The 111,027-nt window shown below is 46.1% G+C and overlaps 1 protein-coding gene and 2 non-coding genes across 3 annotated transcripts; all 3 read right to left on the bottom strand.

Annotated features, from left to right (window-relative positions):
• Positions 1–52,948: 52,948 nt before the first annotated feature.
• Positions 52,949–109,751, bottom strand: SLC9A8 (solute carrier family 9 member A8). Its single transcript, XM_056844881.1, has 17 exons — positions 109,452–109,751; positions 107,715–107,740; positions 105,530–105,708; positions 101,176–101,256; positions 98,743–98,801; positions 93,850–93,933; positions 87,588–87,689; positions 82,651–82,685; positions 80,900–81,043; positions 78,966–79,104; positions 68,148–68,253; positions 63,378–63,494; positions 61,721–61,803; positions 58,513–58,624; positions 57,363–57,583; positions 55,474–55,620; positions 52,949–53,056 (listed from the first exon to the last, which is right to left on the bottom strand). Exons 1-17 carry the CDS (start codon positions 109,749–109,751, stop codon positions 52,949–52,951), a joined length of 2,043 nt encoding a protein of 680 aa, XP_056700859.1.
• Positions 68,807–68,880, bottom strand: TRNAA-AGC (transfer RNA alanine (anticodon AGC)). Its single transcript has one exon. It is a non-coding gene; the product is annotated as a tRNA-Ala (tRNA).
• On the bottom strand, positions 78,281–78,352 carry TRNAT-UGU (transfer RNA threonine (anticodon UGU)). Its single transcript has one exon. It is a non-coding gene; the product is annotated as a tRNA-Thr (tRNA).
• Positions 109,752–111,027: the final 1,276 nt, after the last annotated feature.

Raw genomic sequence — 111,027 nt, 5'->3', positions numbered from 1 at the left:
TGCCCATCCGGCGTTTGGCCAACCCATGCCATCAGCACAGCAAGTGGGTACAATTGTTCATGCAGCCGTGGCATTGGTGCCGGCAGCTTGTGACACTGCTGTTTCTCATCTGCCACCATTGTCCTTGACCACAATATAAGATAGTTCCCTCCTGTGCCAGCTCTGATAGGTACAGATGCAGCCATTATTCTTGGAATTACTTGTTGGTTTCCCCCATTTTCTTTTCTTTTTTCTTAATAGTTAAAAGAAATCATGGTGCTAATCACGGTGCTAAAACCAACCAAGGTGCTAAAACCAACCAGTCTCCAACAGTTGTGTCACGAGCTTGAAATCATACAGGTTCCCCATCTATACCTGGGGATAATGTCACCAGTCTACCTCACACAATAGGCTCATGGAGGCAGAACACCTTAATGTCTAGAGCACTTGGAGGTTTCATGGCCTTCAGTATTTACTACATCCATCAATCCATCAGTATTTCTGAAAGCAACAACCCCCAGTTCTAGAGGGAGGAGTGACTGCCCAAGGTCACTCTACACCAGAATGTATTTTATTGCCACCCAAAGGCATAGAAGATCCTGGACTTCAAGAAAACAGCATCCTTTCTGGTCGTAGTGTATTTATACAAGTCTGGTTCTTCTACTACTAGCTCACTCAGTATTTTGTCATCATTTTCACATTCAGAGAAGGCAGGACATTCCCTAGTACAAAGGGGCCAGTGCTGGAAGACAACAGGGAAGTTATTGAAGATATGGATTACAAGGACCCCTAACGCCAATGAAATTTCACTAGCATTCTAATGAATAACTTCTCAAAGAAGAACCATGTCACCATGGAATAGCTACTGTAAACTGGCTAGAACCATCAAGCAGACAAATTTTATTACAACTTTGCCTGAATTGACAGTGCTGTTGAACTTTCTGGTTCATGCCCAGCAGTGTCCAGTTTCTTAAACTCTACCATCCGAAAAGTACAGGGTGGTCCAACTTACAAACACGTATCGTAAGATATGATAAACAGAACAATGCCTAGCAGTTCTTCTTTGTGAAGAAAGCTTTCAATACATACAGCGATCCTTAAAGATTATACACATAAGAGGAGATAAAATGCAGGTTTCAGGCTACAGGGAAGATAGCATGGGAAAGAATGTTCACTTTCTGCAATAAATTGGAAGAGAAATGGAGGCGTGTGGCATGCACTTAGCCATTCAGTCAGCGATTGGAATTATGTGATCCAAATGGGGGAAACCAGAAAAGAAATTGAATTCAGTGCCCTCCAGAAAAATTGGAACAGCATATGGAACAATAGCAAGAAAACTGCAGGCTACCTAAATGAATGGAGCACACACATTATGGCTGAAACGAAAGGCACAGTGTACAAGGAGTGAGAAGACGTGACTGAGCTGAAAATGCTAGAGAGACATAACTAAAAACCCCAAGGTTAACAGTCTTCACCTGCACAGTGATTGTGGGGCTACGAAACTCTGCCTAGGAATCATTTTCCTGGCATTGTCTTCATTTAGCATGTGATTGTGGGTAAAGAACGCTGATCTCCCTGTATCTCAGCGCCCCAGTTTGTAAAATGAGTCACCGAGCTTGGCCAAATTCTCCTACAGAGAGAGACTGTGCACAGAATTCTTAAAACGATTGGCTACAAAATGCTGTCACAGTGATTAAAATGGCAAGACCACTAGAAGGCTTTCATATACAAAAATTTAGAAATCATATCCCTTAATATGTGATGATAGAAAGCACCACCCAGTCACAACCCACTTTCGGCGACCTTGTAGGATTTTCAATTCAAGAGATTTCAGAGGTGGTTTGCCATTGCCTGCCTCTGCATAGCGCCCCTGAACGTCCTTAGTGGTCTCTCATCCAAGTACGAACCTGGGCTGAACCTGTTTAGCTTCTAAGATTTGATGAGATCGGGAAAGTTCACTCCACTCCTCCATAGAGATACATTGTATCTGGATATATTGTATCTCTATGGAGGAGCGGGGCGAACTTTCCCACCGTTTAAAGCACGGCTCCTCCATTGAGATACATAGCGAAGATCGCACTAAAGAATCTGACTGCAGCCACTTTGCCAATGCTTTTCAATGGAGGATGGGGTGACCCCTTCCAGACCCCATAACTCCGTACCTCCTAACCCAATCTTTACCGAACATGGGGGTTCTTGCAAAGGCAATCCCTTCTAGCTACCCTGAAAATTTGGGACCTCTACCTGCAAAAATCCCCCCCCCCCAGGAACCGCAGAAAGCCATTCCCCCAAAAGCCAGATTTTTATCCAGCTTTTTTGGGAATGGCAAATTCGGCTTTACCAACCTCCCGGATTTTACGAACTCGGTAAACCTGAACCAGAAATTTACCAAAATGGCATTTTCTCGGTATTTTTTCGGTATGGTTTTTACCGAATGCACAGCCCTAGACAGCATACATGGGACTCCAGGATTACCAGGATGTTCCTTATCCAGAAACTAACGAAATGCAGACCCATTTTGCTGCATCACGTGTCCTCCAACCCTACCACAGGTCCTAATAGAATTTCTCTCAATGTGAAAAACATCTTGCAGACTTTTCAGTACAAGTTGCAATTCTGCTCTCTCCAATCATTCATAACACAAATCAACCTGAAGCCCTTTAAATTATGACAGTTCCTCAAAATTTCACTGTTCCTAGCCATTTTGGAAGGTCTTGTTTGTTTTTAATGTTTTTCTAATACCCAAGACTAGCCCAATCTGATCAAAAGCTTGGAAACTAAGCAGAGTTGGCCAAGGTTAGTACTTGGATGGGAGACCACCGAGGAAGACCAGCATTGCTATGCAGAGGCAGGCAACAGCAAACCACCTCTGCTCATTTCTTGCCTTAAAAATCTCATGGTCCTGGAGTCATTGGGCTTTTATGCAGGGGCTTTTCCCTACAGTCACCCCCGCAGACTGCTTCAGGCCTTTTTAAAATTATGCATGCCTTTTCCATCTGTCAGAGGTCACCTCGCTCTCCCAGCATGTTTTGCCGGCATTTTCCAGATGCTGTTTTAGCCAGAATCTGGAAAATGCGGGCAAAACATGTGGGGAGAGCGAGGCGACCTCTGACAGACGGAAAAGGCATGCATTATCAAAGGAAGCCCCAAAGCAGTCAGCAGGGGTGTGACCACAGGGAAACATCCCTGCACAAAAGGCCATTGTGAGTCAGTTGTGACTTGACAGCACATTATAATAATAATTATTATTATTACAACTAAAAGCTCCAGATTATTACAAACTTATTTAGGTTGGAAGTGGAACTAGGGCTTTGGCAAAAGCAGTACTGTCTCTTTTCCTCTTTTCCCCTCGCAATATATTCAAAAAAGGAATACCGTGACACCTTAAAGACAGCCTCATAACAGAGTTACACGGCTATCTAAATGGAACGTGTAACATCTAGTAATCGAAAACTTGTGATGTCGTTGCAACGTTTGTTTTCCCACTCCACCTCATTGGCTGGCGCTTCTGGGAGCGAAGAAACACACAGTGAGATGATTCCATGGGACTGCCGCATTTGGCAGCAGCCCGGCATCATGAAAAACATCTGGTTTGGGTGTGAAAGATGATAGCACCATTTTCCTGTCTTTGATCATTAGAAGCCAGCTGTACAGACTGTGTGGTCCTCCTGAGACGTGGACTGCTGAGAATACACAGACCAGTACTTTGGTTCCTGGGTACTTCTGGATTTTGAAATAGACAGTCACCTTCAAAAATGATACACAGTTGGACTTTTAAAGTCCTTGTGGTGTAGTGGTTAAGAGTGGTGGTTTGGAGCCATGGAGGCTAATCTGGTGAACTGGATTTGTTTCCCCGCTCCTACACACGAAGCCAGCTGGGTGACCTTGGGCTATTCACAGCTCTCTCAGCCCCAGCGACCTCACAAGGTGTCTGTTGTGGGGAGGGGAAGGTGATTGTAAGCTGGTTTGATTCTGCCTTAAGTGGTAGAGAAAGTTGGCATAAAAAAAACCCAACTCTTCTTCTTTTTCCTCTTTTAAAGGCCAGCGCTAAAGCACAGAGCATTGGTTCATTATCTAATAGCCCCAGATCCAATAGTACCCTGGTGAAGGAGGACTCTGGCACGGGAGAGCACCAGTGTCAGAATAACCACTGGATTTGTTTAGCTCCAGGTTGAGCACGGTCCCTGAGGTGTTCGAGAGCAGCTCCTAGTGCTTCTGGGATAACTTTGTTATTAATGTACTTTTGTCGTGCCCCCACCCCCCCCACCAACATAATCACGGTCACAACAAGTCCCCTCCCCAGATTTTGCACTTCTTATTTCATTCTTGGGATCCTCTCAAAGTTGCTTTCCCAGCCAGCCATCCGTCACCTTGTTCCGACATCCTTGCCTGCAAAGGGAGGGGAGCTATTATCTCACCCGTCTGGGCAAGGTGGGCCCACTGAAACTGCAGAGCGATCCGACCACTTGCTCAGTTATCACTGCCAAACAATCTGGGAGCTAAGCTGGAGGGTGGAAATGGCAATCCAGAGCCAGTGGAACTTAGACAATGCTTGCCTCCCCCCCGCTCCACCCCCATAATGCTTAATGAGATGCTCATTGCCATTGTACACTCTGTCAGTCGTTCAGTATCATTAGGAGTCACGCAGCTCCAACCCCAGAATGTGCAGCTCGCCCAAGAGCCCTGGAGAAGAGTGTGGAAGGAACACATTAAAACACTTGATGAAGGAACGGCTGAACTATTTGCTCTCTAGTGAGCCATCAGAAGAAAAGAAGATCAGCCACCGTCTGCTCCGCCGCTGCCGTGCTCTATATTCTTTCCACAACGCAGGATAAATGACTTGTCTCTCCCTGTATCCTGTAATCTGATTCTCATCTCCTTCTGGATGCCTTCTCTCCAGTTGTGGGCATTGCTATTCTCTATGCGAATTCCTGTAGAGGTGGGGGGGGGGGACCAATACTGTTATCTTCTTCCAGCCCACCCAAGAGAATTTTGGAGGGTACTTTTAAGATTGCTTTGCCCTCTACTATGGACACGTTGAGGGGGGACATCACTTGTGTCCCCCTTTTACTGCTAGAAAAACTGGGGCAGCAGAGATGACGACTTGCACAAGGATTTGTGCCAATCCGTGGGCAGACAAGGCCCAAAGAGAAGCCAGGCAGCCTACCGACTTGGGATGTCATGGTGTACCTAAGAAGCTGCCTTCTATCGAGTCAGACCATTGGTCCAACCAGCCCAATACTGTCCTCTTCACCGGGCAGCAGCTGTACAAGGTCTCAGGAAAAGATCTTTCCCAGCCCTGAGATTCTTCTTCACCCTGGAAATGCCCAGAATCGAACCTGGGAACTTCTGCATGCAAAGCATGTGCTCTACCATTGAGCTCTGAGCCCTCAAAAAGACCTACCTTTGCTTCCACTTGATAACATTCATTGTGTTTATTCAGTGATGAGTAAGACTAAGAAGAGTTTGGGGAAAAAAACACCACACCAAACTACTCTGTGGGAGTCAGGCCAGGAAAAAAACACAAAAGAAAACCCAGACAAGACCTGAAATGCTTTCCTCTTGTTTAATTGGGGCACAGAGCAAGAAATCTGTAAGCACGTCGTTGCTGGCAAGTAATCTCCTCTGCTTCAGTGAAGCCTTTCTTTACGCAGGGGAGATAATGTCAGAGGAATTGCTACATCCAAGGAAGACAAGATGAAGGGATACAAGGGAAACACACATGCTCACACGCACACACACACACAAACCCCCAATGGCTTTTGCTGTTGGGCATGCGTCTATCAGACAAAGCAACATGGGTACACCTATGAAGACGCAGACAGGAACCTTCTTTCTTGCCTTTTTGTAGTGGAGGGGCATAGTTTCGATCAACACCACACCGACGGTTCCTGTTCCTCAATGCTACCCACGTTTCAAAGGAGGGCTGACTGAGGGCCAGCCTCGTGCAATATGTTACTTGAGCGTTTTGCTAGCTGTTTCCGTTCTTAGCTAGGCTAACTTGCCCACTGCACCCTCTTTGCAAAGGTAGTATGCAAACACACAGCTGGTGTATGCAAAAGAAAAAGAAAAACCAGAATGATGTCCTCTACTGAGGCATCAACTAGATGCTCTTGACTAGGAAGGAAAGTTTCAGGGTCCGGGCTTCGGACCCTGGAAATGAACTGGAGTGAGCTTTCATGCCGCTGACAACTTGAGGAGGATGCAGCTCTGCTTAATGCCATGTGGGCAACTGAGAGTCCTTCTCTCTCCGCCTGCCTGCGCTGCACTACAAACTTTGGTTTTCTGCATGTGGGGTTGTAAATTACCCCTGGCTGGTCACCGCAGAGGGTTGGATACTTAAGATCAACTCGGACCGGTCCATGGATTGCAGCCCCTAAAGAGGCAACTGTGAAGTTGGCTGCAACCTCAGGCTCGGCCATGGGGTTTTGGTGAGGGACCGCATTGTTGAGTGCAGACGGGATTGGTGTGTGAAGTTGCAATCCAAATTAGCTGGGGGCGGAGGGGGGGCATCTGCATGTTTGGTTAAAATAAGGTGAGTGGCTGGGCTTGCCAGGTTTCCAATTGGGCACTGCTTGTGTATCTTTAACTGCACCTTGTAGAACAGATATTGGCAGACACGGGTGGACTGGCCCTTTAACTTACTGGGAAGGCTGCTGGCAGCCAGGAGCAAACCTAGCTCAGTGTCCCTGCAGGGTCCTTTCAGCTTGGACACAGACCACAGCAGTGATAATGGGAGTATAGACTTGCATACATTGGTAGCCACCATTCTAGGGCGAAGCTGAGTGGATCCTGTGGGGCCACTTGGGTCACCCAGAGAGCCAGTGTGGTGTAGTGGTTAAGAGCAGTGGTTTGGAGCGGTGGCCTCTGATCTGGAGAACCGGGTTCGATTCCCCACTCCTCCACATGAGCGGCAGAGGCTAATCTGGTGAACCAGGTTGGTTTCCCAACCCCTCCACATGAAGCCAGCTGGGTGACCTTGGGCTAGTCACAGTTCTCTTAGAGCTCTCTCAGCCCCACCAACCTCACAAGGTGTCTGTTGTGGGGAGGGGAAGGGAAGGTGATTGTAAACCGGTTTGACTCTTTCATAAGTGGTAGAGAAAGTTGGCATATAAAAACCAGCTCCTCTTCTTCTTGCTCCAAAATCCCAGTCCACCCCTGTCATCAGATGATAATGCTCATCTCCCGTTCCTTAGAAAGTTTCATCTGCTGACTTCTACAGGTGAAGGTGCTGTTGAAGACACCAGGGCAGGGCAGGCCATTTTACTGGGCCAATTGGCAACCTGACCAGTTTCCCCCCAGTTCAAATGAAGACACAGATAGACTTGCCCTCCCCCAAATGTGGCCTATGAAGCAGATCTCCAGTTTGTCCAGAAGGAAATGGAATCAGAGAGCAGAAAAGCTGCCTAGCTATAGTTGCTTGGTATCTCTCCCTTCTGAGCTGTTCTTCACGTAGTATCTCTCAAGAGCTTTAGTGTCATTCAAACTGAAAAGAGAAAGACCAATAACGCAGACACTTTTGTGTATTTGTGCTGGCGTCTTCATCGAATTCCAAGCTGCCATTTAGATGCTTTGTACCCGAAACCCCTTATGCAGTCTCCATTGGGTAAAGTGTTCTTCTCCCTTGCTTGCTGTCCTTAAAAACTAGCATGTAGCATCGTTGTGGGTTGTCGGACAGTCGCTGCAGGAGCGACTTTGCTTCCGCAGCATTTGCCAAGCGATCGCGGTGGCTTTTCTTAACAGCCGGTCGCTCGGAGGCTTGTAAAGCACTTTGGGATCCACCGTGATGGAAGGAGCTTTCTATATGTATACGCGATATCCTAAAGCCAAGAAAATACTGGTAGTAGCTCTAGCTAGCATGGCAAAGCATGAGTCGTGTGAAACGTGGCAGATGCCTTGGCCCACTGGTGGTCTCAGCAAAGCTGCTATTACCGAGCTTAACTGTCTGAGATGCGAGTGGGATGGTGAACAAGAACGGGTTGGGACTTCCAAGTCGTCCCAGATTTCCAGGACTACAATGCAAATGAATGCACCCAGACCAAAGCAGGAGCACATGCAAATGGTTAACCGAGCCCAGATTTTGCAAAGTGACATGCACATTGCCAACTTAACCACCATAATGTGTCTTATTGGGGTCCGCAGAGTAGCAGGCGAGGCTGCATTAACCATTAGCCTTACTATGCTATCAAACAGAGCCCTGGTGTAGAGGAAGCCCATCGCAGTGGCAACAACCACCAGTCAGTGCCTCTGTACTAATGGCACCTCTCTTTCTAGAAAGGCTGCGCTTCCCGTTGGCTTTGAAAGCAGCCTGACAAAGCAGTTTTCCCTGGCGAAAAAGACCAGTGGAGGAAATAGCTTTACCTCCTATATCTGTGTGCCAGGCTGAAACAGGGTCATCTATAAAGGCAGCAAACCCTACTCAGTATGGAATGGGTTGGCAGGCTGCAACCCAGAAATCTTCCTTGCGGCTTTCAATCTATTTCTGGATTGAGAGACTAAAACAGCTGTGCTATTTTCCACCCCCTTTTTCTCCTGGTTCTTTCTGCCGTTTCCTTCCCCTGCTCAAGGTTCAAGGTTGACTCAGCCTTCCATCCTTCCGAGGTCGATAAAATGAGTACCCAGCTTGCTGGGGGTAAAGTGTAGATGATTGGAGAAGGCAATGGCAAACCACCCTGTAAACTCAGCCTGCCTAGGAAACATTGGGATGTGACGTCACCCCATGGGTCAGTAATAACCTGGTGCTTGCACAGGGGACTACCTTTACCTTTTTGCCCTGCTTGTTATGGCCAAGTCAGATTCCTGGAGTGCTATGGAGCAGGTCAAAGAGGACAGCAGAGCAAAGGACTTGGGGGAAATGGAAACAGGGTTTTTTTTAAAGCACATTTCCAATTTGTTGGAAAATCAAGAGAGATTTAGTCAGTCTCTGGGTTGCAGTCTGGTGACCCCATCTGCGACATATGCCGAACTTTCTCCCTGCACTAGGTTCTTTGAAATCTCTCCACTGTACTGCCCAGGGTGGCTGTTTCCTCATCACACGAGGAAAAGAGTGGCTGGGTAGGGAGAAGAAAGACGGGGGACCTCATATTATGGTTGAGTTCAGGACCCTAATTTTCCTTTGCTGGGTCCCTGTGAACGTTTTCATGCGGGCACTCAAATCTTTGCACAACTTGGGCCTTAGACATCTAACCACTCTCCACCTCTACGAGATTCCTGCCTACAGGAGGCCAGGTTAGACATGACATTCTGGGCTTCCAATCTTATCGGTGCTATGCAAAGACAACCTCTTAGATCAGGGTAGCAAACGAGAACACATGCCAACTGTTTGCGAGTATTTTCTATACCCTTAAAAATCTGGAAATCCCACCCCAAAACCTGAAGACCTCACTCCAGACCACCCAGTGGCTGCCAACGAACTACCAAGGGCTACAGCTGTGGTCTGCACAGCCACCACCCCTGCCACATGACAACACCAAACCCTTCTATTCCTCTGCTTAAGAACTCCGTCGTTGTGCAGAAATTGTACTTTCCCTCCCCCCCCAAATAAATTTGCTCGTGCAAAACTCCTATTAAACACTGGTTCAATTAAGTGTGAGTCTTCTGTTTGCCGTGCTTCACCTTCTGTTGAACTAATGTAGCTGCTAATGCAAGTCCCTTCAGGGCCCAAGACTATGGAAAGGTTTCAATCTCCTCCGTTAATGACATCATATCAAGGAAAGGGGAGGACAGCCCATTTGTCAGTGGCTCGAGGACTGCGCTTGAAGCTGGGAAAGAAATGCGCTTTCTCAACCAACACTCCGTCCCCTCCCACCTCCCCCAATACAGGCCAAATTTCCATTCCAGCTGATACACGGATCATTCCTGCATCTTTAAATACAAACACATGGCCAATGAAGCTTGGCTCTAAGGCTGTCAACCTGCCGCTGCCTCTGGGCTTTTAATTGCTGCGCCCAATGCAGCCATTAGCACGAGGCACTCTTTTATCTCCAGACTCGTGATGTCTACATACCAATCTGCTTTGAAAGGCACAAGAGCAGGCCAATTAGTTTTTGTTCTCCGATCAGCTGGCAACCTTCCTTGGATCAAGTGAGCAAGCAATAGGTTTTCTATCTCGTAACCGGGACACAAGAGGGAATGGGTGGGTTGGCGGAGCAGCTGCTGCCTTGCTTGCCGTTTTAATGGGAGATTTCAAGGGTCATCCAGTGTCCAGGTTGCTAGCTAGAAATAAGCAAGTAATCATATAAGCTAGCAATAAGCAAGTAATCATATACTCCTGACCAAAAGAAGACACCTGCTAGCCTTAGGGTTGCCAGTTCTGGGTTGGGAAATACCTGGAAATTTTGGGAGCGGAGCCTGAGGAGGGTGGGGTTTGGAGAGGGAAGGGACTTCAATGCCATAGAGTCCAGTTGCCAAAGCGGCCATGTTCTCCAGGGGAACTGATCTCTGTTGGTTGGAGATCAGTTGTAATAGCAGGAGATCTCCAGCTAGTACCTGGAGGTTGGCAACCCTAGCTAGTTTCCAGCTTGGGGTAGCAGTGCTGATTGAATATATTGAATCCTTGCAAGCAAGTTTAAAATCTAAAATGAAGACGACACAAGGAAAGGGGTCCTGCGAGCAACAAACCTCAGGTAAAACTGCCATGCATAAATGACCAATGTATTCAGAACATGGAACCTAGAGAGGGCATATGACCCCGCTCTGCCATATACACTTTGAAGTAATGCATGAAGCCCCTTCATTTCACATAGCTTCTCTGATCAGACAATTCCTTGTTAGCAGATCCTTTATGTCTATCATATCATGAGTGGGCAAGATCAAGGGGGGAAAAAAACCCAAGGGATGAGATGTACTTTGATTCCACATGGAGGTTTTGACCCAGTTTGAGTCACTAACTGCAGCTGCCTTCCTTGGAGCTTCCACAAGACACTGCCCTCCATTAGTCCTCCTTCCATAGTTTCATTGTCCTGACTACATTCTTTCTGAAGCCTGTTTCAGTATGGTCTTTCCTGTCACAATGCAGTCCAAGCACATTAGTATACTGGTTGGTGTGCTTTAAATCATACCACCCATCTTGGCACCCTCTTCCCTGTATTTATTTGCTTAATTTATACCCCATCCTTCTCCCCAATGGGGACCAAAAGTGGCTTAAATCCTATCTCCAAAAATGTTGGGAACATGGGCTTTTTTATTGGAAGTTGCTATTATCAGGACACTCAATTAGGGCTTTGTAGAGGTCTCTGTAAGAGTAGTTTGATCTCCACCAGTTAACAGTTTTAGCTCCCTACCATGCAAAGCTTTGTTTTTGGATTTCTGCATAACAGCCCTCTGTTAAAGTCACAGGCACAGCCTAATCAGCGATGCTAGGTACATTTAAGCATCATGTTGTACACAGAGTTCTGTGCTGTGTGTATACAAGCACATGAACATATGAAGCTGCCTTATACTGAATCAGACCCTCGGTCCATCAACATCAGTACAGTCTACTCAGACTGGCAGAGGCTCTCCAGGGTCTCAGGCAGATGTCTTTCACATCACCTACGGCCAGCCCTACTTCCTCCTGCTCTTGAACACATGAAGCTGCCTTATACTGAATCAGACCTTTGGTCCATCAACGTCAGTATTCTCTACTCAGACCAGCAGCAGCTCTCCAGGGTCTCAGGCAGAGGTCTTTCTCATCACCTACTCACCTAGTCCCTTTAACTGGAGATGCCGGGGATTGAACCTGGGACCTTCTGCATGCCAAGCAGATGCTCTACCACTGAGCCACACACACACACACACACACACACACCGCAAGATGGCACTTGGAATAGGCTTGTCATTTGCCCACCTATGGGTGCCAAACCCTTGCCCTTGGCCCCAATCCCTTACCCTCGATGATTTGGAGAGCAGGAGAAAAGGGGATGGGGAAATAGCACCGAAGGGGACACTTCAGGAATTTCTCCAGTCTCTGTGGTGAAGACCATATAGACTGCAGGGATTCCTAGAACATCAATTGGAAGTGATGTCACATTCTCCAAACCTCCATCCAGAAGTGACGCCACATCCTCTGTGGCACTCTAGGAATCTCCCCAGTTTCTATGGTCATTACCATAGAGATTGGGGAAATTCCTAGAGCATCACAAGAGAAATCACATCCCCTGAAACTCCACCCTCCCCAAGCACCACTCCATTTGTCAGTGCAGGGCTGGCAACCCTAATCTGGAAAAGTAAGGATATATATTCAGATAAACTTTGCCACGTTTTTCAGTGATGGCCCATGGCATCCTTGTTTTCACATGCAAAGTTCTGTGTAAGCAGAGTGATTCCCAGCTTACACCAGTTCCACCACTGATAGGAGCCTCTCCCCTGGGACAAGGGGGACATTTCTGACATTCATGAGGATGACATAGCCTTTGCACATGCAGACCTTAGTGCACGCACAAGAGACCCGTGGCGATATCAATTATCATTTTCTAGGAAAGACATGGAATCAGCTGTTTAGCCATAAAGTGTTTATTGGGGCACCTGTTAAGTACTGATTCTGGGACGACTGGCCGTGTAGAAGAAGATATGTTGACAGGCTGAAACAAACTCTGCCTGCTGCAATGCCTTCGCCAGCGTGGCTCTAAAAGGTACAGACCTGCCTTCCTTTGCAGCTGTTCACCCTGGCCGATTCTCATGCCCGTTTTATTGCAAGATGGCTTTTTTGGCATGCTGACCAGCTTTGCGAACAGCCTGGCCTCTGTCAAAAACACACCTCACCACTTAGCACTACTTTCAGGGCAATTCTGATACAATTTTCCAAATCGCCGCAGTTAGATTTTGCACGGCAGCTGCCTTTGCCACCCCGCCAGCGTATCAAAACTGTTGTGTAAAATCCTTGCTTTGTTGGGCAAACGAAAACACGGGCGACGCACAGGTTCGTTTCCCCCCCCCCCTGCCGTCACCGTCTGTACTTTGGGCTCCCTGAGCAGCTCCGAGCCTGACACCGCGGACCCTTCTGCAGCTGCGGGGCCATAATAATTACCCTTGGTCAATGAGCCGCGATAAAATGAACCCACTTGAATATCAGGCAGGGGAGTAAAACTCCTGAGCTGACAACTCCTGTTTGCTTTGGGGCAAGGCACACAAGCGTCTCCCGATTTCCTCCAGAATCAGTCAGCAGAACCGGCCATCTGGTCTGACAGACCTTAATAGGAGATCGTCTGCCGCGCTCGCCCCTGGAGCCAGTGCCGTGCCGCACACTTGGCCAGGTTTCGGAAGACTCTGGTGCACGTCTGCGTGTCGCCGAGCGTTCTCTCTTTTTCCAAACGTTGGGGAGGGGGGGCTCGAGCGGGAATTATTGCTCGAACCTGAACCTCCAAGGGATAAAACTCAAGTCTGGCAGCCTTTTCTCTCAGACAGACTCATCTGCGCACAAAGTTGTGCTGAAATCTGTTGCCGTTTAGACACGGAGGCCTTCTATGGGAGAGAGATTCCAGCAGGCCTAGAGAAAAACGCCTCGTCCCTTTAACAGAGGCTTAATGTTTAGAAACGGGCAGGTGAAGGACGCAGGGATTTTCCCCAGGAGGAAAACACCATACCCTGCTCTTCTGAACCATTAGGGTTGCCATCTCTGGACTGGAAATTCCTAGTGATTTGGGATAAAGCCTGGAGAGGCCAGGGTTTGGGGAGGGTGTGAACCTCAGTGTCGTATAACAACAAGAAGAGTTGGTTTTTATATGCCAACTTTCTCTACCACTTAAGGGAGAATCAAACCAGCTTACAATCACCTTCCCTTCCCCTCCCCACAACAGATGACCTGTGAGGTAGGTGAGGCTTAGAGAGTGTGACTAGCCCAAGGTCAGCCAGCAGGCTTCATGGGGAGGAGTGGGGAATCAAACCCACTTCTCCAGAGTAGAGTCCACCTTCCAAAGCAGCCATTTCTCCAGGGGAAATTGATCTCTACAGTCTAGAGCTCAACTGTAATTCCAAGAGATCTCCAAGCATCACCTGGAGGTTGGCAGCCCTAGATTGCTTCCGCAAAACTTTCTGCCTCCTGAGGCTGCCTTTAAGCTGGAGCAAAGAAAATTTCCAACTTAAAGAGGAAACACCCAGACCTGGATAGCCCGGGCTAGCCTGAGGTCATCAGATCTCGGAAACTAAGCAGGGTCAGCCCTGGTTAGTACGCGGATGGGAGACCACCAAGGAATACCAGGGTCACGACACAGAAGCGGGCAATAGCAAACCACCTCCGAACTTTTCTTGCCTTACCGTAAGTCGGCTACGAATTGACAGCACGCACACACAAAGAGGAAACAGCACGGTGGCTGCGGGGAGAGACTCCATGTGAAAGCTCACTCGGCTGCCGATCTGTGGAGGGGGGTGGTGCAGCTTAGTGTCATTTTCAAAATGGTGGCACTGAGCTTCAACCTCCAGCCCCCCACCCCCAGACCTTTAACAGAGCTTTTTTATCAACTGTGGAGGATTGCCAGCTTGCAGAGGTACAGAGGAGGGCAGCATCTATGCCTGGCAAGATACTCTTCTTTTGGTAGGCGTTTCTATGTTGAGGCAACAAGCAGGAAGTGTAATGCCTGAAATCATTATATGCTATGGGAAATGAATTGGAAAGGTATTCTTTGGTTTGAAATATATTCTTTGTACTCAATAAAGTATATCTGCACTCATGAACATGCCACACTCAGCATATTAGAGGTGGCTTGTATAGTTACACCAAGCACTTGCATATGTTAGAGGCCCCAAGTATAAGAGGCCCAGTGTTGCTCCTTAGTTAGAAGCTAATTAAAAAATCCATAGATGGCCTTAGTATATTTTCATAAGCTGGTTTTCCAGAGATAAGAACCAGCTAGTAACCTCCTTAGTTAGCCTTGGCAGGCACCAAGGTCCAAGATAAGGGTAGCAATGATTTAGGATCAAACAGAGAAGCACCTGACAATGGTGGATCTTCTCTGCTCATTAGTGAGAATGAGATCACCACTTTCTCCGCAACGCCTCCGATGCTCTAATAGGGTATGCTAATCCAGGGGTCCCTAGTATTGGGTATTTGGGTCTCTACGTTATGTATTGCGTCTTTGTAGCACCCATTACCAAAGATTATATCCGTGCTTGCAATCCTTTGATGTTTGTGTGAATTGTCCTGCGCTTTGGGCAATTTTCACCAGGTGTTTTGTGTATTGGCCAATAAACAAACTGCTTTGCAATCTTCAACCTCCTGCTGTCGTATTGTCATTGGGATTTGATACAATAATACAGGCATTTCAGAAGGAGGCAGGAAGGGGCAGTGCCATCGGTGAGTGGCATAGGGATGGTGGATGTAGACACTGTCCTTGCAGGCTTCCATCCCACTCACTGCTGTTTCTACAGTGACGGTGGCTTTTCATTCCCTAATGTGGATGACAGGCTGGTAAACAACATCCCATTAAATCCCTATCTGAAGAGACAGGATGTTTCTCTCCAGGCCTGTTAACTAGGGTTGCCAACTCCAAGTTAGGAGATTTTGGGGGTGGAGCCTGGGGAGGGCAGGGTTTAGGGAGGGCAGGTGCCTCAGCAGGATACAATGCCATGGAGTCCATTCTCCAAAGTAGCCATTTTTTCCAGGGGAACCGACCGCTGTCATCTGGAGTTCTGTTGCAATTCTGGGGGATCTCTAGGCCCCACCTGGAGGCAGGCGACTCTATGTGTTAGCAACCCTACAAGAGCAGGTGGTTAGGCTCCTAAGCCTTTAACTAGGGTTGCCAACCTCCAGGTAGTAGCAGGAGATCTCCTGCTATTACAACTAATCTCCAGCCGATAAGAGTTCAGTTCACCTGGAAAAAATGGCCGCTGTTGGCAATTGGACTCTACGGGATTGAAGTCCCTCCCCTCCCCAAACCCTGCCCTCCTCAGGCTCCACCCCAAAAATCTCCCACCGGTTGTGAAGAGGGACCTGGCAACCCTACCGTTAACAGTTGTGTAGACAAAGAGAATTTTGGTAGGTGCATAGGGTCGCCAATCTGCAGGTACTAGCTAGAGATCTCCTGCTATTACAAATGATCACCAGCCGATAGGGATCAGTCCACCTGGAGAAAATGGCCGCTTTGGCAATTGGACTCTATGGCATTGAAGTCCCTCCCCAAATGCCGCCCTCCTCAGGCTCTGCCCCAAAAACCCAGGGTTGCCAAGTCCCTCTTCGCCACCGGTGGGAGATTTTGGGGGCAGAGCCTGAGGAGGGCGGGGTTTGGGGAGGGGAGGGACTTCAATGCCATAGAGTTCAATTGCCAAAGCGGCCATTTTTCTCCAGGTGATCTGATCTCTATCGGCTGGAGATCAGTTGAATTAGCTGATCTCCTGCTACTACCTGGCAGTTGGCAACCCTAGAAAAACCTCGTGCTGGTGGCAAAGAGGGACCTGGCAGCCCTAGTTCTGCTGCTCTCTCTGCATGCTACGGGGCGGCCCTCCTCGCCCTCTCCCATTCAGAAATGACTACAGTCTTAAAAATGAATATATGTAATTTCTGCAATTTAACATCTCTGTAACCATGACACAGTCTTATTCACGAGATCCATTTCAGGGGTGGCTACCCATTTTTATTGAGCAAATATCCTATTAGTGGTCTGAAAGCCATTACTGGCAATAGAGCCCTCAGGAACAGAATGTTAAAGGTACAAGAAAGCATAAATACTGCTGAAAGATTGGTCATCTCTGTCCCAAATATTTTTATTCAATATTAATTACTTTTTAAAAAAAAAAATACCATGCCCAAGTCCTGTCTTAGTGTCATTAATTTGGGTTAAAATCACCAATCTGCACTTTAAGGGAAATTCTCAGAGCCATTTATCACAGACTACACTTCAACTAGCTCTGTGTCCATAAATTGAGGGGTGATTAACAGAAGGGCCTGAGGATAATCTTTCCCCTCACACTCGGCAGGAGCGGCCCTTATGCAGTTCTGTGTCCTGTTTTATTAATCCACTCAACCACGTACGTGGATTCATTTTCCTTATTCCACCAGTTCATAAGTCTTTGGAAAAGAGAGACTGTGAAGCGGGGCCAGGGAAGAAAGGCAGCATGGTATAGCCCCATCCCCTCAAATTTTGGAAGCTAAGCAGGAATGAAGGAAGCTGATAGGAAGAAAGTAGATTCCTTTGATATGTGACATTGGAGGACAGTGTCATGGATACCGTGGACGGCCAAAAAACAAAAACAAATCAGTGGGTTATAGATCAAATCAAGCCTGAACTGACCCTAGAAGCTAAAATGACTAAACTAAGGCTATTGTACTTTGGTCACATTATCAGAAGACAAGAGTCACTGGAAAAGACAGTCATGCTAGGAAAAGTTGAAGGCAGCAGGAAAAGAGGAAGACCCAACAAGGGATGGATTGACTCACTAAAGGAAGCCACAGCCCTCAATTTGCAAGACCTGAGCAAGGCTGTCAAAGATAGGACGTTTTGGAGGACATTGATTCATAGGGTCACCATGAGACGGATGCGACTTGACGGCACTTAACACACACAGGCATAAATGGTACTTGGATGGGAGACCACCGAAAAAGACTCTGCAGAGGAAGGCGATGGCAAATCACCTGCTCAATCACTTGTCTTCAAAGCCCCTTGCTGGGGTCACCATAAAGTGGTTGCGACTTGACAGCACTTAAGTACGTACACAAAGTGGGGCAGGGCTCCAATCCTAGGGGTGCCAACTCTGGTTTGGGATATTCCTGAAAATTTGGGGGAGGGGGCGAAGTAGGGATGGCTGCCATTCCAAAGCTGCCATTTCCTCAGGCAGAACTGAGAAGCAAGGAGCAAAGGCAGGTTTACTTCGGGTTGTTCAGCCCCAAGCAGCACTGCAGGCGGCCCTCTCTGCCAGCTCCCCCCCCCATGCCCGCTCTTCCCATCCACTCCCATTCAGATGGGGCCAGGTTGGTCCCAGGCTGTGGTGGGAAAAGCAGCAGCAGCGCAGGGGACGAGAAGGAAGGAAGGAAGGGAAGGATGGAGGGAGTTAGGGAGGGAAGAAGGAAGGAAGGAAGGAAGGAAGGAAGACTGATTTGTGGAGATCAGTTGTAATTCCAGGAGATCTCCAGGCTTCACTGGGGCGGGGGGTCAGCAACACTATATAAGCTGCTAAATTCTCAAGCTGCCAGCGGGGGGGAGAGCCTGGAGAGGATGGGGTTTGGGGAGGGCAGGGACCTCAGTGGGGTATAATGCTATGGAGTCCACCTTCCAAAGTAGCCATTTTCTCCAGGATGACTAGGGGTTGCCAGGTCCCTCTTCGCCACCAGCGAAAGATTTTTGGGGCAGAGCCTGAAGAGGGTGGGGTTTGGGGAGGGGAGGGACTTCAGTGCCATAGAGTTCAATTGCTAAAGTGGCCATTTTTCTCCAGGTGGTCCGATCTCTATCGGCTGGAGTTAAAACACCTGCGTAATTAACCAAAAAAAGTATGAGTACCAACTCAAACATTAGTTTTTACTAGGAAATCCTTAGAAAGAAATGAAGCAGCCTTGTTTTTGGCACCAATGAATTCCAATGTTAAAGGTATTATGCTGTATTACTTTTGTCTGTTACATGCCTGTGTACTAATAAGGACGCTTTGCGTAATTAAAAATTTGTCAAAAATTGTTAAAAAATTTTTTTAACAGGAATTTAAAATTATCTATTATCAGGCTGAAGAAGCGGACTCCAGCGAAAAACGTTCATAAATTCCAGAAGACGTTTCCTATTGATATATTTTTTGCATCTACCCTTTAAAAATACCGGGATTTTTTTCCTGTTTCCTAAAGAAAAGCACTACGCTTTTTAGTCTTATTGGACATTATTTAAGACCTATATTATATAGGAAATCTTTTTGACTCATTTGAAGAATGACCTATCTTTGTATATAGTTTTGTGTTAAATTAGTGTTTAAGTTTGAGTTTCTGTTTGCACTGCACTATTGTTTTCACTATTGTGTAATACACTTTTTGATATTTTTTCATATAAGAGCTATGTGCTGGTTCCTTCTTTGCACTACCTGGCAGTTGGCAACCCTAAGGATGACTGATCTCTGTAACCTGGAGACCAGTTGTAATTCTGGGAGATCTTCAGCTACCACCTGGAGACTGGCAACGCTACCTTCCCTTGATGTTGCTTCATCACACTGGTATTCAGAGATTTACTGCTTCAGGATGCAAAAGTTCCCTTTAGTCATCATGCTAAAGATGCTCCGAACAGATGAAAAACTACAGTTTCCACTTCTGACCTCCAAATTTTGTGCTGCAGCTATCAAAGTACACCTTTTAGGTAGGGTTGCCAACCTCCATGTAATAGCTGGAGATCTCCCACTACTACAACTGATCTGCAGCCGATAGAGATCAGTTCCCCTGGAGAAAATGGCCGCTTCGGCAATTGGACTCTATGGCATTGAAGTTCCTCCCCTCCCCTAACCCCGCCCTCCTCAGGCTCTGCCCCAAAAACTTCCCGCCGGTGGTGAAGAGGGACCTGGAATCCATACTGTTAGGACAGGGGTCGGCAAACTCATTAGTCAAAAGAGCCAAATATCAACAGTACAATGATTGAGATTTCTTTTGAGAGCCAAATTTCTTAAACTTAAACTATATAGGTAGGTACACTGTTTATTAACTTAATAAACTTTAATTAAAGTTTTAAGTCTTAATTAAACTATAGATACACTGAATAAAACTTGATATCATACTTAATAGTGATCTTATTTATTGATAAAAATTAAATTGTAAGTCCCTGCCATTTCCCCCTCCTTTTATCAGTTTTGAATCTCCCACCCTCCAGCTTCAGCAGACGACCCCGAGTTGTACCATTACGTGTGTCCCAGGTCGGGGGCCCCACCCCGCACCCCGGGGCTTTCCCGCCACCCTCCTCTTACCAGACAAGCCCCTGCTGTCTCCAAAGTGTGCCTCTTCCCTACAGGGACCCGCAGGCCCAGAAGACGATGGGGGAACGGATCGGCACTGCAGAAGACGGGGCGCTGTGGCCCAGTGCCGCTGCCGGTGACTCACCGCCAAAGGAAGCCTGCCCCGCCCAACAGCTGATAGGCGAGCGGGGCGGGCCAGGAACCACCGAGCTGCCCACCCAGCAATCGCGCGGCTAGAGGGGAGGGCAGGCTTTAGCCTCCCAACCATTGAGGGAAAGGGGGACCCAGCCATTCTCCATGGCGGGGTGGGGGGAGAGACAGCACACCCGCTCGCCTGCTCTCTCTCTCTCTCTCTCTCTCTCTCTCTCTCTCTCTGGTGCGCCAGCTCCGCAGCCCATCTGCCGTGTTGAAATTATAGACTAGAAAGTAAGCAGATTGTGGTGATCTAGGAGACAGCTAGTTGACAGCTGAGATCACATGACAAAGTGATGACTAATGCCAGCTCATCATGACTCTGCAGTAAAACTGGACAGAACAGGTTTTTACCTGGGAGCTGGGCAGCTATCAGTGGATTGGCTGATAGACTGAGTCAGTAATGTATATAACTGTGAGATACCTGTACAAAGGTGTGGGGTGTATGGAGAAAGACTGGCGAAGCACTTTGATTCACTGTATAATAAATAGCACTAATTTAAACCGTGCTTGACTCTGCCATATTCACTTGGACTGGGTGGCTAACAAAACTAATGAACGCCATCATGCCGGCGCTAGCGGGCGCGAGAGCGGGGGCTCCGAACCAAGTTCAGAGAGTCGCACTCAAAGGGCCAAAGAGTCGGATGCGGCTTGCGAGCCGCGGTTTGCCGACCCCTGTGTTAGGAGAAGATTAACTGAATTACTGTACGATTTTAAAATATTAAGCGGGTTATGTCAATTTATGTGATGTTTATACAAACTCCATTCATATACTTTAATTTGTAACTTTTATGTTTAGGTTATATGTTGTATTTTTCTAGCTGGTCATTGACCGTGTTAATAAAATTTAATTTGATTACTCAAACAGCAACTCTCTTCCCTCTGCTGGCCAGAAATAAAATTGCTTGCTTCTTGACTATGAGCCACAGGCTGGCTCTGAATGGGGGTGTGAAATTGCATCTCCACAGTGGAAGCAGCAGCAAGCCGGTTAGAAGCAGGGAGGGGCAGTATTCACATGTCTCTGCCCCACACCGCTCCCTACTGACACCACTCCTCCCATTCCCTTCCCCCTCATTGCATTGGGGCAGAAGCGCTGACTGGACAAAAAACTTTCTGGGCTACCCTACAGGCTGGCAATCCCCCCTTCCCCCAACTGTTAAAAAATCAAAACCCTGTTAAATGTAGGCAGAGTGCCTACGCAGTAGTCAGGACACTGAACTGATTAACAGTGAAGAAAGCCTCATTTAGAATCACAGAATCATAGACTTGGAGGGGGCTATTCAGGCCATCTAGTCCAACCCCCTACTTAATGCAGGATCAGCCTAGAGCATCCCTGACAAGTGCTTGTCCAGCCTCTGCTTAAAGACTGCCAGTGAGGGGGAGCTCACCATCTCCCTAGGTAGCTGATCCCACTGTCGAAGAACTCTTACTGTAAAAAACGTTTTCCTAGTATCCAGCCGGTACCTTTCTGCCCGCAATTTAAACCCATTATTGCGAGTCCTATCCTCTGCTGCCAACAGGAACAGCTCCCTGCCCTCCTCTAGGTTTTGGGGTTGGAGCCTGAAGAGGGCGGGGTTTGGGGGAGGGGAGGGACTTCAATGCCATAGAGTCCAATTGCCAAAGCAGCCATTTTCTCCAGGTGAACTGATCTCTATCGGCTGGAGAACAGTTGTCATAGCAGGAGATCTCCAGCTAGTAGCACCACCTGGAGGTTGGCAACCTTACAGATGCCCCTATTGACTAAGACTGCCCCTGACAAAACTTCAGTCCCAGAAAAAAGGTGAAAACTGAGCATCTGGGTGCTCTCGGATGGCATTAGCAGTCTTGATGTGTGGTTCTTTGTCTGACTTTCCCATTTCGATTATCTGTGCCTCACTCACCCAGCACCCCCCCCCAAGCACCAGTCACAAAAAAAATCATCTCCCCCAAATGCAGTCACCTGGGATTGTATTAGTCTACAGGGCAAGATTTCCACCGTGGAGGAAGCAATTGATCTGGTCTTCCAGCTGTCTCAAATCAAGGCAAACAAAGTTCTGGGAAGCTGTGTTCCTGGACCGGGAGACAGAGAGGCAGTATATAGTCTGTGTGTGTTAAAGGGGTTCTTTTATGATCGACAAGCCAATCAGTTTGGAGCCCTTAATGGGTTCATCAGTGGCTCAGCCCGTCAGGTATGGCACGTGAGTCAGGATCCCATTACTTTCTCATTTGAGAGGCTTATAGCTCTGTGGGGTGGAGGGGGAGGATCTAGCTGTTGTAAATCACCACTCCAGAAATTTATGGTCCTGACTGCTTGGGCAGTCATTTGACTCAGATGTTGTTACTTGGCATTTGTTACTTGGCAGTTGTTGTTGAGCCCGCTCTAGACTTGAGGTCAGCGGAGAGGGGTGAGGGCCAAGAATTCCTAGCCTCAGAGTGTCGTGCAACCTTAATTCAGCATTTAAGCCCCCCACATACACACAACAAACCCAACCATGGGAAGGAATATTGTCAGTCTTCCTAAACAGCAGTGGACTCTGATCTGGAGAACTGGGTTTGATTCCCCACTCTGCTGCATGAGCAGCGGAGGCTAATCTGGTGAACCGGGTTGGTTTCCCCACTCCTACACATGAAGCCAGCTGGGTGACCTTGGGCTAGTCACAGTTCTCTTGGAGCTCTCTCAGCCTCACCTGCCTCACAAGGTGTCTATTGTGGGGCGAGGAAGGGAAGGTGATTGTAAACAGGTTTGATTCTTCCTTAAGTGGAAGAGAAATTTGGCATATAAAAACCAACTCCTCTTCCTCTTCTTCTTCCTCTTCTTCTTCGACACTGCCTGGCAACCCTGTCTCCCTTTATGCCACAGTCCTGCTCTGGGAATTAAGTTCTCACCTGCATTGGGCCCTGCATGCCTGGGAATTAAGTTCTCACCATGGAACTCCGAGCGCAGGTCTGTTGTCAGCCCATGTGTCCAGCACATGGACTTCCTAGCTTGTGGATCTGTCCTTCAAGATCTAAGAAGTTATTGTGACATAAGATTTCCTGAGCAGTGGCCCATTTTTTGCCTGATGCACAAACTGGACGCAGCCATTGTACATTGCCTTTGGCTCCCGAAATAAGAATCTGAAAGCAGCACTGTCGTATCAGGCGAATGGTCCATCTAGTCCAGCATCTTGTTTCACACCGTGGCCAGTCTGGTACTGCAAGGAGGCTCACAAGCACAGCCTGGCAGACAACAGCCTCCACCTTCTCATTGCCCCCTCCTTTTTGCCTGCCTTGAATCTACTGCCCATCAGTTTCATTCATGCACAATGAACTGTATGTAGTCAAGTCAACTTAATTAATATGGTCTATTTGATCAGCCAGAAGTTAGGTTATCATATTGTCCAACTTGATTAAACTGTAAAAACTGTTACAAATTACAAAAATTGATTTAAAAAATCTGGTATTAATAAGATATACAAAATTAGTGCATGACACAAAAGTGGCTTTCCAATTTGAGATTACTGAAAATATAAAAGTATAAAAGAGTTTAACAGTTTTTTTCTACCCTATTTTTGCGTATTTTAATTGCAATGGCGCAGAATGTAGCAGCGGGGAGCGAAAGATGAGGAATCTCCCCCATCAGAAGCTTCTTAGACAGGAACTCAGCCGACTTATCTAAGAATCCACTAATCAGGGGATCAATAAGTCTAATACGAGCCTCATGATAAAATGTAAAGTTGACTTGACTACATACAGCTCATTGTGCATGAATGAAACTGATGGGCAGTAGATTCAAGGCAGGCGAAAAGGAGGGGGCAATCAGAAGGTGGGGGCTGTTGTCTGCCAGGCTGTGCTTGTGAGCCTCCTTGCAGTACTAGACTGGCCCCATCAGAAGCTTCTTAGACAGGAACTCAGCCGACTTATCTGAGAATCCACTGATCAGGGGATCAATAAGTCTAATACGAGCCTCATGATAAAATGGACAGAGCTGTATGTACGTGTTTGTCTGGGGATTTAATTAAATGCTTTTATCTCAACTTGCTCCCAACAGGAGCCAAGATGGCTTAGTAGAAGGCCAAAACCAGATCACAGCATGCTTCCTCAAATGGCAAGAATAACAGAATGCATGCCACAAAGATCAATCAACTGACTTGCTAAATCAGTTGACAAACATGAATTCAGTAAACTTGAGACTCAGCAGCACTGGTTGGGCTGCAAGAGACCGAAATGGATGCTTCTTTGGAACTGATCAGCTAAGTGTTACAAATTCAGTCTGCTGTTAAAAGCACAACTCGAAGGGCTGGTTCGAAAGATGCCAATCCTAGCTCTCCTGGTGCGAAGCAGACTTGGAATTATGAGTGTGCGTATCCTGACGAGCCAAAGAAAGTAACCTTGAGCTTCCAGACTTTCTAGCAGTAGGCCGTCTCATGTTCCTTCTGTGTTTCTACAAATAGCCTTCTTTGGGTTGGATAAGGCACATATCTATTGAGATAACCCCTGCTTCCCAACAGCACCACCACAAATGACATTCTGAACAGATTTAGAGATGTTCCAATATAGGGTCAGCTATAGGAGATGAGTTATAAAAAAAAACCTTCCCTGCCTTAAGTCATGGTGTCATCTTAACCTTCCTAGAAATCTCTTCCCCCAGTCACTGATAATGCTGGAGACTCCCTGGGGAAGAGTTAAATGCCAAGGTCGCTTTTCTCTAGCTGGCTTCTGCCACTTTGTCAGCATCACTAAACCCACACCAGTGCCAGCCATACTCGAGGCCTTATCGTGTTCTACCACAATCCCCACATTTATACATTTTTAAAGAGCCAGAGCCTTAAATAAATGGAAAAGAAGGTCAAGGCAATGCTGTGTCTGAGAGGGAAAGCCAAGGCCTTTAACTCCATGGAGCATATCATGGCTAGAGAAAGTGAGCCAGAGGATGCCATCCTTCACATTGGAACTTCTAGACAGAAATCAGCATAGGAAGCCGCCTTATATTGAGTCAGCAGGCAATGGACTCATCTTTCCTGACTGGTAGCAGCTCTCCACAATCTCAGATGAGAATGGTCTCTACTCCAATAGCTGCTACTTGAGATTTCTAAAAATGGGAAGTCAAGGGACTGAACCCAGGAACTTTGATAGGTGGTGCAGCTGAAACAAAAGCTAAAGTGGTTTTAATAATAATAATAATAATAATAATAATAATAATAATAATAATAATAATTGTGTGCAGTCAGCTTGCAACCAACTCATGGCAACACCAGGACCATGTGGATTTCAAGGAAAGAGATCAACAGAGGTTGTTTACCCTTGCCTTCCTCTACATAGCAAACTGAGTCTTGGCGTCCTATCCAGGTAGTAACCATGGTCGACCCTGCTTAGCTTCAAAGATCAAACAAGATCAGGCTGGGCTGGGCTATCAAGCTGCTAATGTGAATAGAGGCTTTATTAATAGAAGCATAGTATCCAAAGGGCTGGCACTCAGTGATGGTACTTCATGTAGCTCTCATTGGTCCTGAGAGTGCAGAGGCATTTGCAATGGCAATGGAGCAACCATAGTGCCGTTTTCCCACGCACTTTCCTTGCCTCAGCCCCCTGTGGTTGCCTTTCCCTCCTAACATTGGAGGTCTGGGGGGCTTTTAGAAAACCCTGGAAATTGCTTGATCTCTCTCTAGGAATCACCCAAATGCTATGGTAAAAACCAATTCCTAGAGAGGACTTATGTCACTTCTGGGAGTCACTACATTAGTCCTCTGTAGGGATCATCAAAAACTCTATGGCATTATCATAGTTTCTGGCAGCTCCTGGTGAGGTGCGGTGTCACTTCTGGGGTTTTCCCAGAAGTGACGTCATGCTGTCGCCTATGGCTGTCCCCTTGATCTCCCACTGGTTGCCTGGCAACCCTGCTTCAAAGAACTGAAGGGCTGCCACACAGACAAGGGCAAAGAATGGTTCTCTCCCGTTCCCACAGGAGGGTAGACTTCTGTTGAGCATCGGGAGAAATTTCCTCAGTGTACAAGCATTTCAACCACGGAACCAATGTACTCAAGGAGAAGGGGGCTTTTTCTCACTGAAGGTTCATAAGCAAAGGTTGGGCAGCTGCCTGTCAGGGATGCTCTAAGTCTGGATTTCCTGCACTGGCCTGAGGATCGGACTAGATGACCTCGAATGGTCCATCCAACTCTAGACCTCTACTACTCTGCCACTAAACTACGGTTTCCCTACATTCCCCTTGGAGTCTAGCCCAGTTCATGGCCTTCGAGCCTAAAAAATCCTATTTTCCCCTGCGCTACAAAATTTAAGCGCAGCATTCTCCCTGAAGGAAGGCTTACTTTCCCCAAAACAACAGAAAAGGAAATACAAGGTCTCCAATCCAAGCTGCTTTCCTTTTAAATTCCCCATGGGAAAGCCTCCCCCCCCCTTCTGCTTTGGAACAATTAGCAGTCTCTTGGTTAACCACTCTGCGGTTAATTCTAATTGCTTTCTTATCGCCCATTTTTTATTGCTGATCTCCCCAGCATCTCCATCTGAGAGCTTATTTTATGATGTACAGCAGGCCTCCTGTGAAGCTGTTCTTTGCCAGACCTCGCCCACTCCCCATGGCTCAGCGGCTCGGCATGTCCAGGATTTCAAAAATGAATCATCATCAGAACCCCTTTCCCCCACATTAGTTTTATTGCCTCTTGGTTTGTCACACATAAACAAACATTCACACAGCAGCCTCAGCAGCAGTATTAGTTAAATGACATTAAATGTCGGATTTGGTCTCCCAATGAACTCTCCGATTCTCATAAGCCCAGTTCATGCACAGCCAGACTCACTGGTCAAATATGAGAAGCCCAAATGTTCAGATTGTCTTTAAAATCATAGGTGGATCATAGAATCATAGAGTTGGAAGGGACCACCAGGGTCATCGAGTCCAACCCCCTGCCCAATGCAGGAAATTCACAACTACCTCACCCCCCACCCCCAGTGACCCCCTACTCCACATCCAGAAGATGGCAAAAAAAAAAAAAAACCCTCCAGGATCCCTGGCCAATCTGGCCTGGAGGAAAATTTACTTCCTGACCCCAAAATGGCGATTGGCAATACCCTGGGCATGCAAGAAAGGGCCTTGAGAATCAACCACTGATGCAAACCTGATTGACCGTACCAAGGAAGCCACGGCCCTCGGTCTGCAAGACCTGAGTGAGGCTGCTAAGGATAGGACGTTTTGGAGGATGTTGATTCATTGGGTCACCAAGGGTTGGGATTGACTTGACGGCATGTAAAACACACACACACTGTGATCATTGCCCGTTGATGGCTTCTGGTTCCTGCTTTCACATCCTCCTATTTTTCATACAAGTCATAGCTGTTCACTGTAACTTTTTGAAGATTCATTAAACATACATCAAATCACAATTATAAATGGAGCATTCTGGGCAGAGAGGGAGATATTTATGATACCTAGCAGGGCTGTTTGTGTTTTTACAGTTGCCTCCCTCATCTTTCCATTGAAATAAATCTAGATACCCTTGCAGATTTACAAACACCATCAAGTCCTTTGAGATCTGCTACTTGTAAAATATCAGTTAAGCGCCAGCCTGGTGAAGTGGTTAAGAGCAGAGGTTAGGTGCAGTGGACTCTAATCTGGAGAACCAGGTTTGATTCCCCACTCCTCCACATGACCAGCAGACTCTAACCTGGTGAACCTGGCTGGTTTCCCCACTCCTACACATGAAGCCAGCTGGGTTACCTTGGGCTAGTCACAGTTCTCTTAGAACTGTGTTCTCTCAGCCCCACCTACCTCACAGGGTGTCTGTTGTGGGGAGGGGCAGGGAAGGTGATTGTAAGCTGGTTTGATTCTTCCTTAAGTGGTAGAGAAAGTTGGCATATAAAAAGCAACTCTTCTTCTGAATCAAGGAAAGAATGTATTGTCTTCATTAAGAATGCTTCTGTATTAACCCTTTTGGATGGGATGGCTGCCTTTGGTTCATATGGTGGTGGAGTTTCGTTGGTGTCTGTTCAGTAGGTGAGATGATTCTACATGGAGATCTGCATGGTCCGGTAATTAAATGATGGGGGGGGGGCAATTCTGTATTAACCAGGACATGACTGCCAACCAGTAGGAGCTTTGGGGGTGGAGACATGGGGGCGCACCAGGGTTACATGCACCATAATACCACTTTCAGGAAAAACCAGCCGTGACATCACATTGCTCTAGGAATTGCTGGAAACTCTGTGGTAAAAACATAGTGTTTTCAGGTGATTCCTGGAGTGACATGACATCACTTCCAGGTTTTCCCCAGAAGATATGTCATGCTGTGTGGAATGCCGAAAGTTGCCAGCGGGAGGCGGAAGACCTAGGTACTATGCCTCCAATGAGATGCACCTGCATGAACTAATGTCGATAACATGGACTTAAGCAGTAAGCGGTAAGACCATTTTTAAAATAAAAAAAAACAGTATTTATCACTGCTAGCTAAATGATTGATTGGATTACTATTTATTTGGCTGGCTGCTAAGCAGTGGGCATTGGGAGGAACTAAGAATTCCATTTCTCTGTACTGTACTGTATTGTTCTGCTTCAATAACATGAAATGCAACATCCCAGACAGGTGTGGACTGTCCACAAACAATTTAATGGATTGACAGATAATCGGCTCCCTATCTACCCATCAAAAAACAAAAAAACCCACCCAAAAACAAAAACCTGAGCTGAACTGGCGGGTGTTTGAGCAGCCCCTGTCAATGCTGGGAGATCCATAATTTCATCTTCTCCACATTTTTAAAAGGTATTTTTCAGACATGGAAGGCCCCAGTTTGGATCAAGCCCATGCATGGACGGAGGAAGAAATTCAATCCTTTACACCCCTTTATGTTTTTATGTATTTATTGGATTTATAGGCCACTCTCTCCTGGCCAAGACTATTTTCCTAATTTCCTATTTTCCTGTTCAAGTTTCCTATTGAAACTGCCTTGGAATGCAAATTATATGGTGCTCACCTCCCCCCCCCCCCCACTTCCAGGGTGGTGGTGGTTTTGACAGACAAAATGATGGACGGAAGGATTAAGCCCCCTTGCTGCCTGCATGATCCTGAACCAGTCTGAGGCCATCTGCTGCTGAAAACTGAACTTTAAACGATGCTGGGAAGACCTGTGCACAGCTTTCCCAGCGTCTGGTCTGGTTTGACCCTAAGAATAAAGACGCACAGAGTACTTTGGATGACTCATAAGGGAATGATTCATCGAGTAGACTAAACATTGTCTTAACAAGGTGTGTTGTCGTCATTTCAACAGCTTGCAAGCAGAGCTGAGAATCACCACCATCCGAAGTTCTGACAAGATGAAGTTGTGTCTTAGAACACAGAAACCTTAGACCTAAGAAACCATTTGAATGCCTTCCCTTTTAAAGGGAAGGACACATAATTCAACATGCATACGTTTTTTTTCTCTTTTGTGGAAAAGTTAGAGAATGTAGTTCTATTTTTAAAAAATGGAAGAAATGGTTTGACAGAGCAGGTCCCCTTTGTTGCCTGGCAAAGCAGTATTCTTGAAAAACCCGCTTGAGAATCTGCCAGCGTGTCAAAATCACTGAGAATCATTACAGTCATCTCACAATAGAATAAGACAACTTGGAAGCTTTTTTTAAAAAAAGGGTATCCAGACTTAGAAGGGAAATGTTGGAGATGTCACTGTAGGGTTGCCAACTCCAGGTTGGGAAATTCCTGGAGATTTGGGGGTGGTGCCTGGGGAGGGAGTATAATGCCGTAGAGCCTGCCCTCCAAAGCAGCCATTGTCTCCAGGGGAACTGGGGAGAGAAGGAAGAAGAGTTGGTTTTTATACCCTGCTTTTCTCTACCAAAAGGAGTCTCAAAGCGGCTTACAATCTCCTCCCCCTCTCCCTACAACAGGCACCTTGTGAGGTAGGTGGGGCTGAGAGAGTTCAGAGAGAACTGTGACTGGCCCAAGATCACCCAGCAGGCTTCATGTGGAGGAGCGGAGAATCAAACCTGGTTCTCCAGATTAGAGTCCACCGTTCTTAACCACTACACCACACTGACGGTCAGGGATTCCGTCCGGCTTGCTACTGTCCCCATTGTGCTGGGCTGCTCCTAGCCAGCAAGGGGCAGCAGTAGCTCTTGTGGGCGCCCGTGGAGCGGAGGTGGCCGGCTTGTGCCGGCTTGTGCTGACAGCTCATATCTACCTTGCACTGGGCAAGGCCCCTGGCTCCTGGGGGGAGGGGGACCCGGTGACTCACGTTTGCCCCACACAGGCTCCCATTGGCAGCAGCTCGTCCCCTTTGCCAGGGCTGCCACATTGCAGCAGCAGTGGCTCCTGCCTACTTTGCATAGCCAGTCTGGGGTCAGGGCAGCCCTGGTGGGGAGCAGCACCCCTCAGGCCATCTGCCCCCCAAGAAAAGTTGCCAGGTCCCTCTTTGCCACCGGCGGGAAGTTTTTGAGGTGGAGCCAGAGGAGGGCGGGGTTTGGGGAGGGGAGGGACTTCAATGCCTTCGAGCCCAGTGGCCAAAGTGGCCGTTTTCTCCAGGGGAACTGATCTCTATTGGCTGGAGATCAGTTGTAATAGCAGGAGATCCCCAGCTAGTACCTGGAAGTTGGCAACCCTACCCCAAGACTTTCTCCAGTGGCCTTAATGGCCAATCTACCATTGTTTTTTATGGTAAAGTTTGGTTATACAGATTGGTTTCAAAGCAACTTCAAACATAGAATGGAAAAGAGGTGAGCACTGGGAAATTCTAAGTAGGTCGGAGTAAAATTCCTGAGGTCCTGGTTAGCATGTGGGCCATGAGGCTGGGAAAGTAATTTAGTTTTTTTTAACTGCTGTGTTTAGGTTGGGTCCGGGAACCTCTGTCTCTATGCCTCCTTCCCTCGTCCCTGCCTGACAAGCTTTTGCCACCCCCACCCCCAATCGCTTTGCAAACAGGATCCACGGCTGAGCAGTTTCAAAGGGTAGCCGTGTTGGTCTGCAGGAGAGCAGGTAGATCCGAATCCAGTAGCAACTTAGAGGCCAGCAAGATTTTCAGCGTATGAGCGGACAAAGAAGAAGAAGAGTTGGTTTTTATATGCCGACTTGCTTAAACTACTGGATTTCGGAAGTGGAGAAAACTGATGGCGTTTTTGTTTATAGGAGGGAGATAATTGTTATATTATTATGCGGTAATCTGATTTTAAAGAGCCTCGTGGCGCAGAGTGGTAAACTGCAGTACTGCAGTCCAAGCTCTGCTCACGACCTGAGTTCGATCCCAACTGAAGTTGGTTCCAGGTAGCCAGCTCAAGGTTGACTCAGCCTTCCATCCTTCCGAGGTCAGTCAAATGAGTTCCCAGCTTGCTGGGGGAAAAGGGGAGATGACTGGGAAAGGCACTGACAAACCACCCCGCAAACAAAGTGTGCCTAGGAAACATCAGGATGTGACATCACCCCATGGGTCAGGAATGACCCGGTGCTTGCACAGGGGACCTTTACCTTTTTAATCTGATTTTAATTTTGATAAGTTTTTTATATCCTATTTTATATTAAATGTTGTAACATTGTTACATATAGTGTGTATTTATTGGTCTTTGACGGCAAATAAAATTCAATTCAATATGCCGACTTTCTCTACCACTTGAGGGAGACTCAAACCAGCTTACAATCACCTTCCTTTCCCCTCCCCACAACAGACACCCTGTGAGGTAGGTGGGGCTGTAACTTGCCCAAGGTAACCCAGCTGGCTTCATGTGTAGGAGTGGAGAAACAAATCCAGTTCACCAGATTAGCCTCCGCCGCTCATGCGGAGGAGTGGGGAATCAAACCCGGTTCTCCAGATCAGAGTCCACCGCTTTGACTCTCAAAACTTCATACCTTCGAAAATCTTGTTATTTTCTAAGGTGCTACTGGACTCAAATCTAGCTATGGCTAAACAGAATCAGAAATTCCTACCAGCCCCTGATATGTTGTGACAGTCGACTAGGGTAAACTGGAAATGCTGTGTACAGAAAGACCAACAGAGATGATCCCATTTGGCAGGTACATTGGCCAGCTGCACTGACTGGATAATGTCCCTGTCAGGCACGTTTGCTGAATCATTCTCTCCTCTTGCTAGCTCCCCCATCATCCACTGCCCTGGGAAAGAAAACAGGACAGCAAGGAACCCAAATAAGAACGTAAAAACATAAGAAAGGCCACGCTGGATCAGAAGTCCAGCAGTCTGTTCACCCAGTGGCCAACCAGGTGCCTCTAGGAAGCCCACAAACAAGACAACTGCAGCATCACCATCCCACAGCGCCTGATATAATAGGCATGATCCTCTGATCGTGGAGAGAATAGGTATGCATCATGACTAGCATCCATTTTAACTAGTAGCCATGAATAGCCCTCTCCTCCATGAACATGTCCACTCCTCTCTTAAAGCCTTCCAAGTTGGCAGCCATCACCACATCCTGGGGCAGGGAATTCCACAATTTAACTATCTCTTAGTTTGGAAGGTTTCCACATCTTCACAAACACTGGAAATCATTTCGTTCTGTCTTAGATCAGTTACTGCGTTACAGAACGGGCATTGTTCTTGTTTATCGACGAACACAATGATGAATAAAGTTCACACGGCACAGCCCCACTCTCTGCTTTGGCCCTACTCCAGCAATGACAAGGATGTTGGATGGGAGCCCTCCTATCCTGGGCCTCCTCCAGATACAGCTGCTGTGATGTCAAACTGTCCCGGACACAAAAAGCCACTGACACTGGCAAGCGATCAAGGCTATTGGTCTGATGCCTGCAGCGGAAGCCTTTAAATTTTACTTCCTGTACTGGCTAATAGACCTCCATGGGACAGGACTTTTTTCATAGCAGCCTAATGCAATCTGTAAATGTAAACTGGCCCTGTGAGGTAGGTAGGGTTGCCAGGTCCCTCTTCTCCACCAGCGGGAGGTTTTTGGGGAAGAGCCTGAGGAGGGCGGGGTTTGGGGAGGGGAGGGACTTCCATTCCATAGAGTCCAATTGCCAAAGCAGCCATTTTTTCCAGGGGAACTGATCTCTATCAGCTGGAGATCAGTTGTAAGAGCAGGAGATCTCCAGCTAGTACCTAGAGGTTGTATTTATTGTGATTGAGCCACGTGCTGTTGTTCTTATCTACTCAGTTCTTGTCAGCATAGGTCTTGTGTTTTTTCTAGTACCTGGAGGTTGGCAACCCTAGAGATAGGTTAGGCCGAGACTGTGTACGATTGGCCCAAGCACACCGAGCAAGCTTCCGCGGCAGAGCTAGGATTTGAACATGTCTCCCAGATTCGAGCTTGACACTCTACCTGCTATACCGCATGTATCTTAAGTGCTTCCAACCTGCATTGGGGAGAAAGCCTCAAAAACGGAATTTAATCTCCCTTCCCATTCCTATTCTACCTGCCAGTTCCGATAACGGCAGCCTTTACTGCTAGCAAGACGATTTGTCTTCCGATGACTTAAGTGTCTTGCTCTCAGCTGCCTGTTTCACTTTGGCTGGCACGACAGAAAGGCCTAGGAAAGTGTCAGTTTTTCAGGACGTCGATGTGTGACAGTGGCAAGAGCTCATGCAGTGCTATTCAATGACATTGGCTCCAATGGGTCACTCAAGAGGGCCTGTCAGATGGGTAGTGGCTGAGCATCCCATCCTGTCACCAGCTCAGGGACAACTTATTCCAGAATCGTCCTACCATTTCATTTTCTGAGACGTTCCATTTGCCTTTTCACTATTTGACCAGCTGACATTCTTCTTCTTCTGTAATGCCTTATTTAATTTTATTTATATTAAACCCTTCTAGCCTAGGGTTGCCAATAGGGTTGCCAGGTGCCCGGTGGTGCCGGGCAAACCCATGGCAATTTGCCCCTCTGCCCACCGACCACCTGAGGGTCAGCGGGCAAACGTGCATGCGCGCGCGCACACCGCGCTCACAACACTTCCGGTTTACAACTGGAATTGCCGCCTTGCAAGGGGCCTTTTCCTCTTAGTCTGAGGCCGCTTTACCACTCAAACTAAGAGGAAAAGGCCCCTCGCGAGGCGGCACTTCCGGTTGTAAACCAGAAGTGACATGCACGTGCAAGCACGCGCAATCCTGACTGCAGCCCCATAGCCTCCCGCCGGAGGAGAGGGGGGACCTGGAAGTCCTAGTTGCCAACCTCCAGAAATTAGCTGGGGATCTCCTGCTATTACAACTGATCTCCAGCCGATAGAGATCAGTTCATCTGGAGTAAAGGGCTGCCTTAGCAATTGGACTCTATGGCATCGAAATCCCTCCCCAAACCCCGCCCTCCTCAGGCTCGGCCCCAAAAACCTCCCGCCGGTGGTGAAGAAGGACCTAGCAACCCTAGGCCTTTGCGATGTGTAGATGGAGCTGTCATTTACAGGGCAGCATTTTCTTGGTAGTTAGAGCAAGTATGCAAAGAAAAGTCGGCTAAAGGTCAGAGCCTAGAGCTATTTGTCAATCTCATAATATAGGGTAGGTAGGGTTGCCAACTGCCAGGTAATCAAATCTCTGATGGCCTATCAGCAGCTTTGCTGGGGGGAAGCCCCACTTGGTCCCATCCACTTTCTAAAAAACCCTGGGTGGGCCCCAGAAAAGGTGTCGGTGGGTGCCACGGTGCCTACAGGCACCACGTTGGGGACCCCTGATGTCGGGATTTTCCACACCATATCGGGAGATCCCAAGCCAAATATCCTCCTAAGTTGTGGTTGCCAACCTCCAGATACTAGCTGGAGATCTCCTGCTATTACAACTGATCTCCAGTCGATAGAGATCAGTTCACCTGGAGAAAAATGGCTGCTTTGGCAATTGGACTCTATGGCATTGAAGTCCCTTCCTTCCCCAAACCCCGCCCTCCTCAGGCTTCACCCCAAAAACCTCCCACCTTTCATGTGAAGAGGGACCTGGCAACCCTAACCTAAGTTGGATGTAGCTGTTTCATAATCCCAGCCAACACAAGGTGTATCCTGAGCTCTTCTGAAGCAATTCCTACTCCATTGAAGCTAAGAAAACCTTAACTTTTGGGGGAAAAGCAAGTGGAATCTCTGTTTTAAGAGTAAGCAACCAGATATAGCAATATTGTCACAGGACTCACTTCTGTCTAAGGGCATTGTCATACAAAGATGCATTGTCTCCCCCTGTTGATACCAAGCAAATGCAGCTGCTGTGTGCTCGCTCCCCATCTGGGATGTCAGGGAGGAAAGTGGTTATGCCAAAAAGCCCATCCCCCACCTCTTTTGTTGATTAGAATGGCACTTGGGTGCTCTGCAGCTGACCCTGCCCAGCATCAACCTGAAGAAACTTCATCAACACATTTGCAAGCGATTCCCGCTCCGTAGTACTGAACAGCACAATCAGAGATTGCTTAAAAGGTTGGTTCAGAAGTGAAGAATGCAAATATGGTAAGGGCTGCCCTCCAGTGGTGATTATTTGTCCAAACGCTAGCAAAGTATTTCTGCGCTTTCTACAAAACATACCCCACTGACGCTGAATTCCAAATCAGGGGTGAAGAGGCAGGGGTGTGGATTAGCCTTTTTCCAAGGCCATTTGTGCATGGGAGGTTTTGCCTTGGATTTGCCGCTCTCTAGATGCACATTTTTCTGATCCAAATTCTCAGAACTCTGCATGGGGGCTTACTGTTGAGCCTGAGAATGTGAGAATTCGGATGTGCATCTAGAGAGCGGCAGACCCAGGCAAAACCTCCCGTGCATAAATGGCCCAATCCCCAAGGTGACTTCTTTCAGCCTACAGAGGCTTCTTCAAACAAGGGGCTTTAGGTGCCATTTAAGGAAGCTACGGGAGGGCTTCAAACTTTTCTGAGTGGAGTGGGAGGATAAGGGTAGGATCTGCTTCCCCAGGATGCCACGTTCAAGGTCTTGCTGTGAGGCTAGCTCTGCACAGGTGGGAAAGGGATTGCATTCTGTTCAGTTTAGTACTAGAGAGTGGAATCTTATTGCTTGCCATTCATGTGAAAATAAGAAAATAAGAAAATCGAGTGGGGTTCCTGAATGGCTGGGTACAGGGTTGCCAATCTCCAGGTGGTGGATGAAGATCTCCTGGGATTCCAACTGATTTCCAGGCTTTATGGCATTATATCCAACTGAAGTCCCTCCCCTCCCCAAACCCTGCATTCATCAGGCTCCACCCCCAAAATCTCCAGGTATTTCCCAACCCAGAGATGGAAACCCTAGCTGGGCATGGTAGTAAGTTTACAGGAGGTTAAATGGCCATCTGTCAGCAATGCTGATTCTATACCCTTAAGCAGATGATGAGAGGGAAGGCATCTTGGCCATCTTCTGGGCATGGAGTAGGGGTCACTGGGAGTGTGGGGGGTGGGAGGTAGTTGTGAATTTCCTGCATTGTGCAGGGGCGTTGGACTTGATGACTTGATGAAATCCCTTCCAACTTTATGATTCTATTATTCCTTCTGCTTAGTATTGCAGTGCCTAGTATTTAAACTTTAACAGTGGTTCTTAATACATATGCTAAGGAATTCTATTGCTATCACTGCTTTTGGGTTGAAGTTTTGTTGTTAAAAAATAAATCTAGTGTGGGAAAAGGAATGGCAGTTTGCACATGGATGTGCCCCAATGCGCCATATTCCAAGGTTATGGAATCATGAAGTAGGTCAAAAATGATTCTTCAAGCATTGAACACACACAGACACACACGAAACTGCCTTATACTGAATCTGACCGTTGGTCTATCCAGGTCAGTATTGTATACTCAGATCTGCAGCGGCTCTCCAGGGTCTCAGGCAGAGGTCTTTCTCATCACCTACTACCTACACCTTTTATTTGGAGGTGCCGGGGATTGAACCTGGGACCTCCTACATGCAAAGCAGAAGCTCTGACTCTGAGTTACGGCCCCTCCCCTTTGTTGATTCCAAAATGTGATAGCATTATTGCCTATATATCTACCTTCCATCCGTCCACAGGTGGAAAAACCAAGTTTACTGCATTAACTAGGTACGAGAGGATATGCAAGACATTGGGCTAGCTTACACAGAAGTCTTTTTTAAGATTTGTGGCCAGCTTCAACCCATCATAGAAGCAGGGTAGCTACAAATACAGACTGTGCCCCATTTACTCTGCCTGTCTCCTTACAAAAACATTTTTCTTTCTCCTTTCCAATTGCTCTATCTAAGTATACCATGATTGATGGGGGTAGGGGTGGGGAGAAACCCCCCCCCCCAAGCAATGTGAGCTAAGGATAGAATGACAGTACAGATAACGTTCTGGATACTTGAGTGTTAATAGAAGGAGCAATTCTAACTTCAATGAGATGATAGTTTTGAAGAAGAGATCCTGGCACTGATTGGCACGAGTTTAGGCCACATTTGCAAGTAAATATTCAATTATTACATATCCAAACAGGTAAAGGTAAAAGGTAGTCCCCTGTGCAAGCACCGGGTCATTACTGACCAATGGGGTGGCGTCACATCCCGACATTTCCTAGGCAGACTATGCTTACAGGGTGGTTTGCCATTGCCTTCCCCAGTCATCGATACTTTACCCCCAACAAGGTGGGTACTCACTTTATCGACCTCGGAAGGATGGAAGGCTGAGTCAACCTTGAGCCGGCTATCTGAAACTGACTTCCGTCGGGATCGATCTCAGGTCGTGAGCAGAGCTTTAGACTGCAGTACTGCAGCTTACCACTCTGCGCCACGGGGCCAACAAACAGGCCCCGTTTAAAATCATGCTGGTGCAAAGAAATCCACACAGCTGAAATCAGTAGAAACCTCAATGCAACCTATATATTTTTTTATATTTATTTTTTGTACCCAGGGCAACCTAATCTAATGGAGTCCGCCTAGCAAAATGATCCATCGCGCCCCCTTCTTTTTGTTGTGCTCGTTTTTTCCTGTTCCGCTTAGCATCCTGCTGCAGGGAGAGTTCTGGCGCACTCAAGATCTCGCTCGGTGCTTTGTGATATTTTAATGGAATCTCCTCACGGCTGCCTTCGGATTGTTATCGTAGACCAACAGGGCGACTGCAATTTCTGTCTTCTTTGGCATGTTGTTTCTATTTATATCCCTCCTCTCAGCTCAGCTGATTCTGAATGCGGCCGACAATAATGATGCAAGTCTAAACCGTTCATCGGAATATAATAAGCCATTCCTAAAAGTGGCAACAGAAATATGTAGCACACTAACCAGCATTCAAGAATAACCAGTTACAGAGAGCAGAGGAGATAAGATATCCTTGGTGAGTATTTTGTGTGTGTGTGAAGTGCCATCAAGTTGCAGTTGAGTAATAGTGGCCCTTGGTGGGGCTTTCAAGGCAAGTGATTAAGCAGAGGTGGTTTGCCATTGCCTTCCTCTGCAGAGTCTTCCTTGGATAGGGTTGCCAGCTCCAGGTTGGGAAATACCTGGAGATTTTGGGGGTGGAGCCTGAGGAGGGCGGGTTTGGGGAGGGGAGGGACTTCAATGCCATAGAGTCCAATTGCCAAAGCAGCCATTTTCTGCAGGGGAACTGATCTATATCAGCTGGAGATCAGTTGTAATAGCGGGAGATCTCCCGCTGCCACCTGGAGGTTGGCAACCCTATCCTTGGAGGTCTCCCTTCCAAGTACAATCCCAGCTTAGCTTCCGAGATCTAACAAGATTGGGCTATACTATACCGTTCCTCATCCCCGGTGACTATTTTACCAGGTACCTAAAGCTCAAAAGGCATCAGGTGGGCAGCTGCAGGTAGGGCATTCCACACATGAGGTGCCACCACAAGGAGAACCTTGCTCTGAGTACCAACCCACCTTGTTTCAGATGGTGGAGTCAGCAGACTGCGGTGTTACATGCCCAGTTCCTTCACTCCATATCCATCTAAGGATGCCACAAGTATTGCAGCAAACAAATTTAAAAATTTCACCTTGTTCCATTGACAATCACACATGGATCAACCACTGGGTCTGTTCAGTTCCACACCGTATGATTTGAAAGCCTGTTGAACAGGTATGCGTTGGGTTTTTGCAATACTGCGTTGGTGCAAAAATGCTGCTGATCCAAAGAGATGAGCAGCCATTAACATTGTATGTGTGTAAAGGGAGGCCAAGGCAGAGCTGACTTATGGCGACCCTGTAGAATTTTCAATGCAAAAGACTTTTACAGGTGGTTTGCTGCTGCCTGGCTTTGTGTGGCAACGCTGGGCTTTGTTGGTGAAGAAGAAGAAGAGTTAGTTTTTATATGCCGACATTCTCTACCACTTAAGGAAGAATCAAACCAGTTTACAACCACCTTCCCTTCCCAACAACAGACACCCTGTGAGGTAGGTGAGGCTGAGAGCGCTCTAAGACAGCTGTGACTTGCCCAAGGTCACCCAGCTGGCTTCATGTGTAGGAGTGGGGGAACCAGCCCGGTTCACCAGATTAGCCTCCGCCGCTCATGTGGAGGAGTGGGGAATCAAACCCAGTTCTCCAGATTAGAGCCCACCTCTCCTAGCCACCGCTCTTAACCACTACACCAATCTGGCTCTAATCCAGGATGACCCTGCTTAACCTCCAAGATCTAATGAGATCGGGCCAGCCTGGGCCATCCTGATCAGGGCAAGGTCTCATTAGGCGAACACAGCATTTATTTATGACTGATTTATATGATTTTTGACGGATTTAACTGTCTACTTAAAAAGTTGCGTGCCAAACAGATTGTTTGGAATCTGGGCTAAAGAAATGCACAAATGAGAAGAGGGGGCCAATTGTGTCCATGCTTTGTACTTTTCACTTAAAGGGCTCTGGGAACTCTTCAGCCAAGTTTACCCAACATCTGCATTAATGTATCTTGGCCACCAGTTGAAATCTCTCCTGTTTCCCTGTGCTTTTAATCGCATGTAGGTTTGTATTTCTGCATCTTCTAAGATTGTGAAACTTTTAAACTCATAGATTGTTGTATCTGTTTTAGTAGCATAGTTATTTATTTAATACATTTTTTATCCTGCATAAGGAGGAGCTCAGGGCCATGTATGTTGTTCTCCTGCTCTCCTTTTTATCTTCACAACAACCCTGTGAGGATGGTGAGGTAGAGAGGGAGTGAGTGACTGGTCGCTGATCATCTAAAGATTGAGGCTTTCCTAACATTTTCCTGATAATGAATGGATTCCTTTGCCAATAAAGAGGGAGGGGCTGTGGCTCAGTAGTAGAGTACCTGGTTGGAATGCAGAAGGTCTGGTTAAATCCCCAGCATCTCCAGTTAAAGGGACCAAGGAAGTACGTGATGCGAAAGACCTCTGCCTGCGACCCTGGAGAGCTGCTGCCGGTCTGAGTTGACAATACTCACTTTGATGGAACAAGGGTCTGAATCAGTATAAGGCAGCCTCATGTGTTCTTCTCAGAAGCTGCCCGGGTAGCAGCTGCTTGCCTTCAGCCTGCCTGCATGTCCCTATGCTCGAATACCCTAATAAGATTTCAGGACTTGTGGGCTATACTACCCATTACACAGTTCCATGATTCTTTTTAGGGATATTTGTTCTTTTTTTGCAAAATGCAACACACACACCCCGAAACTGTCCTTTAAAGAGGGAGATCAGCATTGTGTGGGTGGCAATCGCAACAGCTGCGTTGAGCCTCGAAGTCTCTCAAAATCATTGTGGAACTGCATGCAATGCTCCTCTATTTGGGGGTTAGGTGTCACATTTGTAAACTGTGGATTGCTCTGATTGATGAACGCTCCCTTTGCCAGAACTAGGAGCTGCTAGTAATATGCAGTGCTCCTGGGGAGAGTCTTGGCCCATGCAGGCCATTTTCATGCAATGAGCAATTTCCAAATGTCATGGGGAAGGAAGGAAGGAAGTGAGGAAGATCTTGCTCGCAGCAAGCTAGCAGCCCCTGAGTTCTATCTGGGTGGGACTGTTCTCCTCTCCTTGTGGCAGAGGGCTACATTCCCCCAGTGGAGACAGTCATGGGGAATCCCCTGCCCACATTCCTGCTGCCCCCACCTCTCTGAGCAGTGGCAGGAGAATTTTTTTTTAAACCTCAGCTTTGCTTGCAGTGCTATGACACTTCTGATAAAAAGTAGAAGTGGCATAGGTTAGCTCTAGGAATCACTAAAAACCTGGAGACCATGCCCTATGAGGAAAGGCTGAGGGAGTTGGGAATGCTTAGTCTGGAGAAGAGGAGGTTGAGAGGGGACATGGTTTCTCTCTTTAAGTATTTGAAGGGCTGTCACTTAGAGGAGGGCAGGGAGCGGTTCCTGTTGGCAGCAGAGGATAAGACTTGCAATAATGGGTTTAAATTGCAGGCAGAAAGTTACCGCCTGGATATTAGGGGAAAGTTCTTTACAGTAAGAGTTCTTTCAACACCGGAATTGGCTGCCTAGGGAGGTGGTGAGCTCCCCCTCACTGGCAGTCTCTAAGCAGAGGCTATACAATCACTTGCCAGGGATGCTCTAGGCTGATCCTGTCTATCCAATGGATAGGGTTGCCAGCACCAGGTTGGGAAATACATGGAGATTTTGGGGGTGAAGCCTGAGGAGGGCAGGGTTTGGAGAGGGGAGGGACTTCAACGCCATAGAGTCCACCTTCCAAAGTGGCCATTTTCTCCAGGGGAACTGATCTCTGTTGCCTGAATATCAGTTGTAATAGCAGGAGATCTCCAGCTACCACCTGGAGGTTGGCAATCCTGCTGATGGATTTACTGTGGCGTGAGCTTTTTGTGGGTGATGTGGCCTCTGGTCCCCAGAAGCTTACGCCACAGTAAATTTGTTTGTGTTTAAGACTTCATCAGAACACTGAGACCAGTTCTGGGTGCCACGCTTGAAGAAGAGTATAGCACAGTTGGAGCCAGTTTAGAGGAGGACAACAAAGATGGCTCAGGGAACAGGTCTGGAAACCCCCTGCTGATGAAGCCTGGAGATGTGACCTTGAAGCTGAGTCTCACTCAACACAAGGCAGTTCCATTAGTCCATGCATTCATTAGTCTGTGCCCAAAGGCCTTTTATGCATGGCTGTTTCCCTCGCGGTCACCCCTCCAATGACTTCAACTCTTTGTTTTGATTATACATGCTGTTTCCAACAGGCAGAGGCTGCCTCGCCCTCCCCTGCATTTCCGCACGTTTTGCCCATGTTTTCAGGGACCTGTTTTATCACAAATTTGAAAACATGGGCAAAATGCAGGGAAACGCAGGGGGAGAGCGAGGCGACCTCTGGCGGTCAGAAACGGCATGCATAATCAAAGCAAAGACCTGAAGTTGTCAGAGGGGTGACCACAAGGGAAACGGCCATGCATAAAAGACCAATGTTTGGCTGGGACCCTGCCTCTTAATGTTCACGTCAGTTCTCCGTGCAAGTGATGCTTACTCAGCAGGATGTTGGGGAGGGGCTGTGACCCAGTGGTAGAGCCTCTGCTTGGCATGCAGAAGGTCCCAGGTTCAACCCCAGGCATCTCCAGTTAAAGGGACTAGGCAAGTAGGCGATGTGAAAGACCCCTGCCTGAGACCCTGGAGAGCAGCTGCCAGTCTGAGTAGACAAGGCTGACTTTGATGGACCAAAGGTCTGGTTCAGTATAAGGCAGCTTCATGTGTTCATGTGATGTTGCCGCTATTTAGGAGCTCAGTTGGGCCCTCGCCATGGTGGGAACAATGTTTGCTTTTACGAGATATTATTCTTCCAGGTTTTGCAGGGCGTCCTCTGCTTTGCCATTTGTACTCTACTGCCTGCTCTGCACTGCTGGATTACTCCCACCCTACATCCCCGACGCTTACAAGCCTTTCTTGTGCCCCACAGGCTCTCAGCCTGGCTGCAATTCAGTAACAGAAATCTACCAACTTCCATTCTGTTGATAGCTTTAGGTGCATCGTTACCTGCTACATTTAACCCCATTTAATTTCTAACTATCCATCTCTATTCCCAAGCAATTCACAGAGTCTATTCACATACAAGATTAAAAAAAAAATCAAGTGTGACTCCATTTCACAAGTTATTTAATACTGTAAGTGTCCATTTGGACATGAAAATATGCTCTTCGAAAAACCCAAACCTGTTCACAACACCTCTATAAAGAGCGGCAAATGATGCATAAAGTTATTGAATCAAGCACAACGAGGGACTTAGCATGGAGAGAAAGAGAAAAAGAATACGGGAAGAGGAATTCATTATCAGAAATGTCTTGGTGGGGACCATGCTATTTTCTTTCCACTATTAGCTACCGAACAAACCAGTGGCTCTAAATCCACTGGGTGGGATCAAAATTTTTGTGAGCTGAGCCCTGTTTGCAGAATAGAGCTGGACTCCCACAAGTAGCATCTTAAGGTTGGGGGGAGGACAGGTGGTAGTGTCAGGCTCCGGCCTGGTACTCAGTGGTTAAGCCAGATGGTATTTCAAGGTCGATCTTTCTACGGAAGACCTGCCTATAGGTTGATTTGTGGGATTTGTCAAGTGGGCCCAGAGCTGACAGGTAGTGGGAAGGACCCCTCCCCCCGTTCTTGTGCCAGAAGAAGGGCCTTTTCTTCACATGATGCACAGTTAAATTGCAGAACTCCCTGCCCCAGGATGTGGTGATGGCTGCCAACTTGGAAGGCTTTAAGAGGGGAGTGGACATGTTTATGGAGGAGAGGGCTATCCATGCCTACTAGTCAAAATGAATACTAGTCATGATGCATACCTATTCTCTCCAGGATCAGAGGAGTATGCCTATTATATTAGGTGCTTTGGAACACAGGCAGGACAATGCTGCTGCAGTCGTCTTGTCTGTGGGCTTCCCAGAGGCACCTGGTTAGCCACTGTGTGGGCAGACTGCTGGACTTGATGGGGTTTGGACTGATCCACCATGGCCTTTCTTATGTTCTGATGTTCTGTTCACATACCAGAGATGTTCCAATTCCAAGAGTGAAGCAGCAGTAGATCGCAAATGGATCCCACTGAAATTACTTTTCTAGAATCTCTAACCTCTAGAGTACATCTGGAACAACTACCTAGCTGGGCATCACACCCACACATCTGGTCAAATTAGGCATTCATAGGCAGTCACGGTACTGTCAGCACCTGCCTTGTGCATTAGCTCCACACTTTGCATTATGCAAGTACTTTCAAATCATTTGAATGCTTGATCAGCTCCAGCTCAGGTTGGGTTTCCAGCCATGTAAACACAACAGAAGGAGGAAATGAAAGATACCTGAAATATTTGCAAATAAATAAATAAATTTTATTTGCGGCTAATATGCCAGATAAAACAAATAAAATAGAAACTGACCATACAGAGTAGATGTTTACAACCAAGGGCAACAAAATTAGGAATCACCCAATTTTACACTTCAAGTTTAGGGAACATTGGGGCGATGTATCTTCATTGCTACAGCACAATATTTTGCAACCTGGGTAGTGATCGGTGAGCTGTCTCCCAGCAGAAACCTTTTGGTCCATTCACCCTCATCAACAGAGCCCATTTCCCTAATCAAAGGGTCAATAATATTGAAGCAGGCTGACTTGTAAAGGGGACATCTAAAAAATTCATGCTCCGTGGTTTCCAGCTCCCCTGTGTTACACTGGCAAAGTCTCTCCACCCTGGGGATCCTCTTAAATCTCCCTTCTACTATGGCAGATGGTAGGACTGCACATCTGGCCAGTGTATATGCCCTCTGATGTGTGTTTGAAATATTTGTAATAAATTGGTCCCCCTTCCCTCTGCAGATCCCCTCTAGGCTGTTCCTGGGTGCCCACTAACCCTTGGAGGGCTCATTTGGCTGCAGCAGAAGAAGGGGATCCCTGCTGCCCCTTCTTAAGAAAAGGGTACTTGATTTTTTCCCCATGGTGCAATTGGATACAGTCGTTCTTAAAACAAACCTGTAAAGTAGATCAGTATTTTTATCTTTGGGTCTGAGACTGAGAAGCTGTGGCTTGCCTAACCTAAGGCAACCTGTGAGTTCAAAGCAGGGGTGAGTGGATCTGGGGATCTCTTTCTGTGGCTGAGTGGGGCAGGCTGGTGGACGAAGATCAGGACTTGAGAGAGCCCTGAAAAAAGGGTGCTGGGACTCAACACCAGTAAATAGCATCACAAAAGGGGCCGTGGCTCAGTGGTAGGCCATCTGCTTGGCATGCAAAAGGTCCCAGGCTCAATCCCCGGCATCTCCAATTAAAGGGACTAGGCAAGTAGGTGATGTGAAAGACCTCTGCCTGAGACCCTGGAGAGCTGCTGCCGGTCTGAGTAGACAGTACTGACTTTGATGGACCAAGGGTCTGATTCAGTAGAAGGCAGCTTCATGTGTTCATGTGAAAGCCCTGTATAAGCCTAAAACGACATCCACCTTTTGTAGCTGAATCCCCCTGCCGAGTCATGTTCAGCTTGTGGCTGCAATCCCCAGACTCTTTTTTTGTCCAAGAAGAAGAAGAGAGCAGAAGGGCAGTGAATCCGTTGTGCTCTGGCTCCTTACACGGCAGCCCATGAGAAGTCCTCGGACTGCGTCCCCCTGACTTTTCGCCCCCGCCTGCTTTGCTGCTCAAGAGACCCATCACATCTAACGATGCATCATTACATTTCCTTCCTCCACGCCAGCCTCTTTGAATCTCATCAGAGTTTACAGCAGAAGTCTGACTTTGCCTCCGACATCTCGCTGCCTGCGATTCTCCCATCAGACGGCGCCTGTGTCCGTTCTTGGCTTGCCGCTGAAAATCTGAAGGACTTGTTCTTCTCTCCAGCGTTGGCAGGGAGGATCATTTCTCACAGGGCCCCAACTGTAAAGGCACTCACCAAGGGCAACTTCACCTCCAAGGAAGATGAATGGCAGCTCCTGCCCCGCTTGCTTCTCGGAGAGGCCTTTTGGCTAAAATGACCAATGGGAGCTGCTCTGGTTCCTTTAACTAATCAGCTGGAACATCTGAGCAATGGCAGTCATTAAGAGAGGGGACACGGTGGCGCAGCCCAAATGGCGAGGGGGTTGCTTTTGCTAAAATGCGCAATGACAAAGGATCCCTCGTTGATGCCGCGCTTGCCCATCTAGAAACACAAGAACAGCTGCCGATAGCACAGTTTTTTGGCAAGCCTCCAATCATCCAGATGAGGATCCTTGGTCATTTGTGAACCCAATGCAAGATGTTGCTACAAATCATCAGCTATTTGCAAAGTGATGATGAACATAAGAACGTAAGAACACAAGAAAGGCCATGCTGGATCAGACCAAGGTCAATCAAGTCCAGCAGTCTGTTCATACAGTGGCCAACCAGGTGCCTCTAAGAAGCCCACGAGACGACTGCAGCTCCTCATAGGAATGGATATAAAAATGGCAAATGAGATTCAATGTGAGCAAGTGTAAAGGGATACATATTGGGGCAAAAAAATCCCAACTTCACATGTACACTGATGGGATGTGTGCTGGCAGCGAAAGATCAAGAAAGGGATGTTGGGGTTTTAGTGGATTGCTCAATGTGCGGCTGCTGAGAAAAAGGGAAATTCCATGCTGGCCATAATTAGAAGAGGAATAGAGAATAAAACTGCTGGTATCATACTGCCCTTGTACAAATCTATGGTGAGACCACACTTGGAATACTGTGTACAGTTCTGGTCACCACATTTCAAAAAGGACATTCGCAGCATTTGTCTGTAATCATCAGTTTTGAACGACTTGAGTGTCAGCACTGACCAGCACTAGAAATCACGCACAGACTGTAGTATATTGTACAGTAACCCTGTTTAATAGATTGTAATTTAAATTTTCCTAATCCGAGGCTATCGTACTTTGGTCACATTATGAGAAGACTCACTGGAAAAGACAATAATGCCAAGAAAAGAGGACAACCAAACAGGGGATGGATTGACTCAACCAAGGAAGGCCTCAGTTTGCAAGACCTGAGCAAGGCTGTTAACGATAGGATGTTTTGGAGGCCATTCATTCATAGGGTTGCCATAAATTGGAAGCAACTTGATGGCACGTAACCCACCCAATTCAAATTTTATTGGGATTATATACTTAATCTATTGCTTCTTGCCTCAAGACTTTAAAAAGAGAAGTGCGAAAGCAAATAAGAAAGGAAGCTTTTGTTAAATGTGGGGAAACACCCAACACTTCAGGCTAGGAATGTGTCAATAAGCTTCCTTCAAAACAATTAAGTGAATTCTGTGCCGCAACGCTGGAACGTTATCCAGAAATGATGACTGACTTCTTTCCCACAAATTACCACCAGAGGGCAGAAAAGACCAATTTGGCATAACAACGTGCTCCTTTAATTGGTTAAGTATGGCTATGCTGGGGGGGGGGGGAGGAATTCTACAGGGAATTATCTGTCCAGAGAAAACATCCCTGTTTGAATCTTCTGAGACAGGCCAGCAGAAATTTTAACGAAAAGAAGAGAACTTCAAACTTTGGCATGGAAAAGAAATGAAGACAATATATATTATGGAGATCTGACCTTTATGTATATATGATGTCAGGTCCCAACCCCTGCCTTGGATGCCCCAGGCTAGCCTGATCTCGCCAGATCTTGGAAGCTAAGAGAGCCAGCATGGTGTAATGGGTAAGAGCAGTAGACTCTAACCTGGAGAACCGGGTTTGCTTCCCCACTCCTACACATGAAACCAGCTGGGTGACCTTGGGCTAGTCACACTCTCTCAGCCTCACCTACCTCACAAGGTGTCTGTTGTGAGGAATGGAAGGATATTGCAAACCGGTTTGATTCTCCTTAAAAAGTAGAGAAAATCAGCATATAAAAACCAAGTCTTCTTCTAAGTAACATTGGTCCTGGTTAGTATTTGTATGGGAGACCACCCAGGAAGTCCAGGGTTGCTTCTAGGGTTGCCACTTCCATGTTGGGAAATTCCTGGAAATTTGGGGGTGGAGCCTGGGAAGGATGTGGTATGAGGAAGGGGAAAACCACAGCAGGATACAATGAAAAAAAGTTTACTCTCAAAGGAACCACTTTCTCCTGGGGAACTAATCTCTGCAGTGTGGAGATCAATTGTAATTACAGATCTCCAGTTGCCACCTGGAGGTTGGCAATCCTTGTTGCTATGCAGAGACAGGCAATGGCAGACCACTTCTGCAAATCTCTTGCCTTGAGAACCCTACTGGAGTCACCATAAGTTAGGTGAGAATTGGCACTTTCCACCAGCACCAAACCTAGTTGAAGCCGAATCTTTTTCCAAATCAAAAACAGAAGGACTGAAAGTATCTTCCAGTACAGAAAAGGAGCATTCAGATGGTTTGTGCTGCTTGCAACTGCAAGGAATAAATTAGTTCAGAACTCCAGAGGGGAAGCAAAAAGAGACGTTTTCTCTTTGCAAGGTCTATCAATACCTTTTGTGTAAGGCGCAGGTTCTGCTCACACGGGCAGGCCGTTCCGCAGCTACAGGGTAAATGTTCCGTTCCTTAACTCTCCAAAACGCATTCATGCCTCAGAAATGTACTTTTGCAGAGCTGCTCTTCTGTTATGCAAAATTGTGTTTTTGCATAGTCTGGCACTGGAGGGAGAAAAGACAGAGTCTGGATTGATGGGTTCCAGCTGCTAGTGCCTCCCCTGTATTCCTGGAATACCTACACTCACCTGGCTAGAATGCAAGACACAATTTGAATGTGGCCAGATAAAAAATTCCTAAGGGTTTTTTCCCTCCAGCTTTTAATTTTTTTTTTTTTAGCATTTTAGAAGTTTCATGGCTGCACCATGGGGACTGATGGTGCTTTGGGCTTAACAATGGCCAACTGTGAGCCTTCTTGCTTACCACCTGGGCATCCTATATAACGAGGGTTGCCAACCTCTAGGTACTAGCTGGAGATCTCCTGCTATTTACAACTGATCTCCAAACGATAGAGATCAGTTCACCTGGAGAAAATGGCTGCTCTGGCCAATATTGTCTACTCAGACCAGCAGCTGCTCTCCAGGGTCCCAGGTCTTTCACATCACCTACTTGCCTAGTCCCTTTAACTGGAGACGCCTGTTACAAGCTGAGCCACAGTCCCTTCCTCGCACTTGGGGGGGGGGCACACACACACATACACAGGGTGAAAACCTTCAATAATCAATAAAAATAGTTTTTATGAATGCAGCTGGGGGGCAGAAATAAATCTGCCAGGCATGGACCGCCAGCCATGCAAGCATCGGACTAGACAAAATTGGATTACAGCAGCATTTGAAGGGCTGAAAATAGGTGCAAAAATTGCATGTGGGGGAAAGGAAGGGCTAATGGGCCTGGCACGTCTATCATCCCAGTAATTACAATCCATTATATGATGGCAACAAAAATGGCCCTGTCTGTGTATCTCTGAACACAAAGGTCATGGCACATCTCTTCATAAGAAAGGGGCCAGTGAAGTAGTTGGGACATTCTCACAGAGTTTTCTGCTGACGTACAACTTGAATTAACAGGAGATGTTATCAGGGTAATGGGATGTTCCACAGATGTGCCAACGGAATCGGCCACCAGAGGTCCCCAAGGCTGAATCGCCCCACTAGTCAGCCAGTTCCCAATCCACAAATTCCCAATCCAGAGCGGAGGCAGAAGCCAGGCGGTTTGTGGCAATCGCCTTTGAAATCAAATGCCGGGGGCCAGCTCTACCACCCTCTGTTAGGACTGTACCGTAATGAGTAGTGTGCCAGCATTTCTTTCCAAAATGCAGTTTTTGCAGAGCTGTTCTATAGTGGGGCTCCAAAGAACTAGTCAATTAAAAAGCCAACTGCCCTCAGAAGTGGTGTTGTTACAAGCAAACCTGGGAACCTTTCCTCCGATCACCGCAAGTCTTTCAATTATTACAAATTGCTGGCCTCCCCATCCTCCCCGCAACTGGCTTGGGGTTCACTGCTGATCAGGACTGCCCACTAGCTGAATTAATGCCATCTTGTTTTATTATAATATGAAATATGAATTTTAAGGTATGTTTTAATGTAGATTTAAATTGATGTTTTTGTAATTATGTGTTGAGCCGCCTTGAGCCCGGCTTGCCAGGAATGAGGGCAGGATATAAATGCAAATAACAAATAAATAAACATCTCATACATCAACCCAGGGCAGAATATTCTGGCCAGATTTTCTGACGTTGCTAAATAATTTTCTGGAAACAGCCTACCGAAGCATCCCACTACGGGTGTGGGCAGGTTGCTGAATTCATGCCCAGTTTTTTCCCCCCTTAGAAACAAATGAACCCATCCACGTACGTCTGGAATGTGTTCCTTTTGAGTCTCCAGTTTATGGTTTAGGTCAAATGTTAGTGCTTTAAACATAAAAGCAGCCCTTCAGGGTGTGTTGCCAGCAGACTCATGCTTATAATGACCGGAGTCCAATGTTCAGGAAGTATCTAACAGTGTGCTCAGGGTAACAATAAGCATTCTAGCCTCTGTTGTCCACTCACAGACTGACAGCATGAAATCCTAGAAGCCCCAATCACTGCAGGGAAATTTATTCCCAGTTAAGAAGGCACATGACTCCAGCCTCAATTTTTAAGAATGCAGTATGGGGCAGAGAAATTTCACAGCAATCCAACAATGTGAGACAGTTGTGATAGAACCGCTATTCATGGGGAGAGGCTGTGGCTCAGTGGTAGAGCCTCTGCTTGGCATGCAGAAGGTCCCAGGTTCAATCCCCGGCATCTCCACTTAAAGGGACTAGGCAAGTAGGTGATGTGAAAGACCTCAGCCTGAGACCCTGGAGAGCTGCTGCCGGTCTGAGTAGACAATACTGACTTTGATGGACCAAGGGTCTGATTCAGTAGAAGACAGCTTCATGTGTTCATCAAGCATCTAACCTCTTAAGGGCCAAAGTAGGAATCTGTGATGCCAACTGGGCATACTCATTTCCTCTGCCCAAAACCCAATATAAAAGCAGGAAATTTTTTAGCTAAAATCAATACATTATTTTTACATTGACCAGCTGTCTGTAAAACGAGCACATCAAGTCTGCCAACCGCCCACCCACTGAGCGTTAGAACAGATTTTATTTAGCATTCTTTATACTTATTTTCTGCTGTCCTTGGGAAAAGCTCCTAGCAGCTTGTGTCAGAATGCCAGGGGTTTCCCATCTAAACACAGATCAGGTCCAAACCTCCTTCACTTCGCCTGGAATGTCTTGTCTCATTATTACTAGTCATCAAGAGAGAAAGGCAACGTATTGTAATGTTCTTATGTTACAGACTGGGAAGCGAGGTGAAGAATGTCTTGTCTCATTGTTACTAGTCGTCAAGAGAGAAAGGCAACGTATTGTAATGTTCTTATGTTACAGATGGGGAAGCGAGGTGAAGAATTCTGATTTTTCTGTCGGCTACTAGTTCTCATGAGTCAGGGTCTGAACCCCTGCCTCCCTGAACATATGAAGTTGCCTTACTGAATTGGACCAGTGGTCTATCAACATCAGTATTGTCTGCTCAGACTGGCAGCGGCTCTCCAGGGTTTCAAGCAGAGGTCTTTCACGTCACCTACTAACTGCAGGTGCAGGGACTGGAACCTGGGACCTTCTGTGTGCCAAGCAGATTCTCTACCTCTGAGCCACAGTTCCTCTGATTCCAGTCTAAGGCTGCATCTTCCACCACACTCACTCTCAGTACTGTACAATAGCAACAGAGTCAGGGTAAGGGGGCAGGACACTTGTGCTACCCTGCAATGCCAGCGTAATATCAACTCAACACTATTGCTCCGATATGCCTGTACAGGAGAACATACTGACCAAGTGGCTATTCTTCTGGGCAATAAGCGTTGGAGCTGCTCTAAGCAGGCAGAGAAATGACATGGCACAGACTTTGTGGAGCTTTCTCAATTCAAATCGCAGGTGAGGGATTGCATGTCCCCCTCTAAGGGTGGGAGGGAACCAGGCAGGGGGCAGGGCAGAAAAAGCCCTGGCCCTGGTCGAGGCCAGCCAGATACTCCTTGGGCCAGGGACCACCAGTAAGTTGTGGATTCTGGATTTTGTAATACGCCCTGAGCCTGGCCTTCGGGCTGGGTAAAAATGCAATAAAATAAAATAAATAAAAAATAACACATTACTTTCCTCTTGTGCTGGGAGCCGCTCCACAAAGGGGAATATCCAAACAAGTGTGATTCCGCCACAGGCAGTCTGAAATGGCCCTGCTCCACCCCAGGACAGCTTCAGCTGGTGATTCTCTGCTTGTGCAGATGGGCCTCGGCAAGCAAGCTTACGTCAAATGATACTGAAGCAGACAAAGAAATTCTGTGCGTAAGAGAATGGAGCTCAAAGTTGCCGATAAGGGTTTGTCCAAGGAAAAAGGGATCACTTTGCTCATTTGTCTCTCTGTGAAATCAGCAAACAGAAGACTTTCAAGGATTTCAAGCAATAATACCGGCTGCTGGCTGTGACCAAGCTAACAGTGCTGTCCGGTACAGAGTGAGCCAATCTTCCAACGTTCCTACAACACAGCACAAATATTTTCAAGTTGACTGGGTGGGTGGGGGCAAATAAAATATGTGATGGATTCTGATTAAAACTCTGCATTGCAGCTTGATAAAGGAAGAGAGGAGGATTCAGAACCAGGCCTTGCCAACCTTCGAAATTGGAACACAGCTTAATGCACGCTAAGAAAAAAATGCAAGAGACCACGAGGTTTTAATCATCTGCGTTTCGCTCATGCACATTGACAGGAATTCTGGGAGTGTTCTCACCCAGTGCGCGGAGTCCCTTAACGTGCCAGTAGTGCAAATTACAGCTGGGCTTTTAAATAATAATTTACTCATTTATGATTAAAATGTTAAATTCACAGTCCTAGTCAGCATTACCTCCCCCACCCACGTGACACAGCAGATTAAAGAAAGGGCAAGTTTAAAGTGCACCGAAGGTGTCCCACGGAACCTTTTTAACAAACATTTCACAACGCAAATCGCTGTGGGGGGTGTAACCTGGTTATGTAAGAATCCCGACGTAGTCGGGTGTTTGCTGTTCAAGGATTCAGCAGAGACTGGGAAACAGTCCTTTGGCATCAATCCCGGGCACATCTTTTGGAGTTTCCAGGCAGTGAGCTGACAAATAGTGTACTGTGCACGTTCAGTGACCAGCAAGTATGACGTGAAGACTCGTCTCTCATAAGCTGCCTGTCTTATATGAAGAGAGTCTCTTTCCATTACTTAAGTTTTTTTAAAAAAAATTTGGTGCAATCAGAACAAGCTACCCCACTCCGTCCTGCTACAGTAACTCTTGCTCATCGTCCTCCGACCCGGAGGGTCCTTGTCGCACCTCTTCATACCATTTGTTGGTGAGGGTTTTCATCTGTATCCGTCCGTGGTGCAAGTCCTAAGGCAAAGGAAAATGATAGCTTCCTAGTTATTTATTTATCTACTTCATTCATATCCTACCTTGCTTCACAAAGTGGCTTACATTTACCTCCTCTCCTACATTTTATCCTCACAACAACCCCGTCAGGTAGGACAGGCTGAGACCCTGCGACTGGCCCAAGGTCACCCCATCAAGCTTCCTCGGCAGAGTAGGGATTCGAACGTGAGCCTCCCAGATCTTAGTCCAACACTCGAACCAGCACACCATGCTGGCTTTTAGGGAAAAGGCATTCTAGTCTCTCCCTGCACATGAGGCAGAACAGGCTTAGTGGTCAGGGCATCAGACTAGGATCTGGGAGACCCAGGTTCAAATCTCCACTTCGCCATGGAAGCTCAGCGAGTAGGGAGGGGCCGTGGCTCAGTGGTAGAGCATATGCTTGGCATGCAGAAGGTCCCAGGTTCAATCCCTGGCATCTCCAGTTAAAGGGAATAGGGAGGTAGGTGATGTAAAAGACCTCTGCCTGAGACCCTGGAGAGCACCTGCCGGTCTGAGTAGACAATACTGATTTTGATGGACTGAGGGTCTGATTCAGTATAAGGCAGCTTCATGTGTTCAACCTCGCAAGGTGGTGGTTGTGAGGATAAAATGGAGGAGCAGCAAATGATGTTTTAAAGCCACTTTGTCCCTTTGGGGAGCAAAGTGGGATATAAATACCTAAATAAATAAAGTTGTCTTGTGTATATACATTAAACACAAAACTGCTAAAAGAGGGCATAAGGGGGGCAATTTACACTAATACAGACAAAGAAGGATTGGGTAACCCCTGGAACAGAACCTGGCATCTTGAAATCCCAGCTTCCATTTCTCAAGTGTGCTTTACGCACTATGCTCTTCATGTGTGAACCTAAGATGTTTTTAACAAATATAAAGACTGAATAGGTCTTTATATAGGCGCAAAAACAGGCATCACTCAGGTTTGTCAAAAAGTTGGGACTGTCCTCAACCAGGGCCAGGGCCTTTTGGGCTCTGACCCCAGCCCGGTGGAACTCTCTGTCTAGTGAGACACAGGCCCAGAGGGACGTGACTCAGTTCCACAGGACCTGTAAGATGGAGATGTTGCTCCAGGCCTATGGTTGAGGCAGCAACAGTTCCACAGATCAACTGGCCTCCCTTCCCTCTCCTTCCTCCTTCGTTCATTCTTTCATTATTCTTTGGCCTCTTGCCTACAACCATGGTGGCCTTCCTCACCTTCAGGACAGAACCAGTGTGGTGTAGTGGTTAAGAGCGGTGGTTTCAAGCGGTGGGCCCTGTCTGGAGAACCGGGTTCGATTCCCCACTCCTACACATGAGCGGCAGAGGCTAATATGGTGAACTGGATTTGTTTCCCCACTCCTACACATGAAGCCAGCTGGGTGACCTTGGGCTAGTCACAGCTCTCTTGGAGCTCTCTCAGCCCCACCTACCTCACAGGGTGTCTGTTGTGGGGTTACAGAATCAGCATTGCTGACAGATGGCCATCTAACCTCTTCTTAAAAACCTCCAAGGAAGAAGAGCTTACCACCTCCCAAGGAAGCCTCCCGAGGAAGCTTTCCTTTCGTGGCATGCATATTAGTCTTCCATAAAAGTGACTAGTCGCACATTTTTTTTTGTGAGCCTGCCTGCCTTTACATACCTCTGCCTGCCTTTTCAAAAACGAAAAATGGAATAAACTTTTGTAAAACCTACTGAGCCTATTTATGTGTTTATTTAGCCTGGTCATCTGGAGGCAATGCCTGTTTGCCACAGGCGACCAGTTAAGTTGCTGTTTGCAAACCTGACCTACCCGGTACTCTGGTTTTAGGTGTACCTGATGATCAGCTTGATAAGATGGATTTCTTGACAGCTAGACTGGGAAACTATGGCTACTAATGAACCCACAGGAATGTACTGGTTTCCCAGACTGGCTGTTAAGAAGTCTGCCCCATCAAACTGATCAACAAATCCTATGATGAGTACGTCCCACCCAGGGAGATTTATTACAGCTAAAACAAGGAGTCAGCACAGATCAGGCATACAACTAACCCCATGACTCCTTACTGGAAGGCACTGCATTTTACTTCCATTGCAGGAGCTCATCTGCAATCGACCCTACATCTGCATGAGCCCCATCAAAGCGGGTCAGCTCAGAACAGGGTTGCCGACCTCCAGGTGGTGGCTGGAGATCTCCCGCTATTACAACTGATCGTCAGCCGACAAGAGATCAGTTCTCCTGGAGAAAATGGCCGCTTTGGCAATTAGACTCTATGGCATTGAAGTCCCTCCCCTCCCTAAACCCCGCCCTCCTCAGGCTCTGCTCCAAAAATTTCCGGGTATTTCCCAACCCAGACCTGGCAACCCTAGCTCAGAAGCAGCCTTCCTGACCTCATTACTGTGCCTGACTTAAAATCAGAACTCACCTCTTGTGTAAGTCGTCTGGTAAAGAAAGGATTCAAGTATTTGGCATCAAACCACATGAAGCCTTTGAGGTCCTGGCGCTTTATGTAGTGGGCTTCATACTCTTCCTCTGTGAGTTCTGATAAGTGTTCTGATTCAATGGTATTTCCCTAGGAAGTTCGGAGAAAGGACAGAGAATGACCGTCAGTATTGTAAATACCTCCTCCTTGGTGTCTTTGTTCTTCGGCCTCCTCTAAGTATTCTGTTTATTGAGACTGCAGCCAGAGTAATGGGACAAAAGCATTGCCAATTTTATAACATGAAAAAGATCAGCATGGAGAGGAGAGGAGAAGAAAAGAGAAGAAGGAGAAGGAGAAGGAGAAGAAGAAAAGAAGATTTGCAGCAAAATGGAAAGCAGATAAATGCCCAAGGTTAACGGAATGGAAGAACAAATTAGCTGAATATGCTGTCGTAGCAAAACTAACATCGCATATATAAAAAAGACCAATATCAGAATTTTAGGAACAATGGAATGCATTTTATACATATATGGCTGAAAGTTTAGGTGAGAATTAAAGCAAAAAGAAAAAAAGATTTAAGATATAAATGTTTTATAAGAAATTCTTCTGTAAAGCAAAGATAGAGGAAAACAAGATTAAGATGTACTGTGAAAGTAAGGCAAAGTTAACTTAGTATGGAAGAGAATTATTAGAAATGTAAGTAATACATTCTATATATAGATGTTAAACTCACTAATTGTTATATGTATGCTCCAATATTAATAAATTTCTTTTTAGCTCCAAAAAAAAAAGACCAGCAGAAAGCAGAAATGTCTATGCAATAATAACCACTGATTGACAAGGCAATTTGCATCAAACTGGAATGACCAATGCAGATTTTAATTAGTAGCAGGCTTGGCCCTTATCAGAGGGAGAAATGTGGAGGGACAAAAATAGCAAAAACACCTGCCAGGAACCTGCATTTAACCAGAAAGATTTACTTGCACTGCTGTCTTGCCTCCGTAATGCCCAGTTGCTTTTCATGGTTTGCTTCCATTGCAAATAGGCCGGGAATGGGGGGGGGGTCCTCTCAAGACAACCTAGGCCAGGGTCTTCTCATGCCTTTCAATTTTGGCCCTGGAACTCCCACAGTCATCCTGAAGCTGGTGGCCAATTTTGAGATTCCTGGAAGAGTCTACAGTGGAGGAGCACCACTGCGGCATTGACAGCTGCACAGTAACCATGCTTTTGCTGCGTAGAGCAAGGAGCTGCCCTTTGTCTGAATGCTTACTCGGTTATCCCACCGTAAAGTGGCCTGCTCTAGAATGCTACCTCTGTAAGAAGCAGCAGAGGCTGAAGGTAGGGGTAACCGTTTTGCAGTGCATCTACTTGGGCAAGATGGTCACCTCAAATAAGCTCTTTCAGGCTCTCTTCCCCTCCCTCTCCTTCACAGAATGGCACATCTGCTTGATTTTGAGTCCCTCGCCAGTAATTTACATCTGCCCCTTATCGCTGAAGTACGCCCTGCCCTCTTTGAGTGACGGGTGACTCACCATTGATGTTTTCATCAGCCACTTATGGGTGACTCAGCCCCATCAGGCAGCTCAACGTCTGCATTTCAATGGCGAGGTTATTTTTAAAAAAATTTTTTTAAGGCAGCTGACTCGTAATTCGATTGTGCTACATTTATCATTCGGATGCTGAAAGCCTGCTCCAAAAGCAGCAGATTAAGGAAAAGGCAGAAGATCTATGCACAGAGAGGAATATTCAGGGGTTTCACGAATCCCCGGCCCGCTTGCTCCTCTTCTGCCTTAATTCCCATATAGTTCAGCAGGCTGTCACAGTGCCTGAAAGCTGAGAATCAATTTGCTCAAGTCGGGGGCGGGGGGGGGGAGGGGGGTTGGAGAGCTCACCATTTTTTCCGTCTTGCTGAGGTTAATATCCTTCTTGTTCTTCCGACGGGCTTTAGACTCTTCAATATCGATCAGCCTGATTAAGGGCATGGTTCCTCCGCCCAGCAGTAAAATGGTGAACAACACGATGATGATGGTGGTGGTCCCAATCAGCTGCCGCTTTTCTATTGGTTCCAAGCCCAGATGGAGACTCAGGGCATAGGGAATGGCCCCGCGTAAGCCTGAGAAGACAAAGACAAAACAAAAAACAACCCCAGAAAATTTCAAGTGGGCAGCAGCATTGGTCTGCAGTAGAAGAGAATGCCCTGACCTGGATGGGCCAGGCTAGCCTGATCCAGTCAGATCTCAGAAGCTAAGCAGGGTCGGTCCTATGCCCTATGAAGAAAGGTTAAAATGCTTAGGGCTGTTTAGCTTGGAAAGAAGGAGGTTAAGGGGAGACCTGACAGAGGTCTATAAAATTATGCATGGTATGGAGTGGACAGGGAGCTTTTCTCCCTCTCCCATAATACTAGAACGCTGGGTCATCTGCTGAAGCTGGAGGGTGAGAGATTCAAAACTGATAAAAGGAAGTATTTCTTCACACAATACATAGCTGAATTGTGGAACTCCCTGCCCCAGGATGTGGTGATGGCTGCCAACTTGGAAGGCTTTAAGAGGGGAGTGGACACGTTCATGGAGGAGAGGGCTATTCATGGCTACTAGTCAAAATGGATGCTAGTCGTGATGCATACCTAGTCTCTCCAGGATCAGAGGATCATGCCTACTATATTAGGTGCTTTGGAACTGCTTGACTTGATGGACCTTGGCCTGATCCAGTTTTTTTCCCCAACAGTCTGATGCGGTAGGGTCTTATCTAAACTTTTAGCAAAGTGCTATTAAACATGCATAACTTTATTTGCACCCAATCATCTGCTATTAACCCTGCCTCTCCCTTTCCTCCCTGTGTGTCCCCCCTCCCCCTGTTGAAATCCCTAGCGTAAGCCCCACAAGGCAGGGATCTTGTTGTGGTTATGTCTCTCTGTAACATGCAGTGTCCTTTTGCAGGTCCAAACAACAACACATTGTAATTAAATAGCACCCCCCCGAGCCCGGTGTTGCCGGGGAAGGGCGGGATATAGATAAGAAAATGAACAAATAAATAAATCCTTACCGCTAAACCACATGATGAACATCATTTTGGGGGTGATCTTGTGATCGCGGAAGAAATTGAGTAGGTAGGAGAGTGGGAAAATATTGACAGCTCTGCCAAAAAGCACGAGTACCTGTCAAGAGCAAGCAAAGTTAGCTACAGGATGAAAGGGAGAATTCCAGAGAGCTGGGGCAGAGGAGCAATTTCAGTATGGTACCAGGGTGGAGGAGAGAGAGGTTTAAATCCCCATTCTCCTATGGAAGTTTGCAGGGTGACCTTGGAAGGATTGCTCTCTCAGCCTAACCTACCTCGCAGGGTTGTTATGAGGATAAAACGGCCAAAGGGAAAATTGAGTACGTCACCCTGAGCTCCTTGGAGGAAGTGCAGGATAAAAAACAAAGTGTGTAAATCAGGGGTGTCAAACTCAATTGTTACGAGGGCCGGATATGACATAAATGTCACTCGGTTGGGCCAGACCATGCCTCACCAGCCCAGACCGAGGGGGGGGGGGCTGCCTCGGCTGACTTGCAAGCCAGATAAGAGCTCTTAAGGAGCCGGAGCTGGCCTGCGGGCCTTATGTTTGACTCACCTGCTCCAATGTCCTTTTTACAACGATATAAGATCGCAGTACATACTCCCCGTATTGTCAACCATCCCTGGGAGATCTGAAGAAGCTAAAGTTTCCCTTCTCTTAGCATACTCCTCCCGGGAGATAACCCCAGAAGTAGGTTTTGCCTTCGGTCTTGTGGGATCCGCAAACAGCTGACGGAAAATCTAACCTCATAGATTATCTTTCTTCCTCCTATTCAAATCATCTTTCTCAGAACCATTAACAGTCTTACTATTTTGACCTAACTTTTAAATTTTATTTTATCCAGAGCTGATCTTGCATTGAAATAAATTTGATTTGATTTGATACCCCTGGTCAAAATAAATACAAAACGTTATCAGAGCAGTCCAAACAGGAAATCATTGGTGGAAGGGAACAGTTCTGACCCCTTCTTCCAGCCAGTTCACAGGCAGAGCTGCTGCTGATCCATTTTCATTCAAGCTGCTTAAAAAGCCCGGGTTAGGCACCACCTCCATTACTACAGCTGAATAAACCTGTTCCAGATACAAGCTGCATATATTTACCAGACACTTGCTGAATAGCAACAAGTGAGCAGCATTAAATAATTTAAGGCCAAGATGGCATTAATTAAAAGCCCGAGGGTTAAAGAGAATGCAGATCTCGCTCCCCGCAGGGGATGCCCGGGGACAGTCCGTTTCAACTTAATAGCTCCCCGTGGTGGAGCAGCTAAGAGGCAAGGAGACGTTTTCTCTCGAGGGCCAAAACGTTGCTCTTGGTTACAAAGCGATCCCTCCTCCCTCGAGGTTTCCCTGCTTTCAGTGAAGAAGACAGCAAACATGACCAAGGTGATTAACTTCTTTCCACGAAAACAGAAACAAATCCTACCCCCCACCTACATTAGTAAAGAAAAGATAGATAGCATTACCCAGCATGAAGAAGAGGAAGAAGAAGAGGAGCTGTTTTTTTATATGCCGACTTTCTCTACCACTTAAGAATCAAACCAGCTTACAATCATCTTCCCTTCCCCACAACAGACACCCTGTGATATAGGTGAGGCTGAGAGAGTGTGACTAGTCCAAGGTCACCCAGCTGGCTTCATGTGTAGGAGTGGGGAAACCCACCTGTTTGAACACATGAACACATGAAGCTGCCTTGTATGAATCAGACCCTTGGTCCATCAAAGTCAGTATTGTCTACTCAGACCGGCAGCAGCTCGCCAGGGTCTAAGGCAGAGGTCTTTCACATCGCCTACTCATCTAGTCCCTTTAACTGGAGATGCTGGAGATTGAATCTGGGACCTTCTGCATGCCAAGCAGATGCTCTACCACTGAGCCACAGCCCCTTTACCAGATTAGCGTCTGCCACTCATTTGGAGGAGTGGGGAATCAAGCCCAGTTCTCCAGATCAGACTCCACCACTCCAAAGCACCGCTCTTAACCACTACACCACACTGGCTCTAAATCTAAATAAACTAATCATCAGTATTTTGTGACAGAGCGGATAAAGCAGGGCTATGGGTTCGATATATAACCAGCAGATAACAGCAATGGCCCCCGTGACCCCACCCAAATGGGAATGATGTTGGGGTCTGCAGTGGGGGGAAGGAATCAGATAACATTGTTCCCCTTCCTCTGCTACTGGAAGTGCTCTTGCACTGATAATCCTACAGGAGCCAAGCCTTTACATTCTGACAACCTCAGATTTCATTTTGCAATGGAAGCAAATGTCTAAGTCCTGAAACACTTTATAAGCCATAACTAATATATGGAACTTCCATGTTCAGAGGCAATATCTCTCTTCGAGCACCAGACCTGGTGGACAAACCACAGGCTGTGGCTAAGTGGTAGAGCCTCTGCTTTACAGGCAAAAGGCTCCAGGTTCAATCCCCAACATCTCCAGTTAGTGTAGTATAGTGGTTAAGAGGGGTGGACTCGAATCTGGAGAACCGGGTTTGATTCCCCACTCCTCCACATGAGTGGCGGACTCTAATATGGTGAACCGGGTTTGTTTCCCCACTCCTACACAGGAAGCCAGCTGGGTAACCTTGGGCTAGCCACGGAGCTCTCTCAGCCCCAGCGACCTCGCAGGGTAATTGTTATGGGGAGGGGGAGGGAAGGTGATTGTAAGCCGGTTTGATTCTTCCTTAAGTGGTAGAGGAAGGCATATAAAAACCAACTCTTCTTCTTCAACCACGTGGGGTTGGAATCTAAGGGGCCATCCGACTCTCAGGATGAGCCCTTCCATGAACAACAACACTTTCCCATGAATCTCCCACTCACTGAAGGCCTCCTTCTGGGAGACTTTTTCAACAGTGAAAAATTGGGTTGGACCCAACCTAAAGCTCTTACACTACTTCCAAAAGTATCCCCGACTGAAGCTTTGACCTGACTTTATGGGGAAAGCCTCTCACAACTGGAGTGCAGCCACCAGGAATGTCTTGCCACTATTCCTGTTTTACACATGGGGAACGAAGGCTGACGAGCCAGACGATCCGCTGGGTTCCTGGCAGAGCAGCCGAGAGAATTCAGGTCCCATATATTTATGGGACACTCTGTAAACATTTTGGAGGCCCTATAAAAGGCAGACCGGCAACAGTTCACACAAAACAATGGGGGGGGGGGAACAACCACTGAACGCAAATAACTAATAAATACCTACTATGCACCAGATGACAAAGGACATTTCAAACTTGTGAGGAAAGCTAAAAATCGACAGGCCCAGAAAAGCAAAAACGCACGTTTCTGAAAGAGAGAACACACAGAGATAAGTAGTCAAACAGTGGAAGGGTGGCCAATTCAAAAGTGTGTGCATGGCCCTTTTCCCTCTGCAGTATATTAATTAATACTGGCCACATTTGCCTAATCAAACAGAGTGGGGAATTTAAAAACCGCTTGATGTGCGTGCAGCTGCATTTATTAGCAAAAGTTATGAGAAATGGGCGTAAACTTTTTTTTTTTTTAGAGGGGTCATCTTACATTCAGGGTCATCTTCCTTTCAGGTCAATACAATATTTATTTTTCTGTGCACCAGCTCTCACTATCGCATGTTTAAGATGGGAAAGGCCAGCCGCTTTTCAGTCCGGATCTGTCAGTATCGTAAAGGTCTCAGTCTTCCCACTCAAAAGAGCGAGGCTTCTATTTAGAAACGGAGACTTTCTAAGAACGGACTGCATCCTCTGGGTTTATCCACCTTCCTTCCTTCTAATTGCCCATCCATGCTGTGGGTTCCCCTCCCCACCCCCATCCCCCCAAAAATGTCTTGATATCCAAAAGCTATGAACAGAAATGAAGGCATGTTGAGTTTCTTGCATCTAAAAATAGCCAGTGGGGGAAAAGAAGTCAAAGAGATCTATTTTGTTATCAATCTTGTGGCAAGACTCAGCCAGAGCCTTGAGGACGAGGGAGAGAGATTTACTGCACATTCTATCCTGTTTGTCAGTAAAGGTGACTTTAGACTGTTTGGCAGACTCCGTATTAGTAAGTCAGTTTTGCAGGGATGGGCAGAAGAGACGGGCCCACAGGCCAGATTACACTTCTGTTCCTCTCCGCATTTGTTTGCCTGAAATGACCTACAGAACATTCAAAATGACTGGTCGAGAATACATGTGACTGAGGAGCCGGCCTGTGCTGAAAGAGTTGTGTGTTCACACACCCGACACAGGTTTTGCAGTTTGAGGGTGCTTTTAGATCAGTGCCTACTAATGGGAGGTTCGGGTCTCCCCCCCATGGCATGTAGAGCCTTTAAGCCTACTTTGGTTGATACACCAGTTGCAGACAGGGTTGCCAATTCCGGATTTGGGGAAATTCCTGGAGAATTAGGGAAGCAGCCTGGGGAGGGGAGGGGCCTCAGCAGGGTATAATGCCATAGAGTCCATCCTCCAAAGTCGCCTTGCTTGTGGGCTTCCTGGAGGCACCTGGTTGACCACTGTGAGAACTGACTGGTGGACTTGATCGGCCTTGGTCTGATCCAGCAGGGCCTTTCTGATGTTAATTTAAAATGTGTCACTGCTTGGTTTTGCAGTTGCCAAGCAATGAAATAATGAGTGTGAACCCTCATCACCAACCCACCAATTTGCATCCATGTGCAGCTATCTGCTATTATATGAGGGCAAAGTGCATGATTCTCGCCCTGCCATTCTGTCCTTATGGCAACACTGACAGAGACCTAGGCGGGATTCATGACTGACGCCTCACCTGGGTCTCCCCAGCCCTAATCCAACTCTCTAATCACTACACCACATTGTCTAGTGTGCAGGGAATACGAATCACTGGGAAGGGGTGGAGAGGATGGGAACTGAGAGAACGGCAGCACGTACCGCACATGAACGCAACGGTTCTCAAAGTCTGCTGCATCAGGATCTGCGTAACTGGAGATAGGTTGTGGTGAGTGTAGTGAGACATTACGATGCCGGAGAACAAGATAGCCATGATACCTGGGGGAAATAATGCACTGTCAGACAAGTAATGCTTCACATATCCGTGCATCATTTTACAACTATTTCCCATGAGCAAATTTTTATCTCTGTTATGGAACAGGGAAAGCAAATCAAGCAGTGATTCCCTGCAGCTGACTCAGGTTGAGGGGTTGTATTATTCACAATAATTGCATGCCGTCAAGTCGCAACTGACACATGGCAACCGGGGGACCCTGGGGTTTCCAAGGCAAGAGGTGAGCAGAGGTGGTTTGCCATCACCTTCCTCTGCATGGCAACCCATGTCTTCTTTGGTGGTCTCCCAGCCAAGTACTAACCACAGTTGACCTGCTTAGCTTCCAAGCTCTGATGAGATTGATCTAGGCTGAGCTATTAGGCTGCTGGTTGCATTATTGCTGGGACATAAATCTGGCAGGCTAAAAGGGTGTCTTGAAGTCAGTGGACTCCGAAGGGGTGTAACTCTGCTTACGATTGCACTGCTAAGCACCTGGTTCAATCTGTATAGGAATACCCAAGGCCAAAACTGAGTCGGGGAGGAGCCATGGCTCAGTGGTAGAGCCTCTGCCTGGCAAGCAGAAGGTCCCAGGTTCAATCCCCGGCATCTCCAGTTAAAGGGACTAGGCAAATGGGTGATGTGAAAGACCTCTGCCTGAGACCCTGGAGAGCCGCTGCTGGTCTGAGTAGACAATACTGACTTCATTGGACCAAGGGTCTGATTCAGTAGAAGGCAGCTTCATGTGTCTTTCACAACATCAACCACAACAAAAAGGCAGCTGCTTCAGCACTCCCACAAGCTTAGGGGGCTCCTCCTGCATATGCAAGAGCTTCCTTATTTACTTCAAACTTACTGGGGGTCCATCGAAGTCTGTATTTGTCCCTGAATGGGAAGGGCCTCTCTATTGTGCAGGTGTTCCGCATTTGCATTGAAGCTCATGCAAAGTTTTTACACCAGGCTACCAGAGACTGAATCATTGTAGGACAAGTTCAACCTAGTCCACCGTTCCCTGCTCTAAATAGGAAAAAAACAGACAAATGACCGAAAGCCATTCTAAACTGGGGGAGGGGGGAGGTATCATCTGTGCTTCCAGCTGGGCTCTGACCTGATTGCAGAAAGACAAGACTGCATCAAAGGAAGTGGGATCAGAATTTGGAATTTCATACCGAAGTGGGGGAGAGGGAATGGTTTCTCCGAACAACTGGAATCAGGACTAACAGCTGCATCTGAAACAGATTACGGCAGAGCAACCAGTGCTGAACTGCATTCACTCAAAAGTGGATTTCTTTTCATTCTCTGCAATGTTCTCATTTGCAAACCACTTCAGATGCTTGACGAAGCCACAAGCAAAGGTGCCCTTCAGATGCCACCCCAGCTGAGGAGTAGTAGTTAGTTTTTATACCCTGACTTTCTCTACCACTTAAGGAAGAATCAAACCAGCTTACAATCATCTTCCCTTCCCCTCCCCACAACAGACACTCTGTGAGGTAGGTGGGGGCTGAGAGAGAGTGACTTGCGATGCAGAGGGAGGCAATGGCAAACCACCTCTGTTCATCTCTTGCCTTGAAAACCGTTTGAGAAGTTCCCATATGTCGGCTGCCACTTGACAGCACATAATTATTATTAAAGGCAGTTCATGGGAGGGAAGGCATCTTGGCCATCTTCTGCGCATGGAGTAGGGGTCACTGGGGGTGTGGGAGGGGAGGTAGTTGTGAATTTCCTGCATTGTGCAGGGGGCTGGACTAGATGACCCTGGTGGTCTCTTCCAACTCTATGATTCTAAATTACGCAGAACTTTGGGCGACTGGGGCTGAGATGGCAAGGGAAAGGACTGGGCAGCTACAAGATAACCGGCACTCCGGCTCTGTCGTATGGACAGGAAAAGAGTCACAATTTTTTGTTTTTTTTTAAATTGAGGACATCTCACAGGAGCCCTTGGTAGGTGGGGATAGGCCTCTGGTTCATTCATTGCCCAACCCTACCCAAGATGAATCACAAGAAACAGGGCAGAGTACACAGCTAAATAAATAACAGTCATACGAACAAAAGCCGATGAAAGAACATGTTTGCCAACGGGGGATTTAATATCCTGTTTAGCCCAAACCAAAAAGAAGTTTTAATAAGATCTGATTACAGTGAAATGCCATCAGCTCTACTGAACAGGAATGGAAGAGAACAGGTCAAAGGCAAAGAATCACAGAGTTGGAGGGTACCTCCAGGGTCATCTAGTCTAACCCCCTGCACAATGCAGGAAAAATGCATCTGCGAGAGATTATTGTTCTTGGAGGAAAAGTTGAACGTTTCTCTAGTTACAGTATCTCACCCCCCCCCCCAAATATCTCACCGTTCAGCTATTTGCTTTTGAAGGAAGTTATTCTCATTTTGCTTTTTCAAAAGTGATAAAATTTAACACGGTTCATTGTGAATTTTCTGTACCCACTAGCTATGTATTGTGGCCTCTTCGAAGTTACCATTAGCTTGTGCTGAATTTCAAAACGCAGACTGGGAAGTGGGATCGCTATTTCAGCCTGCTGTGAAAACTTCAGGCGCAAATCCACTGGTTCAAGCTCGCTACGTACCACAACACGGAGCTCTAGGAAAGGGGACCGAACCATTTCAATGCTGAAATGACTGCATGTAGCATCCTGCGAGATAACGCTTGAGAGAGCCCTGGTCCCCTCCGCCTTTTGCCAAGCCCTGTGGCTATACTCATTCTGATGTACAAGTCGCTGCATGACAAGCAGGAAAACATTCTTATGTGACACAAAGAATAAGGGGAAATGGCCGTGTATTTGCATAATCTGAAAACAAACATTGATCTGATAGTAACTGACAGGCTCAGCAACCCTCAAAAATGTCATAAACCCTTGGCTGGTTTTTAAAAAATGCTCAGTTATGTAACGGTGCAATTTTTTTTAGAAGGCAATTCCTAACTCTTCATCAAGTCTTTATTAAATCAGTGAATTTGCTCCAAACACTCTAATTATTACTAGTTCCATAGTTTTGCAGTTTCACGCACGAATGCAAGTGCTATAAAAGGACAAGAATCTGTTTCTTTAAGGAATTTTTGAGGGCAAGAGGAGAGCTTGAAATCTGTTCAAATACACAAGTGTTACTGTTTTTCCTGGAATCGAACTGGCCATCAAATGAGCCACTTTCTTTTGGAATCTGCCTGGATGCAATTGTGATTAGTGTCCCTGTACAACTGTGGTTAACAACCAGGAAGTAAGAGGATACAAAACCCTGTAACATGCAAGGTAAAACAGATTTCAAGCACTGATGAGAGGCGGACTTAAGACTAAAAAGATTCCCATTCGCAATAAGTTGTGGAAATTTTGTGTTTGCAGAAGGAAAGGGGGACAATTTTTCAGATCCTAAGGACTGACACTTCCACTATTTGAGTACCATCCCTCACTGTGGCAAAATCTCATGCAGAATTACACAAAGTTAACCCCTGCTTTACTGAAATGGTCAGAGCTGCAGTTGTGTGCCGTATGATTCTCTTTGGATGTCACAATGAACTGTGTTTAAACCACAGATCATTCACATGACATTAGTGGTCACATATGTGAGGGGAAAGTGCTGGTTCTGGGCTAAAAAACAAGGGGCAGTCCTTCATAATTAACACATGTCTTTCTTCTCTTTTGTTCCTTTCAACATATGCAAGATTCACCAAGAACCAGTGCTTCACTATATGTCCTGTGAATCAAGGCAAGGACATACACATCCTGAGCAGACGCTTCCAGCTGATCTTGTATTGAATCATAGAGTTGGAAGGGGCCATGCAGGCCATCTGGTCCAACCCCCTGCTTAAGGAAAGGATCAGCCTAGAGCACCCCTGACAAGTGCTTGTCCAGCCTCTGCTTAAAGACTGCCAGTGAGGGGGAGCTCACCACCTCCCTAGGTAGCTGATTCTACTGTCGAACAACTCTTACTGTTAAAAACATTTTCCTAATATCCAGCCGGTACCCTTCTGCCCACAATTTAAACCCATTATCGCGAGTCCTATCCTCTGCTGCCAACAGGAACAGCTCCCTGCCCTCCTCTAAGTGACAGTCCTTCAAATACTTAAAGAGAGTAATCATGTCCCCCTTCAACCTCCTCTTCTCCAGACTAAACATTGAAATAAACTGATCAGACATGCACTCCTCTACTGGAAATGCTCTCCATGGTTAAAAAATAACACCTGACCCAATGCTGGTCAGGGTTATCTGTAGCTTTGGTTTCAATGAACCTGCTATGTATTCCTTCTTTCAATTTGAGACTTAAAGCAGCTTCAGAAAGATATCGCGGACAGGTAAATTCAGTACTGCGCTGGGTTGAATGTTATTTTCCACCTTGAAACTCTGAACCCATCTGTCCCAAAGATGTTGATCTCCCTTGCTCATGAAAAATGCACACAACCCAAGCAACTTTCAAAAGGCCTTTTGGGTTGAGTGTCATGGAGACAGGAGCACCGTTAGTACCCCCACTTATTCTGTAAAGGCTTTACAGACAGAAAAGAGTTTTTATTACAAACATTAGGGTGCATGAGAGCTACAACTCTTGCAGAAAGTTACAGGGGAGAAATACACCAAGAAGCAGAAGTCTCAAAGAGCTGAAGCATGACTACAAACCAACTCAGCTTTCCCTTCGAGCTTATTCTTTTCGTTGCTTACCTGAGAGAGAGATGCCTTCCGAAAGTCCGTATGGAAGATAAGCAAAGATGATCATCATTCCAAACTCCAGGGAGGGAGTTTTCCGCAAATCGATGTGCTTTAACACGTCAATATCAAACCGGTTAAGGCAAAACACAAGGAAGGCAAAGCAACACAAAAAGATGGTTAAAAATAATGTGCACAGCCCATTATAGCTTATCATCAGGGCAGAACAAGAGGATCCGGTAGTCCTGGTGTGTTGTACTAGTTAGAGTGCTGGACTAAGATCTGGGAGACCCAGGTTCAAATCCCCACTCTACCACGGAAACTTGCTTGGTGACCTTGGGCCGCTCACACCCTCTCAGCCTAACCTATCCGACAAGGCTGTTGTTGTGAGTCCAAATGGAGGAAGAGGAAATTATATTTGAGTCCCCACTGGAGAAAAAAGCAGGGTATAAATATCCAAACGTATGAATAAGGAATCATGTGTCTGTGACCTATAAACCTTATTCACCCAGAGGCACAGAGCGCCTCTCTTGTGTTTCTCACACATGAAGTTGCATTCTATGGAATCAGACCATCGGTCCATCAAGGCCAGTATTGTCTACTTAGACTGGCAGTGGCTCTCCAGGAGCTCAGGCAGAGGTCTTTCACATCACCTGCTGTCTGGTCTTTTAAAATGGCTATGCCAGGAATTGAACCTGGGACCTTCTGCATGCTAAGCAGATGCTCTACCACAGAGTGAGCCACAGCCCACTCTTCATGTTATTTAAGCGACATTATTTCAAGAGACACGACATATGCTCATTTTCCCATGCAAGGAAGCTCAATGTTATAAGAAATGTCAAAAGAACTAACAGTTCAGTCCTTAAAAGAGCTGTACCCTTCTACGTCCACTGCAGTCAATGGGTAATACTCTGCTTAGGAATACACTGTAAGACTAAAGCACAGGACAGGCTCACTCTTTGGATAGGAATGATTAGATGATTAGATTACAACAGGAACCCCAGCTCTTCAGCTCTGTTAGCTTAACCTTTAATCCTGCCTTGTATCTCTTGAAGAAGAGGAAGAAGAAAAAGGAGGAGGAGTTGGTTTTTATATGCCGACTTTCTCTACCTCTTAAGGAAGAATCACACCGGCTTACAATCACCTTCCCTTCCCCACAACAGACACCCTGTGAGGTAGGTGGGGCTGAGTGTGACTAGCCCAAGGTCACCCAGCTGGCCTCATGTGTAGGAGTGGGGAAACAAATCCAGTTCAACATGTGGAGGAGTGGGGAATCAAACCTGGTTCTCCAGATCAGAGTCCACTGCTCCACGCTGGCTCACTTGGTGTGTCACCTGGGCCGCAATGCTATGCACAGCACAGCTTTCTAAATCTTCCTGCCTTCAGTGGGGCTTCAGCCACCTAATGGCACAGAGCACTGTAGGGGTCCTAAGCTGCTGACAAGGCAAGGATCTTTGTTTAAGTCACTAGTGGGCAAGTTGGTAAATGTGTCTGAATTGCAGACTTTCTCGAGGTTTTGGCTGAAGATAACCATGCAGGGAGTTTCCCCAAGACTTTGCATATCTGGTCTTTGCTTCTGAGCCAACTATCAGCATACAAAATGCTCGTGTGGAACAAGGGCTGTTTTACCACTCCTGTGATGCACACGGATTTTTGCTAATCTTAAATCATTCTCACCGGATGCTTGCCCCACGCTTTTGAAGCATCCGAGTACCTCAGAAGACTCTTTTGGCACCTTGAAGACTAACAAATTTATCACCACACTTTTTTTGTGTGTGTGACTCAGAGCACACGCGATTGGATACTAAAAAAATGACACCATAACTTCCCTAGGCACATAATAGCTAATGCACTTAATAGCTAATGTTTGGTCGTAATAACTGTTCGGTTTAAAATGATTCCTTCCTGACCTATCTCCAAGCAAATAGGATGCTGCCCCTGCTTGGGGAGAACCTTTTCAGCATCTGAAACAGGAGTGTGATTTCGGGAGTATCCATCAGAAGGAAGAGGGGGTATAGATTGGTAGTTTGGCACATGCTTCACTTGCAGGAGATCTCACGTTCAGCTCCTGGCATCTCCAGGGTTATCAGTAGGTGGCAGGAAAGAACTTTTCTTTCCCCAAGACCCTGCAGAGCTGCTGCCAGTCAGAGAAGACAATACTGAGATACAGTCTGACTGGATAGGAAAAGGAAAGGAGGGGAGAAGAATCAATTCTGAGATTCACCGGTGGGGGTTTCTGATACTGATCCTGAATCACTGAGCAGGTTTGTTATCCCGCACGACTTCCCAGATTAAAAAAAATAATATCAGTAAATAAATCAATTTTTTTCAAAAGTAGTAAATCCTCCTTTGATTAAACACTGTAGAAGAAAGGCATCATTTTGATTTCATTTATATGCTCAAATCATCCTGGATTAATCTTCTATGGCATGTATGAGTAGAATCCAACCAGGTTTTCTGCTTGTGAAAAAGGAAGGGGGGGTCTTCTTTGACCACCAAAAAACCTGTGGGACTTGCATGGATAGAAGACATGCAGGCCAGGGTTTTTCCAGGGGGGGGGGGAGATTCGGTGAGACTGTGCGAAAATGCTGTTTGGATCCGACCCCGTATTTGTTCTTTGTTAGACACAGCTTTCAGGAGACATGACTCTACGTAGTCATTTTGCTCAAGAACTACCAAAAACCAAGCAACTAATTAAGATCCTTCTCTCATTAGCATTAGTTTGGCTCTTCCGCCTTTTCATGTGGATGCTGCTTCTCATGGCAAGCGAGCACAGATCCACAAACTGGGGATACCTAATGACGGAGGCTTTCTATAATCAGAATAAAAGACTAGCACTGCAGCCAAACAGTTGCGGCATAAGAGATGTTGAGGCTCAAACCGGCTTCACACGGGTCTTCTATCTAAGCTGGCAATCCTTGGGGCAGGGGGGAGGTACAGGAAAGGCACATAATTTTACCTTTAACCCTGGCTTGAGTGATGTTTTGGCTATTAGATCCCAGGAAATACTGGTAATGAATTCACTCTCTAAATGTTCAGAAAGTATTAGGTGCTGTCTCCACAACCGGAAACTGCATGCCCCCTTATACTCTGACCTGGATAGCCCAGGCTAGCCCAATCTTCAGATCTCGGAAGAAAAGGTTAGCGCTGTCCTATGGGGAGCGGTTAAAATGCTTAGGGCTGTTTAGCTTGGAAAGAAGGCGGATAAGGGGAGACATGGTAGAGGTCTATAAAATTATGCACGGTATGGAGAGTGGACAGGGAGAAGCTTTTCTCCCTCTCTAATAATACTAGAACAAAGGGTCATCTGCTGAAGCTGGAGGGAGAGAGATTCAAAACAGATACAAGTATTTCTTCACACAATGCATAGTTAAACTGTGGGACTCCCTACCCCAGGATGTGGTGATGGCTACCAGCTTGGAAGGCTTCAAGAGGGGTGTGGACATGTTCACGGAGGAGAGGACTATTCATGGCTACTAGTAAAAATGGATACTAGTCGTGATGCATACCTAGTCTCTCCAGGATCAGAGGAGCATGCCTACTATATTAGGTGCTGTGGAACACAGGCAGGATGATGCTGCAGTCATCTTGTTTGTGGGCTTCCTAGAGGCACCTGGTTGGCCACTGTGGGAACAGACTGCTGGACTTGATGGACCTTGGCCTGATCCAGCATGGCCTTTCTTATGGATGGGAGACCACCAAGGAATTCCAGGGTCGTTACGCAGAGGAAGACAGTGGCAAACCCTCTCTGTTAGTTTCTTGCCTTGAAAACCCTATGAGGGTGCCATAAGTCAGCTATGACTTGACGGCACTTCTCTCTCTCTCTCTCTCTCTCTCACACACACACACACACTCTGTATTTTGTATCCAAATTGCTTATAAAACTTTTGGCTTCCATTGTTTGTGTACTTCTCCAAGGCCTCCTTCAAACAAACACCAAGCAGCATGGATGCCACTTGAAATTCAATCTCTACCACAGCTGCTCCAGACAGCTGTTCTGTGTGTAATGGCTCACCAAACAGAATCACCTACCCCAATGCAATTTTCTTCATGGCATGAAAAACCACCAGCAAGAATCCAAAAACAACAGCAGGGTAATTGTTTATTAGGGCTAACTGGGTTTGGATTTCATTAGAACCTCTTCTTCAGACTGTATGTGAAAGAAAACAAGCAAAGCAAAACTCATGAGGGAGAGAAGCTGACTTTGGACCGTGTGGAAAGCCCAATTCCACAACTGTAGCTGCCATAAAATGGAGAAGTATTTAGGCCTGATAGTGAGATCCTGCAAAGTGGAGACAGAAGTGGCTTTTCCCCGTGGCTTTCCCCCCATCACTTCTGGCCCCATACACTGCTTCATTTTATCCCCTCGTTTCTGCATGTATTTTTGAGCTTTAGTTTTCACTTTTTTTTTTCCTGTTCTTTTGAGACCACTTTGACCCTGATCTTTGTCTGGAAGCTGAATTTGAATTAGTCTTTTTTCTCACACGTAATGTTTCTGTTGGTATTCTTTGTCACATACACCAGCCCACCTTTTTGATGATTGGACTGCCATCATCACTAAACCACTCCCTCTCCTCCCCCTTGCCCTGAAGACGAGTAGTTGTGTTTTTTATTTTTTTAAGGCACTAACATATCAATATACAGTGCATTCCTGACTCCTGAGGACAAAAGTCCACAGGAGGCCAGGAAGGGGCTGCGCCGGCGTTTGGGGCCCCTCACGCCAGCATCCGGGCTACTTACGCCACTGTATGTGGCCCCAATGCCAGTGGGGAGGCTCGGAAGCTGGTCTCCTGGTGCTGCCACAGCAGCGCCACCCCGGAACACCAACGGGGCCTTCCACCGGTGTCCCACCAGCGTAAAGGCCTGTGCCGGCATTCCAGGAGCATTCCGGAGTCCTAGGGGGCATGCCCAGGGCGTTCCAGGGAGTAGGGCTGCCTGTAGGCAGCCTTGTGTCCCCTTGTGCCCCAGGTATGCCAGCGGGGAGAAGAGTGAGGCTGCACCTGCTTTTTAGCATACACAGCCTCGCTATTTTCAATGGGGTGAAAAGCTTTCAGGGGACGTTGGTTCTTGTAGGTTATCCGGGCTGTGTAACCGTGGTCTTGGTATTTTCTTTCCTGACGTTTCGCCAGCAACTGTGGCAGGCATCTTCAGAGGAGTAACACTGAAGAGGAGTCAAAGATAGGACATTTTGGAGGACTTTCATTCATAGGGTCGCCATGAGTCGGAAGCGACTTGACGGCACTTAACACACACAACACTGAAGGACAGAGAGACACTGTCCTTCAGTGTTACTCCTCTAAAGATGTCTGCCACAGCTGCTGGCGAAACGTCAGGAAAGAAAATACCAAGACCACGGTCACACAGCCCGGATAACCTACAAGAACCAATGAACTCTGACCGTGAAAGCCTTCAACAATACTTTCAGGGGACCTTGGAACGGCTTAGGAGGCACCGTAGCAGCACCTCCTCCCTGCGGTCCCCAGCTGCCAAACACTCAGGAAAGGACTGATAGTGTTGTAATGTTAGTTTGAGCAGGTGGTCTGAATTCCCAGCTTTCATTTTTAAAAAAAGTATCTAGCCCCTTCCCTTGTGGATATATAAGGAAAAAGGCATATCTCTGCAACAAAAGCAGCTAGAGACTTTTTAAATGAAAGCGGGGAATTCAGAGAAGCAACTTAAAGTATTATTGTCGAAGGCTTTTATTAAAGGAGTCACTGATAGGATGGAGAAACTTTTGAAAAAACATAACCTACAAACAGTGTTTAAACCCACCAAGAAAATACAACAAATGCTACGATCAGCAAAAGACAAAAGAGACCCCCTCACCTTTGCAGGAGTATATCGTATACCTTGCAGCTGTGGAGAAGTTTACATCGGGACCACAAAACGCAGCATACAAACAAGGATAAAAGAACACGAAAGATACTGTAGACTTGGCCAACCTGAGAAATCAGCAGTGGCTGAACATGGACTGACACAAACAGGACACAGGGTCTTATTCCAAGACACTGAAAGACTGGACAATTCTACCAACTATTTTGTCAGATTGCACAGAGAAGCCATTGAAATTCATAAACATCAGCACAACTTTAACAGAAAAGAGGAGAGTTTAAGAATGAATAAGGCTTGGCTTCCTGCCCTGAAAAACCTCCAGACTGACAAAGACAACATTCAACAATAGCCATACAGATTAGCTTTGGATTACACACATTAACAGATCACTTCAGGATACAATGGTTCCATATTAACATACCATACCCTCATTAGCACATTATCTTGATACTTACAGGACAATACTTTTGCAGGACAATACTCAGCTCAAACCCAACCCTTTCTGACTATATATTACTCTTCCTACACCCTTGACACTGAGAGACACTGTCCTTCAGTGCTACTACTCTGAAGATGCCTGCCACAGTTGCTGGCGAAACGTCAGGAAAGAAAATTCCAAGACCACGGTTACACAGCCCGGATAACCTACAAGAACCAACTTAAAGTATTGTTACATTATACCAATATTTTAGTGTCTTTAAAAAAAATGCAGCCATGATAACACTATATCAGTATAAGCATGTGCAAAAAATAAAAGGGGGGTGCTGAGATACTACTGATGATGACAGCACCATCCCTTGAAAATCGCCATTATTTAAGGCATATGTGGAAGAAAATAAACTGACCACAACTGTGAAAAGGCAGACGGAGGGCAGACGTGCAGAAGAACCGTGTTCAAAATGATTCCAATGTCTATGGATCGACTGCCAAGAAAATCAGGAGTAAGGCGAGCATGCGGAAAAGCCCTAGGAATGGACCACGGGTGTATCATAAGTTCAAGAAAACATCTGAATCTCTTGTTGACCTGTTTCTTGAGCCACAGGAGGAGAGCAGAAAAATGGGGAAGGGAGGTCATGAAGACCATCTGATTCCATGAGAACAATTATTATGGCTCAGGTTAATGCAAGATGTTCCTCATGCGTAACTTTTTTACACTGTGGATTGTAGCATAGAGTAACTGAAGGGAAAAAATTGCCTGTTGCCCTCACTGATGCCATTTTTATCTTGCTCAGAGCTAAGGACGAACTTTTGTAAACTAGGAGTTAGTAGAATAACAGGTAACCTTAGAAGCAGTTCCAGCCAGCTGAGCATAGCTGCTTATCAGTAGCCAAGGCCACAGTCTATAGAAAAACAAGTTTTAGACATGCGTAGTAGACCTTTACCTATGAAAGTGGGCTTTGGCAGATGACTGGATGCACTGTGTTGCTATGGCATGTTCGTGGTGGGAAACGAGACGATGCAACGTTAACGTAAAAAAGTGCATCAGTACATGAATTCAGAGGGGTGGGACTCAAAAGAATGCTTTGTGACTTTGCAGTTAGGAAGGATTCTTTGGACATGGCATAATAAAGTTGTCCTTAAAAATTTACTGCCTATGAGCGAACGATTTGGGTTATAAACCCCTTGTTGGGACCCAAGACATTTACCATCATAACCTCTCTTCGAATGGGCACTTTTCTAGCATGTGAACTAAAAGTTTACATCGGTTATGAGCCATGTCTCCCACAAATGCTGCAGGGCAAAAGGCATGTTAAATTCTCATTAAACTGGGAATAATGCACAGCAAGGAAGAAATACTAATGAGCACTAAGGTTACATCCCCAGCTGTTGCAAAACATAAATATTTGTTGCGCTTACAAGAAAACTGTCTCATCGCGCCATCTGACTCCCTGGCGAGAGAGGTCCTCAAAAGCACTGCACAGAGATCCCACATCCTGCCCCTTTTTCCATCTTACGCAACTGAATTATATCTCAGCTGCTGCACTCACCACAAACATCTTCTCCAAACCATCTGCTGTGCATTCAAGAAGTTAATTTCAAAGAATTCCACTGTGGGGAAAATAAAAATACTGAAGGATCCTGAAAATTAGGCTCCCATCCCCTTTGTCAAATATTTAGTGGATTCATCAATTCTTGTAGGTTATCCGGGCTGTGTGACCGTGGTCTTGGTATTTTCTTTCCTGACAGTTCGCCAGCAGCTGTGGCAGGCATCTTTAGAGGAGTAACACTGAAGGACAGTCTCTCAGCGTCAAAGTGTGTTGGAAGAGTAATATATATAGCCAGAAAAGGGGGGGGGGGTTGAGCTGAGTCATTGTCCTGCAAAAGTATCAAAGGTAATGTGCTAATCATTGTCCTGTAAGTACAAGGTAATGTGCTGATTAGGGTGTGGTATGTTAATGTGGAGCCACTGTGTGCTGAAGTGATCTGTTAACATGTGGAATCCAAAGCTAATCTGCATGGCTATTGTGGACTGTAGTGTTTGTTAGTCTGGAGTTTTTCAGGACAGGAAGCCAAGCCTTATTCATTCTTAAACTCTCTTAAACTTCTCTTTTTTTTCTGTTAAAGTTAGTGGATTATCTTGCTAAAAGTTGGGCGATCAGATAGAGTATGACACAGAATCACACCTTCCTCAAAAACAAAAAATTCGAAGCGAGCAAGCAATAAAATCTGCCTTTGCTTCAGTGACTAAAAATACCTCAGAATAAAGACAGTTACTTTTAAATGGAAGAATAGGAGGGGCACTGAATGTCTGCACTGTTCTTATTCTTTCTAGAAAGAATAAACAGGTGTCAAATCACATAAACATTATTTCCCATCAACCTCGATGAACCTGCAAAAATTTAACAGAAGCTCTACCCAGTGTTGCATTAGGAATAAAGGTAGCATTTGGGTGTTTTTTGGCAATTTCTTTTCCATTTTTCTGAATTCAAAAAACACTCTGCTACTAAACCACACATCCCCCACACTTCCTGATTTTGTAAAGCGATATCAACACAATGAGTAGGGTTGCCAATTTCCAGGTACTAGCTGGAGATCTGCTATTACACCTGATCTCCAGCTGATAGAGATCAGTTTCTCTGGAGAAAATGGCTGCTTTGGCATTTGGACTTTATGCCATTGAAGTCCCTCCCCTCCCCAAACCCTGCCCTTCTCAGGCTCTGCCCCAAAAACCTCCCATCAGTGGCGAAGAGAGACCTGTCAACCCTAACAATGAGTGCTGTCCTTGTCTCCTGCTTATAGAAGAAGTTGAATGGGTTTTTTTAAATGCAGACTTTCCCTAGCACTTAAGGAAGAATCAGACTGGCTTACAATCACCTTTCCTTCCTTTCCACACAACAGACACCCTGTGAGGTAGGTGGGGCTGAGAGAGCTCTAAGAGCTGAGACTAGCCCAACATCACCCAGCTGGCTTCATGCGGAGGAGTGGGGAAACCAACCCATTCTCCAGATTAGAGTCCACTGCTCCTAACCACCGCTCTTAACCAATACACCCCATTGGTTCTCATGCCACCTCGAGATGAAGGCAGCAGAAGCGAGGCAGCAATGAAACCCTAATGGAGAGGAATTATATAAAAGAGCTCGACGGCAAGGCCCGGCAGGTGTTGTAAACAATTTCTCTTGCAGGATAGGAAAAAACGGAATGTAAAGATCTTCAGCGGTAAGCGACTTTCTAAAATAATGATAGGGTTTCCTTTAAATATATACCATTCCCTTTCCCCAGGCTGAAATTTGATTTTACCTGGATCGTGTGGCTGCCACTCAAAGCAGTAACCCAGCATCGCTCTCTTTTCTCTCCTAGCAAACTAAAGTTCATGCTGTACAGCTCACTGCCTTGCACATTTCGCAGCCCCCAAACCATTTCACTTGCTGCCATTTGCAGGGGGCAAGAAAACTCGCATGGTGATGATGTCACATCCCATATTATTGTTTACTAGATGTTGCTGGAGGGGGGAGGAGAGGAGAGCTTCTGCCTGAGTGGCAGCCAGGCAGTCTCTGTACCGGTGGGCCTTTGGCCTAACAGTGGGCTCCAATCAGAGTTTTAAAAGTAATTCTAGCTACCATAGAAAGCCCAAGATATAGTTTGATGTAAATCCCTACAGAATGAGAATCAGACCCAAAGCAGCTGAACACTGTTGCCCTTGAGGTGGTGGTGGGGAACCCCTAATTTTTAATTGAACACATGAACACATGAAGCTGCCTTCTACTGAATCGAACCTTCGGTCCATCAAAGTCAGTATTGTCTACTCAGACCGGCAGAGCTCTCCAGGGTCTCAGGCAGAGGTCTTTCCCATCACCTACTTGCCTAGTCCCTTTAACTGGAGACGCCGGGGATTGAACCTGAGACCTTCTACATACAAAGCAGATGCTCTACCACTGAGCCACGGCCCCTCCCCAAATGTGTTATACCTAAAAAAACTGGAGCATATGCTAACAACAACAAAAAGACCCACTACTGAAAGGGCATGAATCTGTTATGACCACAGCAAAACAAAAAAACAAAAAAAACCCCAGCATATTTTATAAGCCTCCATTATCATGAAAGGATGAGTTATTATACAGCAACCTGAGCTTTAATGGGAGTCATACCCAACTGCAACGTTTTTATGCAGCTCCAAAACAGTTGCCCACCAGCACTGCAGCTCAAGAAAGAAAACAGATTGCCAGCAAAGAGGCCTTTAAAAAAATAGTAATCTCTTGAAGGAACGCATTGGAGAGTCATTATAAAAAATATGTAAACACTTCAAAGTTTATGCATTTACGTCTCATTACCTGCAAACAAAAGATGCGTGTGTGTAAAGTGCTGTCAAGTCACAGCTGACTTATGGCAACCCCAGCAAGGGGCTTTCAAGGCAAGTGAGAAGCAGAGGTGGTTTGCCATCGTCTTACTCTGCAGTGTCTTCCTTGGTGGTCTCCCATTCAAATACCAACCTTGCTTGGCTTCTGAGATCTGATGGTATCGTGCTATACCATGCCACCTTCCCTCCCCAAAAGCAAAGGATATTAATGCAGAAATAAGGCCGGTCAGAGTCCCCAGGGCTGCAGAACCAAAGAACATCTTCAGAAAATATCCCAGCGCCTGTAGAAAGGTTTGCCATCCGCTTACATCTGATGTATGTTCTCTTGTCAAACCTTCTGCAGTGCTGAGACCAGTTTAACAAAGAAAAAAAAAGACAACCAAGGCCAGTTAGTTTACACATCTGAATCTAAGATTGGCAAGCACCACACCATTTCTGTTTTTTGTTTTTTTTTTAATCTCAACAACCTACATTTCTTTGCTGAAACTGCTTTTAAAATGCATTTACTGTCCTACAAGTCAAAAGGCATTAAATCAAGTGCTGGTGTAATCCCCCAAAGGGGAAACACAGCTCTGCTAAAAAAATCTGCAAATCTACCCTTGTTTTTGTGATGCTCTCTTTGTATTGGTATAAAAGGACCAGAAAGATGCCTACTGCAGCAAAACAGGGAAAGTCCCTCTGACAGGGCTATGGTAACAATAAGCATTCAGGGGGGTGAGGAACAAAGGTAGAATGTGGAAGACCCCCCCTTCCCACCTTCCCACCACAAAATCAATGTGCTCTTTCCTCTGATAATCAAGGCACTGAAGAACACAGGAGGCAAAAGGTGGAGGAAGGTCAATACCCTAGGAAACACAAAACCCAAGGAATGAGGTCAAACTCTATTATAACCACCAGGGATGTGCTAGAAATTCTGAACCAAGCTAAACCCTTTGACCTGTATGGAAACCAAACAAATTCACGTATAGTTGACCATTCTGTGCAACTTTCCCTATACATAAAATGCTGAACCTGATTATTTGGAGAACTTATAAGCTCACTTTCCAGAGACCGGCGCATGGTGGCTCACTAGGACAAAGCAATAAAATCATAACAACAACAACAACATAAATCATCAATAATAAAATAAGCCATAACTAACTGCATTGTGACCACTATTCCCAACTGACACAATTACATTTATTTCTCGAACCATGTTTTGAGCATCACTGGGGATCAAATCTAAGGTTGCCTTCCCTCTAGTCGGCTACATGGCCAATTGTTACAAGGCACAATAATTTATGGTAGCCAGACATTTGATCTCTTTTTCACATCCTGCCCACACATTATCACACAACTTTTTCCTCTGGTTGCAGTCCTTTTCCCCCCTTCCATGTCAAGATCACCTTCAAAATTTCAGATCAGACAAACAGTATGTCACCAATGTTACGTGAACTTTCAGGCTTGGTGTTTGCACCAATAGAGATTCTGTGGAGGAGTCTTTTCCTCTTTTCTTTTCTTCGTTTCTTGGTTGTTGTTGTTTTGCACCCTCTCTGACATACAAAGCTACTCCACCGAGACAAGTCCTTTCCTGTCTTTTCTCTCTAGTTTATATCCAGGGGTAGTCATATCCTACTGATTTTCCCCATCCTACCAGGTTTCTGAAATGCCAGCTACGTCTATGTTCTCATTTAACACCAAGCACTCCAAATCTCATGTCTACCTGGGAGGCTTCTATAGCTGCAAATGAACACCTATACTTCATTTCCTTCCCAAGCACCCTTGGTATACACTTGATGATACTCTGGAGGCATCCATCAAAAAATATTATGTGTGACATAGTCTTTTTAGGCAGATATTTGACTGAATGACAGTAGCGTTTAAAGCATGATGACTTTTTTGGAATATCTGTAGAAAAGAGCAAGAGTCCAGTAGCACCTTAAAAACTAACGTTTCTGGTAGGGTATGGGCTTTTGTGAGTCACAGCTCACTTCTTCAGGTACACAGAAGTGAGCTGTGACTCACGAAAGCTCATGCCCTGCCAGGAATTTTGTTAGTCATTAAGGTGCTACTGGACTCTTGCTCTTTTCTACTGCTACAGATCAGACTAACACAGCTACCCATCGTGTTCTATCTCCTTGGAATATCCGAATGCACTTACTTTGTCAGGACAATCGAGACTGCATCATTGAGAATACTTTCCCCAAAGACCAACATGTTAAGCACAGGATCCACATTAAGAGCATTAAAGATGGCAATTGTGGCTACTGGGTCAACAGCAGATATCAGGGAACCGAAGGCAAAGCTGCAGTGAAATAAAATATGTTAGCATCACCTCTGAAATAATAAATGCGATGTGTGCCAGTCAACAACCTGGAAACAAACAGATGAAGATTCTTTGTGGAAGGAATGCTTTGCATTACTTTCCGCTACATCAGCTAACTTAGATAAAAAGTTACAAGTGCATTATTTGCATTCGGTCAAATATTAAGTTAAAAATGTTCCATCCTGAAGTTGACACTATCTGACACAGAATGAAAAACCAGGAAAGCTTCTATTCAGTACAGAGGCTACTATGCTTGGGGGCACATTAGACCACCAGTTACGTCGCTCATGTTGGAAAAGGTTTTGAGTTTAACTCTGCTTCCAGACTGCATTGGTGTTTCAGACATCCCATACACCGGATAGGTTGTTGCAGTTCTGCAAGTGTGTGCCTTCTGTTATACTTACTAGCCCATCCCAAGTCCACAGCACCCCTCAGCTGTCAAGAACAGTCCACTCACAATTATCTAGCATAGGGGTGTCAACCATGCGGCCTGCGGGTCGCTCGGGCCCCACAAGCCCAGCCAGCAGCCCTCCTGCGTCCCTCTTTGTCTTTCTCTCTCTTTCATTCTCTTTTTCTTTCTCTCCCTCACTTTCTCCCTTTCTCTCTCTCTCTTTCTTCCTCTCTCATCACTTTTTCTTTCTCTCTCTCTCCTCCCTCTTTCTCTCTCTCTTCCTGTCCCTCTCTTTCGTTCTTTCCCTTTCTCTCTCTCTCCCTCTTTCTCTCCTACCTGCTTCACTCTTTCCATCTCTCTCTTTCTCCCTGTCTTTCTGGACTGGGGGAGGGCTGCAGGCTCACCAGCCAAGGCAGCGCCCTCCTCCAGATCTGGGATGGTGAGCCTGCTGGGAGCTCGCTAGCCAAGGCAGCCCCCCCCCCCCGGGATAGAGACACAAACTTTATAGAAGACACATCCAAAGTCAATTAATTATATTATTTTTTACTTCATTTTTACTTAAAATACAAACATACTTAAAACAATAATAAGACTGTTAAATAAAAGAAAATGCTGTAAGACTGTTATTGTTGTGAGCTTATTTGTGTTTTAAGTAAAAAAACAATATCATTTTGCCTCTGTTTTTTATAAACTTTGCCTCTGTTTTTTATAAAGTTTGTATCTCCAGAATCTGGCATGACATTTTATGGTATTTATTGATTTATTTGGTACACATGGCCTGGCTCGACCAAGTGACATTTATGTCATATCCTACCTTCCTAACAAATGAGTTTGACACCCCTGATCTAGCAAGTCAAAACATATGTTTCAATTAATATATGAGAAAGGTCAAAACGGTGTGGTGCAGATGTAACTGGGGCACTCTCATAACCACAGTTAAGAGACTGGAGGAAGGCCCCAGGATCGCATGGCCCACCCCAGCTATGATTTCTCCTTTGGCCAATTTAGGAATAGTTAACTGTTACCCTGGCGCCAACATTAACTGCTAGCCAAGTTGCTGCTTAACCAGACTCAAATCCTCGTCAATCAGGAGATCTCTGCAAGAAATGTACCCCTTGCACCAGCTGCAGTGTTTTGTAAAAAAAATAATAACTTGCACAAGTAGGAAACGATGCAACATTTAGCAAAAGCTTACCTATCAGTCATGTTGAGCTTACAAATGACTTCAGCCTGAGGAAATTGATTAAAAAAAAAACACAGATTTGTTTCAGTTACCTATCATGCACTGAAAATGTTGTTTTCACCCCGATTGCATGCAGGCTTTTTCACCAGTTTGAGGACTGATAACTAAAGGAGTGTTGACAGTCAGTACGTATCCAGGCCAACACTGCTATCAAACAGACAGCAAAAAGCCACTCAATGTGAGAGGGTACCAAAGGGCCTACTTGAGGATATTCACTGATTGCTGGGGGAACAGCTCAGGAAGCAGCACCCCTGGTAGTGGCAATTTCATTTCTTGTCGGATCAAGGAGAGTAATTTGAGTCTGCTAATCAAGTGCATTTGCCTCTTCTTCCCCACAACCCCCAAACGGTGATTTGAGCATTTCATTGAGCTGGAAAAGGCACAGAAGGTGGCAACCAAGATGATTAGAGGAAGAATAAGAGTCGGTTTTTATATGCCGACTTTCTCTACCACTTAAGGAAGAATCAAACAGGCTTACAATTACATTTCCTTCCCCTCCCCACAACAGATACCCTGCGAGGTAGGTGGGGCTGAGAGAGCTCTAAGAGAGTTGTGACTAGCCGACGGTCACCCAGTAGGCTTCATGTGTGGGAGAGGGGAAACCAACCTGGTTCACCAGATTAGCCTCCGCCGCTCATGTGGAGGAGTGGAGGATCAAACCCGGTTCTCCAGATTAGAGTCCGCCACTCCTAACCACTGCTCTTCACCACTATACCACACTGGGTTGGAGCACCTTCCCTAAGAGGAAAGGCTGAAGAGTCTGGGACTTTTCAGTTTAGAAAAGTGATGACGAAGGGGGACATGATAGAGGTTTATAAAATTATGCTCAGGGTGGAGAGAGTGGCAAAGAGAATTTTTTCTCCCCTCTCCCAAAATACTAGAACTCAAGGGCATCCAATGAAACTGATGGGCCATCGATTCAGGATGGACAAAAGGAAACACTTCTTTACACAGCAAGTGATTAAAATGTGAAATTCGCTGCCAGAGGATGTGGTGATGGCCACAGACACAGACATCTTTAAAAGGGGATTAGACCGATTCGTGGAGGATAGGTCTATCAGTGGCTGCTAGCCTAAAGCGAACCTCCGCATTCAGAGGCAGTCAATCTCTGAATCCCAGTGCCAGGAGGCAACATCAGGGGAAGGCCTCGGCCTCTGTGCCTTGTTGTTAGATCTCCAGAGACACTGGTTGGCCACTGTGTGAGACAGGATACCGGACTAGATGGACCACTGGTCTGATCCAGCAGGGTTCTTCTTTATTTTCTTATGTTCACGTAAAAGATGGTAAAGGTCTCTACATTTCACATCCCCGCTATACTCAGAGATAAAAGAAAATGCCATGTGACATAAACACCCTGGGAAGGGAATGATCCCTCAACAACTGATCCCCTGAAAGCAACTTGAGAATATTCAGATGTTTCAATGAGGTGGTGTGGAAAAGAAAAGATTATCTGAAGGATCAAAAGCCTGATGACCTACTGACTTTAAAGGCACGGTGTCAGGATGACCACAGTGGGTAAGATCTGAATGCATTTAGACATTAATGAGAGACACCAGAAATTGCTCTCCAGTATCTAGGATTGTGCACACTGTTACCCATAGACCCACACTCACATGTGCGGGGCAGTCCATCCCCACATGCAATTCCTAGACCTGGGCTCTTGTGTCTGTTGTGGGGAGGGGAAGGGAAGGTGAGTGTAAGCCGGTTTGATTCTCCTTAAAAGGTAGAGAAGATCGGCATGTAAAAACCAACTCTTGTTCTTCTTCATTGATTTAAAGGGAGATACAGTAAAGATGATGAGGAAAGGCAGCTCAATAGTACAAGTACTTTTGGCAAGTTTTAAATAGCATTTAGCAGTAAAATATCCTGGCAGATTCAAATAACAGCAAGCAGTATAGTGCCTGCCAAAAACACTTTGGCAATTCACCTAAAAAGATAAATCAAATAATATGTCATGTGTCTAGTAATTTAAGAAAACCAATTCATTGTTAGCTCACAGCTAATCCCAGAAGAGCCCAAGAGGGTGGCTGTGTGCCTGTGTCTGTCAGTCTGCCCAACAGAGACAGGAGAAGAAGGAAGATTAGATAAGGGAGGGAGTGAAAGATCTGTAGCTGGCAAGATTGGTCACGGAGGAGGCCTGAGGCCTTATTTATTTATTATTTCCACTTACTACCCAGCTCTCCCCAGCCAAGAACCAGGCTCAAAGCAGCATACAAGAATATAGATATCCTATTAAATCAGTAAAAGCATTAAAACAGTTAAAATAGCCCTATAAAATCATACAAACATTATCCTAGTTTACCAAAGGCGCCTCCAGAGTGTAAAGCACAAAACACAAACTTCAACTAGGCGAGTAGGTGGAATAAATCCCAGATTGAATAGGGAAAAATATTACCACAGTGGGGGTTAGGGAGGCCAGCATTTATATGTAGGGAACCATAGTTGGCGTCAACCATAGCCTGGCAGAATAGATCTGTTTTACAGGACCTGCGGAACTCTGGTAGACCAGAAAGTTTGGAAGTGGGTCTGCAATAGAGACAGAGGGAGATCCACAGTATGAAATGGGAGTCAGCAAGGAGGAGGAGGAGCATGGGGAATGAGGGCCATAGTAAGAGAAGGAAGGGGGCAAGAGAAAGCAGAATGGGAGATGATAACTCTGCCCTTCTTAAAGAGCGAGGGCCATCTCCACGCTGATGGGAGAAGGGAAAACCTAACTCAGAATGACATGGGCCAGGGCATCCCTTTTATACCTACAAGCCGGTACCTTTTTTCTGACGGTGGTGAGAAACTGAAACTTGGTGCTGAGGTTGCTCTGAGGGGGATGCTAATGGGGCAGGAAATGAAATTGTCATGTTGATTAAAGGACTTGACTAAGAGTGCGTTGTGAGGGATAATCTTGAGTGGAGAGGAATGCAGAGCTATTGTCCTGCCAACACCAGTCCTTCCTTTTGGCCTGGGTGTGAGGGGATTCCAGAGAGTTACAGGATAGTCCTTGACTGGGGTGGTGCGACAGCTTTCCCATTGGAAGCTGGCTGACTCATCAGGACATGCATTTAACTATGTCTTGTTCTGATCATGATGAACTCAGGCGCTATAAAATGGAGTCTCCCTGCACCTCTGGCAATATAGGGCACTAAGGATAGGTTGCCAACCTCCAGTTGGGGCCTGGAGATGTCCTGGAATTGCCACTGACCTCCAGATGACACAGACCATTTCCCCTGGAGAAAAAAATGGATGCTTTGGAGGATGGCCTGTATGGCATTTTACCTTGTTGAAACCCCTCACCCCCCCAAAAAAAATCCATCCTCCCTAGGCTCCACCCACAAATCTCTAGGAATTTCCCAACCTGGAGTCAGCAACCCTACCTGGGAATAAAGCGTGTTTTGGGGAATCATAGTCACCAGCAGGAATTTTTGGAGTAACAATTTCCCATGCTCATGATTCTGCACAAGTTCATTTGAAAGCTTTTGCACAATATATTGCTTTTATGTCATGAATAGGAGCAAAGGATGGCAAAACAGTTAGAACGCTCCCCCCTCCCCCCCAGAGAACGGAAATCTCATTTAGCTACTTCTCTGGCTTAAGAGATTTCATCAGCCTGTTACCTGCATCCTGTCACACTATATTTCCACCATAAGGAGACCCATTTTTAGTCATGGAAGCTAAGCTTCTCGATATGCTGGCTGCTGTACCAATTAAGTAAATACTTTTTTCTGTATTTACATAGGGCTGCAAAATTAGCCTGTCACGGAACTGAAGAAAGCCATGTTAACTAATTGCATGAGTTCAATCACATGTAAATAAAATAATAACTTTGAAGAAGAAAAAGCAATCGGGTTGAATCCAAAGGTCATTTTCTGCCAATGTATCTCACTTCCATCCACAAGAGGAGTGCATGTACGATTTTCACTAACTCCTTCTTTCCGCTGCAGCCTGCTAAAATCTCGCTCTTGAGGGACACTCAGGAACACTGTGAGAGGGTGAGCACAATATAAAAAGTTGGCCTACGACGGCTTCCTTGTATAAAGCTTTGTCGTAATCCATGAATGTGAAACTTCACTTTTGAGGTCTACATAAATGATGAACGGGGAAAACTAATGTTTTGGCATAGCTAAATTAATGATTCTTCTAGGTAAGGATCATGGCTAGATTTATGGATAAACTACAGCTAAATAAGAAAAAGGTTTAGATTGCATTTCATAATCTGGCTCTGGTAAAGACTGAATTTCTGCTGTGGTGTAATTAATTACCTGGGAGTTCCTTGGTGTAAACTCTACCTTTCCTCTCCTTGCACAGGGATTTATTACAATTCTCTGTAGCTCAGAGCATAACAGCTAGGCCCTGCATCGTAAGAGTGGGAAACAGTTACTGTATCCCCTGTGCAGGAAAATATAAAATACTGGCCACTGTAAGGAACAGGACACTGTCAGTAAAGTGCAGCTCCAGATGATGCGAATGGCCAAAGGCTGTAAAGTATGCTACAATTTTGGGATGATGATTGAGGAGATAGAATGGTATAGGTTGGGAACAGGGTTCAGCATATGGCCTCCATGTCCTTCAACATGGCCAATAGACATGCAAACTTGGTAAGAGTGCTGTTCTCACTACAGCCGGTTTTATTTATAACAGCCAGTTCTGATGTGGATTTGTCCTACTTGCATCTATAAAATAATTATTACAGCCAAAGACAGGATAGCCTGACAGAATGTTGATAGAGGTTCTTGAAGCAGATCAGCCAACTACATGCACAAGAGTAATCTCCAACCATTCGAACTCCACAAATACTTGCAACTTCCTCTGTTCCTCAGTGTATCCCCGCATGAATTTGGAAGACCAAACCCAACCCTCAGGAGGACAGTATTTCATACAATACATACAAGAGCTCTCACCTGACCCAGGAAGTATATTCCTCCTCCAACAATGAAAGCTGAAATTGCTGTCCCAATCACAGAAAACAGGGTGATGGAGCCTATATTCTGAAAGAAGTTCCCCTGAAAAGAGGAGAAGGGAAAATCAGTTTAGACACACTGTAATGTGAGCCAGGAATAATCTGTATACCTGGACCATCCAGAACCAGTTTTCAACAGAAGGATGGCCTCTAAATACATAAAAATAATTACAGTGTGCAATGAATTAGAAAACTGCAGAATGCATATTCCTACCAATGAGCAAACACGTTTTTCAATATTCATTCCTCCATACACTTATCTGAAAATAAGAAGGCCCACGAAAAATTTCAGGGTGAATGGTTTATTTTCATATTTTATTTCTTCCAATTTCTCAGATGGCAAAAACTAAGAGACATGTACTAAGGTACCTGAAGTGCAGCAATCTGCAGCTCGCTTGCTCTCACTAGAACTGGGTGTTGTGCAATTATGCTTGTGGAAAACCAACACATTTATGCTCTAAAATTTTATCTTAAAAAGACAACAGTACCATTTCAGCACCATGTGTTGAGTTATAAATGGTTCACTGTATGTTGTTAAAGCAATAAAATAAGTTTAGGCTTGGTAAGAAACTATTGCATATATTTAATCCCTGGCAAAAAAAATGTTTCCCAAAAATAAAGGGGGGTGGCTTCTCTCCTTGGCATCCTGTATCTCTGCCTCCCCTCCCTTTCCTGCTTGCTTTCATATGAGCCTTATATCAAATCACACCATTGGTCAATCTGGCACAGTTATGCTGATTGGGGGGACGTTTCTGCATAAGGATCTGCTTTGGTGATGGCATCCCACATTGCTACATGGGTATACTGCCCTCCCTGTCTACCTGAACAAGACAAGAGCAATCTCGGCATCATCCCATTCCGATTAACACAGTTAGGTGATGAAACATTCATGAGGTGGTGGGGAACATCTGAACAGAAAATACCGGTAGGCGCATGTCCCTTTCCCACATTCCTACCCCTGGAAAGGACCTCAGGACTGCAAAAGAAGTCTGTTCTCCATACCCACCCCCAAAAAACAGGGAGAACCACTGAGCACAGTAGAAGTAGGGCAGCCATTCTGTGACACTTATCTGGGCAGCCTGAACTCAGAACCCCTTCCCTTTGATCATTTAATTCTCCACTCTTACAATAGATTGGTTCAGATATTAAGAACATAAGAACATAAGAAAGGCCCTGCTGGATCAGACCAAGGCCCATCAAGTCCAGCAGTCTGTTCACACAGTGGCCAACCAGGTGCCTCTAGGAAGCCACAAACTCTATGATTCTGGAATCATAGAGTTGGAAGGGGCCATACAGGCCATCTAGTCCAACCCCCTGCTCAATGCAGGATCAGCCTAGAGCAGGGGTCGGCAAACTCATTAGTCAAAAGAGCCAAATATCAACAGTACAACGATTGAGATTTCTTTTGAGAGCCAAATTTCTTAAACTTACACTATATAGGTAGGTACACTGTTTATTAACTTAATAAACTTTAATTAAAGTTTTAAGTCTTAATTAAACTACTGGTACACTGAATAAAACTTGATATCATACTTAATAGTGATCTTATTTATTGATAAAATTTAAATTGTAAGTCCCTGCCATTTCCCCCTCCCCATCCGGAGTCCTCGTCTGGAGGCCTGGTCTACCGCCATAAAAGCCCATTGGTAGACCTGGCCTCCGGCTGAGTCCTGTTGGGAGGCCAGGTCTACCCATTGGCTTTCTTGGCAGTAGACCTGGCCTCCGGAGGCCCACAGAAGCCAATTGGTAGACCTGGCCTCTGAAGGGGGACCTTTTCCCCTCCTCGGAGTCCAGGTCTACCACCAAGAAAGCCAGTGGGTTGACATGGCCTCTGAGGAGGGAAAAAAGTAAGTAAGGCATCCATAAAATTAAATCATGACAATGACTGACAAACACTGTACATTTTCCCCATCTGCATTCTAAAAACTCTGCAGGGGGGCTTATTGTTGAGTTGTGCATCGGAGTGGCAAATCCAAGGCAAAACCTCCCATTCACAAATGGCCAATAACCCCCATGCAGAGTTTTGAGAATCTGGATGGGGAAAATGGGCATCTGAGTGGCAAATCCAAGACCTCCTCCTCCTTGCTGCCGCCTGGGCTCCTTCCTACCTTCCCTCAAGACCCGACCCAGGACTGCCCCGGGCAGAGACTGACAGGCTCCGCGCCCCACTTACCTCCGAGCCCGGGAAACAGGCGGCGCAGTGCGGCGGGAGCGCGGCATGGACTGAGCCAAGCCGCGATGCCGGGCCGAGCAAGGAGGGGCGAGCGACGGGGGCCCCGACAGCCATCCCCAACAGGAGGGCGGGCTGGAAAGGCATTCTTTTGGCCAGCATGCCGGGGCTGAGAGGCGAGGCCAAGAGCGACCCAGGGCAGGGCAACGCCCCAGCGGGCCTGCGCGCAGACGCTGACGGCTCCAGCACCAGGCAGCCCTTACAACAAGGGAGAGGGGAGCCAAAGCGGGGCGGCCTAGAGGAGGCCCCGGGGGAGGTAGCTCTCGGGGCAGCGGGAAGACAGGCCCAGATGGACACCAGACGGCCCCCCCGACCAGACCACCCGCCGGAGAGGAAAGGGGAGGGGCTGGAAACCGGGAGGGCCCTTGGAAGTTCGGGGAAGGTGGAAGGGGCGGGAAGCGCTTCAAACCCCCGCCGGCCAGCTGGGTGGGACTGGAAAGGGCCGCACTCAAGGGCTCAAAGAGCCGCGCTTTTGCGACCCGTGGCCTGGAGAATCCCTGACAAGTGATTGTCCAGCCTCTGCTTAAAGATTGCCAGTGAGGGGGAGCTCACCACCTCCCTAGGTAGCTGATTCCACTGTTCTGCTCTTACTGTAAAACACTTTTTCAAAATATCCAGCCGGTACCTCTCTGCCCGCAATTGAAACCCATTACTGCAAGTCCTATCCTCTGCTGCCAACAGGAACAGCTCCCTGCCTTCTCTAAGTGACAGCCCTTCAAATACTTAAAGACAGCAATCATTCCCCCCCTCATCCTCCTCATTTGCACTGTACACTTTGTTTTTCAAATAACCCATTGTCATGATTTCCCCCCGGCGGAATTAGTTTGTCTGCTTCATTCCATATGAATTATTTTATTGCCATTAATTAAAAACAGATTAAACTAATCCACTTCCTGGTTTGCTTATGAAGAATCCGGTTCGTACTCAACTCGGTATTAACTAGTAAGATTTGCTGTACAGTAAAACTGTGGCCTCCATTCAAAATTAATCTTGGAATTAAAAGTTCAGATGGATTTAGATAAAAGTACACACACACATTCTTCCCTGAGCTGCCTCAAGAAAATCCATCTTTTGTTTTTACATTGCCACTAAGAGTATTTTTATCACAGTACTTCTTCTCATGTAAGAGCCGAACTACACAGGATGCTGGAATTCCAAGAATGGAACTCCCATTAAATGGCTTTACAAAACAGCCTGGGCGCAGGAGAGAATGGGACCATACAGATCAAAACAGGGGCACTCTGACTGTAGTAGCTTGGTCCTAAGATAAAACTTTTGATTAGATTTGGAACTTGTTTCAATTTTCCAATGCTCTTTGCTCTGTGGGCTGCTTTCTATGGCGCAACTCACAAAACACTATCGGGATCAGGACTGATCTGCCGGCATTTGGTAGAAGGGTAGTCAGGCAGAGAAAGACTGAACAAGATGGCCCTCTGGTTCTTTTGAGACCTGTGATCAGGCATAAGGCCGATATACGTTAATGCAAATTACAAGCCTTGCAAATTATTAAGATCTAATCTTACTGAGACTGGGAAGGGCAGCCATGAAGGAGCTAGAAAAGATTCTGAAGTGTAAGGATATGTCAATGGCCACCAAGATTAAGTTGATTCATGCCATTGTATTCCCTATTACTATGTGTGGGTGTGAAAGCTGGACAATGAAGAAAGCTGACAGGAAGAAAGTAGACTCCTTTGAAATGTGGAGGAGAGTGTTACGGATACCGTGGACTGCCCAAAAAACAAATCACTGGGTTATAGATCAAATAAAGCCTGAACTGACACTAGAAGCTAAAATGACTAAACTGAGGCGATTGTATTTTGGTCACATTATGAGAAGGCAAGAGTCACTGGAAAAGACAGTCATGCTAGGAAAAGTTGAGGGCAGCAGGAAAAGAGGAAGACCCAACAAGAGATGGATTGACTCTATAAAGGAAGCCACAGCCCTCAATTTGCAAGACCTGAGCAAGGCTGTCAAAGATAGGACATTTTGGAGGACGTTGATTCACAGGGTTGCCATGTGTTAGAAGCGGCTTGACAGCACTTAACATACACACAATCTTACTGTGATCCCCTTGGTCCTTCTCTAAGGACCAATTCAAGTATTCATACGTATTATTTGATTGACAACGTCACCAGGCAAAGACTTGTGTTAAAGTCTTTTCTGTTAAAGTATCAGGTTGATACTGAGAAGATACTGCAGACTTGGCCAACCTGAGAAATCAGCAGTGGCTGAACATGGACTGACACAAACAGGACACAGGGTCTTATTCCAAGACACTGAAAGACTGGACAATTCTACCAACTATTTTGTCAGATTGCACAGAGAAGCCATTGAAATTCATAAACATCAGCACAACTTTAACAGAAAAGAGAAGAGTTTAAGAATGAATAAGGCTTGGCTTCCTGTTCTGAAAACCTCCAGACTAACAAAGACAACATTCAACAATAGCCATGCAGATTAGTTTTGGATTACACACATTAACAGATCACTTCAGGATACAATGGTTCCATATTAACATACCATACCCTCATTAGCACATTATCTTGATACTTACAGGACAATGATTAGCACATTACTTTTGCAGGACAATACTCAGCTCAAACCCAACCCCTTTCTGACTATATATTACTCTTCCTACACCCTTGACACTGAGAGACACTGTCCTTCAGTGTTACTACTCTGAAGATGCCTGCCACAGTTGCTGGCGAAATGTCAGGAAAGAAAATTCCAAGACCACGGTTACACAGCCCGGATAACCTACAAGAACCAATCAATGTAATCAACAACGTAAAAACCAGGAAAAGCAGCAACATGAAAACTATGGTGCACAATTAAAAAAAAATATCAAAAAGGCTGGGGCAAAACAAACTCAACCAAAACAAAACAAAACCTTACCTTTCTCAACAGTTCCAGGAAAACACAAATGTAGCCTGGTTTGGCTGCTTTTGTTACCGTATCAGGAGTCAGACACTTTATTGTGAGATACAGCAACAGGTGGAGCCCACAAAGAATCACCAGTGTGTGTGGGGTGGGGAGATAAAATATTTGGGAATCCCACCCCCACCATCAAAGTCTCAACTTTCAGGGTTGTCTAAGTTCTTAGAAACTCAAGCAGGCCAATTTCTCCCCCCGCCTCCCCCCCCCCCACTTTTCCTCACACTCAGTTCTTAGCATTTCACCCCTTTTGGAGAACTTTCAGTAATCATCAGGCCGCTTCAATCCCAGCCCCGGGTCTGGCTAGTTTAGGAACTCATTTTTTCCTTCCAGCATACCGTGTATAACAGAATTATTCAGAAAAGCATTTTCCAGCATTGTGATTTCATTATCTGTGAAACTGTTCCTGATAGATTTTCTGTATTTCTAGTTAATTTTTTTATTGTATTGATAGTATTGTTTTTATTTTATTTTTTTAAATTTTGTACTCTGATGGGGAAAGGAGAAGATGAGAAAGATCTGCTTTCCTGGATCCGCTCTGTTTGCAGGAGCCTGGGTCCAACACTGTGGGACGCATCCCACACTACCGTGAACAGGACAAGTTGCAAATCCTTAGGGAATCCTTGGGAACAACATGAATGGAGCATGGGGGACCGCTGTGATAAGAATAATGGGAAATCCTCCACACCACCTCATGCACAGTTGAAGAGGAAGAAGAGTTGGTTTTTATACCCTACTTTTCTCTACCGAAAGGAGTCTCAAAGTGGCTTACGATCAACTTCTCTTCCCTCCCCACAACAGGCACCTTGGGAGGTAGGTGAGGCTGGAAGTGTTCTGAGAGAATGGTCACCTAGCAGGCTGCATGTGGAGGAGTGGGGAGACAAACCTGGTTCAACAGATTAGAGTCCACCATTCATGGGAAGGTGCGGGGAATCAGAAAGCTGCAAAATCACTTCACAGATTCACTCAGTTTGTAGTAGTACAGGAATCGGTTCACTCACTAGCACAAACCCACTGAACAGGATTCACAGCATCTTACCTTGTGTAATGAATATCCTGATTCAAATATAATCGGGGGAAGTAAAAGAAGAAAAAACATATTAGGACGAAACATTTCTTCTTCCTGCAAAATATAACAAAATGATGAAGAAAGGATTAGTAAATGTGTGGTAAGGGAAATTATATCGCATCATGAGTAAAACAAACAAAATCAAATGCAAGCGCTTTAGAATGTCTACCTAAATGATAGTATTTTAAACAAAAAAATCACCAGGAAATAAATTTCATATTAATCTGTCTCGTTTCCCACCACAAATAAAGAGGATTTTAGGATAGCAAACATTCTTGGAATTGCCTTTTAAATTGCTTTTCACCCCAGTAGCTAAAAAAAAACCCCAAAGCATTCTGTGAATTGCAGCAATCAAATAAGTAGTGTGACATAATACTATCTCCCAACAAATAGCTTTCCACGACAGGAATAGTTAATGTAATTAATGCTTATCAGAAATAAAAACAGGACATGGAATTGTAAGGTTAGATCCAGTTACTCAACAGCAGAAACCTCTGGTTGTATATCTCCCTTTTTTCTTCCCCCTCCCTGCAGTGCTTTCAGACCCTGGGAAAGTTAATTCCCAGGTTTGCAGGAGCCACGTGGAATAGTAGCCACAGAGGTCAGTGGCCTGTAGTGAAGGGGAAGAGGAAGTCTATGGAACCACCCTTTCTGCCTCTTCCATCAACAGCGCTATTAGTGCATGTGAGTCACAATCCTAAGAATCAACTTTTCCCGGATCAAATGGGGACAGTAAGATCCTTGCATAAGAATAAGAGAAGAAGAGTTGGATTTATTTACCCCGATTTTCTCTGCCCTTTTAAGGAGATTAAGAGCCCCGTGGCGCAGAGTGTTAAGCTGCAGTACTGCAGTCAAAAGCTCTGCTCATGACCTGAGTTCGATCCCGACGGAAGTCAGTTTCAGGTAGCCGGCTCAAGGTTGACTCAGCCTTCCATCCTTCCGAGGTCGGTGAAATGAGTACCCAGCTTGCTGGGGGTAAAGGGAAGATGACTGGGGAAGGCACTGGCAAACCACCCCGCAAACAAAGTCTGCCTTGGAAACGTCAGGATGTGACGTCACCCCATGGGTCAGGAATGACCCGGTGCTTGCACAGGGGACCTTTACCTTTTTAAGGAGATTCAGACTGTCTTACAATGGCCTTCCCTTCCTATTCCCACAACAGACACCTTCTGAGGTATGTCGGGGCTGAGAGAGTTCGGAGAGAACTGTGAGTAGCCCAAGATCACCCAGCAGGTTTTATGTGGAGGAGTGGGGAATCAAACCCAGTTCTCCAGATTAGAGTCCACCGCTCTTAACCACTACACCAGATAGCTGGATCTAGCCCACCTTTTAGATTCAGAACTGTAAGTGGTTCTGTGTGGGGCTGCCCCCATGGGCAGTTCTGGGGCCACAACAGATGAAAAGTTTTAACCTTTCTGATGGGGATGAGCAATTTGAACTTCATTATTCTGCCGCCTCTATTAATAAGGACACTGCCTTGAATAGTTCCGAATTCCTACAGAGTAAGCCTGGACCTCCAGGCCGTGAAAGAATATTCAACCACAAGAGCTACTTTTTCTGAAGATGCAATTTCACATTTTAATATAATTGCTAAGGTCTTTAAAAATTATTGGCAGTAATGGGAATTGGGAATAATGTGCTGCAAAAGTGCTTGACTCATACAAATTGGCTTTGAAACAACCATTTACTAGACTTTCAAAACATAAAGACTTTTTAAAAAAATGATACATGCTGGTTTCAGCAAAACAATTTTGTCAATTTTTCATGCTTTTCTCTGTTTTACAATCTCAAGCACAAAATCTGTGATGGAAGTTACACGGGACTGCAGAAATGTTTAAGAGTGCTGACTTCCTTAAAGAAAACGGATGCATTCAGTAATCTGTCAAGAGTTAGTTCATAAGCTATTACTTCAATGGCAGACCAACCTTGTGAATTCTCTCAAAAGAACTAGACCCACCTAACAATTTGGAGGACAACTTTACAGTGCTGATTCCTTAAGAAGGAACTCCAAGTAAGTGAATATAGTTATGCAACTATTGTGGTTAAGACCAAGAGCTAACCAATGGGTTATATGTGCTGTGTGGCTGAAATCATCTTGATACAAGCATACCTCTGAGCTATTGCGGGTTCAGTTCCAGCGAATAAAGCGAATATCGCAATAAAGCGATAAAGTGAGCCACATTAAAAAAATTTGGTCTCCCAGAGCATATAAAAGTTATGTTTACACTATATTGTAGTCCATCACACTACACTGTAGTCTATTAAGTGTGCAATAGCATTATGTCTAAAAATGTACTGTAATAATAATGAAAAACTTTGAAATATGGCAAGAATTACCAAAATGGGACACAGACAAGAAATTAGCACACGCTCTTGGGAAAATGGAACCGATAGACTCGCTCAAAAACGCAATATCTGCGAGGCGCAATAAAACAAGGTATGTTTGTACTGTTACTGTTGAGTAAGGCACCCCATGTTTGGGAGGTAATGATTGTTTGTCACCTTCCCGATCCTTGCTGATGGGAGCTCATCCGGGATCTGAGAGGAATTGACAGGAACAATAAATCGCAACCATCACCTCACCCCCATCCTCAAATTGTGGTACCCCACATCCTCAAATTGTGGATCACTTTTGCAATGAGCCAGCTGGAGAACATGTACAGAACATGCACAGATGCATGCAATACTTTTAAACACTTTTTTTCCTGGAAGCTGATGGTCTTCAGATCTGGGCCGAAATCTGGCGATTGGGAGTTAGCAGATAATTTTGCTTTCATTTGCTGCTAATCTTTAGAGCAGCATGGAGCAACTACAGTAAAAAAAAGTGATGTTGTACAGCAAAATCTGCTTTATTCTGGGAGAGCCAGAACAACTTCATATGACTGCAAAGGGCAATGAAAAAGCAAAGACTGTACACCTGCAATTGCCTTATACAGAGTAAGATCATTGGTCTGTCAAGGTCAGTAATATCTACACTCACTGGAAGGAGCTCTCCAGAATGTTAGGCAGAGGTCTTTCACATCACCTACTTGATCCTTTTAACAGGAGATGCCAGGAATTGAACCTGTGACCTGCTGCATATAAAGTGAGTGCTCTACCACTGAGCCTACACTCATTTATCCCAAAATCTTAATCTCAGGGACCTGTGAATATTTGTGGAATGGCTTGAATAAAGCATTTAATTTTTAAATTACACTTCTTGTGATGTGGACCAGATGTTAACATTCCTTAATCATGGGAACACACTCAAATGCTTGGGAAAAATCTGTTTCTAGTGTTTTTATTCTTCCATGACAAAAAGGAAACATCTACTGAATTTATTCTTATCCCATTTCTCATAAAAAGGAAATGAGAATGAGTGGAAATCTCCCAACCCAGTGTCATTTTCCTGGTCTAAATATTTTTAAAGCTAGACTCTACTTTATTCTTTACAGATTTCCCATGATGTAAACAGTGTTTTCTTTTTTTGCTGTCAAGTTACAGCTGACTTATGGCAACCCCCGTAGGGTTTTCAAGGCAAAGACACATTCAGGGGTGGTTTGCCATTGCCTGCCTCTGCGTCATGACTCTGGTGTTCCCTGGAGGTCTCCCATCCAAACCTTTGCCAAGGTCAAGGCTGAATGTGTGTGACAGGCCCAGGTTCACTTAGCAAGTTTCCATGGCAGAGTGGGGATTCGATCCTGGGTTTCCCAGATCCCGGTCCGACCCCTTAACCACTACACCATTCCGGCTCTCAAACCTTGTATAACTAGAGTATATTCTAATCTTAGAGAGGCCTCAGTTCAGTGGGCAGCTCAGAATGCAAAAAACTTCAGGTTAAACCCACAGCATCTCCGGTTACAATGGCTCTCTGGAGGAAGGAAAAATATTCAGTCTGAGACCTTGGAGCATCACTCTAAGTTCAAGCAGTAAATGATGAGCCAGCATTGAGATGTTCATTTGTCTAATATTTCTGGAGTCCAGTTTCAAAAACTAGAAGGGAAAAAAGAGGAATGAAGGTAAACCCTCTTAGTGGCTGCAGTCGCTTGCAGCTGGGGAATTCTAAGTTTGGCTCTTCCTAGGAAAGAAATAAAAGGTGGAAGAGGACAGGGCTTGTTGGGAAGGGGAAAAAGCTGCTCAGTTAAGGATGTGGCCTTGTATAACCTTCTTTATTTCTCATTGGAAGAGGCTGCTTTCATGGCTGCATTCCCAGACCGGCTGGAATGAACAGAGCCTCTCATCAAGCGATATTGAAATGCTAGGTGAAAATTAATTTTGCTTCTTCCACACCACATCTTGTGACATATAAGGCAGGGAAGGTGAGACTGTTTTCCAGATGCAAGGGAAGTGGCTACAACTAGGAAAGTGATGGAGCTGAGTCATACTTGCCCCCAGCTCCAGGCCCTGCAGTCCCAACGTTTGCGGAAGGGGGGAGGCAAGTGTCCCCCCCACTTCAGGGTTTTCCGGATGATTTTACATTTCTTATATTCTGATGCCCTGACCTGGATAGACAAGGCCAGCTGATCTCAGAAACTAAGCACAGTCGGCCTTAGTCAGTATTTGGAAGGGAGACCACCAAGGAATACCAGGCTCACTATGCAGAGGCAGGCAATGGCAAACCACCTCTGAACATCTCTGGCCTTGAAAACCCCACCAGGTATCCCCATAAATCAGCTGTGATCTGACGGCAAACAAAAAACAGCCACACAGAGCTTAATGGACTTGGATGGTATCACTGTGGAAAACATTTTCTGTATCAGGACAGGATACCCTAAGTAAGGGGGCAGCTGAGTCAAATGCTGGCACCTCTTTCGCTTGATCAAATGATAAAGCCAAAACACAGAGGACATAGCCAAAAAAAAAAAAAAGGGGGTGTCTGCATACCTTCCAGTTGGCCAGCTTCTGAGATTCTATAATTTTTATAAATGCTCCCATGAGGATACCTAAAAGGGAAAAGAGACAGGAGAGAGAGAGAAAGCACAATATGAAACCAAAATGCTTCAACTCAGTGAAGTGTTCAAATGCTCAGTCTGCTTTCAGTGCGTCGTACTAAAACATTCATCATGCTCTAGGGCTATAATGAACAGCTGAAGTGATCTAATCCAATCTCCTGCATAAAACTCCATCCTCCACACATTAGCCAGCTGCTCCCCCTCCCCCTTCCATTATTAACCAACACTATTTAGGTACTACAATTATACAGAATTTCATTAAGGCAACCAAGACATGTCTATTCTACCATCCGGATGGATCACAACAGCAACAGTGACTTGGAAAGAAGTGGAATCTCAACCAATGGTCCTCAACTCAACAGAAGCGGGCAGGGGATCAGAATGAATGGAATGACGTAGCCAGCAGGAAAAGGTCAAAACAATAAAGCTTCATATCGGAAAGATGAGATATGCCGCTAAACTGCTACAGGCTAGACTGAGCAACTGTAAGAAAGGGAGGTCAATAATCTAGAAAACAGATCTAGAACTTACTTTTTAAAAAATGGGTCTGATCTATGTCTAAGAACACTTAAGTTCTTAAGTGTTTTCTTTGTACTGAATGAACATGTTGTAACTAGGTGGATTGTTCGAATTCTCTGCAGCGACATCCTTCTTCTAATTGTTCATAATTAAGACCTTTGTTCCCACTGCTCACCTTTCTTTAATCTCTTCTGTATTACGTATTCATCTGTCAAAGAATATATTCTGAAATACTACGCTTGTAGTCACATAAACAAAGGAGCAGGTCTTCTGATACCGATTTGTTTTGTAGGCCTTTCAAGAAATTCTGAATCTCAGTGGGCCAGGCCCAACTCTTGAACAGGCAACCAGTTGGATGTCCCACATATGCCTCTTCAAATATAAAAATCGATTTAAAATAATGTTAAAAAATGAGATGATGTTAAGGAGACCAACAGTGTATTTTGTGTGTGCTGTGAATTAGATAACTCTTCCACTGCTTTGGCTAAAATAGGATTCTTCCTCATCACTTGTTTTGCAACACTGTCCTGGAAACGACATTCATTCAGGTACAACATGTATCTAATCTTGACCTACCAAAATGATAACAAAATTGCAATCTTGCTTTGCCTGGCCAAAAAAATATTTATACAAATGGGATTATCTTGCAAAGCTATCGAATAATCAACAGCACTGAGGAAGTGATTACTGTAGCACTTGAAAATCTGAAAGGAAAACAAAACCTATTCTAGGGCAAAGCACATGGGTATGAAAAGGAGAATATTTGAGTATAAAATAGGGTGGAACTAGCAACCTGTCTTCCAGGCTCTTACTAGGGAGCCCTTTCAAAGCCTTGAATGGTACAAGGTGTCTGTTGTAGGGAGGGGAAGGGAAGGTGATTGTAAGCTGTTTTGAGACACCTTAAAGGAAAAGTGGGGGCATAAAAACCAACTCTTCTTCAATAAACTCCCCCCACCTCCATCCAGATTTTCAGTATTCCTTCCAAGTTAGTACAGGAGGATGACCACTTGGTCAGCAGATCCTTTGTAGCTGTTTGAATAAGTCACTGCCAAGTTTGGGGGTTCTTCCTTTTAAACTGGATTTAAAAGGTAAGCTGGAATAAACCTTTCATGGGGGAGTGAGCAGCAGTCTTCATTTTACAGTGGAAGTCTTTATTTTGCTTAGGCTACTCTAGTGTGGATCGGGGCAGAATGAGAAAGTGGGTCACAAGCGCATTGACATGTACCTAGGCAAACATGTTCCACTGACGACATGCTATAACAAAGCAGATTCCTAGTGAGGGGCTGTGACTCAGTCCTAGTGAATGATTCAGCCGAGCGAGCCTCTGCAATGCGTGCAAAAGATCCCAAGGGCAATTGCCAACATCTCTTGTTAAAAGGACCACGCAATAGGTGAGGGGAAAGACCTCCGCCTGAGACCTGGGACAACTGCTGCCATTTTCAGTAGGCCATGCTGACCTTGATGGATCAGTATAAGGCAGCTTCATATATGTTACTACATGTTCAATGATCCTTCCCCATGCTCACACTTTTAACAGAAGATCAGCTCTGTGAAGGGCTTGCTGAGATACCACTCACACCGCTGGGGATATGCAGAAATGGATGCTCATTCTGTGTTAGATTCACAAGGGAACCTCTGAATACCACTTTTTTGTTTCCCCACACAACCACTTGCCCCTTTTCCCTCTCTCCATTTCAGCAAATCTGTGGACAAATAACATTCACCCAAATGTGATAAACTGCTGAAAAGAAGGAATGTCAAAAATTGTCTTTTACCGAGATAATTTGAACACAAGAATACAGTTCATTTTCCGGTGGGTAATACTGCCGTGGTAGCAGGTACTCACCTAAAGAAACAACGGCAACACTCTCTGGCAAGAAGTGCAGCCTGTATCTTATCAATAAATGCACCAATATGATGCAGATAGCTGGAAGGAAAACAAAACAATGTTGAGGCACAGGCAGAACAGCAGCAATGACAATATTCAAACAACTTGTGCAATTATCTAATTACATTTAAAACAAATATGAATCTAAAATAATAAAGTAATAATTTATTTTTTAATATCTATTTATTTTATCTAGAATATTTATATGCCTGTCTTTCTCCTGAGTATCTTAGGACCCAAGGCAGGCACGAATCATCTAAAAACAATCTGCTAAACTAAATATTAAAACAACAGGCATAAAACATTAAAAAAAATATTTTTTTGAAAACAACCTTATGTCCCTACCAGCAGAGTATTCCCCTTTTACCCAGGCTGCCCCAAAGGCTCTCCAGAATAACTATGTTTGGCAGCCTCACGAAAGGACCGGAATTCTGTTTTACAAGTTTTAGAAATTCCAAGCAAGAAGGCCAGCAAGGATCTGACAAAGGGAGTTTTGCCTCCCAAAAGCTTATACCCTGGACATCTTGTTGGTCTTTAAGGAGCTACTGGACTCAAATCTTGCTCTTCTAATAAAAGAAGTTTTTTCTTTAAAAAAGCACTGCTCTAGGTATTGGGAGCAGACAGTGTGCTGGTAATGGCATAGGCACTAGCCAATACGCACCCCTTAGAGTCACAAACACGATGAACATTGCAAGAAAAGCCAGCTTTTTGAAAGTTAAACTCCCAAAGGCTTATCGTACCGTCCAGGAAACGTGTGGAAAACACCTTAGAAGCGTTTGTCCTGGATGCGAGTTCCAATTTCCCCCACACACTCCTGCCCGTTCTAACGTCTCTGAAACGTTTGCTTTCAGAACGCACCTCCAATAAAATAGCGTGCACACAAGAGGGGGCATGGAGGGAGCAACACGTAATCGTGACGTTGCTTGGGTTTCCCTCTACCTCCCCCCCCTCGGCATTTTGGATCGTCGTTGCAACGGGGATGACAGGACAATGGCCTCACGTTTTCTCCCCGACGCCTCTAGTTCTCGCACGCACACAAACCACACACAGAACTCTCTAATCAGATTGCATTGTAACCGACTAGTGAAACTAATGGGGAGGGGGGGGGAGTGTGCCCTAGACGTTGGGTGGTTGGGAAAACAGAGGGGTCTTGCAATCAATCGGGACCCAGAAGCAGAACAGGGAAAGTCCTTCTGCTTAGAGACTGGGGGGGTGCACTAGAAGTTATTATGGTTTAAATAAAGGGGGGGCTTGCAAGCACACACTTTTATTTCTCCAATTACCAGAGGCTGCCAGGAATGCTCGCTGTGGTGGTTTGGAGGTTAAGAAAGGGGTTTTTTTCCCTCCAAACACATGAAATTCCTATCGAGGCTAGTTAGAGAGCAGACAATTTCCCAATGTGATGGGGGGTGGGTGGGAAATGCTTGGCAATACAATCCACCCGCTCATGTTTAAGTGATGGTACAGTCCAAGCACAAACCAATCAAAAGGAGCGTGTCCCATCTGGGATCCTGTAACCTGCTCTCTTCCACCCCCTCCCCTTTGTCTCAATGAACAAGCCTCCCTTTGACCCAACAACAGCAACAGCAGATGGCAATAAAAAAATGGAGGACGCAAGCAAATAAAAGAGGGAAATGTTTGATTGGGACCCTGCACAAACACAAATGGTTGATCTAATGTTCCAACGTTCCTGTGTTCCTTTGTAAGACCACAAGCACTCTGGGGGGATTAAGTAACAATAATTATTGGTAGATGCAAACGGGAGGGGAGGGGGAAGGTGGGATGGGAGGAGAAAGGCTTTTCATTGGGTGTTGCAAAAAGAGGGGAGGAGAACTGAATAGTATGTAACTGAACGCACCCCTTGGATTGCCAGTTTTGAAACGACATAACGAAATACATCGTGGTATAGGCGTTTGGGGGAAAAACAGATGTCTGGCGCTTCCAAAGCATTTTAAAGCCGAAATGGGAGGTCTGAGGCAAACCACCTTTGTACAGTGAGGGAAAAAAGTATTTGATCCCCTGCTGAATTTGCCCGCTTGCCCTCTGACAAAGAAATGACCAGTCCATAATTTTAATGGTAGGTCTACTGTAGCTGTGAGAGACAGAATAACAACAGGAGAAACCCAGAAGACAAAAGTCAGAGATTGATGTGCATTATAATGAGTGAAATAAGTATTTGATCCCCTATCAACCAGCCAGATTCGATCCCCTATCAACCAGCCAGATGTCAGGCTACCTGGTATCTTCACTGTATGTAACGAGCTGAGATTAGAATCTCTATCTATCGGTCTGGGACTCCATGCAAGATCTCATCTCGTGGAGTTGCAATGATCATGAGAACGGTGATGAAACAGCCCAGAACTACATGGGGGGGACTTGTCAATGATCTCAGGGCAGCTGGGACCATAGTCACCATGAAAACAGTTGGTAACACATTACACCGTGAAGGACTGAGATCTTGCAGAGCCCGCAAGGTCCCCTTGCTCAAGACAGCACATGTACAGGCCCGTCTGCAGTTTGCCAATGCACATCTGAATGACCTAGAGGAGAACTGGGTGAAAGTGTTGTGGTCAGATGAGACCAAAATCGAGCTCTTTGGCATCTACTCAACTCGCCGTGTTTGGAGGAGGAGGAATGCTGCCTACGACCCCAAGAACATCATCCCCACCATCAAACATGGAGGGGGACATATTATGCTTTGGGGGTGTTTTTCTGCTAAGGGGACAGGACACCTTCACCGCATCGAAGGGACGATGGACGGGACCATGTATCGTCAAATCTTGGGTGAGCACCTCCTTCCCTCAGCCAGGGCATTGAAAATGGGTTGAGGATGGGTATTCCAGCATGACAATGACCCAAAACACATGGCCAAGGCAACAAAGGAGTGGCTCAAGAAGAAGCACATTAAGGTCCTGGAGTGGCCTAGCCAGTCTCCAGACCTTAATCCCATCGAAAATCTGTGGAGGGAGCTGAAGATTCGAGTAGCTACACATCAGCCTCGAAATCTTACTGACTTGGAGAGGATCTGCAAAGAGGAGTGGGACAATATACCTCCTGAGATGTGTGCAAACCTGGTGGCCACCTACAAGAAACGTCTGACCTCTGTAATTGCCAACAAGGGTTTTGCCACCAAGTACTAAGTCATCTTTTGCAAAGGGATCAAATACTTATTTCACTCATTATAATGCACATCAATCTCTGACTTTTGTCTTCTGGGTTTCTCCTGTTGTTATTCTGTCTCTCACAGCTACAAAGACCTACCATTAAAATTATGGACTGGTCATTTCTTCGTCAGAGGGCAAACGGGCAAATTCAGCAGGGGATCAAATACTTTTTCCCCTCACTGTATGTCTTCCACCTTGAAAACCATACAGAGTCAACAACAAGTTGCCTGTGACTTGATGGCACTTAATTATAATTATCTGAAAGTAGCTAGTTAATGTCTCCATCTGCATCTCCCCCTAAATTTCCATGCCTGTGAAATTTTCTCAAAATGTTAGCTCAGACAGGTTGGAGCCAGACTAAACTTTCCCTCCGTGAACTTTCCGTCCTCCAACTGCAGCCTGCAGACTACTGATCACCAAGGAAAGCTGCTCCTGGGAGAATGGGACTGCCTGAATAACAACACGATGGGCAGCTGCAGTGGAAACGGAACGGGTGGAAACTTCCAATGTGGTCTTTATCCAACCCTGTAATTGTAGCCTGTTCTCAAAATTAATCAACAGCACTGTGAATATTGAAAGAGACACATCACCCTAATCAACAGGCTGCTTCACCGGCTCCGTTTCCACCCCACCCCCCGCATCTGTCTGCCTGTATTAACTCCAGAACAGACTCAAAAATAACCGAAAGGAGAGGGCAGAATGCGTATTCACCTAACACAGTGGTTCCCAAACCTTTTGGGCCACCGCCTCCTTGGTTCCACAAACTCAACCCCAGCACCCCCTACCCTATCTTATAAAAAGCATTATTCAAAATAGGGGTTTGCATGACGCACTGAAGAAAATAATAACAATAAAAATTCAAAACATTAACAATTAATTGCACATCTACTCAAAATCAAATTAAAACTTTTTAATTGACATTTATTCAACAAAACTGATGAACTTGATCCAGTGGTACCAGCTCTTCAAAGTCTGGGGGGAAAACTCTGATAGTTTCCACCAAATCTGCCAGCATGGTGCCATAGCTTGATCTATTGTAAATTAGTGAACAACACAGTTGAAGGGGCCCACCTCTAGTGCCCCCCCGCTGCCCACTTGCCTCTTAGTGCCCCCAGGGGGTGGTACTGCTTAATTTGGGAACCACTGACCTAACACAAGAAGGGTAAAGAATATTGTCATGCCGCTTGACTGCTCTTCCTGTTGAGCTTGGGCCCCAGTTTCAACCGGAAGGATTGGCTTGGCAGGCGTAGGCAGCACCAGCTTAGTGGTGAGGGCCAGTGTGGTGTGAAGGGTGGCATTGAGCACTTCGTGGGTAGCATTTGGGAACCTGCAAGAGAATAAATATACAGCAAGGTCAGGCTAACCAAAAACGGGACTACATATAAAAACAGATCCTCCCTCCTCCCCCCAGAAAAAAATCTTCTGAGAGAAGATAACAGTTTCTATCATGGCTGGCCTCCTCCCCCTTCCTCTTTTTACATCTGATCTTTATGGGGGAACCTGATTGCTTCCCTAGGCTGGCTCTTGGTCTTGTGTGCAGATAGCTGAGCGCCATTGTTTTAAATTATTTTAAATTGTTTTAGATTGAAGCTAGCAATTTTAACTAGTATTAGACCAGGGGTGTCAGACATAAGACCCGCGGGCTGGATGCAGCCCCTTGAGAGCTCTTATCTGGCCTGCAAGCCAGCCGAGGCAGCCACACATCCCCTTGATCTGGGCTGGCGAGGTATAGCCCGGCCCAGCCAAGTGACATTTATGTCATATCTGGCCCTCGTAACAATTGAGTTCAATACCCCTGGATTAGGCCTTTTGAGAAGAAGAAGAGAAAAGAAGAGTTGGTTTTTACATGCCGACTTTCTCTACCACTTAAGGGAGACTCAAACCGGCTTACAATCACCTTCCCTTCCCCACAACAGACACCTGGTGAGGTAGGTGGGGCTGAGAGAGCTCTAAGAGAGCTGTGACTAGCCCAAGGTCACTCAGCTGGCTTCATGCGGAGGAGTTGGGAAACCAACCCAGTTCTCCAGATCAGAGTCTGCCGCCCATGTGGAGGAGTGGGTTCTCCAGAATAGAATCCACCATTCCAAACCACCGCTCTTAACCACTATACCACGCTGGCTCTTTTGTATTTATTGTAATGTTTCTTGCTTGATGTAAACCGGTCTGAGCCCAGCCTTGGCCAGGTATAAAGGATGGTCTACAAATCCAAAAATAAATAAATAAAATAAATAAAAGGAAATTGTTTGAAAAACAAACTCACTAACATGCAACTTATCTTAAGCCAGCAGGCCCTAATTACAGGCCAAAAATTATGACTCCAAAGAGGGGAAATAGCCAGGCTTATAGTCAACTGTGCATTGGAACTGTAGATGGAGGAGGCGGGGAAGGGCAGAGGTTGGCTTTTCAGACATGCCTGACCTGTGCATAATTGCCCAGTCTTCAAGGACACTACAGAGCCACAGTTGAGCACAAAGAATCTGCAAAGGAAGGGACATGGTCCTGTGAATAACCAGAGGCAATTAAACACATGAAGCTGCCTTATACTGGATCAGACCCTTGGTCCATCAAGGTCAGTACTGTCTACTCAGATTGGCAGTGGCTCTCCAGGGTCTCAGGTAGAGGACTTGCACATCACCTCCGTGCCTAGTCCCTTTAACTGGAGATGCCAGGGATTGAACCGGGGCCTTCTACAGACTGAGCCACAGCCCCTCCTAAGAGGGGCTGACTCTTTCAGCAGACAGCAAGGAGTACCAATAGCAACATTCTCTGCCAACTGAGATGTAAAAAATACAGTTCCAAAGGATCCATTCCCGTACTGTGGCAGAGACGCACTGCTCTACACAGCACATGCCACCAGGGGTGAGGTTTTTCTGCAACAACCAACCGCCTTCTCCTAAGGCAGTGATACCCAGTGGCTCTGCGATGCGCTACCTGTGGCTCTTCCCCCAAGTGGCATCAGCCTGTGACAGGAGAGTGAACAAGGTCATTGCTGGGTTGGGCTTCAGGTTGGCAGATGTTTCCCATTATAAAAGAGCCGCCGCTAGAGGATCTGGGGGGGTGGGTAAGTTGTGAGCCTCCCTGAGATGCGGGCCTCATTCCGGGGATGGAAGTAAAGGGCCTGTCCTTTCCACCCCTACCCTCATTTCTCTGCACCTTCGGTAGGCTCCTCCTAAGACCGGCACAACTCCCAGGAGGAGAGCAAGCAGACTGCAGAGAAGAAAGAGTGAAACCACCACAGCAGCCACCCAGGAAAAGAGTGGAGGGGCGATGGAGGTTTCACTCCCCTTTGCCCAAAGCCAACTGGTCCTCCTCCAAGCATCGTGGCAACCTCACTCTCGCATGACTTGCTGTGTCTCATGCTGAGGAGAGAAGCAGAGAGGGAAGCCCTTCCTCTCATTCCAGATGCACTCAGGCCGGCTACGGTTCAGCAGTAGTGGGGAGAGAGAACTGTACACATGCAGAGGTATTCCAGTAATGTAAATGTGTGTGTGTAAAGTGCCGTCAAGTTGCAGCCGACTTCTGGCGACCCCTTTTGGGGTTTTCATGGCAAGAGACTAACAGAGGTGGTTTGCCAGGGCTTTCCTCTGCACAGCAACCCTGGACTTCCTTGGTGGTCTCCCATCCAAATACTAACCAGGGGTGACCCTGCTTAGCTTCTGAGAGCTGACGAGATCAGGCTAGCCTGGGCCATCCAGTAATGTAAATAGTTACATCTTATATTATTTGAACGTGCGTGTTTGGTAGGGCGGTACACATGACATACGGTAGGTCATGTGGCTCTTTTGGTTCCGGAACTTTCATTTATGCAACCCTTGGTACATAATGAATATGGTAAAAGGATACATCTTGTCCATGCACCATACCCTACACACACTACACTCTACAGTGACTGCCGTGGCTACTCTTTCCGCCATTCCCATTACTCGCTTCTCTCTCCCTCCCTCTCTCTCGTGGTTCTGTCTGTCTGCAGTAGTAGAAAAGGGCAAGAGTCCAGTAGCACCTTAAAGACTAACAAAAATATTTTCTGGTAGGGTATGAGCTGTCGTGAGCCACAGCTCACTTCTTCAGACACAGCTAGAATGTGATTCACATTCTAGCTGTATCTGAAGAAGTGAGCTGTGGCTTACGAAAGCTCTTTAGACAGATGGAATCACATTCTAGCTGTATCTGAAGAAGTGAGCTGTGGCTCACGAAAGCTCATACCCTACCAGAAAATATTTTTGTTAGTCTTTAAGGTGTTACTGGACTCTTGCCCTTTTCTACTACTGCAGACTTTGTTTTACGGGGGGGGGGGAGGGTTTTGCCAGTGCCTTCCCCAGTCATCGTCCCTTTACCCCCAGAGCAAGCCGGGCACTTAAAGTTGAAGGGGGTGCCGCTTGCCCTGGTCACACACGTCGCATGAGGACAGCACCGGCTTACCTGGCAGGGCCGTCGTGAGGAATGGCGTGACCATGACTAGGGTGCGTTTGGAGCACTGCAAGGGGCCGCCGAACACGTAGCCTCATCAGCGCGACCACTTAAGAGGCCTGCTGCAGGTGACCAAGGGCGGCTCCCCTGCAGACGAGCGCACCTGCCAGGCAGGCTGTCCACGTCAGAGGCCTGGGGCAAGGCTCCCTACCTGCCCTTCCCACCCACGTGGGTATTGTGTGTGTGTCAAGTGCTGTCAAGTCGCAGCCGACTTAATGCCGACCCCTTTTTGGGGTTTTCATGGCAAGAGACTCACAGAGGTGGTTTGCCAGTGCCTTCCTCTGCACGGCAACCCTGGACTTCCTTGGGGGTCTCCCATCCAAATACTAACCAGGGCTGGCCCTGCTTAGCTTCTGAGATCTGACGAGATCGGGCTAGCCTGGGCCATCCAGGTCAGGGCCAGATAATACGTTGGTATTATCCGCACCTCTTGTCCTACCCGCCAGGCACCTTCCTGCCCCGCGTCTCCCCTCCAAGCCCTTGCCAGGAACACGCTCCCTCCCACAAGGAGCCCCTGAAGAGAAGCCACTCACTCCGCTCCCACCATCTTGGCGCGTCTTCTCCTTCCCGACCTCAATGTAAACCAAACACACACACCCCCACCCGGAGCACCATAGAGCGCGACGGTCCGCGCTTCCGGAGCGGTGTTTGCGACGCTCTGGACGCTGCCTGGGCCGACTCTATGGCCTCCCGCCGCGGAGGGAAGGAGGGAGGGGGAATGAGACGCGCGCGCCGAGAGGGGGCTTGGCCAATCGGGGCGTGGGGGCCCGTGACGTCATGGCCGAAAGCGGCGTTCCCCGAAACGCGCGCCGGGGAGTTCCGGAACGCTGAATCGCCGGCGTTTGCGCAACGCCCCGGTGTGGAAATGACTTCGGGCGTCGGTTCTCGGTATGCAACACCCATCTATGCATTCCGCGGAACATTTCTCTTATTTGTTTACACCCACGTGCCTATCTGTTGCAAGTAGCGGCGTTGGTGCAAAACAAAAGCCGTGGAGCAGAACAACTGGAAGGTAGCACGTTGGCGCGCGCGCGTTGGGGGCGAGGTGTCTTTTGAACCTTAATGAAAGGTATTCCACGGATTTTGTTATTTAGCAAGAAATATTCTATTCTGTGTTGATTCCGGATACTAAACTGAGGATGATGTTTCCGAAGCATTGCCCTGTTAAGATTCCTGAGGAATGCAAGAATTCAGTCCGAGGGCATGGGGCATATTTATCCAATGCACCTGTGTGGGTATTCCCCAAACATTTACCTGAGGCAGCTTCCGCTTAAAAATATAATAATAAAACAAAAACAGCATCAAAACACCAATTGCCAGTTACATACAAAAGAGTATGGAAATACAGAATCGCGCGTAACAGTATAGAGCTATATAAAGGGGCGTCAACCAGGGTAATCTAGAACTGCCAGTGTACACTCAAGCCCTAGGAAGAGAAACAAAAAATTTTAGCCAGTTGCCAAATAGTTAAGCGCCAGGTGCAGGATTAGGCAGACGCTGAAAAACAAGGTGCTACAACAGAAAAGCCCCTGTGCTACAGTGACATCAAGGCTAGACTATTGTAATGTCCTCTACATGGGTCTGCCCTTGAAGACAACTCAGAAATTTCAGCTGGTACAGAATGTCACAGCTCAGTTGCTGACCAGAGTTAGGCGAAGTATGCATGCCACACCCATTCTGCACTCTATTGGTTACTGATCAAACAAACAAACACTTTATTGCGGCCTTGCCAGAAAAATACATATAATTAGTTCCACGGGCAAATATACTCATATACATACTATAAGCTGTTACAACATAATCCTTCTTTCTGGGAACTCAGTCCTAAATAATCTGAATATATAATTACATAACCAATGGACCCCCTTCACTCCTTACGAATACTCTTAGATTGATGAATTTTAATCGCTACTGCACAGAACCTGGCAGTGGAGGATGTAACCTTCCTGTTTTCCCCCAATAACAACATCTGCAATAAATCTGCTTGCGGTACCCCTGTGACACCTTTTATTAGGGGGGAAATGAGCTGGGCACGAGCCTCATTATACCAGGGACAACCAAATTAAACATGTGCCACTGATTCCAGCTCCCCTGACCCACAGGAGCAGAGTCTCTCTGATATTGGTATCTTCTTAAAACGGCCCTCCAACATAGCCGAAAGGAGAGCCTGAACACGTGC

Source organism: Euleptes europaea, chromosome 2 (assembly GCF_029931775.1).
Source record: "Euleptes europaea isolate rEulEur1 chromosome 2, rEulEur1.hap1, whole genome shotgun sequence".
Lineage (NCBI taxonomy): Eukaryota > Metazoa > Chordata > Lepidosauria > Squamata > Sphaerodactylidae > Euleptes > Euleptes europaea.
This window is presented reverse-complemented; position numbering and strand designations above follow the sequence as displayed.

Coding starts and splice junctions, on each gene's coding strand:
- SLC9A8 (XM_056844881.1), bottom strand. CDS start 109,751: ATGGGTGTTGCATACCGAGAACCGACGCCCGAAGTCATTTCCACACCG. Junction 107,741..109,451: donor CGCGCTCTATGGTGCTCCGG/GTGGGGGTGTGT, acceptor TTCTCTCCTCAG/CATGAGACACAGCAAGTCAT. Junction 63,495..68,147: donor GGAAGGCATCTCTCTCTCAG/GTAAGCAACGAA, acceptor TATTTCCCCCAG/GTATCATGGCTATCTTGTTC.